This window comes from Perognathus longimembris, chromosome 4 (assembly GCF_023159225.1).
Source record: "Perognathus longimembris pacificus isolate PPM17 chromosome 4, ASM2315922v1, whole genome shotgun sequence".
NCBI lineage: Eukaryota > Metazoa > Chordata > Mammalia > Rodentia > Heteromyidae > Perognathus > Perognathus longimembris.
In genome coordinates this window covers 87,529,141-87,673,319 of record NC_063164.1, presented here as the reverse complement: position 1 = coordinate 87,673,319, position 144,179 = coordinate 87,529,141, and the positions used below count along the sequence as shown (strand labels likewise).

The window sequence follows — 144,179 nt, the reverse complement described above, 5'->3', positions numbered from 1 at the left end:
AATTAATAGAATCTAATCTGAGCTTGATTAATTGTAACAGATAGTGGGCAGTATAAATACCAGGAATGATGTTACATTCACACCAACTGAAAATTCCTTAGATTTGCTTCCAAACCCAGATGTCTGTCTACTAGCTTCAACAATTGCACCAGAGATGAAGTCATAGGTGGCCCCCTCTAGAATGTTTAGGAGAAAGCTACCTTGTGATTCATGAATAAAGATAATTTCCTTTCTCCAATGTAGTTCCTTAATACATCCCAGGTAAAGTAGCCACTTAGTCTGTTCTTAAAGAAATCTTCACGTGTGGTTATATGTATGAGATTTTTCTTATATTTGCCAGGCATTTTACTTCTTATAATTCAATACCACAGGTTTCTAAATCAAATAAATCATGAAAAGAGAGACTATGATAGAGTTGGATTTAGACTTAATACTATTATAGGAGCCATTTGTGCAGTTTGCATTTTTCAATGTTTCTCACTTGCTGAGCTTTAAACCACCTACATCTTTAAAGAGAACCATGGCTTCCAGCTACTATAGTAACCTTCTCAGATATGGTTCCTTAAAAACACCATCAAGACAGGTAAGTAGGCACTTGGTTAACAATATGTTTTAAAAGCAGTGACTCATTACTTTTTAGAAGAGCTAGATGATATCACAAAACATTTTATTTATTTATATGGCATTTTGGTGATATTCAAAAAATATGTGTCAAGTTCTGAAAAATGTCACAGAAGTGATAACAATCAAAAGTAACATTAACTCAGAAGACTTAATAAAAGAAATAGAAATTATTACTAATAATATCACATGAACAATTTTCAGGGAATTATAAAACAAATTATATAGAGGTTAAGGCAAAACTGCTATCATGACAACTGCCATCAAGGATTGTATGACACCAAGTTTTAAACTCTTGAAGAACTAAGATCTTGAAAAGTGCCCTAACTGAATCTCACACTGCCCAGTCTAAGCCTGGCAGTTGTTCTCAGAGCACCTGGGCCTTCCCAACTGCCACGGCTCCTTAACAGTTTGGTTATTTCCAGCATAAAGAAGATGTAACTAAGATTGCTGGCTTGCCTTTAAACAAATATCCAGTCAAAGAGAAACCCTTCTTGGGATTGTGAGACTTATTTTCTCAGTCTCTGTTCAGGCGTATATCTATTTTGTCCTTTATGAACCATAGCTTGGAAGAAAATCTCTTCACACATACATGTCATAGCTGATGCAGAGACCAACCCTCCTCGCCTCCTCAACACAGGAGGCAATCTTACCCAAGTTGTTCCAGTGTAGCCTGATTCAGTTAAGGCCATTTTTGAAATAACTGTACTTGCTGTTTTCTTGTGGTTTTAATGCAGTGTTGAGGCCCTACATGGGAGCTGCTTAGTAGATTCTTCTAGAGTAACTGATTAAACCCACATTTCAATCACTCTTACACTTAGGACACAAGGTCTAACTTTTCCAGATCTAGCACCTGACAACTAAGAAGAGAGCTGAAGCCTAGGAGCCAAAGACATTTTTTCCACTAATCCAGTCTAAAGGAAACTTTAAAATTTAACTACAACCCCACTTTTCATATAGGCACTGAGCCCTGAGATTCCAGCCTTTTACCCTATTTCGCAACAAAATGTCCTGTGAGCATACAGTAACCCTTGTGCTCCTTTCTCCTGTTCATTGTGTTGAATTCCAACATCAAAGAATCTTTATATCTGGTAGTAAACAATACCTCCATCATCATAACCAGCACAGCAAGCCCTTTCTTTGGCCCATAGTCTGAAGCACCATCACACATCCCCCAATGCCAACCTGAAAAAAATATAATTGGACAAAAAACAAATCTATGTTATTTGTACCACAGTTTCTAAAAATAAAAATTGTTGATTAACAGTATTTTACATATTTTTACTGACCTATTTTCTTAGCAGTACTGGGAATTGAATTTAATGTTTCACAGTTGCTAAGCAGGTTTATTACCCCTTGAACCACACTCTCAGCCCTGTTCTGATTTTAGTTATTTTTATAGACAGTACCTCACATTTTTTGCCCAGGTCCAGGCTGAGACTAAAATTCTCCTACTTAACCTCCTGCAGAGCACATATTATAGAGACTGCCCCCATAGCCAGCTTTGTGTTGAATAACGTTCACCCCCAAGTATCCTCCAACTGTGATCAAATCTCTAACATTTGAGTAGCTAGAATTAGGTGTGTGAGATTAAAGTCATGCGCTCTTGTGTCTAGTCAACATTTTATTGATTCTTACATTAATTATTATTTTTATGGAAACTACATTATTGTATTCATAATTAGAGACAACCTTCTATGTAAATGAAAGATGGCAGGCCTCCAGCTCTGTATTCTTTTTGTTTTTGATTTTTTGGTGTTGTTTTTGTTTTGCCAGTCCTGGGGCTTGGACTCAGGGCCTGAGCACTGTCCCTGGCTTCTTTTTTTATTTTATTTTATTTTTTTGCCAGTCCTGGGGCTTGGACTCAGTACCTAAGCACTGTCCCTGGTTTCTTTTTGCTCAAGGCTAACACTCTGCCACTTGAGCCACAGCACCACTTCTGCCTTTTTCTATATATGTGGTGCTGAGGAATCGAACCCAGGGCTTCATGTATACGAGGCAAGCACTTTTTGCCACTAGGACATATTTCCAGCCCCCTGCCTTTTTTTGCTGAAGGCTAGCAAGCACTCTACCTCTTGAGCCACAGTGCCACTTCTGGATTTTTCTGTTTATGGGGTGCAGAGGAAGTGAACCCAAGGCTTCATGTCTGCAAAGCAAGCGCTCTACTGCTAAGCCATATTCCCAGCCCAGCTCTGTATTCTTGCTGCTTATTTTCAGAGATAGAACTTATCAAACTTTTCTGCTCAGGTTGACTTTGAACCTTGATTTTCCAGATCCCAGCTTTCTGTGACAGGAGTGAGCCACTAGTCTTTGGCTTGTTTTAAATTTTTGTGTTCTTCCCACTGGCCCCAATGACTTTTTCAAAGTGGCAATTGTCCAATTAAAATGTTAAAAATAAGTTTAAAATATAGTGTACAAAAGTATTGTGAATCTTATAATATAGTTAGCTTAATCTCATCTATTGCTCTCTTTTTTCCTGGTAAAATACATTTATGTTGCAGGACAGGAAACTGTTGTAGTGAGAGGGTTAAGGAGAAAATGGATGAAAATGAGCATGGTAGAATACTTCATTGGCATGCATAAAAATAGAACACTGAATCCTATTAAGTTGTTCCAAAAAGTGGGATGTTCGAATAGCAAAAATAATCCTAAGTAGAAAGAACAGTGCTGGAGGAATTTCAATACCAAACTTAAATACAGGGTTATAGTAATAAAGAAAACCTAGCTTTGTATTGGCAAAAGAATAGGCCTGAAGACCAATAGGCTAGAACCAAAGAGCCAGAAATGAACCTGCAGACCTATGGCGACTTAATCTTCAATAAAGGAGCTAAAAGTATAGGATAGAAGAAAGACAGCCTCTTCAACAAATTGTGCTGGAAAAACTGGTTCAACGCCTGTAACAAACTGTAACACCTCTATACTTCACTTTGACAATAAAGAAAAAAGTGAGATGTTGGATGAAGGAAAGAGAGGAAGGAGTGAGTTTGGTCAGGGGACTTTGTATGCATGCATGGAAAAATCCCAACACAAACTTTCCCTTGTCCAACTAACATTTGCTAATAAAAACTCTTAAAATAATAGCCTCTTTATACAGAGAAAGACAAGTGTTTGTTAAAATACATAGTTACTGAGCCTGCATGCAGCGCACATGTGCTTGTGGGGTGCTGTATCAGTGGAATGTCCATTCGCATGTCCCAGTGTGCTCAGTTACAGCTATGTAAGGAAAATGTCTAAGAAAAACTCTTAAAGGAAATCATTCAAAGCATAATACCAAATGGGATTTACATGTGGGTTTTTAAAATTACCTTTCTTTTTTTCCTGTATTGGGTAGGGGCTCTAACTTTTATATTTACAAAATAATATCATATTAAAATATTCTTACAATGAAAACAATAGGCCAACAACTTACTTTTCAAATTAGCAAATCTTCTCAGTAGAAAGTAAAACTTGGATACAGAATTCTGAAAGTAATAATTTCACTAAACTGCACTTAAATTGAGGATCATTTATAGGTGACTTGAACATTTGAAAGTTTGAATGCTGTCCTTATTCTAAAACCTGGATACTACATTGACTCTGTATTGAATAACTTCCACAAATGCATCATTACAATTACAACTAGGATCACTGTCTATTGTGTGAGAGATACACATATTGTTCAGATATGATATAAACATACCATCTCAGAATTGGCAAATTGACATCCTTGTACCAAAGAATTTCTTTTGAAAACAGCAAATCAAATTTGAATTGCTTCTTCCTGTAATTTTATGAGTTCAAATGGATCCCAATTGTTTCAAGAATAAATACTCAAAGGAAGAAGTCATTTTTACTTGTACTGGAAACAAAGTGGATGTTTACCATTATGAAAGTGAAATTAAGTTAAAATGCTTCCTTACATATGAGCATTGTACTTGACATTGAACCATTCTTCAAATTGTGCAAATTGTGCAAACCATTGTGCAAATCTACTTCAGAAAATATCAAACTTAAGGAACTTTTACACAAGGTGTAAGAGAGTTAATTCCTCTGATTTGAAATCAGCATGAGTTTGCATGTGTGTCTACACACAAGTATATATATGTATATATGTATATATATGTATAATCTTTTAAATATATGATTCAGATCTAATTTGAGGGCTCCCAATGATCCTTTTGGTACCATGGTGGCACACCAGGAAATTAAAGGCTTTGAATGATAGAGCTGGTGGAGGGCCTATGTCACCCGGGTCCTAATTGGACCTCAGTCATTTCTCTGTCTCTGCTGTAGTTGAAAAGTGGTCAATTTTCCTCCTGCCATGTCCTCTTGCCATTGTACTGCCTGCCCTCTCTAGAACGGAGCCAAAGCAGATACTATGTTCTACTCGGCCTTTCCTGCTCAGGCTGGTTTTGACCAGAGCTCAGTCTTTTGAGTAACTAGGAATACAGTGTGAGCAATGGGCACCCTGCTGCACTTCATTTTATAAGTAAAAAAAAAAAATGGGAGTCCAGACAAAAGAAGAGCTTAATTTTGTGTCAAGATATTAAATAACAATCAATTGCTTAGGGAACAATCAATCACAATTTTGTAAATAAGACATCTTTCCAGAAAACTTTGATCGCCCTCCAAACTTGTAAAATTAAGTACCTATCTCAAACATTGTTGAAGTCATGCCAAATAGGCATAGTGGAGACTTAGACAGGAAGTAATAGAAAAATAAATACTCAAGAAGATCTCTAACCATTGGAACAACAAAAATGTAGGGCAATTATATTTAAGGTAAATTATGTGTTCATGTTATCAAACCTGAACTTTCACTGGCTATATAACCTGAAAAATATTCTTATTATACTGATGGTACCTAATTCACGTAACTGTAACCCCTCTGTATACCAACTACACAAAAACAATCAAAAATCAAAAATACTATTCATATAATAGTATAAAAACATTCTTTGCTGTTTTATTTGTGTTGATATTTCTACTATGATACAAGAAAACAGAATATGGACTGCTGGTTCCTGGCCACAGATCAAGTGATAGATCCAAATGCAGTGTAGCATTTGTTTTCTTCTCTGTGTCTTTGATGAAGCAATCCAAATTAATGAAGTTTTAAATATCCTTTTTAAATCCCCACTATTTGTAAGATTCCATGTGTTACAGTGTGAAATCCATATAACATTCTTTTATGGCTACCGAAGATTCAGCATGGCCTTGAAGACAATCTCATTGATAACAGTAAGATGTAGGAACTGAACTAGCTGCACTCCTTGACAAAGCAACATTTTTTACTTAAAATAACAGCTGAAAACCATGTAGAGCTCTCTAAACTTAATCTGTGGATAGACATTTTCTAAATAGGAACAACCAAGACTGACAATTTAAGGAAATACAGGGACAGCACTTTTTTTTTTTTTTTTCTCAAATTTTTATTTTCAAACTGACGTACAGAGAGGTTACAGTATCATACGTTGGGCGTTGGATACATTTCTTGTACTGTTTGTTGCCTTGTCCCTCATGCCCCCCTCCCTCCCCCCCTTCCCTCCCCCCCGCCCAGTTGTTCAGTTCACTTACACCAAACAGTTTTGCAAGTATTGCTTTTGTAGTTATTTCTCTTTTTTTACCCCGTGTCTCTCGAATTTGGTATTCCCTTTGAATTTCCTACTTCCAATACCAGTAAACACGGTTTCCAATATACTCAGATAAGATTACAGAGATAGTGTAGGTACAAACATAGGAAGGTGATACAAAACATCATCAATAATAGAAACTACACATTCACATAGGACGTTGAAAGTAGTTATAACTGTGATATATCACTTGTTTCCATATCATGGAGTTCATTTCACTTAGCATCATCTTATGTGTTCCTAAGGGTATAGCTATTGGGCCTTGTGATGCTCTGCTATGGCTTGCCTAAACCTGTACTAATTATTCCCAATAAGGGAGGCCATAGAGTCCATGTTTCTTTGGGTCTGGCTCACTTCACTTAGTATAACTTTTTCCAAGTCCTTCCATTTCCTTACAAATGGAACAATGTCATTCTTTCTGATAGAGGCATAAAATTCCATTGTGTAAATGTACCACATTTTCCTGATCCATTCATCTATGGAGGGGCATCTGGGTTGGTTCCAGCTTCTCGCTATGACAAATTGTGCTGCGATGAACATTGTTGTGCTGGTGGCATTACTGTGATTTTGTTTGTGGTCTTTTGGATAGATACCCAACAGTGGGGCTGCTGGGTCATAGAGGCTCAATATAGGGACAGCACTTTTTATCAGTGATCAAATGAAAGATTTCCAGAAAAAATGAAAATGTTACAAAACATTATGTCATATAGTATCCAGGATACTTCCACAATAGTGTGGCTTTTCTAATGAGAATAAATGATAATATTAATTTTTTACTGTTGCCTAATAAGGTCTTTCAATATTTTAAAAATCCGGCACCATTACATTAAACAATACCTTTCTGATGACCAGGTCAAGATGTTAGAAATCATATTAATATACAACAAAATCCATAATTTAATGTAAATATACACATATAGAAACTCAGAGTCTACATTGGAGTTAACCTTTAAAATCAACTAGTACTTGGGTCTTAGTACAGTATCAAAGGAGAATATCTTCAATTATTTGAAGTGTTTATTGAATAAACTCGCATTTCCATAAATATCTGTGTGAGGCCAAATGCTGTTCAGTTGAAACAATCAAAACAGCATTGTAACAAACAAAAACAAACAAAGGAACCCAGTAGACATACGAGATAAGAAAAAATGAGGAATGATGGCCTTTTGTTACCAAGCAAAGTTTGGATAATGCTTATTATTACAAATATTTGTATTCACAGGCCTATGGTAATTAGCTTATTGAGGGTTGATAGCCTATATATAGCTCATGGAACATATCCAGCCTGAAGGTCACATACAGCTGTGGACTATTTTGTAAATGAGTATTTTTTGGAATACAGTCATGATCCTTGGTTTATCAGCTTTGGCAGCTTTTGTTGTTGTTTTTTTTGTTTTTTGTTTTTTTGTTTTTAGTTTTTATTATCAAACTGATGTACAGAGAGGTTACAGTTTTATACGTTAGGCATTGGATACATTTCTTGTAATGTTTGTTACCTTGTCCCTTATACCCCCCTTCCCCCTCCCCCTTCCCCTCCCCCCCCAGGTGTTCAGTTCACTTACACCAAACAGTTTTGCAAGTATTGCTTTTGTAGTTGTTTCTCTTTTTTTACCCTGTGTCTCTCAATTTTGGTATTCCCTATCAATTTCCTGGTTCTAATACCAGTATACACGGCTTCTAATATACTCAGATAAGATTACAGAGATAGTGTAGATACAATCACAGGAAGGTGATACAAGAACATCATCAATAGTAGAAGCTACAGATACACATGGGATGTTGAAAGTAGTTACAACTGTGATATAACAATCATTTCCATAACATGGAGTTCATTTCACTTAGCATCATCTTATGTCATCTTAAGGGTATAGCTATTGGACACTTGTGATCCTCTGCTGTGACTTGCCTAAACCTGTGCTAATTATTCCCAATAAGGGAGACCATAGAGTCCATGTTTCTTTGGGTCTGGCTCACTTCACATAGTATAATTTTTTCCAATTCCTTCCATTTCCTTACAAATGGGGCAATGTCATTCTGATAGAGGCATAAAATAGCTTTGGCAGCTTTTGTTCTACCAGCAACAGTGTTGATTATTTCATGGAGACTATGGCACACTAAGCCAAAAGTAGTTCCCGTCTAGCCACTCATAGAAAAGATATGAATGCTCCTGAGGAATTATTGTTCCCTTAAAGTAAATGAAATGCACTGTTTAAAATTGTTTTTGTTTGTTGTTGTTCTTTATCTGTACCCATTTAGGGGCTGAACTCTGGGACTGGATGCTGTCCCTGAGCTTTTATAACGTGAATGTCTACATAAAAATATATGATCTGTGTCAAAACACATGCATGTTTTCTATGTAAAGGTGTGTATACACAAGTATTGCACACCCTCCACTTATTTCTCATTTATGGAAATAGAAAATAAACGTTCAAAGGTGGAATAATTATCTCTAAGACACTGAAGTGCGAAGTGAATACCACAGGTCACCTCACCACAGAGTCTAGACAGTCAACTTCTATATAGTAGCATTCAGTTTTAAACCAGGAGCTCATCTATACTTAAACAATATTATCACTCTTAGAAATTAATACTTAATTCCATTTGTTTGTGACCACAGATTAGCATCCACAACATACATCAACACATAGCTTTCTTTTTCTCACTATACTGCCTGTTTAATTATATGCTTTGCAGGTCCCATATATTATACACTTGGAGTATATTAATACCGCATGAAAAATATCTAAAAATATTTTTATGTATTCCTGTGGATCTTATTGTTGATTAAAAGGACTAGCTGGGCTTTTCTATACTCCCTATTATTTCTGTTCGTATCTACTAAAGTATTCTTCATCTCATCATAATTTTATTTTTTAAATGTGTCTATTATTACTCCTCAAGTTTCACAGAAAAGATAACTTACTGGTTTGCAAATGCAGGTGACAGTGTCCTCTAATACATGAGAAAAATATGAAATATAAACCTGTCAATGTTATTAAATGTGTCACCATAAACCAAAAGAGTTGCTTGTCATATCAGCTGGTGGGTTTCCCTCGGTTCTGGGGTGTATGTGCATGAGAGAACGAGATACAGATGAAGAGGTGGACACAGGGACATGACAACAGTTCGTTTCTCCTGCATGTGCCCTGGCTTTCCTTTCTGAATTCTAAATTAGTCATAATCACTTGAAAGTGTAAATTTCAAATCAACACCTGAATTTCAGTGAAAATGTTATGTTACACATAATAATTTTCAACACCCTCAGTTTAGCTTGGAACAATTTTAAGCACTGAGCTTGAAGATTGCCTTTCCTTCTGTGACATCAAAAACCTCAAATAGCTCTTTATTCATTCCTCCTACATTCCTCACTTGCCTGTTTGCTGCATTTTTTTCCATAATAGTAAGATAAAATTTACTTTCCATATCTTAAACTAAAACTAAAAATGCAAACACCCTCCAAAGAGGAAATGCTATAAACTAAATTCATACTCAGATGTCAGTAACTAGAATAAAATATATTGGACAAAACAAATTTGGATAAGAAAAGTTTCCCACAGGAATACCCTTGAAAGAGTGGAGAGTAAGGGCTACAACTTAAGTCTGAAGCTTTTAGAAGGAGTGTCTGGGGCTACCTTAACATCACAACATGGAATGTTCCTAAAACTTGCCTGGTTAAGAAGACCTTTGTAATATTTTGTTACACTCTCAGATTTTTAGCCATTACCCTAGACATATTTCCAAATGAGAGGCTAGATTACATTAAGTTGTATCCAATTATTTTTCTGGTCCTGGGGCTTGAACTATGTGTCTGGGAACTAGAGCTTCTTTTGCTCAAGGCTAGCACTCTACCACTTGAGCCACAGTACCACTACCAGCATTTTGTCAGTAATAGAAGATAAGAATCTAACACTTTTCTTCCCCTGTTAGTTTCAAACTGTGATGCTCAGATCTTTAATCTCCTGACTAGCTAGGATTATTGGCATGAGCCACCATCTCCAGAATATATCCAATTTTTTTGAAATCAGGTAAATTTTGGAAGTTTGGTTATAATGAGGATGCAAAATGAACTATTAGCATCAACCAAATATGTGCATTGGTCCTTATAAGCCCACTGCCTGCCTACATTTTATTATTCAAAATACTGAGTTATATACATTGGAACCCTCCCCTGTATACACCAAACTTTAGTGAATATGTCTGTGTAAATATGAATGTGTGGATTCATTTCTGTTGATGCTAAGGATAGCATCTGTGCTTGCTGGTCATGTGCTCTACCATTAGCGCCTCCAGAAAGCTGGAACATGTCTTTTCAAGGTGTGGGTTAGGTCAAGGGGCAGAGGAGAAACAAATGAAGGGTGGAAGGATAGGAGAATTCAGTAATAATATTCAATGTACATATGTGAAAATTTAACTAAGAAAATTACAGAATAGGTAAGGTTGAAAGAGATGGGGAAGAATGATGAAAGAATTATCATTGATAAAGATGCATCATATTTACAAAGTGACATGTTTAATTGAAACGTCAGTTTCAATATAAATAAATAAATAATTCAAAACAATAAAATAATATAAAATTTAAAATTGATATTAATATTTTATAGGCATTGTTGCTATGATTAAGTGAAATGATAGATGTAAACTGCCTATAAATTAATTAGCATCCACTAGTATGTCTCATTTACCTGTGTTGTACTATTATTTGCAGTACTGAACAATTACAAGCATTAAGCATGTGTATACAAGTCCTATAAAGGAGAGTGTTCACATACCAAAAATGCTTAAAATGAACATGTCTCACCATTAACATGGAAAAACTAGATTTTAACTTCTACAAGACTTTACCATAATATGGGTCTTCCAGCTTCAACTATCATCTTAATATAAGCATATACATGTTCCTGTTACATTACATTTCATACTCTAGACAAGGGTTTGCATATGTGTTTTGTTGTTACACAATGATACTAAGGGATACAAATTATGATACTCCTGTGAAAAAGAGATATGTAAAACAGAGGGTCTAAGTGAACTAAATCATCACATACTTATCATTATATTAAGATTTTGAAACATATCTTCCTGACTCCAAAAACAAATTTCTCTTTCACATGACCTTTAAATATAATGTAAAAACACAACCAGAGAAACATGACTTCAGTTCCTCTTTCCAGACATTCTATTAACTCATTCTCATTATTTTTATTTTTAAGAGCAATTGATGAGGCTCACTTGGTAGATTAGCATTCTTCCTGTTATAATTTAACTTGTCTGTTCTTTGCCTTATGAAGTGTGCTTTTGCCAAGCCTTTAAAATCTATCCTTTTCTCTTGCTTTTTATCTGTCATCCCCACCCCCTTGATGCTCAGTTAGAATGAAATTCAATCAAGGAGCATCTGAAACTGTTTTCAAATATTTTAAATCCAATGTACAGCATATGCTTTAGGCAACACAGTATTGTTGAAAAACATGTCCACAAAAACTGTAAGTGAAAAAGATATTGCATACAGTTGCTGCAGCTTCATTTTTACCATCTCAATTTACTACATATCTTTGAGGGCAGTATTTCTGCTTTGTGATTTCAGTGGTTCTTTGAAATTGATTCTACTTGTAATTCAAACTTGAATTGCTTGACTAACAGTCCATTTGACCAATGATATAGTCAGTTTTGGTTTGAAATTGATTTCAAATATCAGAAATATGTATTTCTATACTTGGGGTAGTAAGTAACATTGTAAAATTTCCTGCTAGCAAGAAAGTTCAAATTATTTTCAACCAATCGGCTGGATCTAAAACAAGAGAAATACTTAGATTTGACAATTGGCATGCAGTAAATTAAATTACTGTTTTTAAAAGAATTTTAAAAAGAATACTGGAATTGCTTTCTTTATACTAAAGCTTTTTGAAGAAAATATAGATGAGTTGTTGGGAATGATGCTAACTCTGTATACAATAGTAATTTTATGTGTCATGTGCCATATTCCTTGTTTGGCACAAATAAAGCTTCAAAGTATTCACTACTGCTTTGCTGGAAACCTTTAAGTCAGGTGCTTAAAGAAATAGCTCTAGACAAGCTAATCTACAGTCCTCTCTCTTGGGGATCTAATGTTATTTTATCCCGTACAATCTTCTCTGTATCTGAAATACCTTTTGCTGAGCAGCTATGAGTCACTATCTTTGTAAGCTGCAGTTTTCTGCCTAGTTAATCAGAATGTCCCTTGACTGTAATTCACTAATCAGCTACATTTTCTTTCCAGAGTCTTTATTTTTATATGCCCAATACCGAATAGATTCAATTTCTTTGAGGAAATCATAATCTTTAGAGATACAACAAAAACATTTTAATGGTTTATGAGTAGAGCAAAGAGAACATACTCTTGGTTTAATTCTCAAAAATGGAACTTTCATATTCCTAAGACAATATTACTTCCCTTGGCATCTATATTTATGAGCAGTATCTTGTATAAATAACATTTACCTGTCACTTACTACTCTGATTTAACTGTGTGTCCAAAGATATAATGCTGTAAGGAAAGAATGGTTTTATTCAATTGGTTTGAAGAATTGCTTTTTGAAAACTGGTGTTGCATTTCACTTGTCAAAAACCTTAGTAGATTTATTTTTTATTCCATACTCAGAAATACACCATGAAGTGTCTTTTGTTATGCATATTTCTGCCTAATTTATTTAGAAACATGTTTCCTTTAAAATATGGCCTAATATACATTGCTATTTTACTTTGACTTAAAAAATATGTCAAATGAAACAGAGCAAAATAATCTAGATGCAAAGTGGTTAGTAGTGATTTAAGCACATAACCAGATGTGGTCGTGAAGAGTCATGCCCTGAGTCAGTTCCACAGGGAGGCTTTGTAAATAAAACTCTTAGAAAAAATATGGCACCAAAAATCCGTCCTTGGACCTAGAGCTCTTTCAGCTACTTCAATAATAATTCAGTAGAAATTCTTTGGCTTGACCAGCTTGTGAGGCTCTTATTATTTATAATACAATTTTAGCAATAATAATTAGGAAAATTGTAATTGATGGCAGGGTAAAAGAATGTAAAATTATTAGCATTGAATGTGTTTTTTTAGGATGTTCATTCAAAAATAATTATAAAAATAACTCTAGAACTGGAGAGATCATGGGAATTCATTATGTCAAAGGAACAAGTCAACAGTACAATCAGGTCTAGAAATTACTGTCAGTTTACTTATGATGATGATGTGTTCTAGATTGATGTTAGAGTTAGATTCATAATTAATTAATATTGATCTTTAAATAAATTTTTCGTCCTGTTTACTTATTTTTTCTATATGTTAAGTCTTCAGGATATATTAACAGGACAAGTATGCTAATTATTTATAGTTTTTTCATAGCCCCTTTACATATCATTGATGCTGATTTAAGAATGTTGACTTTCTTCTAGAGCTTAGCACAAGTATTCTGTTCCCTATTATAAGCTTTGCAATAGATAGATGATAGATAGATAGATGGATAGATAGATAGGTAGATAGATAATAGAGAGATAGAGAGATAGATACATGATAGATGATAGATAATTGTGTATAATTTTGTCTTGAATACAAAATTACAGAAATAAAATAGCCTCTCATCATTTAATGTTGATCATTTTAATTTAGTTTTCACTTTTAATACTATTTGTCCTATCATATCAAAGATTCAATATTTTCTGAATGGTAATGTTTTTTTAATTTTGAACACAAGCACTTAGAATACTTTCAAAACATACTATACACACACACACACACACACACACAAAGTCACAGTCACAATCTGACTTTATCCTGTGTAACCCTAACTTTCCTATCAGAAATAATTTATTTTGAGTCACAACATTATTATCTTCATGTTGTACCTGCTGTGATAAATGTGTGATCCATTTAAAGCAAGGAAATTCTAGAATAACAGTTACAAAATATATACATTGTAAGAAATCTGAGATTGGATCCTGTGACATGGAAGTTAGTATAATGTTTGTTTTCTATGTTGAGGACTCTACCTTGATATTTTCGCTGCTAGGGAAATGTGCTATTTAGTCTCGAAAGTCACAGGTAGGACCCATTTGTAGAGGCAATATGCTGTTTCAATGCAAACGTATCTAGAAAGAGGGCCCACACAATTTCCTCTGAAAGAAAATTGTAAAGTGTTGGGCAGATAGGTAGCACTCTGTCAGATGTAGTCCTTACACCACAATTTTGTCACATGGCAGAATTTTTTCATTCTCTTGACTGCTGAAGCTCATCTGACTTTCCTAAAAACTACTTTATATTTATATATGAAAACCCTGATAGATTCTAATTGAAATACTATCCATATAGTATATCCATATCATCTCTTAACCTGGTATGTCAAAACAGATAATACTTTTCGCTTTAAACTGGTACTATTCTCTACACTTTAGACTCTTTAAAGTGTATTTTGCCTTTAAGAAAATCTCTCATGAGAATCCAGAGTAGTTTAGTAAGAATCTTATAAGAAAAAAATAGATTAGTTGTCTCAAATTGCATTTAGCTTGCACTGTTCTCTCACTTGGCTTTTCAGATGTCCCCCATTATGTACATGAAGTAAATTCCCCAAGGAAAGGTGGGATGTGCAGCAGAGAAGCAGGATCCTCAGAAACATGTGACCTCTACTCTGTTACTTATCATGGCCCTGAAGCCAACAAGGTTGGTTTGGGGTGTATTAAAGAATTGTAATGGTTAGATCTCTTCCTTGTATCTTTAAAAATCACACCAAACGTGCAGGTGACTTGAAGTAGCTTTCCCTACAATCAGTGTTGGTTTAATAAAATAAGTTAAGTCAACTGCTTGGAAGAAGCTAGGTAATCATCTTACTGCTTGTGAACTCTTCAGCAACTGCATTGCAAAATAGCAAAGATGGCCATTGAACTACCTCTGAAAGAAATAGGTTTAAAAAGCTAAGAAGGTGGGCTGGGAATATGGCCTAGTGGCAAGAGCTCTTGCCTCCTACACATGAAGCTCTAGGTTCGATTTCCCAGCACCACATATATGGAAAACAGCCAGAAGGGGCGCTGTGGCTCAGGTGGCAGAGTGCTAGCCTTGAGCTGGAAGAAGCCAGGGACAGTGCTCAGGCCCAGAGTCCAAGGCCCAGGACTGGCCAAAAAAACAAAACAAAACAAAAAAAAAAAACTAAGAAGGTGATAAGTATTTGAAGTATAAATTCAGGTTCATTTTAATTAACAAAGAAACCTGGAAAAGTATAGAATATGCATGCAATGCTGACCACTAAATGGAAGAAATAAAAAGATTCACAGGATATTAAATGTTATTTTCTTAAACGTGTGTGTGTGGGGGTGGGTGTGTGCATGTATGTCCATGTGCACACACTGAGGTGCCAGTGTTGGGGCTTGAACTCAGGGACTCACTCTTGCTCCATGTTCTTGTTCAGAACTGGTGCTCTACCATTTGAGCCACAAGAGTAATACATTGAGTCATTTACTAGTTAATTGGAGATTTAGGCTAAGTTTTTTCAGCTAGTTTGTCTTAGAATCACAATCTTATCAGACTTCTAAGAAGCAAAGGTTGCAGTGTGAGTAACTAGCACATGGGTAGCTGAACATAAACCCTTTATTAATACGCACTTTAAAAGTTTTATCAAACATATACATTATATATGCACATGTCTAACTGTAGGTATATTTAGAGATACAAATGCATATACACATCTACAAATATATACACTCTTTAGTTAATATGATTCATTGGACACTATTTGCACTATTTTGTATGTTTGTGTGCCTGTCCTGGGGCCAGATCTCAGGGCCAGTGTGCTGTCCCTGAGCATTTTTGCTCAAGTCTAGCTCTGTACCACTTTATCACTACCCACTACCAACATTTTCTTGCTCGTTTCTTTTCATTTATATATAAATATGTGTGTATGTATATTATACACACACAAACACACAGATAATATATGTATTATTTCTGTGTATGTGTGGTTAATTGGAGATAGTGAGATAATCTCATGGACTTTCCTGCTCGGGCTGACTTTGAACCACAATCCTTATATCTCAGCCTCCTGAGTACCTAGGTACAGGCATGAGCCACCAATATCCAGCTATTTGAAACAAAGCTTCCTTGTTCTCTTCTGTCATATGAATTCTCACATATATTCATGCACACATCCAAAACACACATGAAATTTATACCTATGGGAAATGAGAATATGAATCTAAGCCATTTGATTGTGCCCACACAGACTGTAAGTGTGTGTACACCATGGGTTTCCTGGTTCCTAGTCCAGGATTTATTTCAGAGCATCTAACTAGAAGAACTAAAAATTAATTCATCTTTTTCCTTCTCATTTAACCATGTGTGTGTGACAGGACATGCTACCCCCTGCACCAGTGTGAGAAGTGGCTGGAATACACATCAGCTGATGTCAATCCTACCTGGAACCTGCAGAGAAAATGCTGTGCTGATCCATAGGGTAGCCATTTTCCATTTTGTTGTGTTCATGCTTAGATGTTACATTGCATTGGAAGTGAAAGCCTTGATCTAAGGAAGAGGAAATGCTTCATTTCTAATTTGTGACAGGCCAAATGAGAACATTTGCCCATTAAAAATTCTTTCCACAATTTAATCAGGTAAGAAAACTGCACAGAGTTTGCAAAGACATAAGTATAGTTATCTATTTGCAATTTCAGAAAGAACTAAAGGAAAAGAGTAGAAAAACCTACAAACAGCAGCTCCCATAGAAGAAAATCATAAGCATTCTTGTTCATCAACTAAATCACATTAACTTTATTAATTAAAACTCAACATCAAGTATACCATGTAAAATTTGCTTATAGTATACCAACATATCACCTTAGGCTGGTTCCCCCCTAGCCCATAGTTAGGAAATACAGAACCTTCATGCTCAACTCTTTTGGACCCCAAATTCTAGTCCAAAAATATTTATATTTTATGTTTTAAGAGAAATATAATCAGCATGGCTTGGTGGTGCATATCTTTAATCCCAGCTATTTGAGAAGCAGGGACAGGAGAATCTTGATTTTGAGGACACTTGGAACAAAGTTAGGGATATTCTATCTCAAAAACAAAACACAAACAAAAAGGCTAGGGGCATAGCTCACATGCTCAAACATTTGCCTTGAATACACAAGGCCATAGGTTTAATTCTAATAATAATAATAGGAAGATAGGACAAGATTGCAAAAGAGAAAGTCATTTTGTCTTATTAGAAGTTGTAGTCGATCGCTTCTCGGCCTTTTGGCTAAGATTAAGGGTAGTATCTGTTCTTATCAGTTTAATATCTGATACATCCTCTATCTGAGGAGCCAATAGTCGGAATAGGAGCTTGCTCTGCCCACTCCATGCATGGACCTGGTATTGCAGTACCTCCAAGAATGGTGCACCCCTCTCAGGGACTGATGGAGGTTTTGAAAGGAGACTAATTATCTCTATACTCTGTGCTTTATCCCTGCATTGTCATTTTAGTTTTCGATTCCCCGTGACTGTTGGCCCAGCTTAGTCTGTGATGTTGCTGCCCTGGTGTCGATTCAGCTGGCCAAACTATTCCATGCATCAGTTTCTTGGCATCAGCGGTTTTTCTGAGCTCTGCGCAACCTTCCATAAGATTCCAGGTAGAGGAAACTTTCAGGGGGGTGTTGGGATTTTTTTTTCCCCCCTCACTATCATTATTTGTGCTGGCCAAGTCGTCTTAGTATCTTCAGGAGACATTGAGTTTACTTGTATGTGTGGATCATTGCATTATTTTCACGAAAAACTTACGTTCAGGGGCTGGTAATGTGTCTTAGTGCTTGTCTAGGATGCACTGAGTCCTGGGTTCCTCAGTCCCAACATAAATAGAAAAAGCCGAAGTGGCACTGTTGCTCTTGAGGTAGAGTATGGTAGCCTTGAGTAAAATTAGACAGGAACTGTGCTCAGGCCCTGAGTCAAAAACAAACAAACAACAACAACAATAGCCCCACAAACTTATGTTCAACAGTATCAAACTGCTTGTTGGTGCCTGTATTTGTAGTTACTCATGAAGCTGAGATGTCAGGATTGAAGTTCCATGGGTGGACAAGGAAAGTCCGTGAGGCTTATCTCTAATAACATTCATAAAAGCTTGAATTGGTGCTGTACCTTAAATGCTTCAAGGAAAGTGATGAGACCATAAATTCAAGCTAAGTGAAAGGGTCAATCCCTACTGCACCAAATATGCACGAGCACATACATCGTTAACCCTACTCTGTGCCTTGAGAGCAGTTATTAGTTTACGTTTTTTTTCCTTTTTTTTCTCTCTTCATATGGTGCTTACTACCATACTCACCCTTTCGGGTTTGACTGTCGTTTCTGTGTTGTGGTAGTTAATTGAAAAAGTGTCTTACGGATTATTTTTTTTTCCCGAAACTGGCTGGATTCAAACTGAAACCCTCACATCTGTCTCAGAGTAGCTAGGATTGGAGGGAGGCATGAGCAAGTAACACCTGGCTCATTCCTGAAAAATAAATAAAAATAAAAGTTGCAGTCATTTTCATTGACTAAAGATTATTGTAAGAATTTATATCATTCTCCTTAAAATTAATGATACAAATGTGTGAGTATGACTCATGACTCACTGTCTTGCTTTGGTTCCCATCCTAGATCTCCTCCCCCAGTGGCTCTGCTCTGGTTTTGCTGTCTTAGGCTACTCTCCCTACCTTCAGAGAGGATGGCCATTCATGTCCTGAAACACTCATACTTCCACTGTGATTCAACTTTACACAACAGAGAGACAGACATGATACATAACTTCAGAAGACCCTCTTCATTGTCACAGAGAGGACATGGGTTTCCTTTACCTGATTCATTTTGCCGCTGTCCTCCTCAGTTCTTATATGTCATGGTACCTTCCTCACTTTAGCTCAAGAATTTTGTGTTTATCTTTATCTGGATTCTAGATTATAGCAGTTTTGTTCTTAACTAATATATTATGTAAACCCTTGATGTTCTTTTCCTCTTGCTCCATACTTTCATCATACTTTCTGCTTGATACAAAAAATTCCTGAGTAGAGGGAAACATACTTGAGGGTATAATAGTACACAAATAATGCAATGAAGGCTATTTAATATTTGCAAGAAATTTGTTTGTTTGTTATCTTCCTTGTTTTTTGCTTATAGCTATTCAGCCCTGAAAGTGATAACAGAATTAAAAATCTCTCCTCAGTGAAATGTGCATTCACTTAAAGAATGGTTATAGGAAAGGCAGAGAGAGACATGAAATTCCATTCTTCTCCTCCAGATTGGAAGGGAGGATTTGAGAAGGAAGAGGAAGACAAAAGCAATTATTAAAAAATTATTAAAAACGAAAAATAAAAAGAAAAAAAGTTAAAGAACTGATAGATTTTTTTCTGAGATTATTCCATTTGAAAAGCAAAATAATGTTTTATGCCATTTTTAGACTATCCATATCTGCAATTACAAAATACTTTGTATGCTCACGATAGAAATCTAAGCACACAAAATACACTTTAGGTATTGCAAACCTATATCATTATATATAATGCTATTACTCCTCATAATATGGAAATGGGAAAACTAAATATTGAAAAGTAAAAATAAATCAAAGCAATCTTATAGTCATTAACTGAGAGATAAACCTTTGACCATGTGAATACTTATTTCTAATAATTCTATGCAGACACTCCAATTCATCCACTGTTTTTTAAAAATCGTACGCATTCCCTCATGAAATAATATCCTTACTTATCATTTCCCTCCACTAGTCAATCCAACCTAAAAATGACAAATATCATCGTCTGTGTCTATGTGTGTGTGTGTGTGTGTGTGTGTGTGTGTGTGTGTGTGTTTAGGATTGTGTGTGTTAGAGAGAGAGAGACAGAGAAAGAGATAAAGGAGACAGAGACAGAAAATGTGTCTGTATTATGGAAAACCTTTTGGAGTTCTTGGGAACGTCATGTCTAGAGTCGTGTCTAGAGTCTAAGCCAATATGAAGAGAAACACAAGTGGTAGAAAATTAATCAGATTTCTTGGATAATCCAACTACTGTAGGGACAGATAGAGACTAGGGAATTATGAGAACATTTCCAAGGGTATTGAACTTTATGTTGTCTTACCTTGCTATCTATAAATACGGAAGATCTTAGAGTAGAAATGCTACTAGCAAATCAGACAAATGACACACTTACGTTTTGTTTTGTTTTTATTGTAAACTTTGCCATCTATCTTCCAGAGGAAGAAAAATAGCACCAACAAAAACCTTTTCAACTATTCGATATCATTCTGCTACTTCAAATTGAGGAGCCATCTTTCTGTTTAAACTGATAGTCTCTTTTCAACAGTCCTCAAGCCAATTCAAGTAAAACTAATAAAATTTCAATAAACCAATTCTGGTAAAAATAAATGCATATTGTTTATATATTTTCTATTTCTTTTTGCTTCACTATTTTTAAATCAGAATCTGGGAAAGTCTAACATTACTTCTTATTCTTGGCCTTTTCAGTTTATCTTTTCACCTTTGTTTTATCATTTAAAATTGTGCCTGTGGTTATCACAAACAACATATTAACACAAGAAATCTCAAAATATGAGCATCTTGAGTTTTCAGCCTGTTATTCTTGTTATACAAGTATTGGACATTGTGATTGTTTTACCTACTGGGAATACTCAAGCTTTTGGTTCAAGCTAGCTTTCTTCTTGATAAGATACTCTATTGTTCCTGAAACACTAGATATGATACTGAATATCTAACTTCAATCATTTAATTTAATGTGACATGTTTTATTTAATATCTAAAAGGTCTCATTTCTAAATATTCCATTTAGCTTTATTTTAACTGCACATTTGGTATTAATAAAAAATAAGAGATGTGCTCAGTGTTCAAAAACCTGATTATTATCAAAAATGTAACTCTTTATAGCATTGTTCTCTAGTATATAATATATTGTGTAGGATTACTTTATCTATTATCTAGCATTTAGCTCACTGAGAGAAAATATTTTATGTATTTCCTACAACTTATCTAGTGAAAAATAGAATTCAGAGTGTACAAAACAGTAACACTAAGTAGTCCTATTTTGATAAAAGTTATAATTAATAAGGCACAAATTACATAGATAATTGTTATTCATGGACAGAAATATATGTAATCAATATTTGATCTCTCATTTTGAAAATTAAAAATTATAATAAAAATGTTACCTGTAAACACAATTAGCTTTTAACACTTTATTTTCTCAAATAAGAAGCCTTTGCACAAAACTTGATACTGGAGTTCAGCTTTAGTTGAAAAGAAGTGTCACAAATCCAACAGAGAAATGTATACTTAACTAACTCATTTTGTTAGAATTTCTCCTCTTGTCTAAAACATAGCATTAAATGGCCCCACAAAGACACTAAAATTCATGCTTCCCTGGACTCCCAGACATGCCACTAATGGTCTTTTGAACCTTACCCTCTTGGACATCCTACTTACAAAACCAAAAAACTGGAAATTAACAGGAATGATTGAGGAAATAAGCTGCTAAGGTAGAAAAGGGTCCTTTTTCTTTCCTGCCTCTTAGGTAGGCAAAGTTGTCTTAAAGTAAGTGAAAGGACCCCAAGACGATCCATTAGAGAAGTTGTGGATACTCAAAGGAAGTATTTTCCTATATTCTATTTTATCTGTTAATTTTCTCTTCTATCTGTGTATATTTCTTTCCTCATTGCAGCTATAGGGAAAAATCTGATACTATCCTAAAGAAGTTCAACTGTCTGTTAGAGTTTTACAGTCGGACACTAGAGAACAAACTCTCACCTTCTTCTTTTGTAAAGGGCTTGAGAATAAATAGTTCTTACAAAAAATTAAAATTTAGCCTGAAAAAGCACATACAATTTTACTGGCGAAATGGATACAGGTACATATCATCTAGGCTGACAGCATCTTTATATCATTGAACAAGATGACAACATGTGGAGATATCAAAAGTAAAAGAGTTGGGGTACCTGTTACCAGGATACATAGTCAATGAGGTTTGTAATGCGGCTCCAAAAAGTGCACCCCTCCATGCTCATATATGAAAGGGGAAGCAGGGCAATTGAGAGCATGCATGGGGTTGGGAGAGATGAGGGAAAATGATGGAAAGGATGGCATTGATCAATAAGTATTGACATGTTGAAATCCTTTGTGCAACTACTTAAAGATAATAAAAACATTTTAAGTGAATTGTTTAGCTGAGTACCAATGGCTCACACTGTAATCCTAGGTATTCAGGACCTGAGATGTAAGGATTACAGCTTGAAGCCACTTGGAGAAAGAAAAGTCTGTAAGATTCATATACTCCAATTGACAAGGAAAACATACAAAAATTAAAAAATACGAAGAGTAGTTTGGTAAAAAGGCAGTCTAGAACAAAAAAATGAGGTGACAATACCAAAGTCCTGAGTCCCAGCCCTAGCATCCAACCCCACCCTCCTGCCAAATAAAAATAACCACTTATTCAGGAAAATAGTTATGAAGTACAGGGCTCAAAATTTATGGAACCTTGAAGAAAGACAGGAATGTATCTCATTAAGTAGTCAGCAGGCAGAGTTGGTTCAGGACCAGTTATAATTAGCTAAATAAACTTTAGTTGCTCCAGAGTACAAGGACTGCCATCCTGGAATAGTGAGAAAATAAAATGAGTGAAATATAAACCCTAGGAGCCTGCCCCCTCCAACTCGGCTCTCCTTCCTACAACCTTCCCTACTTATGAATAAGGAGTTCAACCCCTTGGCAGACAACCAAACCTGATCATGCAGCATTTAGGAGATATTTCTATTCCAAACTGTTAGAAAATCCAAAATTAGTATTTTCAAAACTTAAGGATGAGTGGATAACTATATGAAAGCAAAACACTACTGAACTTTCCCTAAGCTCCACCAAAAATTATCAGCGTAGTGTATTATTGACAAGATTAAACTTACACATGGAATTAAGATTTCTCATCAACTGAATTTAAAATATATTATTTCTAGGTATCTGAGTAGCTATTCAAAAGGAGTTTTCAGAATGTACAAAAAGGAAGCAGGGGAACTAGTGCTACACTGATAGAATGTGGGAGTCAACATGTGGGCTTTAATGAGGAAAGGGGTTCAAGGACCCTGGAAGGTATTTAGCCTGTGACAGTTGTAAAGGTCAAGAAACCAGAGTTCATCCTATGCATTCCACATTCCGCTAAAAGAAACTACCCTACTGGTTCCTTCAGCCAATGAGAGCTGTCTAAATTATAAGACTTTTGAAAATTGTAGGAAACTAAAAATCGTATGTTTGCGTGGTTTTTCAGGCAGTAACTTGTAATTTCGGGACCAGCAACCAGACATCTGGAGAGTTCCTTGTGGTATAGAAATGTGCTAATTTTCTCTGTGGTTGAGAAGCTCTGGAAGTGTGCTATTCCAAGGGGGAAATATATTTTTATAATTATATGTAAATCTACAATTACATCAAGATAAAAGTTTAAGGAAGGCGTGGCCGCGTGCGCGTCTGGAGATGTACGGGAAGGGAAGTCCATCCATGCGTGTCTCGCGGTGCAATCGGGGACCGACCCCGGCCTCTCGCCGCCGTGTATTTAGCCAGGCCGCAGCCCGCCCCACAGCTGTGAGCACGGGCCTGTACCCGCACACCTTTTACGAAGGAGACAGGCCGGGCACGGGGACGTGAGCCTGTAGCCCGTTGTCCCATGGACGGGCAGTCTTGAGGTGGGGATCGCGAGCCTGAGGGCCATCCAGCCCGGCAATGGACAAAGACAGGGAGAGAGAAGAATAGGCAGGCAGGTAGGAGCGCGCGAGAGGCAAGGTTAGTCAGGCAAGTGTGCCCACCTTCTGGACGCGCGACACGAGTGGGAAACAATAAAGGACACGAAACTGAGGAAATTCTGAAGAGAAAGCGCCATTCTACTTTATAACAGCAAGACCAGGGGAGAGCGCGAATGCAGCACATCCAAGTGCAATCGATAAGCCTCGTTCTGGGAAAACCACCTTCGTGAATATGGTATCGCCCCTGCCAGTACTGGAGCTTGGAAGTATAAGGCTATCACCAGTTTACCTCCAGAAAGACAGCAGTGGAAACATGACTCAAGAGCCCCCTGAGCAAGCAAGCTAAAGGATACCACCTAAACCCCGTGTTCAAGCCCTGTAACACCCCACCCCCCACACACAAAGAAATAGCAAATATTCACGACTGCATTGCCAACAACAATCATTGCCTGTTCTACAACAGTCAAACAATATTTTGGAATATTAGAATAGAAATTAAGGCTCATATAGACTATTTGACAAATAAAGCAAGTGATGTAAAGAGAAGTAATTGAATTTCTGATAACAGAACTCCTGACTTCTTTCAGGCCAAGTGTATGATTGACAATCATAGCACTGATATCTCTATTAGAAACTTAATGGTCCATCTAAGCTTTAGATTTTTTTTTTTTTGCCAAAGTGATGTAAGAGGGGTTACAGTGTCATACGTAAGGCAGTGAGTACATTTCTTATCCAGCTTGTTACCTCCTCCCTCATTTGTCTCCCACCATCACCCCTCTCTCCCTTTTCCTACCTCTCCTCCCCGTGAGTTGTACAGTTGGATTATGGCATATAGTTTTGTAAGTATTGCTGTTGTATTTGATTGTCTTTTATCCTTTGTCTCTCCATTTTGATATTCTCCATCCCCTCCCTCATTCTGACAAACATATATACAATACCCAGGGTACCAAAATCAGTTCCAGAGACATCAGGGATAAAATGATGGAGAAGAAAGACAAAAGAAAAAGGCATAATTTTACATGGCATGTTGAAAATAACAACAATAATAAACCACTTATTTCCATAAAAAAAGTTTAAGGAAATGTGTGAGCATTTATACACACAAATATTTACATACATACAAATATATGCATGTTTTATTTCCCTTAATAATATGCATAAATTTAAATTTATAATTATATTAGTTAAGAGTTGTCCAGTTAGTCATCTCTTCTTAAGCATATCTTTTTGAAAATCACAGCACTACAAAGGATGATCACAACCTTAATTTCAAAACATTTTTCTTTTTTATTGTAAAGGAGATGTACAGAGAGGTTACAATTACATAAGTAAGGAAATAAGTACAGTTCTTCTTCAATATTATTAACCCCTTCCTAATTTTCTTCTGCTTCCCTCTCCTGACACTCCTCCCGCCAAGTTGTAAAGTTCATTTCCAACAGAGTGTCTGTGAGTGTCACTGTTGCATTGGTTCACCCTTTGTCATTTGTCCCACCATTTCTATAACTCTCCTTCCCATCCTCAAACTAGATATTTTTACATATGAAAGAAAGGAAACCAGCCTGGAAATATGGCCTACTGGTAGAGTGCTTTCCTAGCATGCATTTAGCCCTGGGTTCGATTCCTCAGCACTACGTATACAGAAAAGGCCAGAAGTGGCGCTGCGGCTCAAGTGGCAGAGTGCTAGACCAGAGCAAAAAGAAGCCAGGGACAATGCTAAGGCCCTGATTCCAAGCCCCAGGACTGGCAAAAAGCAAAACAAAGCAAATAAGTGGCCTAAATCCTTTGCCCTGCAGATTACCCTGCACTAGAATCAATTCCAAATGGATCAAAGACCTCAGTATAAGACAAGATACTCTCAAATATGACAAGAAGGGTTAGGAGAAATATTTGGTCCCTTAACTTGGGTTGCAACTTTCTAAATAATTATCTGAAAACACAACAAATCAAAGAAAGACTGGATAAATGGCATTGCATTAAACTGTAAAACATTTTTCTAATAGCATAATTCTAATTTTATTATGTGCTACTTGGATGTCTAAGAGAAAATAACAGATGTTTTCTGCACTATAATATATATACTATATATAACCATATATATACACACATATATATAAAACCATAATCTAGTGTACAACCTGGACTCTAAATCAAAATGGCCTGAATTTTATGTTAGTCTCAGTTTAGTTTGTACATTAATGCTGTGAAAATTACATAAATTTTATGGGTTTCCATTTTCTTATTTTCAAGTTGTGTTTGCTTTGATATTAAATGTGTCCCATTCTCCTGGGTTAATACTATTGGGAAGTGATTATATTAAGAGATTTCTGAACTTTTCAGTGGATAGACTGTTCGGTGATAATAGAACTTCACGAGTGAGGACCTAAGTGAAGAAAGGAGGTCTTTCAGGATGAGTCTTGGGACTATACTTTGTAGATAACCTCCTTTTCTCTTTCTTCCTGACTATAATGTGAACAATCCCCACCATTACACATTCTGCCTTATCTCAAGTTCGGCTAATGGACAACTCCTTCCTCAGGTTGTTTTTCTGCTTTAGAGTGCATTACTTAGGCATTTGGTCACAGCAGTTGAAAAGCAGAAAACATACATAGTATGCCTTGAAGTATCCTTATGGCAAGGTTAATAGAGAGCAGTTTTGTCTTGTATGAACAGATGCTACATATTTGTTTATATCAGATTTAAGAATGCAGTGTTCAAAGCCAAGCATCTGTGGCTCAAGCCTGTAATCCTGGCTACTTAGGAGACTGATATCTAATCGCTCAAAGCCAGCTCATGAAGGAAAGTCCATGAGACTTTTATCTCCAATTATCCTATAAAAATCCAGAAATGGAACTGTGCCTCAAGGGCTGAAATAGTAAAGTCCTAGCCTTGAGCAAAACAAGCTAAAGGACAGCACTTTGAATCCAAGTACCAGCACACACACACACACACACACAAACACACACACACACACACAAAAGAAAAAAGAATGTAGTTTTCAAATTTTCATCTGGTATATGAAAATGAATGCTATCAGGTGCCAGTGCTTATGTCTATCATCCTAGTTGCTCAGCAGGCTTAAATCTGAGAATCACAGTTCAAGCTAACTCTGACAGAAAAGGCCAAGAGACACTTATCTCTGTCAGTGTTTGTTATTATTAGTTTTCTTGATAATATCAATTAACCACCAAAAAAGGTGGATGTGGAGATGTGGCACAAGTGATAGAGAGCCAGCCTTGAGTGAGAACAGCTAAATGGAAGTGTGAGGCCCCGAATTCATGCACTAGTGTCTATACAACACACACACACACACACACACGTACACAAAGAAAAGGAATGAAAACTCCTATACATCAACCCATGCCTACTCAGTCAAAAGTCCCAATGTATTTCATTTGAGTCAGCATTAATGCCCCAGAAAATCTTCATCTATTTTATCTTTTCCATTGCTTGAGAGATTCAAGTAATTTAAAAAATGTCTATTATTTTATACATTCTTATGGCTGGATAAGAAATGTATAAACACATTGAAGACAATTGGATTTTCTATGCTTGATTTCTTGGTACATGGAAATCATTCTTATTCATTGAGAAGATACGTTTTTAGGCAATGTGCAAATTCCTCCAAGATCAATTGAATCTGTTTCTTACTAGAAAGAAAACAAATTGCAAGTTATTTCCAGGGAGATCTAGGGCACCTGAGACATTTAACTGTCTAATCATTCAGTCTTATTTAGGGAATAAAAGTTACTTATATAAATTTAAGTCTAATTTGTACAAATATAAATTATTTTTTAAGTTCTGCCAAAAAACAAGTAGAAGTTATTAATATTTCTTCTAAGAAAGAATGAGCAATATCTTCATTTTTAGCCCCTTTTAATGATGTTTGCATCTAACTTAGTATTTTTGCCAGGTATTTTATTTCTGTGTTTAAAACAGGATGTTGAGTGTCTAGAAACTGACTTTTTGTACTTTGAGATAAAGGTGGAGATGGGACCACGAAAGAATCTAACAGAAATCTAACTACCTTACCCTTCCCTTTCCAATATATGTATAAAAAGTAAACAAGGTTCGCTGAGATTTAAAAAAAAATCAGGTAAGGTGTGAAATTTCCCCACCTCGGTGGTATGTGAATCTATAGAATTACCCATGTGACTGTACCCTGCAGGCTTCAACAGAACACCCAGAAAAAAAGAGGCAGTATTAGAGTCTTGAAGGAGAACTAATATTATGAAACATGGAAAAAGGCAGTGAAGGTAACTGATGTAAGAAATGGCAGTGATTTGACCTGGAGTGAAACAGTAGTGAAGGATGTATGGTGATAAATGGTAAGGTTTTCAGTGATATTTGAGACCACTTAGAAGGGATATACTAAAGGAATAGACTGGGTGATGAGAGCAAGAGAATAATCTTATAATTCTAATACTTTGGGCCAGACAAATGTTCTATTTATTGAAATGTAGACAAACATTTGCAGAGGGCTGGGAATGTGGTTTAGTGGTAGAGTGTTGCCTAGCATGCATGAAGCCCTGGGTTTGATTTCTCAGCACCACATAAACAGCAACAGCTGGAAGTAGTTCTGTGGCTCAGGTGGTAGAGTGCTAGCCTTGAACAAAAAAGAAGCCAGGGACAGTGCTCAGGCCCTGAGTCCGAAGCCCAGGACTGGGAAAGAAAAAAAAAGAAAAAGAAAAACTCGTGCAAAAGAAGCTTGAAGCTCAAGTATCTGTTTCAGAAGCAGTGAGATTAACAAGATTTGGGGATATATAAGTAAAGATGTGCTGTTGAATTTTTAAGCCTGGAGGTCAAAAGACAAAATGAGGATAGAGTTATACATTTGGATGCTCTCAGAACACAGATTTGATTTAAATTCATAGTACCAGATGATATCACCCAAGAAGTATATGTAGATGGAGAAATTAAAAACCCCATTATGGTTGATGTTGTATTTAAATAGAGTGAACTACATCAACTGAGAATTTTAAACATTTAGGGCCCAGGCAGTCTGGAATCAGGATGCCTAACTAGAGCGTAACAAAGAGGTAGGAAGATTAATATCGTTTTCCTAAAGGAATTACTGAATTACCATAACCCTTTATATAATGACTGGTTGTAGTTTCCACAGAAGAAAATCTTCCATAGTATCAAGAAAGTAGAGATGAATACTATACAAGTCAAATCTATACTATACTATAGAGTCAAGTCTAAATGAGGTTTAAATACTTAATCAAATAGTTAGAGATCGATGAATGAGTTGGACACTAGTGGCTGACAGCTTTAATCCTAGCTACTCAGGAGGCTGATATCTGAGGATTATGATTTGAAACTCATGCTGGAAAGTCTGTGAGACTCTAATATCCAATTAACCACCAAAAAGCCAGAAGCTGAAATGTAGTTCTTGTGGTAGATCACTATCTTTGAGGAAAAAAATGCTCAGACAGTACCCAGGCCCTGAATTCAAGCCCCAGGACCACACACACACACACACACACACACACACACACACACACACACACACACACACACACATTGATTCAATGATGAAGGCCACATTGGAGAGAATCGTTGCCACTTTTACACCCAATAGAGGATTCATATACAGGATATATAATGAACTTTAAAAATACTGAAAGAATAAGTACTTCAATGAATAAATGTTTGACTTGAAAGAGAATTTTTCTAATAAAGAAGTACAAATAACCAATAAATCCACTGGAAAAAATAGAACAAAAACATTAAACCTCTTTAGTCATCAGGGAAATGTAAAACAAAGGTTAAAAACTACATTGATATACCATCTCAACTTCTCCAAAATGGCTACCACCAAGTGAACAAGCAGTAACTACTGATGAGAAAACGAGGAACAGACCTCACAAATTGTTGGTGCAAGGTAATTGGTGAAGTCACTTTGGAAATCAATGTGGGCTTTCTTACCTCAATAAAACAGAAATGTTGATGTACACAATAGATAAAGGCTTGCAAGCAGTTTAAAATAATATTTTGTTAGAAAAGGAAATAATCTGAACTTCAGTGACAGCAGTTCAGTTATTTCACAACTGAGCTTTCAACCCCAGTGGACCAAAGTCAGCTATAACAGCACACCTGTGTTTAGCATTAATGTGTAAACACATTAGTTAAGAATGGAATCAATCTAGGTGCTCAGCAACAGATGAGTATGTAAAGAATACGTGTTAAAATAACAGTAGAATTTTATTCAGTTATAAATAAGTGTGGAAATCAAGTCATTTTCAGGAAAATGGATGGAACATCCTGATAAGCAATAAAGCCAAGTACAGGAACATATTAAATTTTTCTTTATATGGAGACAAAAAAGCAAACAAAAAGTTTGAGAAATAAGAGACATTCAGATAATGGGAGGGACATAGAGGGAGATAAATCAGAATAAAGATAATACAAGTATCTTGAACATATATATGAAAATGTCTAGGGAAATCTATTATTTGTGCAATTAACATACAATAAAAATAATATTAATTAAATACTTTTAAATTAATTACTTAATTAAATATTTAGAGATAAAAAAATACCTGATTCACTAAAACATTTGGGAAGAGATAAATTGCAGGAAAACACTGAAGTTTCTCATAAATTGGTAGATGAATAGCTGGAGCCACTTAATTTACAATAATATAAATTCAATAATAATTATAGGCTGTAAATAATGTAAATTCAGTAATAATTACAAGCCACAATAATGATAAGCTATAGCTGTGTTTGCAGTTGGCCATAATTTGTGAGTAATTTCTTTGATTTAGATGTCTCATTTATACTATTTCTTTCAGTATGGTTTGGATATAGACCCAAGAGTCTTCAAGGATTTGTGTTTTGGGAACTGGGCCTCTAGAGTGAGAGTCATAAGAGATTTAGCACCCTTGGAAAGCAGGGTCTAATGTGGGTCTCTGGGTCATGCAGACATTATCCTAGGAAGGGTTGTTTATTCTTCAGGGACCCAGCTGTAGTTCTCACAAGACTGTTCTTGTAAGAGTAAGCTCAGCTGCATTTTCCTGGCTTCCTGTCTTGCCATATGACCTCTCCTTCTGGCTCTCACCTCAGCATGAAGCCTCAGAGTCCTTCACCAGCACCTAAGCAAAGCTACTTGCCCTCTAAATCTGAGCTAAATAATCTTGCATGCTTCCAAATTATCCAAAGGAAAATGTTTGATCATTGTAACAAAAAGAAACAATTATGCATCATTTATTTAACTTATGTTGTACATTTTTCATTGTACTCAAATAATATAGAAGAGATAAAAGCATTGTTTAATTTGTAGAGTTCTTAAATTTTGTATTTTGGAGCATTCATAATATTCCTGTCTTCAATGGTAAAACAACACACACAAAAACCAATTCAGTTAATTACTTTCTCTAGAGACCTAGTAGTAAAAGGATTTCATGTCTTCAATGAAAAGTAGTTACTTTTCTATTGGTGGGTCACTGGAAGAATTCACACAAGAAAGGCCCAGGTATAGACTTCCATTTCCTTCTGTCTGAATTTCTGCCAAGTGGATATTGTCACAAAAATAATTCTTTACACTTTTTATTTTTGACATTTGCAGGGAAAGAGAAAAACATTGCAAGCCTCTTAGCATTAAGTGGTTTATTCACCTAGGGCCAAACCTGTTACTTAAAATCTTTTCACTCTAACTGACCTTGAACTTGATGAGTTTCTTTCCAAAGCAATCTACTCTTTTAGAGCTTGGACAATATTATGTATGTATGTATGTATGTATGCATGTATGTATGTATGTATGTATATGTGTATGTGAAAATTATGTGTGTGTTCTATATAGCAGCCATAAGGTGGTAATATAAAGAAAATAAAATATTTTATCAATAATTCAAAACAGAAAGAATAAACTGGGCTGGGAATATGGCCTAGTGGCAAGAGAGCCTGCCTCGTATACATGAAGCCCTGGATTCAATTCCCCAGTACCACATATATGGAAAACGGCCAGAAGGCGCTGTGGCTCAAGTGGCAGAGTGCTAGCCTTGAGCAAAAGGAAGCCAGGGACAATGCTCAGGCCCTGAGTCCAAGGCCCAGGACTGGAAAAAATAAATAAATAAATAAATAAATAAATAAACTACCAGGTAATTGTGTAAATATAGGAGATCAGAAAATTTCAACATTTTAGCATAATGATATGAATAATATGGTGTTATAAGATAATAAATGAAAATGCTGGACAAGTTTACTCAAGCTAGAGGAAAATAACCATAGGTCAATTGCTTTCTTTTGTAGTACAGGGATTTGAACTCTGGGCCTTGTGATAGTAAGGTATTACCACAAAGCTGAGCCTCCACTCTGTAATGTGCTGCTTATGTCTGTTATAAGGTCCCACTTTCTGCAAGGGAAAGTGCTTGGGCTGCAACCCTATGTTAGGGTTTCTGTCATAGCTAGGATAATAAGCAGACCCCACTCTATCCCCCTATTGGTAGTCAAGGGATCTTGTTAACATTTTATCTTCCTAGTCTCCCAAGTAATTAGGATAATGTGTACAAGCTACTGGCACACAAAATAAATTACTTTCTTATTAGTTCTAATTAAATATTTTTATCAGAATAACACTTACTTCCTTTGAAAGAGTTAAAACTTTGTAAAGGTAGAAATAGTATGCTTATTTAAATAATTTATTGTTCAATTAAAGACTCCCTAATTTGAGTATAGTACCTTATTTCTTATTTGAGTGTCCCCACGTCATCCTTGATAGTCATTATGGCAGATAAATATCTCTTACATACAGTTTTATCCACAGACATAATTGCCCATAGTGTTACTCCATTTGTAAGTAGTCAAAAAGTATTTCATTCAATAATTCACCCATAACACTTTAACAGTAGAAGTCTGTTTAGTAAGAGGATGCTAAAAACACTGCATACTACGACAAACTAGTAAAAACCCCAATAACACCTTTGTATTTTGATCAGTTATTTCTTTCTTTATTTCTTAATAATAAACTAATCAAAAGCAAATGAATGAACAGTGAATATAAATTTTTAACTATCCCTGATCAAAACATACACTTTACCACATTTAGCTTATTTAAACAAAGACCAAAGATAAATTTGTAAACAAAAACAGAGGTTTTTCTCCCCTGAGGGAAACATGTACATATTTAAAAGTCTATAATTTTCACTTTCTAAAATGTATTACATCATTTAAAAAGACATAAAAATTTATTATTCATTTAGAAAATGCACTAAATTTTATAGCTTCCTTTCAAATTTCATCAGGCCATCGGGGTTTAAGGTAAGTGTAATAGTGTTGATTGTGTCAAAGCAAAGGAGGAAAGGAAGGGAGCTGAGGCATTAGTGTATCATACATTCTAATTACTCAGGAGGTGAAGACCCAGAGGACTTCAGTTAAAAGCCAACCTGAGCACAAAACTCAGAAAAATGCCAATTAGGAGTCATGGCCCAAGTGTTTCAGTACCGGCCAAACAAGTTCAAGACCCTGTGTTCAAACCTAAATAACATACACACACACACACATGCAGAGAGAGAGAGAGAGAGACAGAGAGTGAGAGAGAGCAAATAAATGGAAGCTAATCAATTTTTAAGTATCATTTTGCTTTCTCAATTATGTATTAGTTGTCTGATGGTGAACAGAGCTGATGGAGTGGGAAAAGGCCATCTGAGAGTTAGCAGTCAGGAAAAACTAGTTTTAGAGATACAAGTCAACAAACTTCTGACACGCAGGTGATTTTATGAATAACAGTTTGAAAATGTGGTGTTAAAAGAGTTGATATTATACCAGATGTCAGATAACATGGAAAATAGAGGAGAGACTAAAGGAGAGAAAATGAACAGAGATTAGTAGAGAATACTCTATGTAAATGGACTTTGTTAATCTGTGTTTTCTGTGCAGACTGTCATTATATGTATATGAAGACAGGCATTAAACAGCCCAGAGCTTCTGGGAATGATTTTACTAGACAAAATGAAAGTTTAGCATTCAGTTTTACCAAAAAAAAAAATGTTCTTCACTGAGTTACCCAATAGTAATATTGCTGGATCACAGGGTAGTTGTAATTTTTAGTCATTTGAGGAATATCCATATTGATTTCCATAGTGGTTGAACATTTTTACAGTTTCACCAACAGTTTATTAGAGTTGCTTTGTTCCACCATCCTTGGCAATTTTTTTTTTGTTGCTTGTGACAATATTCTTTACTATACAGAGATTTATAGGGTAATACAATCCCCTTTGACAATTCTCTTTCCTATTTGTTGAGGCTCTGGAATTCCATTAAGGAAATTTCTGTCTATTCCAATAAATTCTAGGGTTTTTCGTATTCTTTCCTACTCTTTCTTTTAATGTTTCAGTCTTATGTTGAGGTCTTTGATCTACTTTGAATTGGTACTGGTATGAGGTGAGAGATGGGGGATTGATTTAAGTTTTCTGCATGTGGACCAATTTTCCTAGCACCATTTGTTGAAGAGACTATTTTCCTCCAAATGTGTATTTTGAGTTACTTTGTCAATTATCAGTTGACTATAGGTGCCTGAACGTATTGGTGTTTTTCATGTTGAAAAGATTTTTTTATCACCAAAAATGTTATGGCATCACCAAAATATTACATGCATTTAAAAATACATTTCTGTATTTAATGTTACACACTTCTTTATTTCTTTGCACCACATGGCAAATCTAGTGATACTAGTAGAGCAACTAATTTCTATTAGACTACGTTATAGCTGCTCAGTGAAACTGCTCTGGCTTTATGACTTTACTTTTAAGTAGATTGGCCAGGTCACCATGGAATAAACCGTAGACATTATAGTCTTTGTGGCTATGGACAAAATAGCCAACTACATGAGGATTTTCTTCTGTATAATTTTATTGCAATTAAGAACTGTGATCGAGATGAAAAAATGTGAGCCTAAAGCCACCCACACAGTTCACTCCCAAATAACCTGTTCAGAGATAATTTGAAACTGAGCTACAGCATTTTTGTAAAATATGTAAACTAGTTTGCTTTGACCCAACTGTTAATTGAAGATACAGAATACACATTTAATTGTACTGCCAACTGAATAAAATCAACACCTTCAGATTTCCAACATTATAAACTACCCTGTTTTCTAAATCCTCAGGAAACTCCCAATACAGGTGGTCAAAGTGAGGTGCCCAGAATTTCTGCTTGTGTGGGGGTTGGAGTGGGGTGGGGTGTATATCTGTTAGCTTATAATTCATTTATTTCAACTTAATAAGACATACAATATTTTATGATGGATGTAGAGATTAGAAAAAAGGCAGAGCTACTCTGATATTAAATCTTTAGACATACAATAGATTTTTTTAAAAACATACAGTAGAATATCTCTATGCCATTTACAAACTAATGAGTTTTTTTCACTATTTTGGTGACAAATTGATCAGTTGGTTTACACAGTCAATAATGGTTTAGTTTGGGTGAATTAAACCAACTTCCTCTGATAGTAGGGAGTTTTAGGATTTATACAGAAGCAGTATGTGCCAGGGAACTTCTTTCATGGGATATCTTCTCAAGGTAGAGTTGCTCTCTGCTAATCTGCTTTGTACTTAAAATCTTTCTGTGCCCATTGATTAACTCCACACAATTTCTTTCATTATTCTGACTACTTTTATTCCACTTCAACCTATTAGGTTTTTTTTTTAATAGTCACAGTACAAGATACTTTGTACTGAATTGTGATGTTAGCAATATTGGCTTTGTTGGTCTGTTATAAGATGATATATGTCAGGTACATAGCATAAGACAAAACAGATCTTGAAAAAGGATTAGCTACATCAGTGGGGTACTTCTCTGTTGGCATTTCATTATTCCAAATATTGGCTAAATTTTCAGTTGTAAAATTGGGTGACAAGTTAATCCAACAGATCTTTCAACTGGAAAAATATGTGATTTTGTCGACCTCATTACTTAATATAAATTTGAACAGAGTAAGATTGTGATTATGCTGTCAGTTTTTAAGACTGTACACATGCTTGACAGGATCAACATGGCTATTTGATCCTTAAAGACTTACAGCAAACATTTGCTCTGATTGGTTGGCATTGCTTTGTGCATATCATTAAGCATTTTCATCTGAGTTATGTCCTTATTTAAATGTCACTTGTAGATCCTCAAGGTGACTCCAACTTTTACCAGATACTTCTAACTAAGAGAGTAATGTAGATTTGTTGAACATATTTTAGAAAACTAGAGGCACATGTTGCAAGATAATATGTTAAAACAGTAGTGTGTATTATGTTCTTAGAACATTTTCTCCAACTTTTATTACAATAGAACAGCTAGAACTCTTTGTTCCTCATTCACAAAAGATTTCTGCTGCCAACGGGAAAGTAGGAGTTGTTTGTCGTCAATTTTATTTCCTGGATTTAGTTTGGAGAAAGTTCCTAAAGGCAAGAAGCTTCTCTTGAGAAACAAGATGGATGAGAGCTTTAAGAACAAAAAAAGGGGTATCAGCAGACGTTATTACTCTGAAGGCCAGTAAAACTAAGGAAAAATATGGAGTTTAAAAAGGACTGAGACTCATGACTCCATAATTTGCAGTAATTAAAGAATTACAATATGTAAATCGGGGACAAGATTTAAAAATATTCTAAACAACAAAAAATTAGAGCTCTCAGATTTCCTCAGCCCATGGATGAAAATATCATGTAACCCAACAGTAAGGATCAAAGACCAGAAAACTACCAAATATTACTTCTTTTTGTGTCAAGCTCCATAAAATATTTCACATGCTTGTGAGAGAAAATGTGGGTGATAAAAAACTTAGAATGATTTCTTGTTAGCAAGAACAGTGCTTATAGTTAGATTCCATTTAATTAACAAAAAATAATATGACATACCTTGTTTATTTTTGGTTCTATAATAAAATTCATATTCTATGTATACAGAGCAAAAATCTAATTTGACTTTAAAATTAAAATAAAGGCTGAGAAAGGAAAAATATAGTGCTGTGTAGTAAAAATTTTTTAAAAATACAGGAATATGAAACATTCCATTTCTTTACAAATGGTACGATATCATTTTTCTAATGGGTGAGTAGAATTCCATTGTGTGTGTATGTATACATTTATATACACACATATATACAAATACATACACACACACACACACACACACACATATATCACATTTTCTTAATCCATTCATCCACTGAGGAGCATGTGGGTTGATTCCATGTCTTGGCTATGGTAAATAGTGCTGCAATGAGTATGGTTGTGTTGGTAGGTTAGTGTGGCCTTATTTGTGTCCTAGTGGATAAATCCCCAGGAGTGGATTTGCTGGGGCATACGGAATCTCTATGTTTTGTCTTTTGAGAAACTATGATATTAAATGAACAAGTTTGTATTCCCATCAACAAATAGCATTTGTTTTGTTAGTTGTCTTGATAATGGACATCCTAACTGGGGTGAGAATAGAATCTCAATGTTGTTTTGATTTGCATTTGTTTTATGGCCAGAAATGGGGAACATTTCTTTAGCTGCATATTGACCATTCCTACTTCTTCTGAAAAGTCTTTCATGGAAAAAAAAATATATTAAATGAAATAAGCCAGAAGCAAAGAAACATAGGTTCCATAGTTTCCCTCATTTGTGGTAACTATAATGTGCCTATAAATCTACAAAAAAACCACACTGGATGGTTAAAGGCATACATAGAAACATAATATATTATACAGATCTCTAAGCATTCATATACAGTGAGACCAAAGGAGTTTATTTTTAAAAGAGGAACACAAAGGCACCTATGCACATAATCATACAAAATAATACTTATCACCTGGAGCTGATGGCTCATGCCTGTAATCCTAGCCAGTCAGGAGACTGAAATCTGGGGCTCATGGTTCAAAGCCAGCCCAGGCAGGAAAGTCATTGAGACTCTTATCTCCAATTAACCATTAGAAAACTGGAAGTGGTGTTGTGGCTCCAGTGGTAGAGCACTATCCTTGAGCTGAAGTGCTCAGGGACAGTGCCCAGGCCCAGAGTTCAAGCCCCATGACTGACTAAAGAAAATAACAACAATAACAATACTGATTGAAACGAACTCCGGGAAATAGACACAAGAGGTATTATCTTTTTGCTATTTTTACTTTTATCTTGTATGTTCATTTATCTGCCTTTGGGAGGGTAATGAGGGGCTCACAAATGGTGAGAAAAGAGTAAACAATGCAGCAGTGGTACTCACTAGATACTATGTTGAAAATGAGCCATAAAATATTTGTGTGGGGCCCTAAGGGAAAATTTTGAAGAGAGGGAAGGAAAAGGTGACATTGTTCAAAAGCAATATGCTCTCTTTCTCTTATTTATGTAATACCTATGTACATTACCTTTATAGTAACAATAAACTATATGAAGAATAAGTGATTAATTAATCAATTCTGGAAATTCAGATTTTATTTTTATTTGACTAATAATTGTTTAAATTTTAATAATTAGATTTTTTTCTCTTTTGGGGTAGGGGAATCTATTTTTGACCACTATAAAATTAAAGTAAGTTTGGGTTTGAAAATATGTTCATAGAACTCAGCATGTATTTTTATGTTCACGTGCATAAAAAGCCACCGAAATAAAATTTTACAAAATAGGAAAACTAATTTTGTGGAATTATTATTTGTTGGATATTTCACATTGCAAATAAGTTAATTGTACTTAGAGAAAGAAAATTGCATAGGTTATATTTCCTTCTGTTCTGGAAGAAACAGTAGTATTAGCCAAGAAATCTCCCATCTCTTTCAGCTATCCCAATTTTGGAATTTTTTTCATGGAATGTTGGGCCATATTTATAATTAATATGTGTGTAATCATACATTCATATATACATATTTATGATACATCAAAGCTTGGCCATATTTATCACTATATATGGGTGTATAAGTATTCATTCACACATTAAGTCAAAGTTTGAGAATACATACTGGCTAATGGAGGCTGCAGAGACAAAGGAGGTCTTTCTGTCTACACCTGTCAATATGAGTGCTTTAAAGCTAAAGTCTAAACTCTTGCTCCACAAAAAGCTAAAGGTAATGAAACTTTCTTGTTCCAAATGGAAAACAATCCAATTTCTTACAAATTAGGATCTTGCAAATGAAAAGAACATGTTCTTTAAATTTGTTCTTTTAAAAAGTGCATGCAATTTAAAAAAAAATTAGAACATAATTGTGAATAAATTCAGAACTCCCTCTAGTGTTCAGAATTACTTTGCTATACTATTAAAATTGTTCAAAACAAAGGAAAGAAAACCACTCAGGAATGTTTAGCAGACAACTAGCTTCCTTTCTCCTTTGGAGACTGTTGGGGCCATAGCAATTATTAACTGATAGTGAGCTAACAGCAAGCTCTTTTACGACCTTAAGTCAAGATCACCAAGACGCCAGACTGTTAGAAACCACTGCTTCTCTTTGTGCTTCTTAGTGCATATGAAGTGGGCATGAAGAGAAGCAATTATGCCTGTAATTCCCAGTATTTTTCAGTAATTGTACATTTGTCACATTTAATTATATAATGAGATGTAAGCTTTAACTATCTCCCTCACCCCACCAGTAAAGAAAACCCCTTACTTCCTTTTGTCACTTTTTTCTTTGATGAATACAGTTCTATGTTAGTATTGCATTTTTATTTTTAGCAAATTTCCCAATTTAGTTTTGTCTGCTTTTCAGAGCTGAGGAGTTACTAGGATCCTTCAGGGTTTACTATGAAAGGAGACAAGGCCGGAGAGTTGATAAATGTTGCCCACAAGTGTTCTGGTGTGTTTAACTTGAGCCTAAGTTGCTGCAATATTCCTGGGGAGTTGAGTGTGAATCATTTTCAAGTTGGCCAAACTCAAGATGTTGAAGATGAACTTGATCATTTGAACCCCTTGGGGTTTGGGATATGATTCTCTTTGGTTCTTTGTTCTCTCTGGTTTTCTTCTATGATTATTTCTTTTGTTTCTCTTTAAGAATATGTCAATTTCCATCAACCTAAGTTCTTAACACCAGCAAAGCATAAACTAGTTATTTTGTTGGATATGCAAAGATGTTTTCTTTTAAATATTAGTGATTTATATATTGGTATGAATACTGTTATGCCTGATTTTTTCTAAATGCATTTAAAATGTCTTTTGTCACACAATAATAAGGTTCCTCCAGCGTACAAGAATAAAGAAGTGTTATTACTTATATTGAAACAATGTTCTATTGAGCATTCAACAGCAACTGAAAGCAAATAGAAACATTCATTTCACAATTACATGGTCAAGAGAAGATATTTGAAATGGATGTCGGATGAGAAGGAATTATTTCAAATAATTAAAGTTTAAAAATAATTTCTACTTAGTGAGTAGGAATCTTTTGCCAACAATGTCAGCAGGATGATAGGCAAAATTAATTAATAATTGATGACTGTGGAAATATTTTCAGTAAGTCTGGACTTTGCTCTGAGACATCCAGAGCAATGTCTCTGTAAAACTTTCCTTCCGTGAGAATCTTGCTTCTTCCTGTTGTAATCTTGAGACTACTTGGGTTCTTCATCTCACTAAACTTTTGAGGCAGAATGGGGTCACATTAATAAGTATGCCTTGTGGAAAAAAAATAAAAGCTAAGAAAACAAAGTGACAGCTGAGGAAAATTGTCAAGGAAGAGTATATTCATTTCATTTTCAGTGTGTGCAGCTTGTTATAAGGATTAAATGAAAATTTTCAAACAGAGAAGTTTGCACAGTGACCTGAATGTAACAAATGTGCAGGAAACATTAGCTGGACAGTTGCAGTGAGCACCTGGCATCATATACACTACCTTTTCCTTTTGCTTCTCTCTAGAAGATTGAGTGTATGCAAAACAACAGAAAAATGATAGTATTGTTGCTGGTTGGCTGAACTGAAAATATAGACCTTCAGGAGAAGGGAGGTTCCTAACAGTATCCCAAAAATTATTTGGATAGTAAATAGCTTGCACACATATTCAAAGAAATCTGAGTTTATAGAGACTCTCTCCTTGCTGGGTAATATGTATGGTCTTATGTTCCTGTGAAGCATATAGGAAACAGTTTAAATAAAGAATTTCCCAGTGATTGCTACCTTAATAAAATAACCTGGACTACTGAATTTCTGTCACCAAATCACTGAAAGTGTAACTGTAGTAAAAGCCTTTTCCTGTTGGGCTGAGGAGTAATTCAGGGATAAGGGCTGAGTTTTATATTTACTATTTAAACCACATAATCTCTTCATTTCAACATGTCGGACTGTGTCTCCTACATAATTTAATTTTACTGTTCTTCCTGCTCCTATTGCTGCTACTACAAATTTACTCTATGGCCATGGCCAGGTTTTTCAACTGAAGATATTAAAAAAGAGCAAACTATATTGTCAAACAACTCAATAAGAGTGATGCTTGCCTACGGGTGAATGTAACATTCCAGTTGAATGCATCATTGCATTATTTGTGTACCTCCAACTTCTCATTTACTCTCAAGCTGCATGCATGAAGGACTCAGGTCCCAGCATGATTGGTCTACATTCAAATAAGTGAGTATCCAGAGAAAACTAAATAAAGCACAGTGTAAGTTGAATAGTACCTTTGATATCTTCAATGTAGTGTGTAGAAAAGTGGTCATGTGACTTGAAAACAGTGGAATCCATGTACCTGTACGTAAACACCATTTGGTGTTCCATAAATGTACACAAAAAAATAAATGGCTATGTCCATTCACTCAGGAATCATGAATTAATGAATTATTACCACCAAGATGTTTTCTTTTGTTTGTATGAGGCATGAAAGTCTGAACAAAACAATCACTGCAGGTAGGAGAACAATAAACAACCCTATTCTTTCCAACTATTAAGTAGAGATAGTCTCTACAGAATTGCGAGGGTAAGAATTTGGGAGAACAAATTTCTGATATAATTTTGCTTAAGCAATTCAAAGATACATGAGTGACAGAGGATACACAAGTGACAGAAAAAGAGCCAAGGAGATACTTGCTGACTCTACGGTTTGGGAGTAAAAGGAAAAATCGAGACTGATGACACTAAAATTCATGGAGAACTAAATGTGGAAGAGACATATGTATAAAAAGTGATCAAGGGTAACCAAATTAAATAGAGCTGACTGTTAATTATATTTTGCAATAAAGTACACATAATGTAAAAATTCTGTCTTTCAGATGCCATGAAAAACACATTTACTTTGAGAAATATGTATTTTACATCAAATCACCCTATTTTAAAAAGCTAAATGAGTAATCAAGAGAACGTGTAACTCAAAGCTACCTAAAAATGCAGAAAAACAAAATTTGGAAAAACAGTAATACAGAAGAGCAAAATATATGGGTAATGAATTTTTTCACTTTCAATGAATAGCTTAGTACTGAAGAGGTAGTTTAACAACTTGGCAACTACAGAATTAAGTCCAATGGAAAACAAAACAGTTAGAATTTGATATATTTGTGGGACACACAGAGGTATAAGCAATGTAACCTAAAGGGTCCGAAAGAGGAAGTATTAACTCTTAGTGAAATCAAACTTCAGAAAAGAAAGTTTTTTGTGATGGCCTGATATAAAGGATGTAATGACTCTAAGTAACTTTTATTCAACATTGCCTATTCTCCTGCTCCACTGCTAAGGGGCTAACATGTGAAACTTATGTGTTTAACTCTCAGAGCCCTGCTTCGAGATCAGGCTGTCGTGTAAATGAAAAACAAATTGAGATAAGCTAAGTAAATATATCTGATGTCAGACAATTTTATGAGACAAAACAGAACTTAAATCTAAGCAATATTCATAATGAACTTTAAATTCCAGGTGCATTTTATAAATTTTTAGACTGTCTCATTTCCTAGATCTAGTATACATTCTTTTCCTATAGAACGTGAACAGTGGTATACTTGGAAGATAAAAGCTGTGTATGGTCATATGACCAGCTGAAGCCCTTTGCAACTGGCCAAACAAAGCGGCCTTTCCAGGATCATCAGACATTTGTACACTGGTGAGAGTAGATGATCTTTTCACATAGGCTCTTTTGACCTTGTCTCACCTTTCATTCTCAGCTAGAGAATCTGTTTTGGCAATATTCCAAAAAAGAAAGTATGTGTGTGGTTTGGCTTGGCCTTTCTAAGGAATTACACTAGTTGAGCTCTCCTTTAAAACAACAAATTAATCACTGGGAAACAGGTACTTTGAAGAAATTGGGTGGGGTCAATGGGAAAGCAGTAAATGAATGAAGATGAGAAATGGGGACAAAATTCAGTCAAGAATTCAATGTATATACTACAAAATTAAGAAAAGTAAGGAAAGAATGGATGGGGAGGGGTGGATGAGAATGTTGAAAAGGTGACACTGAACAAGATGCATTATATTTATAAACTGCTTCTTACATGGAAATTCCTTTATACAAATACCTAAAGATAATTTAAAAATTAATGAACTAATTAAAATAAAATAAGAAAATATATACAGGTGTGTGTTGTACTCTTTGTTGAAGGTGCAATAATTCGACATGAACTCTTTTTGTTTTTGAGAAAGAACTGTGATGATAACCCGAATCTGACAGGCTGTGGAATGGGGAAACTAGAATCTTTTTTTTTTTTTGGCTAGTCCTGGGCCTTGGACTCAGGGCCTGAGCACTGTCCCTGGCTTCCTTTTGCTCAAAGCTAGCACTCTGCCACTTGAGCCACAGCGCCACTTCTGGCCGTTTTCTGTATATGTGGTGCTGGGAAATCGAACCCAGGGCCTCATGTATATGAGGCAAGCTCTCTTGCCACTAGGCCATATCCCCAGCCCCGGAAACTAGGATCTTTAAAACCTGTTCTTTCTCCAGCCAAAAGTCTGTGGGAGATATTTATTTCAGGAAAAAGAGGAAGCAACCAAGAATGTGTTTTGTAAATGTTCGCTTCAACATGAAGTGCACTCTATCATTTACTAGCGTCATCACGAAGGAATGGCAGAGGGTGTTACTTTTAGAGGAGAGTGTTCAAGAACACTCAATACATAGTTAAAACAGGAGAAACGTGGAAAGTAAAACATCTTTGAGTAATAAATCATATATACATTCCATTGGAGATTTTTGTTCTACCATAAATTCAGAAAGGACATGTGAAATTGTATCTTTTATATGCTGGGGGGGAGGGGGATTTTCACACAGGAAAAAAATAATCACAGGTCAGCTGATCTTCTAACCTTCCTTACTTTGTACACCCAGTGCCACTCAGACAAGACTATATTAGTATTTTCTTTTTATTTATATTTTTATTGTCATCTTCAAGTACTGTTACAAAAGTGCTTGAATTCTTCATGTCAGTGTAGGAGTACAATGGATTTTGATCAGTGTCACCTCTTTCATCTTTCTCCCCCATCTCTCCCAGCTTTACCTACTCCCTCAATGTATCCATTCCATTTTCACACATGTACCTTTCCCTTTTCCATTCTTCCTACCCAAACTTTCCTCTCCCATCCTTAAAAAAAGGCCATTTTATGATGCATTACACCCTCTGGGGAGATTAATCTTTAAATTTTAAAACAGTACAAGGAAAATCTGTTTGGTGTCTCGTGAGTATACCATTTTTTATTCTGTATATTTAAAATGAAGTCATGAAAAAAAAAAACTTTATAAAGACATCTTTGATCATTCAAAAAAAAAAAAAAGAACTATGGGCTGGGGATATAGCCTAGTGGCAAGAGTGCCTGCCTCGGATACACGAGGCCCTAGGTTCGATTCCCCAGCACCACATATACAGAAAACGGCCAGAAGCGGCGCTGTGGCTCAAGTGGCAGAGTGCTAGCCTTGAGCGGGAAGAAGCCAGGGACAGTGCTCAGGCCCTGAGTCCAAGGCCCAGGACTGGCCAAAAAAAAAAAAAAAAAAAAAGAACTGTACTCATTACCTTAGTTATGTTACTTTAACCCCCTTGTTCATCACTTTTAAATTAAGTTAAAAAAAGAATTATCTAAATGGTGCCATTTTTAAAACACTTTATATTAGATTGGCTTTAGTTTGAAACAAATATTGCTTATTTTTGACAGAGGATATGCTATGATGTACTGTTTGTAAGATATTTTTGAAGTCAGACCCTGAGTTATTCAATCTTGAACTCATGGCCTTGAGCTCTCATTCACAGCTGGTGCGCTACCAAGTTAATCATGCCCTCCATGGAGTTTTTAACTTTTTTTATAACTTCATTTTATTGTCAAGGTGGTGTACAGAGGGGTTCCAGGTACATAAGTAAGTAGTGAGTAAATTTCTTGTCAAACTTGTTACCCACTTCTGAATTTTTCTCCCACTTTCCCTCCCCTAACCTGCCCCCTGCCAAGTTGTACAGTTCATTTCCAACAGTGTCTAGTGAGTATCTTTGTTACTTTGCTTGGCCCTTTGTCCTTTGTCTCACCATTTTGTTGCTCCCCTTCCCATACCTAATTCAAATAAACATATATACAATACCCAGGGTACAAAAATCAAGTCCAGTGACAACAGGAAATAAACCATAGGGAAAAAAATGAAAGAAATAACTTCACTTAGTACATTATAAACAGCAACAATGAATCATATTTCCCATGCAGCTCTTCACTTTTTATGACATTATTAAATTGTCCTTCTGAACATAAATGTAGCATAAAAATAATTAAGAATATAGCCATAAAATAAACACCACAATCGAGGTAATCACTATATAAACTCTCCACTAAAGTTCTCTCACAACCCTTTCAAGTTCTTCCCTTGCCTGTCCAAAAGAAATGATGGATCTAATGTTTGTCTCTAACTTACATGGTGAATAAGTAGACTCATGATAACTATCTGACCTATTTTATTCAGCAAGTATATTTTGATATCTATCTATGTGGTCTAATACATTAATAGCACAGCATTTTTTCTTTTAATAACAGAGTATATTCCTATCATTTGTTTCAATTAAATTATTTAACTGTTTGTTTTTTACCTTTATTTATATGGTTTCAAAATGAATCTGAGATGAAAATTTGTATATGAAGGGGCTCTCTCAAAGATCTGCATGCTACCACTTTAGCTATAACCTATGGTCTGGCTTTGTGTTGCTTATTTTGGCAATGGAATCTCATAGACTTTCTGCCTAGGTTGGCCTTGAAGCATGTCCTCCAGATCTTACATTTGTGAGTAGCTATGATTACAGTTGTGAGCCACCAGTGCTAAACTATGATACTTATATAAATGCATATCACCCACTCTGATTAAATTCTCCACCTGCATTATCAAGTACTTCTAACAGTTTCTCTAAACTGATTCTGTAATTTCACATTTCCACCAGCATTATAGGAGAATTTCAGTTCCTCTTCATATTTACAAATATGATGTATTTAGATTTTTACATGCTGGGTCTTTGCCAATTTTGTCATTCTAGTGAGAGCTTATAGGAAGTCCATGCAGTTTTATTGGTGTTTTCCTAGTAAGTAATTAATAATTAATGGGATTGAACACATGGGCTTCAATCATTTCACATTTTATACCTTATAACAATTTGCATTTACTTTCTAAGTAACATTTTTTTCTTCATAATTAATTACAAAAATTTCTTATGTATTTCAGACATGAAGACCTAGATAAAGACGTTTTTAAGAAGTTTTTCCAATCAGTTTTTTCTTTTGATAATACTTAATTTCTAGATGTTATATAGCTTATTTTATTATATAATGAATAAATCCTTGACAAATCTACATAATTATAATTTTCCCATAGTATCTTACAAAAGTTTTATAAATACAGATAGCTTTTATATTTAAGTCTATGACCTATCTTGAGTTTATTTATGTGATTTACAACCAAGTTTTGTTTGGAGAAATGTTTGGAGGAAATGATACATTACACCTTTCCTTTTTATTTGTTTTACTGAATATCAATTTAACATGTCTATATAGGTCTTTTCATGGGCTCCATTTTGATTCATTGATCAGTTTATCTATTTTATGCCAATAGTGTGTTGTTTTGATTACTGTATTTTCCATAAATAAATTTTTAAGCAAAGAATGGAACTCACAAATTTTCAAATTTCCCTTGGGTATATATACTATGACTCTCTACTTCAATATGAAATTTGGAATTGGTTTGGGGATTTCTAGAAAGAGATTCACTCAGATTTTTACTGGGATTGTATTGTGTCTGTCCATCCAGTTAGTGAGAATTGATATTTTGACAATGCTGGATCTTTCCATCCATAATTATCATAGCTTCTTATATTTTCTAATCAACTATTTTTAGTGTTCAGTGCACAAATATTCCCTCCCGCCCTGTTTCCCCCCTCTATCTCCCTCTCCTCCTCTCTCTGTCCCTCTGTCCCTGTCCTTCCTGTCTCCCTCCCCAGCTCCTAAGCTCTCACACTTTGTCCGCTGGAGCTTGGACTTGGGCTGCTTCCTTGTTTCTTGTATTTCAATATCTGTAGGTGATAAAATGCTATCATTTTATTTGATTAGAACTTTTTCTCTTTGGCCTTCACTATTGGTAGGCATTTTGAATGCTGAAAGAGGTTTGGGATCAGAAAACAGCAGAAGGGGGAATGTGGCAAGAAACAGTGAAAGTGATGAGGAATGAATCTGATCGAAGTATATAACATGAAAGTAAAGTAACAAAACTCATTAAAGTACTAAGAAGTGAAAAGAAGGGATAATAGAAGAGGTTGATTTGATTAAAGTACATTTTATACATAAATAGAAATATTTCAACAAAATCCTCCTGTACAACAATACACACACACACAAAAAAAAACAAAAACAAACAAAAAAAAAAAAACTAAGCACATGGATATCTGTAGTCTGAGCTCAAGAGACCCATCCAAGCAAAAGCCATCAAGACCTAGCTCAACTCCAACATGAGACACAGGTAGGAAGATCAGAGCCCATACTCCTTTTAGTAGAGGAGCATGAAATAGCAACCCTACCTGAAAAAATAAAGCAAAAGAGAGCTAGTGCTGCGACTCAAACAGTAAAGACATGCCTAGCAAGTATAAGGCTTTGAGTTCAATCTTCACTTATTATCACGAAACAAAGAGAAAAGGAAGATTTAAAAAGGAGGAATTTTAGGTTGGCAGCTTTCTTTGTTTCTCAATCCTTTAAAAATATTTTCCATCTTGCCCTCCAAGTTCCATTCTTTCCAACAAGATATCTTCTATTGTTTACATATTTCTAACATAATATGATATTATATATCACATAGTATATTGATATATAATATAGTAGAATAATATGCAATATTATATGTATATGCCACCAGCTGCAACACTAGGATAAATTGGGGGCATTTGTATAATACATAGTATAATAAAATGATATAACATACTATGTACAGTTTTCATCAGTTTTTGTTTTATACGTCACTTGTTTGAAGTTTTTTGAATAACTTGTCTTCTTATAGGATTGTTACACATATTTTGTCTCGGTTTGAAGAATCTAAGATAATAAAGTATTCCTATTTTCATTGAATTTCCAGGTTTTGTCATATCTTTTGCTATATAAATCAGTGACTGAAAAAGAACTATTATTCTCTACCTCACATATGCCTTGGATGTTGTTAATGCTTCTGGAGTTTGAAATAGCTTTATTACCACTAGTTACATAATCATGCAAAAGACATTTACAACATTATATCAGGGTTTTCTCAATTTATAATTTTGCTGTGAGAATTTAAAAGTCAGAATGTATGAAGTGCTTACAATTCTGCTGAGACGTAGGGTACATTATCTATTACCCATTATTATTTTTTTCATAAGCAAAATAAGAGCAATGTCACATTTGTTAAAATGCAAACTGTTCTAAGATTAATATGTAGACTCATAGGAGTGTGCTTTTGTAGTATACATACCTGAGTTTGTCAGAACAACAGAAAATTCTTTACATTTTCTAATTATTTTTAACTGACAAGTCATCATTATAGATGTTGATGGGTGAACTGTAACACACAAACACACACACAGTGGCTTAACTACTTAGAACTAACTCATGTATAAATAACCATTTATTTCTGCCTGCCATTTCTGCAATTTTGTAGTCAGACATTTCAAATGTTCTCTAAATTGTTTGGAAATCTACAACAAATTGTTACGAACTACAAGCACCCTGCCATGCAATAAATCTCAAAACTCATTCCTCCTGTCTGATTATAATTGTTTCTCTTGATTGTTAGGTGACTCCAGTCCCATACACACCTCTGGAAGTCATCATGCTCAAGTAACCATCATTTTAGTTTCTACTTCTACTAGTTAAACATTGAGTGATTTCACAGTACATGAGTTAATGTGCTCTTCATCTATCTTAGCCTGGCTTATTTCACCTAGCAAAATATCTTCCAAGTTCATCCACATTGTCACAGATGAAAAGAATCACTTTTTTTGTGTGTATCAATTCTTGATAAGGTGTATAGATACTTAAGTAGTTTTCACTTCATCCATATTATAAATAATGCTAAAATGAACATATGAGAATGAATATATTCCTTCAATCTACTGATACTAGAGGATTGCTGAATCATATAGTGGTCTTATTTTGAAGTTTCTTGAGAAATATTCATACTATTTTCTATAATTACTACTCTATCCTTTATTCCCACAAGTACTAGGTAAGATCTCCTTTTCTCCATATTCTTCCCAACATGTATTTCATCTTTCCCATAGAAGTCATTCTTTTTTTCCCTGTGAAAATACAACTTTTATTCCTTATCCTTGTCAACTGTGGTGATAATAAATGTGTAAATGGCAATTATTAGTCTTAATTAGGTCCCAATAACGTTCTAATTGTGGTTCAAAAAAAAAAGGGGAATACATGCTCTGATCAATGGATTTGTCATGTAAAGAAAATTTAGGTTTCATGCAATAAAACACATGGCATTCATTTCATATGGTATAAATTAAGTAGTCTGTAAGGATTTGCACTGTTGACCTTAACAATGGACACATTGTTGCATAGAATAGAAAAATGGTAATGGGAGGGATGGTTGTTGCTTAGAAGTCTACAAAGAACTGGTTACACTTTTTTTCCCTCAGTTAAGAGCACATCAAAAGAGTGATGTTGTAGGCTTTGGAATTAGCTATCTGCATCTGAGATGGTATTCTGAAATAGGGGTCCCTGGGACAATGTCTGTTTGTAGTGGTTAGTCGTGGTTTGCTGTTAGAGACTGAGGGATCCCTTACCACTGACTTCAGTAAGGGGTCGAGCATTTGGGTTTTGGTATACTTTGCCCTTCTTTGTCATGGTGCATGCCCTTCTTTGATGGTGCATACCAGATGTCTGCGTGTTTTGTTTTCCTGCAGTCATTAAATTTATAATAGTTGTACACTTCAACAATGGAATTATTCTGATCTTTTATTAGTAGGAGATTTTTACCATTTGGGGACCAAGGTAAAAGATGACTTGTTGCTAGAGGATAGCAAATATAGAGAAGTGAGATTTGTTTGTAACAGATAGTGTTACAGTTTGAACACGAAATGTTCCCCTCTGAGCTCATGTGTTGAATTATTGGTCTTCAGCTTGGGGAGCTATTGGAGAAGGTTCAGGAACGCTGAGTGATGAGGCCTGGCTGAAGGGCAGGGGCCCCTGGGGTGGCTCCTTGGAGGGTGGAGTCCCCGACCACTTCCACGAGGTGAGCAGCTCTCGCCCACACTGCTTTGCCCACCATGATGTTCACCTTCACCCCGAGGCCAGGAGCAGTGAGACTTTTCAAACTGAGAGTGAAAATTAATCTTTCCTTCTAAATTGTCCTTAGGTATTTTGGTCACACAGATGACAAAAGTAATTACAAAAGTTTTACAAAAGTAAAACACGGGTGGTATCTCAGAGTGTAAAGAGAAAAGCATGAAATTCTTCTAGTGAAAGTGGCCAAACAATCTTTGAAAAGTCTGTCTTGGCTGGATGTCCAAACGGAAGGCCACTGCTCCTTCAGTGGGCATTCCCGTAGCTACAGCAGGAAGCGAGTTGTTTCACAGAATGCGTGCTCAATTGAGAGCAACTCACCCAAAGTGTTCAAGTTCTTTTTAAAGTATTGAAAGAATGAGAACGGTCGTCGCTGGCGGCGGCCGGTCTCTCTAGACAGGGACACGGCCCTGGACAGGTGCCACCAGGCTGGCCTTCCAGAGCCGCATTCAAATCCTGAGCTCCAGGCTGGGAATATCATATACATGAAGCCCTGGGTTTGATTCCCGAGCACCACATATATAGAAGATGGCCAGAAGGGGCGCTGTGGCTCAAGTGGCAGAGTGCTGGCCTTGAGAAAACAAAAAAAAAAGAAAGAAGCCAGGGACAGTGCTCAGGCCCTGAGTTCAAGGCCCAGGACTGGCAAAAAAAAAAAAAAATCAGAATGCATTTAGTGCTTGACTCAAATCTCCCTCGTGGGCTTCCTCAGGGACCCAGCTCCCAGACACCCGGGCCAGCGGCCCGGCATGCAGCAGCCAGAAGTCATTCTTAAAAGTTACATTATAGGCCTCATTGCTATCTGCATTAACATTACTTATTAATTAGTGATGATAAGAAATTTCTTGTAAACTGATTGTAATTCGTCTTCTTTTCTGAATTTTCATTTTGGAGGCTTTCTGATTTCTAATCAATTTCTTTTCTAGCCATTGAGTTGTTTGCATTTTCTGTACTATAATTTGTTTATCAGATGTTTGTTTATCAAAAAAATCCCCATTCTCTAGATTATTTTCCTTTGCTACACAGAAAAGTTGTAGTCTGATGAACTTTCATTTTCCTATCTTTATTCTGTTTTCTGTGTTTTCAGCGCAGTGTAATTGGTCAAATATCATTAAATGTGATCCCAATATTTTCGTTTAGTAATATTATGAGAAAATTTTCTGAACATCATAACAAATATGAAAGTTAAGGGTGCTGCAAAGAAGTAAATATGATAAAATTACATACAAAAGAGTAAGATATTTAGTTTTGTGTGTGTGCCACTCAGTAATAGAATAATTAATATATATAATTTTATTTAACACACACTAGTTACAAGTGCAACTTTATCTCTTCACATGTTTGCTAGAGCTATATCAATTACTGGGTAGTTGGAAACTTTGTCATACATCCTAGATATCAGTTGGTTTGTAAAAGACAATAGTATGAAAAATAATGTGGTTTATATACTGTCAATTTTCAAATAGAGAGAGGTATTTTGCTCAATTATTGGTTATAATAGTCATACAATTCTACATCTTAAAGGGAAAATAGATTATATCATGATTCACATTATACAATAAGACTAATACTTTGGGAGTTCCAAGCATATATTCTTGAAAAATGTATAACTTAGTAATGTGAAGATTATAGGCAGAATATGTGTGTGTTTATGATAGAGATTCTCTTTTAAAGTGTTTGTTGTTATTACAAAGGTGATGTACAGAGCAGTTACTCTTACATATGCTAGGTAAAGAGTACATTTCTTTTTGAACAATGTCCTCCCTTCCCTCATTCTCTCTCAGTTTTTTCTTCCCATCCCCACTCACAAGTTGGATAGTTGAGTTTCAACACAGTGTATACTGAAGACCACTGCTGCACCACCATGGCTGTACCATCTCTGTACCATCCACACTCCCCAAAACAGACAAATAAACACGTTAAGCAAACATGAAAGAAACAGAAACAACAATGAAGGAAAAACCTCGTTTCCCTTTCTTGGAGTTCATTTTAATAAATATTGTTTTATACAACCATATGCACTTTGACATTGTGCCTTTGTGTTCCTTTTCTTAGAATATCCTGCCTAGACTACTGTGCAATTTCTCATGTCCTACTATACTTAGATCTAGTTTTTGCATATGACAGTAAACAGGAGGTATGTGTCTCTCTGAGCTTGGCTTACCTCACTTAACATGATTTGCTCTAGGTCCATCTACTTCCCTACATAATATTTTTCTTTCTCGTGGCTGTGTAAAATTCTATTGTGTGTAGGTATTACATCTTTTGGATTCCAGTTTGTGATGTTCTAGGTGGATGCCCAGGAGTGATAGGGCTAGGTTTTAAGGAAGATCAATGTTTGGTTTTTGAGGAATCTCCATTGTACAGTAAGACCTAATGCTTTGGGAGATCAAAGCAAATATCCTTGAAAGGATATAACTTGGTAATGTGAACATTATAGGCAGGATAGGTTTGTGTATGTGTGACTTTTAATAAAAAGAATTATTTTTAGGAAAAAGTGATTTTTAAGCACCTGTTCTAGTTCCTGCCTTGTATTTGAGTATTCCTCAGTGGTTTTTGTCTTGTATTTTTTTTTCCTTTTGTCAATATTAGGGTTTGAACTCGGGGTCCTAAGCCATACTTCCAGCCCAGCATTTTGCTTATTAAGTGGAGATGGAATGTTGCAGACTTTTCTGCCTGGGCTGGCTTTGAAATATGATACTTTAATTCCAGCCTCATGAGTAACTAGGGTTACAGCTGTGAGCCACTGGCACCAGCTGTTCCTCATTCTGGAATGAACCAGGATGTGGGTCAGTCTGGCTTGTAGCTTTCCTGTAAACTAGTAAACAAAGGGGGAGAGATTATAATGACTGAGATATACAAGTGAAAATATAGGCTAGGAGCTGGTGGCTCCTACCTGCAATCTAGCTACTCAGGAGGCTGAAAGCTGAAACTCCAGCAGGAAAAACTATGTATGTCTTTGCCACAATTAATGACCAGAAATCTAGAAGTAGAGGGGTGGCTCAAGTGGTAGGGCACTTGTTTTGAGTGAAAAAAAGCTCAAGGATAGCTCTTGGGCCTTGAGTTCAAGCCCAGGACTGGCATATACATACAAGAAATATATTTAAGCCAAAAAATAGAATTACCATCATAAGGCAGAAAATCAAGAGTAAATTATAGTCAGATGACATTCAATTTAAGAAGTTGTGCAGCTTAGCTTCTTTCCTTTTAAATAATTTCATGAGTTTTAGCTAGTACAAATATTTGGAGTTGGTGGAAATAGTCATTTGCAAAAAATGTTTAATTTCCATGTTTCATGCAGATATGTTTGGTAGAAGAGCTTAGTGTTAATTAACAATGCATTTTTCTCTATAACCTCTTTAGTTATTTGGGGAAAGTTGCTATAAGTGATTACATGGTTTTGTAAGACAGGGTCTTACTGTGTAGTGCAGATTGGCCTTACATGTGCTATGTAACCCAGGCTGCAAACAGACTCATGATCCTCCTGCATTGACTCTCAATTGTTTGCATTACAGGCCTGAAGGATCATGCCCAGCATGATGCTATTGTAATTTTGAGAACTTCCTTCCATGTAGCTGAACAACTCTCTCTGGAATCATTGATGATTAACAATCTGATGGTTGGATTTTAATTGTCCTCCAACATGTAGACAAGACTCATCCTGATTCCTCTAATATTATTCAAAAGAAGTGATAGATGGCCAGGGTTCTATGCCAGTAAGACACCCTTTTAACAAAATTGGATTGGTGAAGAGTGGCTCTTAGGTTGAGCTTGCCTGGAGTTTATTCTTGAATTGAACTATATCTGTCCATTAAGTAATATCCTGATATCCCAAATTATTGCTCATGTTTTTTTGTTAGAACTTGTACTCCTAGGGCAATTTTAATAGGCAAAAGTTACAAATCATTTCAAGGAAAACATGACAAAGCCAAACAGAGCAAATATTTAAATAAGTTTGAAAAATGAGTACTTGTTAGAGTCGTCTTTGTGGGTTTGATTATAAATAAGTATAGAAGACAAAAGCCTGAGAAAAACATGGTTAGAAACTAAAAAGAAGATTAGCCATTGACGAAACATCGTTCATCTTGATTGGGGTTAATATTTCCTTCAGAGGAATAGAATATACTGAAAGGATATGTCCCAGCCATCCCAGACGACCATGCGCAGATAATCACAGACAGGAGAAGAAGGTTCATAAGGAGGTTTATTAGTGGGGCCATAGTTCCCAAGGGAGAGGGAGCTACATGGCATCTGCACCTTATCCAGATGGCAGCTTCTCTCTGGGAGTAACGGGGAAGTAGGTCTTAATAGTGAGTAGGAGTGCCTCATTAGGTATGGGTGGATCTGGGGGCTAGTGGGAGGAGCTGAGGACCTGAGTCTAGGGAAATGCTAACATATACCAACATCCCTATTCCTTTTCCACTTTTATATGGTCAATGCAATGTTTAGTTAAATTGAGAATGAATATAATTAAAAATTATTTAAGCTTATTTGTATAGCTAATAAGTGCTGCCTAGGATAGCTGCCATGGAAACACGGAGGTAGGTACTGAGACATACACTGAGTTCAAAAAGAAGGAGTACTATTATATTAAGAGCTTACTGTGACAAGCTATCATTGCACTTTTAATAAATTACATCTAAATTTTATATACAAAATGGTCAACTGAGAGATGTAAGATAATAGAAAATGCATGTGCTCTTAGTCCTTTTTGTCTCCATCAAAACTAATTCCCTTGCTATTTCTTGTACAAAAGGACTGTCTTTTATTATTCATAGTGAGTATCTAACGTAACAGAAAGTCATGCTAATGAAGCAATTTAGATTACAGCACTAGTCTCAGGGTGGAGAAAAATCACCAAAATTTTCAAGTGTCTAATCACCAAAGGCTGCTGTGCTGAGGCTGGAGGTTGGAGATTAAGTACTACAAAACATCCTAAACAGGTTCAATAAGCATTTAGTAGATAGACAACAGTGCTGGGGGAAGCATTTAGTAGATAGACAACAGTGCTGGGGGTGGGGGGTGGATGGATGAAGACACTTTAACATCATTTACCTTTCCCTATCCACATATTTATTTGGCTGCTCATCTGTGTCTTTAGAATTATTCTTTATAATATATAAGTGCACATGAAGGCTTTCCCTGAGTTCTGTGAGCTAACCTACCAAAGTAACCAAGCCAAGGAGGAGGTCTTGGGAAAGCTTGATTCAGCCAGTCTGTCAGAAGTTTCAAGCAACATAAACATAGGAAATTGTGTGTGTGTGTGTGTGTGTGTGTGTGTGTGTGTGTGTGTGTGTGTGTGAATACTCAATCCAGGAGATCAATAGTAGTGCCAGGTACACCATATCAAAACTCAAGTGAATTACAGAATACTCATGGGTGTCTGTCAGAGTTGCTTTTTATGTAGAACAACTCTCACAAAAGCAGACGGGAAATTTTTTTTCCTGTTATATTTTTCTGTTATTTTTTTCTTTCATTTACAGAAATCACAATCTGAATACATTGAAAAATGCAAGTAACTATTTGTATGTGATCTACAAAGTAGTGAAAAGAATAGTGCTAGGAGATATTAGCTAGAAGACACCTACAATCATGGAGAGAGGGAAGAATGTAGGAAAAGTGGGTAATTCTAAGGAAAATGACAAAGCACCAAATAAGCTATATCTATTGTTACCTAGAAGTGTGAAGAAGACTATGGTTGACCTGATACCTACAATGGAGCTTATATGAGTTTTCATATTATGTAAAGGAAAGCAGAATTGTATTTCCTGCCATCCTTTTGTATTTGAAGTCTATTTAATGTTTGATGAGAGAAGCACACACAAGCTTTTTGCAACATTTGAAATCTTCCTTATATTCTCTTCTTGCTTGCACGGTGTTAGCATTTTCCTAGCTGCAGGTCCTCAGCTCCTCCCATTAGCCCCCAGATCCACCCATACCTAATGAGCCATTCCTACTCACTACCTAACTACTTCACCTTTACCCCCAGAGAGAAGCTGCCACCTGGATAAGATGCAGACGCCGTGTAGGTCCCTCTCCCATGGGAACTATGGCCCCACTAATAAACCTCCTTATTGTTGTGCCAAGTCGCAAGACCACCACCAAGAAGGCCACCGAGACTCAGACGTTCCGAAATGCAAAAGCAAGGCAAGGTTTTATTTAAGCGAGCTGCAACTCGGGCCTTGTCCTACCCACCGACACAGCGGAGGTTAGGAGGGAGCCTCGAGCTGCGATTACCCAGGGCTTATAAAGGCAAAAACAAAGTTACAACAATCAGGTGTTCAAGCAAGCAAGATTAGGACACGGGTACAAATCTGATTGGCTCAGGGCTCGAGGCACTCTGGGGGCAGAGTTAAGCATTCCCAGCGGTTAAGAGTTCTTGACTGGCTGGGCCCTAATGGGCTTGCCTGGGATTGCTCACAGGGCCTGCTTATCTCAGGTTCACATGGTAAAGTGGGGTTCACGTGGTAAAGTGGGGCCTGACTTCAAAGTCTGGCACTTCACTTATGAACCTTCTTCTCCTGCCTGTGGTTATCTCTGCCTGGTCCTCTGGGATGGCCGATACCTATGCTTTCATTGGTGCCGAACCCCGAATAGGTTCCCCGGTGGATTTGCTCCCCCATTTCTGGGGGATTCAAGCTGCCCCTGGGACCTATTCTGCTGTCCTGAGCCCACCCAGAGGACCACTGAGGTAACTTCTCCTGACCGAGTGCTCTACTTACATCTACAATCAACAAATTCGCCCTCACACCCAGGTTAGTGATCATCTAAATGAGGGCTCGGATCCAATTTTCTGATTTACCACAGGGCCACAGGGCCGTGGCTTCAGGGCCACACTAAAAATCTTGGCGCCTAGTTCCGAGCCCCACTCCAAATGACCATAGCATAGGGCCACAGGGCCATGGCTTCAGGGCCACACTCTGCGCTTGGTCCGAGACACAGGAACTGGGGTGACGACCCCTTTGCTGATTGTCTCCTACATTTCAGCTGACCAGAGTAATACCAAGGACACTTGGTATTTAACTCCTCAGCTCCGCTAATCACTTACCATGGGAGGGGCACAATCTAAAAGCTGCTCAAGTTTGAGCCCAATCTTACAAATTTGGACTTACATAACTTCTATGAGCACTCAGGCAGATAGAGTTCTCTCTCTCTCTCTCTCTCTCTTTTTCTTTCTGCTTCTCTCTATAGGATGGGCTGGTACTGTTATGCCCAAGTCACAAGAAGACCACCAAGAAAACCACCGAGAGCCAGATGTTCCAAAATGCAAAAGCAAGGCTTTATTCAGGTGAGCTGCAGGTCGGGCCTCATCCTACCCACCGACACAGCAGAGGTTAGGAAAGCTGAGATTTCACAGAGCTTATAAAGGCAAAAAACCAAGTTACAGCAATCAGGTGTTCAAGCAAGATTAGGATACAGGTACAAATCTGATTGGCTCAGGACTCAAGGCATTCCTGGGTGGTTAGAGTTAAGCATTCGCAGGTGGTTAGAGTTAGGCAAGGAGTTTCCTGACAGGCTGGGCCCTAATAAGCTTTTCCTGTTAGCCTGGATAATTGGTGGCCTGGGTTACTCAAAGTTTAAACAGACAACAAAATGGGGGCTGCCTGAAAATGGGTTTACTTTAACTCTTCAGTACCAGCTTCCAAAGGTACCAATATTTGTTTAACATCTGCTTTGAAAGACACAAAGAAAGGTTTTCTGTTCTTGTTATTGATGTTTGTTAAGCATGGAGATTCAGTTAAGTTCTGCTTGTTGCTGGCTAAATCCTGTTTTCTCTAGCATTGACCATGTGGTGGACAATAGAATTGGTTTTAGCAAGCGCCATCTTGGTTCCATCAAGGTTCCAAAAAACTCTTGGAGGTGGAAGCCCACCCATCCCTCAGGTAATGGGCATGCCAAATTCCTGGAGGCTGGGCAGGGATGTGGAGACTCAAGCTACCAGTAACCCTGCCCCCCACCCTGAACTCTGTAACTGTGGCCTTGCAATTCAAATGTGCCTTGCAATTCAAATGCTGGAAGGTGAAGGTGTCTTGCTGTGAGCCTGCTAAGGCTCTGACCAGCTCCGCTGCCATTATGCCGTGCCACGTGTCTGTGTTCTGATCGTGTCCTGTCTCCCATCTCCTGGACCTTCTCTGGTCATAGCATCCCACTTCAGCTCCCCATTGGAGCTGAACTGGTTTCTCAAAATGTGGCTTCTTCATTTCCTCACTGGATAATCTGTGAATATTTTTTGTTTGCTAGGAAAGGTTTTCTTTTCTAACTGACCACGTGGTTCTAAAATATAAGCAAAATAATATCATTTTGCCACTGGAATTCCAGAAAACTTACATGGCCAATTTAAAAAAAAATTCTAAGCATGCCCCAAAGCTTGTGCACAACTGTCTGTATGTCTGTTTGTCTGTCTGTTGGTAAAACATGTAAAAACTGGCATCATGGTTTCAAAAGTACTTCTATTTGACTACTATTTTAACTTACTTTAAGTCTTGTGTTAAATTGGTCTTTGCAGCATGTGGGTGGAGTCACAGTGAACAGCCTGGAGGCAATCCTGACTCTTATCACCAGACTCCAAGCCAAAAGAAAGACAAAACAGGTTTTAAACCCAAACTGATACAAGCAAACGGGTGCAAGCAAATGTGTCTAAGATGTAAAACCAGTGTGTTATTCTTTATGTCCATCTATGCTAAAAGTCAAGTGTACATCTGATTCTGACAATTCTTTGGTATAGACTAAGATTTTGCTTCTCCATTTTTCTCTCCTGTCCTCACATAAATTCTTTAAGATCAACAGACCAGAGTCATTTTGGAACAAGTGTGCAAATGGGGCTGCTAACCTCGATTTTCCTGACCCAGGATTAATGTTTTGCTTTATAGGATGCAGGTCAACATGTGTGCTAGCTGCATGGATGGTGGACATGTGTGCTAGCTGCGTGGACTGTGGCAGTCTGTGGCTACAGGAAGCTGCCTCCACAGTCTGCTCCCAAACTGCCTGGTTTCACTACTAGTGATTCCTTATTCTCTTTCTCTTACATGGAAAACTTCTCAGGGAATCTAGCAGTCCTGTGAAGATTTTGACAGGCCCAGAGTGCTCCTGCCCTGGCTCTTCCCCACCTCCCCCATTAAAGTTGGGCTTATAGGGGCTGGGGATATAGCCTAGCGGCAAGAGTGCCTGCCTCCGATACACGAGGCCCTAGGTTCGATTCCCCAGCACCACATATACAGAAAACGGCCAGAAGCGGCGCTGTGGCTCAAGTGGCAGAGTGCTAGCCTTGAGCGGGAAGAAGCCAGGGATGGTGCTCTGGCCCTGAGTCCAAGGCCCAGGACTGGCAAAAAAAAAAAAAAAAAAAAAAAAAGTTGGGCTTATATATATAGCAGGCCTATCATGACAGAGTTGCAACCGAGACTTACTCCAAGGTTAAAAGCATCAGAGTTGTGTTTGGTGGCCACAGAGTTGCATTGGGGTAGCATTGGTGTCTTCCCCCTCCATGTCTCAGAAACTGTAATGGCTGCTGCAGAGAGCAGACTTGGTTGGCCTTTGGTCTGTATGGATTTTGTGACTAGGAAGATGGTTAAAGGCCCAAGCCTTCTAAAATCTGTTTAAAGTTGTCACCCTGCTTAAACCAGTAAGGCACCAGCCTACAAAAGCCAGAGTACTCAGAGTAAGCAACTAGGGAATACTGGGAAAGGGAGCTACATGGTGTCTGCACCTTATCCAGGTGGCAGCTTCTCTCTTGGGGTAAGGGGCAGTAGTTAGGTAGTGAGTAGGAATGGCTCATTAGGTATGGGTGGATCTGAGGGCTAATGGGTGGAGCTGAGGACCTGAAGCTAGGGAAATGCTAACACACGGTACAACCATAAATCTGTTAAAAGTACTATTCTTATTTTCCCCCAAATAAGGCATACTTTTTTAGTCTAACATGTGTCTAGAATTACACTTTTTTTCTACAGTTTCAAATGGGAGGAAAGTGTAAAAATTGTAGATATGAATCAATTTAAAATCTTTTTAAATGCAAATAGTCCAAGACACTAGTTAAATGAAAAAGAATAGCAAAATATTAAAAACAGACTAAACTACATGTGTCCTATAAGAAATCCACATTAAAAATTAGTCTCTGAAAAGTTGAAAATAATGTGGAGAAATATGTAGTAGGGACATGCCACATTAATGTGAACACACAAAATAGTAATACTAACTTCAGAAAAAGGACTTTTTAAAGCAAGGAAAATTGCTAGCGGGAAAGTTAGGCATTACATAATGATGAAAGGGTCCATTTACCAAAAAGGAAAAAAAATCCAAAATATGCACGTAGTTAACAATTGGCCTGAGAATATTTGAGACAAGAGTTGAAAGAGCTTCTAGGAGCAATAGAAAAAGCCAATGATAGTTGGATCTTAGCTAAAAATTCATTTTTCTGATGGTACAAACCTTTACCTTTTACTGTATGATTTGTCCTACAATGGGCAATTTGCATGAGACATCTCAAAATAATTTCTTTAGTTATTCTGTTGGTTTAATAAGTTCTCTTGTTTAGATGATCAGAAAGGAGGAGATGTGGCATGTGGGAAAGCTGTAGATATTTCATAATTTCTTAAATCATAAACATCAACATCCAATCTTTCAAAATATTTATAGGTAAAATACAATATTTTATTGTCCAGGCTGTTTCTTTAGATGGCATTCTAATAAGCATAAAACACACACAATGATGCCTACTTGGTTCAGAGTCTATGGCTGTTGTGTGTTTCCAACCAATGATGCCTCAAGTTCCTTTCTTCTTTCCTTCCTTCCTTCCTTCCTTCCTTCCTTCCTTCCTTCCTTCCTTTCTTTCGTCTTTCCTTCCTCTCTCCCACCCTCCTTCCTTTCCTTCCTCCCTTTTTCTTCCTTGCTTCCTCTTTCTCTTTCTTTTCTTTCTTTCTTTGTTTATTTGCTTGTTTCTTGTTTCCATGACCTTATTTACAATTTAGTAGACATTAAAGTATATGTTGCACACCAGATACCCAGATGGGCCTCGAACCCATGAAAATAGTTACCAGCACTGAGCCAATTGGGCTAGGAGTCTTTATTTAGCTGTGCACAGCGTCTGCTTGCCACTACCGAGATGGTGACAAACTGCACTCCGGCCAAATAGAGCTGGGATTTTAAAGACAGTCATCACATTTACCACACGCAGGTGGTAGTGGAGGAAGAATCACATTTACCACACACAGGCATTCTGGATGGTTAGGCAAAGCAAAGAAGCAGAATTTCTGTTAGTTATTACAATTCCAGTAAACCCAAACAATCAAAGTAATCAAAGTGATACAATTCCAATAAACAAGGTGATCAAGGCAATACAATTTTGGTAAACTCTGGCAAACAAGGCAATATAACTCCTGGTGTGACTAGTCTTAGCCTTAAGCTTTCTCTTCCCAGAACTCCCCTAAATTGAGTGGTCTTCCTCATTCCTTTCTTTTTCCTAGGCCCAGCTGTTTTGGGCTCCTGTTATTCAGCTTAGGTTTGCTCCTCCCCAGGCCCACTACTTTGTCTAAGCCTGTTGTTTCTAGAGACTCAAAAAGGGGGTTCCCTTACTCCTTTCACTTGGTTTCCATGAAATGCTCGAGTTCAGATCCCCCAAAGACCTCCAGAGACCAAGACCAATGCAAGCAGCAAAAAGGGCGTTTATTTTGAGCTAGCTGGGTCCTCTGCGCACTCAACATGCTCGTGACGCAAGAGGCCCTGAGCCTTGGGCTCCCAGCTGTTTTATACATCTTTTGGGGAAGCCAGGGACTTAGCATACATCATAGCATCTTTTAACAAATCAACACACACCGTGGGAAAATTTAAAAAAAAATCCTAAAGCATGTTTGGCGCATTTGGTGGCGGGAAGGAATCTGGAAAGGGTCATTGGTCAGATCAAGGGACTGACACATTTAAAACTGATTGGTTAAGCCATAGGGGTGTAGCAAGGGGGGATGTGTGCACAGCTGCAGGGTTTTGATTAGATATTGGAAATTGCACTCACAGTTGGATACTGAGAATCCCTCTCACAAATACTGGAAATCGTACTCATGATTAGATACTGAAAATTCCACTCATAACTCACGGTTGGATATGGTCTTTACCAGGAAGCAAGGGGTGGGGTGGGGGTAGGACTTACAGTAAGGTCAGTCAAGTACAGAATGGGATCTTAGTACAATATGGAGTTACTCTGGCCCTTCACTCTGGCATAAGACATACTGGTACCGTTTGCTACATACTCAAACTTTCTAGGGAATGTCTTCCTTTTTCTAATCTGAAGGGAATCGCTTGTCTTCCCCAATTCTCTTTCTAAAGTCTTTCTTTATCCCCATTCATGCCCTCTTCTACTTACTCAAACCATCAGCGACTTACTTGAACATTCTGTGACAATTGACAATTCTTACTTAACATCCTGTGACAATTGACAATCCTTACTTTTTAAATTCCTTTCTTATCCAGAGGAAACCATTTTGTTTCCTCTATCCCTTTCTCCAAGGCTTTCTATACTAACTTTCCTCTTTACATTTCCTGGGGCTTCTTTGCTACTAGAGTTTTAAACTGTCTACATTTTCTTTTCCTCTAGTTTGTGGAATCCGGTTTATCTCATCTACATCAAGGCAATTTACTGTGACTTCACCCACAGGCTGTTGGGGAAAACAAAGATGGGGCAAGGGTCAGTCCGATGGGACTACTGCTTCTAAGAAACCAGACCAGAGCCAACTATCATGAGTTACTATTTTAGAGTGGATTTCTCCAGTTTCCAGTGCCTCTAAGTGCCAAAGGTTGGCCAGTGGCATCTGTAAGAGCCACCCCCAGGAGGGCTCCATGAAGATGCCCCCAGCAGTTTAAATCTCTGTCCAGTTACCTTGGTAACTGGTACACCTGATGGCAGTTACCTCCCTCTCTTCTCTGAAGTCACACCCTAATCCATCTGGACACATTTTAATACTCTTGGACACACCTCCCACCCCAGAAATTGCCTGGAAGTGATTCTCCAGCCTGTCATACATGCTTTGGATTAAGCAGCAGGCCATCAGTTCCATGGAATTGTCTACTTGAAAATCTCTTACAATATCCAATTTTCTTACTAGAGGTAGTTAACTCCAGTCAACTCAAGAATGTCCCTTCAAAATTTTAGTTTCAACAGATCCAAAGCACTTTCCAGCAGAAATCAGCTGCGTGTGATAGAGACCCATCTGTTTTTACCATGGTAGAGGTGCTCAGGGTGAAGATGTAGATTCTTCCAGATGACTGTTCAGCCATCCTTGATCCTCACTCAAATGGAATGGGCAGGGGCCATGGTGGTGTCAGGAAGCAGTGGCTCCTAGTGGCTCCAGTAGAATGTCACACCTTCTGCTGGGTTTTCTGTAACTTTCTCCATAGACTGGTTAGAGAACCTTAACCTAAATTAACCTAAAGCCTGACTTTAGTGAAATCTCCTAGTATTTTCCTGATTGCCTTTTAAGCACACTAGCTTTTGTAGGCTGGCACATCACTGACTTTCAAGACAGCTTTAGGTAATGGCCTTTGGCCATACTTTTTCCAGGGCAATAACTTTCAGTGATCAAATATTTCCAATAAGGCTAAGATTATTATTTTAAAATTACTCTGGTTCCTTGATTTTGAAAGGGGAGCTGTTGGGCGGAGATTATCATCCATCTTCTGTAACTTCTTCAGGCTGACTCAGGGACATTGATCTTACCTAGCCAGGAACCTATAGATACTTAGCCTACTTTACCAAGGGGTTTTCAGGACTAGATGTTACTAGGAACTTTACTCCAAACTGGAGTAAATAGCTAACCTTTTAACAACTGCACAGACCTTTTCTTGGGATATAACATGATAGTCTTTTAGCACTCTGGTTTGTAAAAGCATTTTCCTCTCTGGATGGGGAAATTGATGATGTAGCAATGCCTAAAGTACTTTTGCAGGCCTTAGATCTCAATAAGGACAAGATCTCAGATCCACCAGTTTTCTTTCCTGAACAGATGTATCAGCTTAAAAAATTCTCACTGCCAGTCAGGGCTTTGAGTAGATGCAGGGGGTTGGGATTTTAAAATTATCCCCCATTTGACAAACTTACCCTTACTACCCTCTACCACAGATGACTGGCAAGTTCTTGCCCAGTAGACAGACATGGGCATTAGAAAGGCATGCTACGAACTATTCTTCTAGGACCTCCCAGCTTTTATTAACTTTTGAAAGGCCAAACAGGAGTGACTCTAGGATCTGACACCTTCTCTGCCATCCAAGCAGTGGCTTACTGCCTCTGGATGCTCCATCACTTTTGTCCCAGGAGTGACTTTCCCATGCTGGTATAAATGCACCTTCGGCATTTCTCTTGGTCCATCACTGGACTTGGACTTAGGGCCTGAGTGCTGTCCCTCAGCTCTCCAGCTCAAGACTAGCACCCTATACTTTGAGCCTCAAAACGACTCACGACTCTGTTCCCAGCACTTCTGCTGGCCAACTGGACACGAAGACTCTCACAGGGACCTTTCTCTGCCCAGGCTGGCTTCAAACCGCAGATTTCAGATCAACGAGTCTTACAAGAGGCCACTTTACTCCAATTAAAGCAACAAGGTGGTCCACACAGAAGTAGTTTTTAAGCATGCTCTTACCTGGAACTTATTAAGGGCCAATGTTACATCTTGACAAACTTGTAGGAATGATCTGTCCTTCTCTGTGGGCCTGCTGGAAACTGTTACAAAAAACCTACAAACAAACTGGAATGGCAATTAAACACTCATTTTGGTAGCCATAATTTTCCTTTTCTCACTTTGCAACAATCATTTAGGACAATTTTACTTCCAAATTTCTTATCTAGAAATGCATTCTTGATCTCCAAAGCCTATTACTAACCTCTGCTTTCACACTAACACTTTAGCTTTTATCTACATTGGAAAAACTCTGAAGCTTACAGGCATTCTGAAACCAGGTTCCGCCCTTTTGCCTCCTGGCTGCCTGTTTTAAAAGAGCCTTTTTTCCTTCAGTCCCAGTTACTGCATGAAGACCTTTGAACTCAAATGACAATTTTTCCTTAATGTAAGAATTACAGGGCTGGGGATATAGCCTAGTGGCAAGAGTGCCTGCCTCGGATACACGAGGCCCTAGGTTCGATTCCCCAGCACCACATATGCAGAAAATGGCCAGAAGCGGCGCTGTGGCTCAAGTGGCAGAGTGCTAGCCTTGAGCGGGAAGAAGCCAGGGACAGTGCTCAGGCCCTGAGTCCAAGGCCCAGGACTGGCCAAAAAAAAAAAAAGAATTACAATTACAAAATTAGAAATACTTATCCATTCAGCTTTCCAATAAATTAGTGAGAAACATTAGCTTGCTTTGCCATTTCTTCCTACATACAGAGAGTTAATGAGTTTACTTCTATCCCCATTAGTTTAATATATATCCTTTAAAATACTTGCCTGATTGTACGTAACTTAAGATAGTTAAGAGGCTTAATATTACATCACAGTATATACATAAAATTCATTACCTGAATCATTAAACTGATACCCAAAACAATTGTAACAAAAGTACTTTCAAGAGTGTTCACCAGAATTACAAACAAAAGAAATCCAGTCTCATCATTTTTGCTTTTTCAATACATCCAAATTGCAAAATAGCACAGGAATCAAATCACATCAGGTAAATAAACTTTTTAACCATTTTTAAAAACTTTTCCAATTCTTAGTACCTCTCAAGGGGCAGTTTTAGAAATTCCAGTAAAATCATTCATTTTTACCACCAGGTTTCCAATGTTCACCTGAAAACAAAAGAGACAAAAGAAAGGCCTCCATTGGCCTGTCCTACCGAACAGCCTATCTCCATCCTACTCCTCAGAGCTTGATGAACTGTCTTGGTGCCGGCTTGTCCTCTTCCTCCATGAATGGACGCCCCCTTATGGCTGTCCCACCACGTGGATTCCCTCCAGGGCCCGTGCCACCACGTGGACTGGCTAAGCTGCACCTTTGCCAGATCACCCCTCACTCCTGAGGATAGGCACACAAGCCTGTCCTAGGTTTTTCCTGTCCTTTCCTATTGGTCTCTGACTGAGAAACCCAAGAAGTATGTTTTTTGTTGGTTTTTTTAACAGTAATAAACCTTTACATCCAAATTTCTGACACTTAGCCCTGATTTTTTAATTAAAGAAACATTTTTTAACTATAGTTCCTCTTTAAAACAATGCAATAATCCTTTAAAGCATTTGGTAATGCCCAAACTTAATGACCATTTGAATTTAAACTTAAACTCACTCAATTTTACTTCATGCTAACAGTCTTGAACATGTTCACACTCACACATGCACACACACATACATATTCAAAAGATCTTAAAGTGCACAAAATAAACACCAGCCATACATTTTCCAGTGGCAAGAGGTATTTTTGCCAATTTATCTCTGCAACACCCAAATTTTAAGACAAAATTTTTAACAAATGATTTTAGCATTATCCAGCCTCATTTTCCAGGGCTTGATAGTTTTAGCAAAACATTTAGCACACCAAGTAATTTTCTTCTGAAGAAGGCTGGGTGGGGGTCCCTCAGAGTTCTTTTTGTGAACACACACACTCTGATTGTGAGCTGTCGCCTGTACATATTCCCAATGAGCTAAACATAAATCCAGGGGGGTAGAAGGAGTCTATCCCATTTCGTCCATCACAGTGAGGAGATACAGAAAACAGAGAAGAACAGTCCAGACCAGTCCTATAACAATACAGGCAATTTTTCCTTTTCTGCAACACAATCTTTTCTAGTATCTGATTGCATTTACTTTTACTTTCTTTCCTAGTTCACCACCAGACCTAGTCTCCTCAGTATTCAATCTTGTCCTAGGCCCTTCTGCTTTGAATTTCACTTTTTCTTTTACATCACTGACCAATTAACCACATCACTCAGAAAACTCAGAGCATTTTACATAAACCAGACAAACATACTAAAATGGCAAGAGTAAAAGCAGTTTGACAAATCTGGAAAAGCAGCGCTGCTAAGAAAAGGAAGGGAGGAGAATTCCGCTGGGGACCTAAAGAGAAAGAGAAGGAATCACTCCTGGAAGTCTTCTGTTTGCCACGTTCTCAGTTCAGGCCCGATACCTAGGAGGAATTTCTCACACCAGTGTGGAGGAGGTTAAACAACACTTACACACAGACCACATACAAAACACTTGACATAAACCCAAATTGCAGCGTGGTAGCAAATTCGAAACGCAGGTAACAGGCTATGCACAGAGCAGACTATGCACGGATTTCTCCAAAAAATGTCTGTCTCCAAAAATGCCTGTACAGAGGAACAATCTACTAAAGTCACAGCACATGGTAAATTGTTCGAGATGCAGGAAACAGTCTACGCATGGATCCAAAAAATTGTCTGTCTCCAAAATGTCTGTACCGAGGAACAATTTACCCATATGGGGGTCTGGGATGTCTCTCACAGATTCCGTTGGCAGCCCGATAGTGCGTCCGCCAAGACTCTTTTGCCAACCTCACACACACACATCCTGCAGGGCCATAATACACTTACACATCGGCAATGCCTCACTCACCTTACCAGCCGGATTTTCACGACCCCTTGGTCGGGTGTCTGGGTGGGCTTAGGGGGGTATCCCGGATGAGCCCCCACTGAAATGCTCGAGTACAGATCCCCCAAAGACCTCCAGAGACCAAGACAAATGCAAGCAGCAAAAAGGGCATTTATTTAGAGCTAGCTCAGTCCTCTGCACACTCAGCACACTGGTGACGCAAGAGGCCCTGAGCCTCAGGCTCCCAGCTGTTTTATACATCTTTTGGGGAAGCCAGGGACTTAGCATACATCATAGCATCTTTTAACAAATAAATACACACCGTGGGAAAATTAAAAAATAATCATAAAGCATGTTTGGCACATTTGGTGGTGGGAAGGAATCTGGAAAGGGTCAGATCAAGGGACTGACACATTTAAAACTGATTGGTTAAGCCATAGGGGTGTAGCAAGGGGGGATGTGTGCACAGCTGCAGGGTTTTGATTAGATATTGGAAATTGCACTCACAATTGGATACTGGAAATCCCTCTCACAAATACTGGAAATCACACTCAAGATTAGATGCTGAAAATTCCACTCATAACTCACAGTTGGATATGGTCTTTACCAGGAAGCAAGGGGGTGGGTAGGACTTACAGTAAGGTCAGTCAAGTACAGAAGGGGGTCTTAGTACAATATGGAGTTACTCTGGTCCTTCACTCTGGCTCTACATTCCACAGTATACACTTCAGTGGGTTAAGGATATGTTTTAAACATTAACCCAACTACCAGAAATGTTTTTAAAAAGCAGTCTTTTCCTTTGAAAAACATACTCAGGCTTTAAAGAATTTCAAAAGCATGTCTTAGTCTTGTCTGCAATGATAGCCAGTTCCTGACTTTGCCTGTCATCAAGGAATAGGAAGCCTCAGCTGTATTTGAATGGACTGGTCTCACGCTGAGCTCACTTGTCTCCAGTGATTTTGTTAATTACAAGTACTGGTTGTATTCACCCAGCTCCACTGAGAATTCTATTTCCATGCATAGTGTTAAATGCCTTTCTTGATTTAAACAATGGGCAGATGTCTACTCTTAGGCCTGATTATTTCTCTAGGCTTTTGCCAAAATCAAATAGACAGCCTGTGAGGAAATTTGCACATGGCAAATTTCCACAGGCAAGACAACACCTACACAATTATTGCTCACCAGTATTTTACTCTTTTCACAGTTTCAAATTTAAGGTTGGGTCAAAAATTATTTTTCAAAAACAGTTTTTTTAAATTCTTAGCTTCCTTTGTTTCACTAATGCCCCCCTCTAAAAAACCTAGCAACTGAAAATGCATAGTGGTTTAAATATTTCTGTCTGGAAGCCAGCTGCTTGACGGCTCGTACTCATTATCTTCTCCAATACTCAGGAGGCTGAAATTTAGATGATTATGTTGTTAAAGCCAATCTAGGCTGAAATGTCCACTTTTTACCGAATGTCTAGAAGATTGTGGGGCATAGTAGTTTCTCACTAAATACTTTAAAATCATTCCCCTGTAGCACTACCTTTTCTAGCCTCTCATAGCCATTACTCTTTTCTCCACTTCCTTTTGGCCACATCCCTGCCAGCATCTGTAATTATCAGTTTTCTTGATAATGGCCATTCTAACTGGGGTGAGGTGGAATCTCAGTGTTCAATGAAATTGAAAATGAAATGTCACTGAATAGTCTAGGGTAATTTCTATCCTACTCTGATGTGAATTCCACGTGTTCTGGAGTACCAGTCATAGCTAAATGATCCTTAGGGACTCCCATCTAAGTCCTGGACATATCCTTTATGCTGTTCTATTCCAGAGACTCAGCCTTTGCCATGGCCAACCTGGGCAGTTGCATTACTCAAGAAAGGCAATGGGGATCTTTGCAGGAGTTAACATGCATACAAGGAGAGATTATTTCTACTGAAACAATATAAGTTGGCTACTGGGTAATACTGGACCTGTAGTAAAAGATTGTTCCCAGGATAGCCTCATAGGGAAAGAACCTAACACGAAAGAAGAGACACTAGAAATGGAAAGAGAATCAAAGGAAGTGCAGAATACCTTATTTTTGCATTTAATTTAGCACATCTAAACTTAGATAACTTTTATTATATGCGAAGTGACAGGTACTCTTTTGCTTCTTTCATTCTCATGTCCTTTGAAAACAAAATGTTTCTTGGAATAGTAAAACATTATACCTTGAGAAAAAGGGAATTTGTGTTAAACTAGTCAGATCTTTCAACACCAAAAAAGGAGTTACAGGTATCAGCGAAGAGCCAAGTACGGAAGATGGCAGAGCATGAAAGATTGATTTCTTAAGTTTTCTTCAAACCTAAAAATAATCAGCCCTGGGCTAATAATTGGTACATATGAAGTAGACACAAGAAGAACTTAAAACATGATAGAAACGAAAGGTGTCATTTTATACAGGAGCTCTGTATTGCATTAAAAAATAGAAGCTGCACTGCAGTGAAATGTGAAGGCAAACCAGTTTTCACCAAAATTTTGTTCTGGTCATTTTTTATCATGTTTTTAAATGCTCCAATTCTTCTTCCCTTTCATTTTCTTTCCTTTTTATATTCTCTTCTTCCTCCTTCTGCCCCTTCCTCATCTTCCCCTTTCCTTCTCCCCCTTCTCCTGCTCCCCACTTCCTCCTCCTCCTCCTCTTCCTCCTCCTCCTCCTCCTCCTCCTCTTTTCCCTCCTCTTCCTACTTTCCCTCCTCCTCCTCCTCCTCCTCCTCCTCCTCCTCCTCCTCCTCCTCCTCCTCCTCCTCCTCCTCCTCCTCCTCTACCTCCTTCTCTTCTCCTTCTGTGTGTGTGTGTGTGTGTGTGTGTGTGTATGTGTGTGTGTGTGCTAGTATTAAAGCTTGAACTTCAGACCTCAAATTCACTTGGCTTTTTCACTCAAAGCTGCCTCTCCACTACCTGAGTCAGATTGCCAACTTCAACTTCTGTCCTTTTGCTTCAAACTGCAATCCTCAAATCTCAGTCTCCCAAGTAGCCAAGATTTTAGGGGTGAGCCAGTTTAGACTATGTCAGATGGGATAAGTATTGAGGGGGAAATAAATTATGAAGGGAGATGTTGAGATTGAGAAAGAAGTTGAATTTTTAAATGGAATTACTAAGAAAAAATGTACCAATTTGGGAGTCTGTGAGAATAAAAGGAAATACATCTGCTGTCTTTTTGTTTCAGAAATAGAAAAAACAATCTTTAGAGAACCAACAAAGGTAATGAACATTTGCAATAATATAAACTGCAGTTTTTTCTGCCAAATTATAAAATTGAATTATGCTACTAGGCTTCAATTCATGTTTCCAATTTCCTACAGAAATTCAATCATTTCAACATTTGATCGCTTGCTGATAGGAAGCAGAGGAGAATGTGGTCATAATAGCCATGGCATAGCCAAGGCAAATTGAGGGGAGAAGTGCTGGGCTGCAGAAGAATGATGAAAGAGTTGATATGGATCAAAATGCACTGTACTTATAACCGATCTGTTGGATGGTAACTCCTTTGTAAAACTACTTTAAAAGAATAAAAGGTTTTTTCATTATTTAGAGAATTCCTTATTAGTTTCTCTAATCAAACCCATACAGATAAGTAGAGTATAATTTTTGAAAGTACACACACAACTTCAAAGACTTGAATTGATCCTTCCAATTACTAGGTATTTTACAATATTTCAGATTTCCACACATTTTCTTTCAGTGTTTAAGTCCTTTCAAATATCTACTTATTTATTATCTTCAAGTAGTTACATAGAGGGATTTTAATTCACCACATCAGTTGGTGAGTACAATGTATCTTGATCAGTGTCATCCTTTTCATCATTCTCCCACATTTAAATATTATTTAATGATTTACTAATAAATACAATTTTGTGCTGGACACTATAATATCGTAGATATTTGAAATTTTTCTCTAATATTCAGAGATAGTATTTCCAGGCTAAAAATAAAATTGATAGCCAGTACTAGGCAAACATTGTTCTGCCGAGGGCCATATTTGTTAGATCATTGATAAAAATTATCAATATAGCCAGCCAGTTCCATCAATTAAATGACATTGAGGGCTTTATACAGCTCCACAAGTTTTGAGTACACCTTTATTAGCCACAGGTTTTATTGCAAGCTATATTTTATAATGTGTATATTAATTGTACCAAACAACGAGTTTTATTGTGATATTTTCATGCATCTATATAATGTATATTCATCAGCTTCTTAGACACCTTTTAAAGTTTTTACATAAAAGTTAAATATGTGTTAGACAGATAAACCAGTTTTGTACCTTTTAGTCCGTCCATCAGACTTCTTTCAGGAAAAAACATTTTAAGATAATGACACCCTGTATTACTTAAGATGCTAGTCAACAATATACAAGTATGTGGTTTGCAGCCAAGTACATAATTTACATAAACCTCAACTTCTTTACCTATAAAATGGTGATAAATGTTTCAAGGATTACTCTATTGTATAGAAAAACAAGAAAAGTGCTTTGCAAAGTATCAGACACCAGTGATAACCTTCCAGTAAATGTTAGCTTTTAACTTAGCATTGGTATTATTATCATTGTTTTCATTTAGTGTTTACATTATGAGTGCTTTGTTTATAATTTAGAGTAAAACATGTTATTCCATATGCATATACTTAGAGTTTTAAGCAGTACTAAGAGAATACAATGATTTATACCGTACAACAATGAAAACATAGCATGAACATGAAATTGCTCACCACAATTCCTTTCTTCTGCTAGATAAGTAGCAATCCTGTGGCCTCCACCAGGGCAGAATTTTTGTCAGCTGAATTATGGTAGGCAGAGTTACCACATGTTTGTCCCTATCACAGGAATGACAACAGTGTCAGCCAGGATTCATCTTATTTCCACTATTTCCTAACTTCTTTTGAGGTATTAGCATGTTATCTTATATAAGTATATAATACAAATACCATAAACTTCTTGATTGATATTCTTTTAGATTAAGATTTTTCTACTATATAAATTGTGCCACTGTGAGGAGAGAAAAGTACAGATTTTAGCTATTATTCCAGCTATAGTAAAGCAGTATTTGGTATACAGAAGGCCTTTCCTAAAATCTATTAATTTTATACATTTAATTTAAGGGACATGGCACAAACAGGAAGGCAAGATTATTTCACTGTACATATATAACACTCATTTATCTTCCAATGATTTTAACTGTGAGCAAGATTTCTTTTCTTTCTCCTCCTCCTCTTTCTCTTTCTCCTTTTCCTCTTCTTCTCCTCTTCTTCCTTATCTACTTTGGGTTCATTTCCTTTCTCCAAGTTATTTTTCTTCTTTTATTTTGTCTCTACCACTTTCTGTTCTCAAATAATCACTTTACACAATGGTTAGCACACAAAAAAATCTTATTAAAATATGTCAATAAAGTATTTTCCATTTGTCTATAGAATGAATTCCAAGTAAATATTTATATCACTAGATTATAGACTCATCCCTATAGGACTGAACTGTGCTCTTTAGTAAAATTCAAATCCATAATATCTGAAATTATTCTTGAGGTGAGCAAAGCAAATGTTTTCAGCAATGCCTCTTGGTATCTTGCATTCATTCTCAGATTTTATGATTTTAGTGGTCATCATTCACTTCAGGAGAATGTGGTTCCCATTTTCCTAATCTGAACATAGTGTGTGAACAAATGAAAATCTTTAGATTATCTCCCTCAGTAGAACTATGACCAGCTGTGAAATTTTAATTTAGTAATATATAAATAATTGCAAAAAAAACTAAATACAAATTATGTTAGTAAGAGACACAGCTAAGCTTGTGGACTAGAAATGCCTGAAAATTTAGTTAGAACTCTTTTTATTTCTTTTTTTAATTTAGCTTTATTGTCAGGATGATGTACAGAGGGGTTAAGGTTATATATGTAAGGTAGTGAGTACATTTTTTTGTCAGACTTGTTAACCCCTCTGTAATTTTTCTCCCACCTTCTCTCCTCCCAACCCCATCCCAAGTTTTACAGTTAGTTTACAACATATTGTCTTGTGAGTATCACTGTTGCAGTGGTTTACCCTTTATACTTTGTCTCATCATTTTGATGTTCCCCTTCCCTTCCCTAACTCAGATAAATGTATATTCAATAACCATGGCACCAAAATCAAATACAGTACCAACAGAGGATAAACCATAGGAAAGAAAAATGAAAGAGAAAATAAATAACTTCATATAGTACATTAAAAATAACAACAACAATGAAAAACCTCCTGTTTCCATATTGTAGAGGTCATTTCACTTAGCATAATCTTACATGATCATGCATACATAGCTACTGAGCTATTGTGATCATCTGAGAGAACTCTCCTAGACATATACTAATTATTACCAATTAGGCACCGCCCAGCTACTAATTTACTTTCTAATTTACTCCCTCTGTTATTAGGAAAACATTTATTTAACGAATGCTATGTACCATCTTCTGTTTTATAAATTTGCTTTAATTCTGAAGGAACCTCATTCTTTTTTTTTTTTTTTTTTTTTGGCCAGTCCTGGGGCTTGGACTCCGGGCCTGAGCACTGTCCCTGGCTTCTTCCCGCTCAAGGCTAGCACTCCGCCACTTGAGCCACAGCGCCGCTTCTGGCCGTTTTCTGTATATGTGGTGCTGGGGAATCGAACCTAGGGCCTCGTGTATCCGAGGCAGGCACTCTTGCCACTAGGCTATATCCCCAGCCCCAACCTCATTCTTAATATCTGACACTACAGAAGATTTTCAAGTAAAAGTCACCTTCTTGTTGCAATTTATAGTAACATAGTTTCACTTTTCTGTAACATTTGTCAATGGTTTTCACTTTGATATTTTCTTCTTCAATGTCTGAAACATTTCACTCTTGACTTTCCTTTTACCTAATTACGCTTTTTTCAAAATTGCTCCTTCAGTTCTCTTCTCAGTCCCTAAAAGTTGAAGTGCTCCCCAAATCAATCCATCATTCTAGTGATTTAGGTCAGTTCTATACCTTGAGATAATATCATCTACCTGATGCTGCCTAGAATTTTTTTCTACACCTAATCTTGCCTTTGACTAAAGACTCATTAAGATATGTGTACTTGAAAGCACATTAAGTATGGAAATACAACACATATAAAATTGAAGTTTTGATGCTGAATTCAAAATCCCTTTGTATTCACAGTGTTCCATTTCTCATGGTCACTACTGTTCACTCATGTGCCTATGGTTAGCCTTGTAACACTAGTATATCTACATGTACAATATACAATATATGTATTTGTTCCTCACTATAGTAAGTGATTTTTTTCTTTTCACTAAAACTGATTTGTAATGTACAAATTCAAGCTCTCTGAGTTGTGATCATTGAATGACAAACACAGAATGCAAGAAGTTTGAATTTACCTATGTACACATTCCAAAATAATAGTAATCAACTAGCAGAGCCTACTGGTTTCAGTTTTCATATGATAAGTATCCTTCTCGTGGTCTATGCCACTATATATTCAATATGAGTGGGGTGTGTTTGTGTGTGTGTGTGTGTGTGTGTGTGACAGACAAACACACAGAGAAATATGGAGAGAGACACAGAGAGATAGAGAAGCGTTAGAATTTAATGTTTATCTTGCTGGCTAAAATGATCCCAAGGCATATTGGAAACACATAGGTTTAAAGACCAAACTGTGATCAGGTAGCTTTTTTAAATGTGTAGGGAAATTTCAAGCCTTGTATGTATAAATTGCAAAGCAACATTTTCCCCTCAACATTCCACCACATAAAAAGCACATTACCCAGGAGCAGATACCCTCAAATTAATACATCAATCCTCTGTTGTTGCAAATATAAAGGCCAAGTTTCTGATCAACTAGAACAGGTGGGCTGACTCACCCCATTAGATATTTGTCTGTTTATTCACCACTGCTGAAGTGTTTGCTTTTAAGTTGGCCTCCTTGGGAGCTGCAAATCTCTGTTTGATATGTCCTTTCTGTAAACCTATGAAAGAAACCAGCATTAACCTGATCCAAAATAATGAAAGGGCAGAAAAATCAATAGTGGGAAAAGAACAGCTACCCTTTGATTATATTTTCTATGAACAACAGCAAAAAGCAGAGAATAGACATGGCTCACAAAAATACCACTGTTTTATATTGTTCTAGCAATATCTGAATTTGCTGTCCATAGAAATGGTCTATTTCAGAATTAACTTTGCCATAATGATGGGGTTATGTTAATATATGTTGTAAATCTTGGAAACTCTGTTGGTATACGGGGACAAAAGGGGAAGTACTGGTTCCCAGTCATAGCTTTATCATTTTGTTTGTTCGTTTGTGTGTTTTTTTTGCCAGTCCTGGGGCTTGGACTCAGGGCCTGAGTACTGTCGCTGGCTTCTTTTTGCTCAAGGCTAGCACTCTGCCACTTGAGCCACAGCACCACTTCTGGCCTTTTCTATATATGTGGTGCTGAGGAATCGAACCCAGGGCTTCACATATACAAGACGAGCACTTTACCACTAGGCCATATTCCCAGCCCAGCTTTATCTTTTTGGATGCTCAAAGTAATGACATGAAAAGGTCTAGTCAGAAATGCTAACTTACAGCATAACAAAATAAACACCAAGAAATGGGTACTCAAAAGTGTGTGTGTAGAGTGAGCAAGAAGAGGGATATAGACAAATGAGGAGATGAAAGGGGGAGGAATGAAGTCATAAAACTCAGTGCATAGCCCATAAAATTAAGAAAATTGGTGGAAGGGGTGGAGTTGAGTGAGATGGGGAGAATGATGGGAGGGGTGACAGTGATCAAGATGCTCTGCATTCATAACCTGCTTTGTTTAATGGCAACTCCTTTGCACAACTACTTAAACATAATAAAACAATCTACTTAGCTCTTGTGTATGAATTTAAACTTAAATATAATAATCTAAACTTGAGGATAATGTTATATCAGGGGAGTATACAGTGCACTGGAGATGGTCACATTCCTTGGTCCAATCCCCAGTGATACAGAAAAGAAAAACCAAGTCAAAGAAGAATATTTTTAATTTATTATGAAGTAGTTATGAAAAGAGGCCAGAATTCCTTAAGCAGATTATGAGTACAAGAATGAAAACCAAATATTGTATTCATATATGTGTGTGTGTGTGTGCGTGTGTGTGTGTATGTGTGTGTGTGTGTGCTGGTACCAGGGCTTACACTCAGGACCAGGATGCCGTCCCTGAACTTTTGCAAATATGCCTCTCACTATAACACTTGAGCCATACCTCCACTTGTGGCTTTTTGGTGATTAATTGGAGATAAGATTTTCCTGCTCTGATTGGCTTCAAACAGTGTTCCTCAGATCCCCACTTCCCAGGTGTCCAGGATGATAATTATGAACCACTGCTGTCTGACTTCAAAAATAGTCATTTGTAAGTCTATTCTCTATGAAAGAAACAATGAAAAGTGGCATTGTCGTTCATGGCACCACAGCCTGCTTCACCGGTGCAGATCGTCTCACAAGTTTTTCTGCCTGAGCTGACCTGGAATTATAATCCTTATCTCATTCCAGCACAGAGCTGGGGATGACAGGTGTGTGCTACTGTACCATGCTGTGGCTTGAGAAAAGGTCTCGTAAGCATTTTTGCCTTGGTCTGGTCTCCAACCAAAAATCTCTCATTCTCAGCCTCACACACAGCTAGGATTATAGGAATAAATCAAAAGCACATGGGATGAAGGAATCTTTAAAAGATATATTTCAAAATTCATTTTCAAACTAAAGATCTGAAGCATCAACTGAAACATTTTCCACTTAGTCCCTTAAAACACAAAATAAAACTCAAGCTAGATCTAATTTGCATATGAATAGTGAATAGTAAAGTGCTTAGTTGATTAAATTTAAGAAAAAAACATTCATAATTTGCAGAGTTGGATGTATTGATGATTAATAAGTTTAAAGACTTCCTTAGCATTACCAATTATGTTAGATATGAGGGAATAAAAAGGTCTACCCTGATTTTTAAAGTTTATTAAAGTTTTACAAAAGAAGATTCATTTTTTCTTTTAAAAATTATCTTCAAGAGTAGTTGTACAGAGGGGTTTCAGTTCAACACATCACTTTGAGTTGAGTACAACATATCTCAGTCACTGCCATTTATCTCATCATTCTCCCCTCTTCTCCAAACTCCACCCACCCCTCATTTATTCAATTTCCATTTTCACATGTATGCCTTTCATACTGAGACCACATTCTCCCATGCTTTCTTCATCAAATCCCTCTCCTGACCTCACACCTTCACACTACCCTCCTGACACTAGGAGTTTTAGCTTCCAAGTATTTTATTAAACTGTAAGTTAGTTGGTTAAAGGAGCTACAGACCATTGGAATCCTCCCTTGCAACTTAAGTTAATGTTTTATATACAAGTATATGATCTTCTGTGTATATATATATATATATACACATATGTGTATATATATATATATATATATATATGTCTTAGATTTAACTTCCATATATGTGAGAACATTTGTCCTCTTTGTCTCTCTGAGCCTGACTTGTTTCACCTAACATCATTTTTCCAGGTCCATCTACTTCCCTACTAATGCCATAAGACAATTTTTCCTGAAGGATAGAGTAAAATCCTATCGTATGTGTGCATATATCACATTTTTAATTACTTCATTTTTTACACACTTGCAAATCCACAGAGCAAATAGTTTGAATCTTAAGAATAGGTACAGTTTTAATAGATAATAAAATAAAACACCTTTAATAATAACCAATGAATAAATAATCTCATTGTCTTCATCTCTAGGAATCTACACAGAATATATTCATTTTCATTTTGACAATCTTTCTTTATTGGAATCTACTGGTTACTAATAAGTTTCAATGATATGCACTGACAAAGTAATGATAGGTTCTGTACTAAAATCTTTTGAAAATTTTCAAGACTATGTGGCAGTGTTTTCATCATTATCTACCATCAAAGTGACTCATTGAGGTTACTACTGAAGGCAATGAGGCCACATATCTGTGGTTGCCACTTTGGAGGTGTGTCATGAACGATCAAACGGGACTGAAATACTATAAAAACCAGAATTTCCTTCTCTAACATGGTACTACACCTAGTTTAGTTTCCATCGGCAATATTGCTTAGAAAAGTTTCAGGAGAAAAAAAAAAAACTGCGTTCTTTGGAAAGAGAGAGGCACGGGATAGCACTTTCTTTTATTCTGATATAGACCAGCAGACTGCAGTTCCAGAGTTGGAGGCTTGTCGATAAGGCGCCTCTGATTCACCAGTTGGCAGACACCTGGCTAAGGGCACTGGTGGCCACCAGAGACCTGGTCCTATGGCTGCAGAGCCCAGGTCTCCAAGACGCCTGCTGGTTCACTGGGCCCTTTGCTCCTGTGAATCGGGAAGCTTTCGTGATTATTTAGTCAGCAGTTCGTTTTTCCTTCCTTCCTAGAGCACATTGTGAGCTACTCCTAACAACACTGTACACTATTTTTATAAACTTGTTCAGTACGCTGCCTTGGCCTCCATCCTTAAGGCTCAGATGCTAATGAGAGCCCAGTCCCACCCTGCTACCTTTGCCGGATTCAAGCTTCTTCCTTACTGTGCACTGGTTTGTTAGAAAACCTGAATAATCATCATCACCTTCATCAAACCCAACAAACTCTGCACAGACACAGCCTACATATTACCTAGTGGCCAAAATGAAGAGTTGTGCAACTAAGATTTGCCCTGCACACAGCAGAGTTCTTATAAAATACTATGTTACATTGGCACCTACAAAGAAAACTTTGTAAAGTTAGCAGAGTATCTCTAAAAAATGCAGCAATTTGACTATGTGTAAGAAGCCAGTTTGAATCAAGCTAGTTCTTTCTCTATGCAAACATGGTTCAACCAGGAAAATAATATTATCACAAGTTATATCTGACTATCAAATCCAACAATGTAAGCAAATGTAAATATTTAAATTTTTATATAAATTTATTGTTAGTGAGAAGAAAGCTAGGGATATTGCAACATGCATATGACCCTGTGTTTAGCTTTACAATACACAAAAAATGAGTGAAAGTGGAAGAAAGAAAAAAAGAGAGAGAAAAACTCATTTAAATATCCAATGTTTAGGGACTTGGAATATGGGCTAGTGGCAAGAGTGTTCACCTCATGTATATGAATCCCTGGGTTCTATTCATCAGCACCACATAGAAAAGACCAGAAGAGGTGCTGTGGTTTAAGTGGCAGAGTGCTAGTTTTGAGCAAAAAGATGCCAGGGACAGTACTCAGGCCCTGAGTTCAAGCCCCAGGACTGGCAAAAAATAATAATAAAATTAAAAATCCAATGTTTATATATTTATAGTATTTGAAAATATGGAATGCTTTGTTTCTATTCATTTTTGATCATTCATTCCTGCACTCTTTTAAAAGTGTGATAGTGTGTTATACTAAGTCTCAATAAAGGAGAGAATATTTTTATACATCTAAATTGTTTGTCAGAAATATTCTTATTGTGTAATTGTGCTGTTAAGAACTACAAGCCGAGGGGCTGGGATGTAGCTCGGTGGCAAAGCACTTGCCTAGCAAGTACAACGTCCTGGGTTTGACCCCCAGTACCAAAAAAGAAAAGCCAAAAACAACAACAACAACAACAACAAAAATTACAAGCCAATACCTAGTGGCTTACAACTATAATTCTGTTAGGGAAGCTGAGAGCAGAAAAATTATAGTTTGAGACTAGTCTGGACAGAAAAGTTTGAGAATTTATCTAAAAAATAACAAACAAAAAAGTATGACTGGGGTTGTGGCTGAAATGGTAGAGCACTAGCTTAGCAACACTAGTTTAGCAATAGCTTAGGCCTTGATTTCAAACCACAATACTGGAAAATAGATAGATGATAGATGGATAGATAGATACATACATACATACATACATACATACATACATACATACATACATACATACATAGATACTGGACTTAATCAGTAAAGAATTTCAACAATAAAAGTGCCATATCGTCTAGCTATACGAAAAAAATGTGTTTTGAAAATTCACACCTTACAGTACAAACAGAAATGCAAAAGTAATTCTACTTGTATCATTTGATTGCTCTCAATAATAATACAATTTATTGCATAGATGAAATCACAGCTGTAATTTCAAAATGGCTTCATTTGATGGAATAGGGGAAGCTACTCTCAGCTTGCTTTACCTATACAACTGTTCTCACTGAAACTCCAGCCACATATCAAGTCACATTATGCTGAGCTGTCCTTTTGTATTATTCCTGAAGCACATTACCCTGCTGAATTGTGCAAATTCCATTTCTGCATCGCTTCACATATATGCAGTACTTAATAATGCATTTAGTGTGACAAGTCAAACAGAATCCTGGAAGATTCTAGACTATAAATTAAAATAAATGAGGGATTTTGATCTCATTGAGAAAAACATAAGGTAATAGTACTGTTCTGTCTTAAATTACAATATTTTCTTGTACCATAATAGAATGTTTCTTTTTGTTCACCCAGGGGGCCTCTGATGAGTGTTCATAATTGTTTTGTTTTAAAAAGAACCTTTTTTTGGTTTAATAATAAGCTACAATTTTCTAATATAATGCCGTGAACTCAAAGTGACTCTTCCCATTATCCTGCAAGAATCATTCTGTTTAGTAGGAGAATGAAGTCGAGTGACTCCAGGTGAAAGTCATTAGAGAGTATTCAAATAAGGACATCTATTTTTCAGTCCATTTTCTCCTCATTAATATTGCAAGTTGTATTCATATTTCTGTTTTTGTCTCATAAAGTGTTAATCATATTATTCTCCTTTTTCAAAAGTAAGAAATATAGCTGAATTCCAAGTGGAACGAGCTGCAGAAGGCCGTAATTACTATGTCATCATAACACGTTTAATAACCTCTGAGATTTCCAATGCTAATGGTGTAGCTAAAGGTGAAAATCAATTATATGTACATAAAAGTATGTAAAATGCATCAAATACATAAAAGAAATAAAAAGAGATAAGTTTATATTTAAAACTAAACAAGTATGTCTAGAGGTAGAACACATTTCTCCACAGTGTTTCAAGAGGTCCTAGCCTAACTTTGAAAACATCAAAACTTTCATTTCCCTTTCTTCCAAACATCTGAAAGTCAGGATTTTCTACCATGCTGCCAATCACCATCAGAACATATGTTAGTAGTATATTTTAGTAAAATAGCACCTAATATATACTCTGAATATGTATTAAGTATTTCCCCCAATAGTGAAAAATGTCTGTTTTTCCATGGGTGAGTCATATGTTGACCATTAAGTCTTGCCCACCCCATTTTTCTTATAGCCAGGATTGAATAACTTTGAAACAATACTAAACAATACTGGCGAACAGCATCAACATGATGTGTATCATACACGATTCATAAATGCATCAAAATTGACTATGGTTTCATACTCAGGGTGACAGGTACAATATATAAGACATATTTAAATACGTGCTTTTCTCCAAAGTAAATCAAACAACCTATATTTAATTTCTGCCCTCTGAAAGATGTATTTTTGCAACTGTTATTGCATTATTGAATCTATGTATATTGTATAGTAGCTCTAGCATGGTTGTATTCTAAAGTAAGAACTGTTAACATTTAGCTAGAAGCTTCTAAAGTGTAGTTTATTTCATCCACATGGTCTAGAAACAAGCATTTTATATTGTTATTTAAAGAAACAGTATTACATAAGAAACACAAACTTGAATGTAAAATAAAGTGGAAAAATCCTTTCCCAATTACTTCTTGACAGATATTTTAAACTAGACTAACAATTTTATTTCTTATTGTAAATGTGGCGAGTTGTTTAACATTTTTCCAATGTACATGGAATTTTATCTGTATGCATTGCATACTAACTGTATAGTTTAACCTGGTGGTAGTGGCACATTTTTGGAATCCTGGTTTCTCATGAAGAAAGCAACAAAGTTTCCATTTATTTTTTTCTGGAATTGGAATAATTAGAAAATATTTAATGTAATAATAAGCTAGAGAACCAGTCCAATTTTCCATAACACAGTTCTCCCTTTCTGTGAGGAGTCCTGAAGTGCTGCTTCTGGCCCAGGTGCAGCAGGTATGGCCATCCCAAATCACCTGCAATTAAAGCAAGAATTAAACTCTCTGTCAATACCCCATGGAGATTATAAAACATATTTTACTTTGCAGAGAAATTCACCAAAGTATAACAAATGAGACTACTAACACACAAGAATGCAAAGGAGGTCTGAGTAAGCCAAGCAACAAAGACAGTTTTTACCTTCCATAATGTTCCTGGGAAGTCTAAAGGGAAATTAAAAAGAAAGTGTATCTTTTTAAAATGGATATAAATCTATATTAAAGTTAGGCTTACAGTAGAAAGGTTTTCTTTTTTGAGTGTAAATTTTTAAATGAATACAATCTAGATTTTGGAGAAGTAAAATTGACTTTAAATCAGCTGAGAATAGGAGAAAATGAGGCTAAGTCCACATTCCATGAAAGCAGTTTATTTAGGTTTGGGGCTGTCACTGGTGTGATTGTGCTGGGAGGCCCAATCTCTACACAGAATCTGCTAGAACAAATTTGAAAAACAATTTAACAGGTGATAAACTCAACAGAATACTGTGGAGAAAACAACTGATCTAGCTTGTATATGTGTGTGTGCATGTGTTTGTGCATGTATGTGTGCCTCTGTGTGTGTGCTAGTACCATAATAAAAAACAACAACTCACATTAGCCTTGATTTTCAAAAAGGCATGTGAAACTAGTAGAAGGAATACAGACATTGGAGCTATATCCTAGCCATGTCCCCCTCACATGTATCTTTAGCAATAAAATCAGAACAACTGGACATTTTTCTTATGTAGTTGCAAAAATTTTGAGACAGTTACAAAACTTGCCTATTCACTAGAAACTGCCCATGAAAGGGGAGCTACTTCGATAATTTAATGTATTTGTGCTTTCATTCTAAACTTGGCCCTAATTTATTGGACATCCTCAAAGAAATAAAGAAGCTTCCAGAAAGCTTTCAGGAAACTTGAGATAGATGGATTAGCTAGTTTTATACAAAGAATTTAATTCAGTAGAAATAGTGCTATATGAAAGGCAAAGATTATTTGTAGAGTGTGATAAATTGTAGCATCATGTGGATAACAGTATAGCTGGGTTCACTGTCATAGCTGAAATAAAGGACTTCCAATATTTCCAGGGTACATGTTTCAAAATCTTGTTCAGTGTGTCAGATTCTCACTTCCATCTGCCTTACAGAATGTGGTGGCTGGAAAAGTTTTTATGAGAACTGTGATGGAATGGGCTACTTGGCAGTTTTGCTTTTTCCCTGTAACTAACTACAATGGAACTGTCACTTGAAAACTGCTCCTCTCTTAGGCATCATTGAGATCCAAACTCACAATACAGGGGTCACTCACCTGGGGGTATATTAAAGAAAATCTTCTAATGGCAAGAATCTATTCAAACTCTCTCTCCCCAGGGATGGTAAAAGGCCTGTGAATGACAGCAGTAACATAAAATTGAGCATGGACCTGTAATTTGTACATTGGACAACTATTCTACAAAAACCATGACTACTACAGGTATTGCCTTTCACAGGATACTCTTACTTTCTTGCAACACTCTAGATTTTAGTAAACCTAACCCACTCAAGTTAAAAGCATAACTAAAATAGGTTAATTTAAATAGATAAATTGGTTTATAAACTAAAAATAAATGTTCTGCTTATAGACCCTTATTTCAATACATAATATGATCAAAACCCATAGCAAACAAAGCAGTATAAAGGTCATAGATGCAGCAATGCTTATAATTCTAGCTACTATAGCAATGGAGAGCAGGAAGATCAAGGATCAAAGACATCCTAGGCAAAAGGTTAGCAAGATCTCTTCACAACAAACAAGCCAGGCATAGTGGCCAGTATCTGTATTTCCAGTGACAAGGGGAATATAAGTAGAAAAACTGTGGCCCAAGGCCAAACCTGGTAAAAATGCAACAGCTTATCTGAAATGTAACTAAAGCAAAAAGGCTATAAATGTGCCTCAAGTAGAACAGTGCTTGTGCAGTAAGTCTAACACTTTGAGTTCAAATTCCAGTATCCCCAAATATAAAAGGAAATGAGAAAAGGAAGGGCAGAGAGAAAAGAGGGAGGGAGAGAAGAATGAGGAAAGAGGAAGGAAGGAAAGAAGGAAGGGATGGAGGGAGGAGGGGAAAGGAGGGGAAATGAAGGGAAGGAAGGACAAAGGGAAGGAAGGAGGGAAAGAGTAAAGACAAATTAAATGAACAATAATCTATTTACCTTTTTTCTATTGTGTTTCAAAATATGTTATTTTGCTTCTTTTTCTACAGTGTGGATAAAAACAGTTCAATAAACAACTGACCATATAAGGATATTAGATTGTTTCTAAAAAATAATATGACCCCACATTTGTAAAAACAATTGAGATTGCATGACATGAAACTAAAATAAATTTTATAATGAATTAATTTTCTTTATATATATATATATACATATATTTGTTTGGTGTCAGACACTATTGAAGAGGGGATTAACATGATGTGTTGATTTCTATGCATTGCTTATTACAGAATTATACTTAGTGATGATTCACATTTTGTTCCATTATAAATAGGCTTATATATATATATATATATATATTTTTTTTTTTTTTTTTTTTTTTTTGGCCAGTCCTGGGCCTTGGACTCAGGGCCTGAGCACTGTCCCTGGCTTCTTCCCGCTCAAGGCTAGCACTCTGCCACTTGAGCCACAGCGCCGCTTCTGGCCGTTTTCTGTATATGTGGTGCTGGGGAATCGAACCTAGGGCCTCGTGTATCCGAGGCAGGCACTCTTGCCACTAGGCTATATCACCAGCCCCCCAATAGGCTTATATTTTATGTTCATGATTCATATAAAAATTTTCCCTTTTATTCTATTTCTATTTTGTATAACAAAGGTTAAATTTAGTAAATAACAAACTGTAAAAAAAGAAATGAATGAAACTCATAGAGTTTTTAAATTGTACTTAATCTCTTCTCAAATATTTCTCTATCCTAATTAGAGATGCTTCAAACACATGTTTTCCTTAAGCAAGTAAACTTGAATCTTACATTATTATAATAGTCCTTCCACACTAAAAGATAAACCCTATCCTCAAATAGTTCATGTAGGTGAGAAAACTATGGACAAACACAGCGAGTACTTCAGTCATAAACACCTTTTCCTAATGTCAGCTCTCTCTCTCTGAAGCATTCAGGTGGTTTTAATTCACAAATAAGCAAGTTCTATGAGAGTGCTGTTAGCATAAAATCATCATGATAACTTTATAGAGAATTGATCATGTTAGGAGTATAGCCTATTCAAAAATTAATCTTTTGCTTTAATTTTTAGAGCCCTTCTGTGGTTAGCTGCTCAAGCTTTGAACAATTACACATTTCCATTAGTGAAAAACGTATTTTCCTCCCTTGCCAGTTTGCATTTTTACCTTGAATCTGTTAACAACTGCAATGAGATATAAGATCGCTGCTTGTTTTCAGGGAAAGATGGCATAAGCTAAATACAAGAATTTCTTTTTAAATAAAGGAATGACATTAATAACTCAAGAAGTATAAAGGAGCATTTTGGGTAGGGTGAAATATCTTTATGTTTGTTCCTAAACAGTAACAGCTAATGTGCTTTAAAGCTCATCTTTAGTGTATAAATAATTGACAAGTTTTAAGAATACATAGAGACCGAGCAATAATTAGCAATACTATTTATTAAACTCTCTGGAGATTAGAAACTTAACTTTTAAATACAGAAAGTTTTTTAGCAAATGTCTTTCTTGCACTATTATGTAAGTAAAACCAGTATCTAACATTTGTATTGTTATAAACTAGGGTATACACTGGTGATGTTTCTTTTTATTACTATGAAAAACTTTACACATTGTAATATTTCACTCTTAGCACTAGAAAGCTTAAAAAGGATTCTTTGAAGCCATGGATGAGTAAAGGCAATGAATCACTCAGCACTTACGCTAGGATCAATCATTTTCAAAAACAGTAAAGTTGTGAAACAATTCTCAAGTATCATTGATTAATCTGGCTTGCTAACATAAACCCTATGCATAAACTATTTCTCAAGTAGAGGAAGGAAAGGAGAATGTAACAGTGGGGAAAGCCAATAACCCTACCTCAGAAAATCACAGGAGGTCAACATTCATGTTTTAGGTAGATATTTATAGGTAGATAAATGGTGTCATGGTATAATGTACTCAAAATAGCATTTTGCCTAGAAACCCAATATAGTCATACAAAAATATCAAATATTTTCTATCTGAGAGAAATTTTAAAATTTTATCTATTGTTACTGTAGAGTTGACATACTGCAGTGTTACAGTTACATGAATCAGGTAATGAGTAATGAGTACAATGCTTTTTGAAGCATGTCTTCCCTTCCCTTGCACTCTTCCCAGCATTTCCCTCCTGCCCCACCCACAAGATATGCAGTTCATTTTCTACATACTGTCTAGTGAGTACCTCTGTTGTATTTGTTCATTCTTGCTTCACTTTTTCTGTACTCCCCTTGCCCTCCCAAATACAAACAAACAAAACAAAAGGAAAAGAAAACAAAAACAGCAAGAATTGCAAATAAAATAGTCTCATTTCCTTTTCTTGGAGTTCATTTCATAAAATAATATTTCATACGGTCATATGTACTTAATTATTGAGCCTTTGTCAACCATCCCTATGTATATCTTTCTTTGGCCTCAGTGTGTGAATGTCTAACATCCTATATGATTTATCATGTCTCCCTGTGTGTGTATAGATGTGTGTGTGTATGTGTATTAATCATTCAGTGTGTTTACTTGTACAGGGAAACCATTCAGCCTATGTTTCTTTGGCTCTGGCTTACTTCACTTAATATTTTTTCCAAGTCTTTCCATTTCCTTAAAATGGAGTTCTTTCTGATGGAAACATAGAATTCAATTGTGTATGTATACCACATTTTCTTGATCCATTCATCTACTGAGGGACAGCTGGGTTGATTCCATACCTTAGCTATGGTAAACAATGCTGCAGCAAACATGGTTTTGCTGGTAAATTTAGTGTGGCCTTGCTTGTGGTCATGTAGGTAAATGCCCAGAAGTGAGATTGCTGGATCACAGGGGAGCTCTATGTTTAGTTTTTGAGGAACTTCCATATTGCTTTTCAAAGTGGTAGAGCCAGTTTACATTTCCACCAACTGTGTAAAGGAGTTCGCTTTGGCTGCATTTCCACAAGCATTTTGTATTGTTAATTTTCTAGATACATGCTATTCTACTGGGATGAGGTGGAATCTCAATGTTGTTTTGATTTGTATTTCTATTTTTTTTTTTTTGCCAGTCCTGGGACTTGGACTTAGGGCCTGAGCACCATCTCTGGCTTCTTTTTTTTTTCAAATTTTTATTATCACACTGATGTACAGAGAGGTTACAGTTTCATACATTAGGCATTGGATACATTACTTGTACTGTTTGTTACCTCCTCCCTCATACCCCCCTCCCTCCACCCCCTTTCCCTTCCCCCCATGAGGTGTTCCATTCACTTAGACCAAACAGTTTTGCAAGTATTGCTTTTGTAGTTGTTTTTCTTTTTTTACCCTGAGTCTCTCAATTTTGGTATTCCCTTTCAATTTCCTAGTTCTAATACCAGTATACATGGTTTCCAATATACTCAGATAATGTTACAGAGATAGTGTAGGTACAACCACAGGAAGGTGATACAAGAACATCATCTATAATAGATGCTACAGATACACATGGTATGTTGAAAGTAAGGCTAGCACTCTACCACTTGAGCCACAGCGCCACTTCTGGCCATTTTCTATATATGTGGTACTGAGGAATCGAACCTAGCTAGGGCTTCATGTATATGAGGCAAGCACTCTTGCCACTAGGCCATATTCCCAGCCCTGATTTGTATTTCTTTTACGGCCAGAGATGTTGAACAATTATTGGCCATTCTTACTTCTTCTTCTAAGAAATCTCTCTGTAAGTCTTTTTTCAATTTATTGATTGGGTTGTTGAGTTTCTGAGGGTTTATTTGGAGAGAGGTAAATTTTTTTTTAGCTATAAGTATATTTTAGAGATATGAGGTCCTTGTGTAATGTATAACTAGTAAAGATTTTCTCCCATTTGTGGGCTTTCTATTTATCTTGCTAGCTATGTCCTTGGTGATGCACAAGCTCTCCAGTTTGACACAATCCCATTTACCCAGTCTTTCTTTGATTTGTTATGATTTTAGATCTTAGAAAAATTTGACCCATACCTAGAAGGCCTAGAGAGTTTCCTATGTCTTCCTGTAATATTTCCATGGTATCTGGCTTCACAATGAGGTCTTTGATACATTTATACTTGATAATAAGGCAAGGTGATATATGAGTAAAAGTTTAATAAACCATCACACTTAAAATACTCCTAGGAGACAGAATGATTAAATGTAACATGACATCTAACCAAGCCCCTGAAAGTGAAAAAAGTGCTAGGTAAAGACTAAAATTAAGCAATTCAGAACAAAGTTAATAATATACAAATGTTTCTGTAGTAACTGTAATAAATAAACCATGTTTATTCATGATGCTATTAATAAGGAAACCAGGTCCTGGTTATATGGAAACTTTCTGAACTACTCTTTCAATTATTGGAAAAGAAAAAAATGTTCTAGATAATAAAGGTAATTTTAAGTGAAATTCGAACTAGGGAAATTGATGGGGTATGTGGGATAGGGATAGGTGGGGAAGTAGATGGAGTTACACTGAAAAAGTTGATTTGTTCTCAGAAACTGACATGTTGAATCTAAATCCCTTTGTACAACTACTCAAAGGTAATACAATTAAAAATAAGCAAGAAAAATCGAAATAGTAGTTGCTTTTACTTTTTCACTTTAAATTTCTGTATTGTACAAAGTGAAAAATTATTTCTTTCATGTTAGTCTACTCGATCTAAGAATGCAAATACTGAAATGTCCTCATTTAATATCTTCTGGAGCAACATCTGAGACTCTATTCTGGATCCAGCTGGATTTTCAAATATGTACATACATATATTAATATATAATGTATAATATATAAACGTGTGAAAAGAAAACATATTAGCTAATTTAAAACATTTATGGGCATCAGTTAACTGTACAAAGGCGTTCTATTATATTTACATATATGCAAAATGCTAGTTTGATCATATTTACCCCAACTATATTACTGCATATTTATTCTCTTCTCTCTTTTCCATTTTTAATACTGTTCAGTTTATTTCATTGTTATTCAACACACAAATATTACACATATGTAATTACACATATGTAATTATACATATATGGACACATATGCACATATATACATATATACAAATATGTGTCTATATAGAGATATAGAAGAATATCTTTAATCATTTGGCTTTATTACTCTGTCCTTTTTTCATCTCCCTTTTGGTTGTCGTCAAGTAATTCCTCTTTTATAGTCATGTAATATTATCATTAAAGATGCAGATTCTGCATATGAGCAGAAATGTATATTTGAGTTTCTGAGTTCAGTTTGTCTTGTTTAACAAGATTATATCCATTTCCATCAGTCTTTATGCAAATGATATAAATTCATTCTTATTTATTGCTGAATAATCTATTATGCATAGATGATAGACAGACAAGCAGACATAGATAGATCGATTGATTGATCGATGGATAGATAATAGAACACATGTTTATTTTGCTTTTAAATACTGGTGTTTGAACTCATTGTCTCATGCCTGCACTCTCTATCACTTGAACCAAAGCTCCAGCCCTGGTTTTTCCTGGTGTTATGTTCTGAGATAAGGTCTTACTTTCAAGTTTATTCCTGAGCTACAACCTGCCTACTCAGGCTACCCATTGTTACAAAGATACCAGGTGCACAGAGCCACATCAATTTTCCCTCTATGGAGAGGGAATCTCATGGGCTTTTCTGCTCAGGCTGACCGGAAATTGTGATTCCTCAATCACAGTCTCCCAGGAGACTTGAAATGATAGGCATACACCACTGTGATCAGCTATGGCTTGAGAAGGGTTTTAAGCTTTTCTGAAGATGATGACATTAAATCACTATTGTCCCATTCTGTCTCTCAAGACAGGCTTTTGTCTTTGGCACCTGGCCCAGATTTCCTGTGTTCATTAATTGGCTGTTAGGCACCTAAACTAGGCTTATTCTATAGCTTAGCTATTTTGAATAGAGCTGCTCTAAATATGACTATGCTCCCACATACTGACTTATTTTCAGATATATCTCTGAGAGTGTAATAGCAGAATCATATGGTAGTTCTATTTTTAGTTTCTTTAGGAATCCCAATAGTGATTTCCATGGTGGTTGTACTAACTTACACTTACACCAACAGTATAGAAGAAAGATTTCTTTCCCCTCACATCCATCACATCACATCACATCACATCAAGGATTTTTCTGGGGAATTTACTCAAGACTTTGCACTCAGAAAGGGGATGTTCTACTACGTGAGCCATAATTCCATCCTCTTTTCACTTTGGTTATTTGCAAATCAGGGTCAGGATTTTTATGCCTACCTCACTTGGTCAGAGCTCACCTGGGGTGCAAACCTTCTAATTGTGCTTCCACATGTTGCTGAAGAAGGCAGACACAAATTATCGAGCCCAGGCATTGTTCTTTCCAAGTATCTAGGATACATGGGGCACAATGCCAAGCTATTGGTTGAGGAGGAGTCTTGTAAAATTTTATTCCTTGGCGAGCCTCCATCCCCCATCTCCAGCTTGAGCCATTGTGTATGACCTTCACAGGAGTCTGTTGTTACTTCTCGTTTTGAGTTCTAATGTGGAAGGGATCAAATTTCAGTGTTTTTTGATTAGTGACATTTTATTATTCTGCAATTTTGCATTAGATAATTTTTCAAATTTATATGTGCCATCCTATGATTCTTAGTAATATCTTATGTCATACAGATTTCTAATGCAATACAACAGTTTTTATTTAATAAATTGTATGTGAGCATTTTTATCTAGTACAGTAAGAAGGAATTTTCTCCTCATATATAGTTATCTTTGGGCTTCCAGGAGAATTTGGATAGCAATATTTTACATTAGATTTAGTAAGAAATTAATCTTTTTAGTTTGCTTCACCCACTCAAAATTATAATTGTAGCTGTTGACAAGATTACTTTTTAAATATTATAACATTTCAATTATAGTCTCACTGCAATAGCCAACAAAAAATGTAACCTACAAATTATCAATTTTTCTTGCTTTTTTTTTTTTTGGTTTGTTTTATGTTTTTTGGTTTTTGGTTTTTTTCTTGGCCAGTCCTGGGCTTTGGACTCAGGGCCTGAGCACTGTCCCTGGCTTCTTTTTGCTCAAGGCTAGCACTCTACCTCTTGAACCACAGCACCACTTCCGGCCATTTTCTGTGTATGTGGTGCTGGGGAATTGAACCCAGGGCTTAATGTATACGAGGCAAGCACTCTTGCCACTAGGCCATATCCCCAGCCCCATCTTGCATTGTTATAAGCAATTTTATAATCAGCTTTCTTGGCAGAAGGATGTATTAGAAACTTAAAATGACCAAAACTAAGAACTGGTAAATATTACACCTTGCTTACAAAGTATTTTCTCAGATAATCTCATTTCATCCGTGCTCCTTACAGTATTTCTTTTGTGGGAAATAAATATAGCTTGTATTACTTTTAGAAAATTAGAAATTGTTGAGATATAATTGAAATAATTACAAGATTAAGGTAGTTTGTAGTGTCTGAGGACCAATCATCAGTCAAAAAAGTGAACACTGACTTCTTATAGGCTAACAGGAGAGTATTACAGGTATCAAAAGTTTTATTCCACTCCATTTGCCTCCATAAGGACTATAATTTGCTATTGTGTTTTTGTGTTTGATTTTTAATGTTTTATTTTGTATTTTTATCAAAGAAAAATTTCTCTTTATTAGTTCATAATCACTGACAAAAGAAATATCTTACATGTTACTTAATTTAAAAATGCCTGTCTATTCAAGTATATTTTATGTATATATGAACATAAAAAAATGAAACCCTGTTGTACAACAAATTGATGCTGTTGCATTGGTTCACCCTTTATCCTTTGTCTCACCATTTTGATGTTATCCTTCCATTTTCTAATTCAGATAAATGTATATACAATACCCAGGGCACCAAAATCAAACACAGTGACAACAGGGATAAACCATAGGAAAGAAAACAATTCACATAGTACATTAAAAATAACAACAATGCAAACCCTCTTGTTTCCATATCTTGGAGTTTATTTCTCTTAACTTCATCTTATATGATCATATATTCATAGCAATTTACCTATTGTGATCCTCTGCTAGGACTATCTTAGACATATTCTATTTATTACCACTGAGTGAAACCATAGAACCTACGTTTCTTTGGGTCTGGCTCAATTCACTTAGTATTATGTTTCTCCAAGCCTATTTCCTTATGAAGGAAGCAATGCCATTCTTACTGATAGAGGCATAGAATTGCATTGTGTATATGTGCCACATTTTCTTGATCCATTCATGTACTGAGGGGCATCTGGGTTGGTTCCATATTTTAACTATGGTAAATATGCTGCAATGAACATAGTTGTGCGGCCAGTTTTAGTATGGCCCTGTTTGGGGACTGGGAATGTGGCCTAGTGGTAGAGTGCTTGCCTAGCATGCTTGAAGCCCTGGGTTTGATTCCTCAGCACTACATATACAGAAAAAGCTGGAAGTGACACTGTGGCTCAAGTGGTAGAGTGCTAACCTTGAGCAAAAAGAAGCCAAGGACAGTGCTCAGGCCCCGAGTCCAAGCCCCAGGACTGGCAAAGAAAAACAAACAACAACAACAAAAAATAACAAGTATGTCCCTGTCTGTGATCCTTGGGGCAAATGTTCAGAAGTGGGGTGGCTGAGTCATAGAGGAGCCATGTGTTTAGTCTTTTGAGGAACCTCCACACTGCTTTCCCTTTCCAGAGTGGTTGAACAAGTTTACATTCCTGCCAATGGTGTAGTAGTGTTCCCTTTTAGCCACATCCCCACCAGCATCTACTATTATTTGTTTTTTTTTTTGTTTTGTTTTTTTGTTTTTTTTTTTGGCCAGTCCTGGGCCTTGGACTCAGGGCCTGAGCACTGTCCCTGGCTTCTTCCCGCTCAAGGCTAGCACTCTGCCACTTGAGTCACAGCGCCGCTTCTGGCCGTTTTCTGTATATGTGGTGCTGGGGAATCGAACCTAGGGCCTCGTGTATCCGAGGCAGGCACTCTTGCCACTAGGCTATATCCCCAGCCCTATTATTTGTTTTTTTGATAATGGCAATTCAAACTGGGGTGAGGTGGAATCTCAATGTTGTTTTGATTTACATTTCCTTTATGGTCACAGATGTTGAGCATTTCTTCATGTGTGTATTGACCATTCTTATTTCATATTCATCAAAATCTCTCATTAAGTCTTTATCCCACTTATTAATGGGGGAGTTGTTTCTTTGAGGATTTGTTTTTTTGGGAGAAAAATGAGAAAGGGGGTGACAAGTATGACAAGAAATGTACTCACTACCTTATGTATGTAATTGTAACCCCTCAGTAAAACACCTTGACAATAAAATTAAATTTTAAAAAATTGATGCTAGTGAAGATTGTGGGGAAATATCTTATCTGAAACATTAAAAACAACAAACAACTATTCTCCACATGTGGCTATTTCCAAAAGTCTCCAAAAGATGTAGTTACACAAGTTTTAAATGGAATTCCAGAATAAGATCTGTATTCTTCCTGTACAGTGTCAAAAAATAAGACAGTATTTATTGGAGGAAAATGACTACTTAGAATGAAGTAATAGCCTGGAAATAAAAGGAATAAGATATAGAAACAAAAAAAGGAAAAACAAGAATTGGTCTCACAGACCAGGAATTCTGATTCAAAAGTAAATAACCCAAAGATAAAAGCAAAGATAATTGTTAAGTTTCTTCCATTCATAGACAGGTATATTTGACCTACTATCAACAAAACAAGAAACAAACAAGGCAATAGTAAATTACTGCCAGTACACATAACATTTGGACTTAGGATTTGAGTGAGTAATGTTATCATCCTGGTAGCCATAATTGACAATAAATATGGACTCTCAAGCATAAATGCTCAGAAACTCACTCCCAGCCTAGTCTTTCATCTCAAAAATTATCATAATGTGGTGAGTAGAAAGAAAGGTGAACGTGTTTGATATGTTTAACTTGCATGAAAGAAGAAAAGAGGGAAGGAAAGATGAGGAAGAGTGTTGGAAGAGGTGATTCTGCAAATATATACATGTCAAAATAAAATCTTGGTGTAAATAGTTAATTCTAATGCATAAATAAGACAGATAAGGAAAATGAGAAGGAGAGAAAAATTATTTTACATAACATCAAATTTGTTTAACTTTGTAGCTATTTTCAAGCTTTAAAAATAAGCAAAAGTAAGTTTGTTATCTCTTTAGGAATGAAGAGTTAAAGGTTAACAATTTGGCATGAGACAGAGTAAAAAGTCATCACACAAAAAGATCTAGTATTTAATGTTTCAAAATCTCATAATCAACCCTTTAAGAAAAAAATGTAAAAACTTCAGCTCATTAAGAATTCATTGCCTAATAACCCCACATTAGTATAAAACAACTAGATATTTGTAACTCTAAATAAACAATGCAAAATTATTAAATGTGGCCATTTCCAGAAGTTCAGCTTCAATAGTTCATTACTCCAAGATGTCAGTAGTCATAATGATGTTTCTCAACCCCACTTTAGAAAAAAAGAGATAAACAAATACCTAACATATGCTTTGCACACTATATTTGACTCTATGGCTTAAAAAATGAGTAAATACTGAGCGTACCAAGTATGAACATATGGTTAAGTGAAAGAGAAAATATGAATAAATCATTCAATTAGATGTTTCCAAGTGTTGCTATGGAGATATAATAATGAGCAATTGACTATGCCTGCAGGTGAAGACAGATGGTTACTTAGAAGACATGGCATAGAGAGAAATCATAAAAGATATTCAAGGAAAGAACTCTCACTTCCAATTAAAATTTAGAAACTTGCAAGAGCATCCATGCTTCCTTGCTATTTATGAGTTTATGTAGAGTAAGAGATGAAACCATGGAAATCCAGTGAGCCCAGGCAAAAAGGAAACTTTCACCAGGTTCTATGAATGCACCATTGTTGACATCAGCTGAGCAGACCCCCTGAACACAGGTGACAGAACTCCCCATGGGGCTAGGATGGAGCCTATTAAGGACAAGAGCAAGACAGGGAACTTCAGAGGGTTTTCTAAAGAATCACAGGTCTTGAAGAGTACAAGGTCGGGTGTCTAGAAGCTAGAGAATTCAGAGAAATCTAAGCAATACATATTATTTTACTTATCCTTTGGAATAACAATGAGAAGCCATACTGGGTAATAAGAGAAGCCACACTGAGTAATAAGTCTCAAATCACATCAAACGACAAAGTCTGACAACAATGATGTTTGACTGATAATTATTCACTCTTGGGATTCTAGAAAATTCCCCCAAATGTGGAAATTTAAACCTCAGAAGTCTGCAAATGAGTAAATTAAAAGCAATCACAGGGAAATAAAAAATTGGATTACGTTATAAAACAGTATATTAAAATCGAGTTCTAAGGAATAGCAGTATTAGAGTCAAATTTATAGATTTTAATGCTGTGCTAGTAAAGAAGAAATGTATAAAAGCAATGAATTTCTAAATTAAGAAAATACTGAAAAAAATAGCACGATAAACCAATCTTTTAATGTTCTTCATTGTTTTAACCCACATGGTTTTCAAGCTCAATTAACCCAAATTTACATCCAGAAAAAGTAATTTGTCAGATAGTAGAAAATATCATCTTTCATCATGAATGTATCTCCCTTTCAAGTATGGCTAAAGAATTTGTCTAACCAAACAGGAGAGGAAATAAAAGCAATGAGGACACCTGTAATCCTAGAGCAAGGAGGATCAAGCTCTGAAGGTAGGCCAATGTTAGTAAGATTCAACAAGCTTAGCAGCATATATCTGTCATCCTAGCTATTTGCAGTAGGCAAAATATAGCCCCGGCCAATCCCGATTTAATAAGTAAATAAATAAGACTCTGAAAAACAAACAAACAAACATAAAACCCAAATTAAAAAGCAAATGGACTAGGGGCAGAATTTTTGTGGTACTTTTCTAGCAATTGTGAGGCCTTGAATTCAATTACAGCATCACTAAAAGATAATTAAACAAATAAATAAATAAATAGAAAAATAAAAGTGATTAATTAAAAATAAACAAGAAAGAAAGCTGGGGCACCATGAAGACAAACAAGGGAAATATTGTTTTTTTCTGTTTTGTTTTATGCCATTATTTCTTGGCACTGTCCATGAGATTTTGTGCTCAAGGCTAGCTCTCTATCACTTTGAGCCACCACTATACTGCTGGCTTTTTGGTAGCTAATCACAGCTAAAAGCCTAATGAACTTTTATGCCAAGGCTGGCTTTGAGCCATGATTCTCAGATCTCCATCTCCTGAGTAGCCAGGATTCCAGGTGTGAGCCACAAGCACCTGTCAGGCAATATGTTTCAAAAGGGAATAAGTACAACAAGCTTTCCTTAATTTTAATTTTATAAATTATGCTTTTTGGTTAGCCAAATATCACAGTGCTGCCTGAAAACAAACAAGTGTCTCAGTGTAGAAGAAATATTTAAGGCAATGTTAACTGCTATGTTTTTTGTTTTTTTTTCAGGTATTGCAGAGGTGTTAATAAACAAGTACATCTTCATCCCAACCCCAACCTGGGGAGATAAAGCCAACTGAAAAATAATGCACAGTAAATAGATATAATCTTGAAGATTTTTAAAGAATAAATATTTTTGTAATTAAACATTATGTAAATATGTGCCACACCTGCATTGTCCATGCATATGCACTATATACAATTTTGAAAAATACTGTGTTGTCCTCTTGTTTTAAAAGTCATATACAATTTTTTGCTGTGTGTGTATTTAATATTAGAAACATTTCACTGTGTTACAATGAAGAAATAGAAAAAGAAAAAAAATGAGTCAGCTTTATAAATGAAGCTACATTACAAGTTAAAGTTGGAGGGCTTTTAGTCTGTCACACTTTTTTTTTTTCTCAAATTTTTATTATCAAACTGACGTACAGAGAGGTTACAGTATCATACGTTGGGCATTGGATACATTTCTTGTACTGTTTGTTGCCTTGTCCCTCATGCCCCCCTCCCTCCCCCCCTTTCACTACCCCCTCAGGTGTTCAGTTCACTTACACCAAACAGTTTTGCAAGTATTGCTTTTGTAGTTATTTCTCTTTTTTTACCCTGTGTCTCTCGAATTTGGTATTCCCTTTGAATTTCCTACTTCCAATACCAGTAAACACGGTTTCCAATATACTCAGATAAGATTACAGAGATAGTGTAGGTACAATCATAGGAAGGTGATACAAAACATCATCAATAATAGAAACTACACATACACATAGGACGTTGAAAGTAGTTACAACTGTGATATATCACTTGTTTCCATAACATGGAGTTAATTTCACTTAGCATCATCTTATTTGTTTCTAAGTGTATAGCTATTGGGCCTTGTGATGCTCTGCTATGGCTTGCCTAAACCTGTACTAATTATTCCCAATAAGGGAGGCCATAGAGTCCATGTTTCTTTGGGTCTGGCTCACTTCACTTAATATAACTTTTTCCAAGTCCTTCCATTTCCTTACAAATGGAACAATATCATTCTTTCTGATAGAGGCATAAAATTCCATTGTGTAAATGTACCACATTTTCCTGATCCATTCATCTATGGAGGGGCATCTGGGTTGGTTCCAGCTTCTCGCTATGACAAATTGTGCTGCGATGAACATTGTTGTGCTGGTGGCATTACTGTGATTTTGTTTGTGGGCTTTTGGGTAGATACCCAACAGTGGGGCTGCTAGGTCATAGGGGAGTTCTATATTGAGCCTTCTGAGGAATCTCCATACTGCTTGCCAGAGTGGCTGAACCAGTTTACATTCCCACCAACAATGAAGTAGGGTTCCCTTTTGGCCACATCCCCTCCAACAATTGTTATTATTGGTTTTCTTGATATATGACATTCTTGCTGGGGTGAGATGGAATCTCAATGTTGTTTTGATTTGCATTTCCTTTATGGCCAGTGATGTAGAGCATTTTTTCATATGTCTATTGGCCATTCTCATTTCCTCATCAGAGAAGTTTCTTTGCAAGTCTTTACCCACTTGATGAGGGGGCTATTGGTTCTTTGCAGTTTTGTTTTGGAAGAAGGTAATTTTTTTAGTTCTGCATATATTTTAGAGATGAGGCCTTTGTCTGTTGAATGTCCGGTAAAGATCTTCTCCCAGTCTGTGGGCTTTCTGTTTATCTTGAGAGCTATGTCCTTTGCCATGCAGAAGCTCTGGAGTTTGATGCAGTCCCATTTGTCCAACCTTTCTTTGATTTGTAGCCTTTCAGGGTCTTTGTTAAGGAAGTTCTGTCCTGTGCCAAGGAGCCCAAGTGTTTCTCCTACTCCTTCCTTTAGTGTCTTCAGGGTGCCTGTTTTGATTTCAAGGTCTTTAATCCATTTGGAATTGATTTTGGTGCAGGGTGATATATAAGGATCTAGTTTTAGTTTGTTGCATGTGTTGAGCCAGTTTTGCCAGCACCACTTGTTAAAGAGGCTATCTTTCTTCCATACTATTGTTTTAGCTCCTTTATCAAAGATTAAGTAGGCATAGTTCTGTGGGTTTAATTCTGGGTCTTCAATTCTGTTCCATTGGTCTTCAGGCCTGTTCCGGTGCCAATACCAAGCTGTTTTTATTACTATAGCTTTATAATACAGCTTGAAGTTGGGTATTGTAATTCCTCCAGCACTGTTCTTTCTGCTTAGGAGTGTTTTTGCTATTCTAGGTCTTTTATTGTTCCATATGAATTTCTGGATTGCTTCCTCTATTTCATTAAAGAATGGTGTTGGGATATTAATGGGTATTGCATTGAATTTGTAGATAGCCTTTGGCAATATTGCCATTTTGATTATATTAATCCTCCCAATCCAGGAGCATGGGAGGTTTTTCTATTTTCCTAGTTCTGACTTAATTTCATTTTTCAAGCTTTTAAAGTTCTCTTCAAAGAGGTCTTTCACTTCTTTGGTTAAGGTTATTCCTAGGTATTTTATGTTTTGGGGGGCTATTGCAAAAGGAGTTGCTTTCCTGATTTCAGCCTCGGTCTTCGGGTTGTTAGCATAGAGAAAGGCCGTTGATTTTTGAAGGTTTATTTTATATCCTGCAACTTTGCCAAAGTTTTGGATCAGCTCTAGTAGCTTGGGGGTAGAGTCTATGGGATTCTTTAGGTATAGGATCATGTCATCTGTGAAGAGAGAAAGTTTAACTTCATCTTTTCCTATTTGGATCCCCTTTATATTCTCTTCTTGCCTAATTGCTCTGGCTAGGAATTCTAGTACTATGTTGAAGAGCAGGGGAGAGAGTGGACATCCCTGCCTTGTTCCTGATTTTAAAGGGAATGGCTTTAGTTTTTCACCATTTAGAGTTATGCTTGCTGTTGGTTTGTCATAAACTGCCTTGATTATATTCAGGAATGTTCCCTGGAATCCCAGTTTTTCCAGGGCTTTTAGCATAAATGGGTGCTGGATTTTATCGAACGCTTTTTCCGCATCCAGCGATAAAACCATGTGGTTCTTTACCTTGCTCCGGTTGATGTGGTGGATTACATTAATTGACTTGCGTATATTAAACCAGCTTTGCATCCCTGGGATGAATCCAGTTTGATCGTGGTGTATGATTTTTTTGATGACCTGTTGAAGTCGATTGGCCAGAATTTTGTTGAGAATTTTTGCATCTATGTTCATCAGGGAGATTGGTCTGTAGTCCTCTTTCCGTGATGAGTCTCTGCCTGGTTTTGGGATGAGGGTTATACTGGCTTCATAAAATGAGTCTGGCAGTGAACGTTCTCTTTCAATTTCATTGAAGAGTTTGAGAAATATTGGAGTGAGTTCTGTTTTGAAGGCCTTGTAGAATTCTGCGGTGAATCCATCTGGACCTGGGCTTTTCTTGGATGGGAGATCATTTATTGCTGTTTCTATTTCAATACTGGATATGGGTCTGTTTAGAAGGTTTAAGTCTTCATAGTTGAGTTTGGGGGTATCAATTTTTTCTAGGAAATCATCCATTTCTTCCAAGTTCTCGAATTTGTTGGCATAAAGGTTTGCAAAATAGTCCCTTATTATTTTCTGAATTTCGGTTATTTCTGTGGTGATGCTACCTGTTTCATCTCTTATCTTGTTTATTTGAGTGTGCTGCCTTCGTTCTTTGGTCAGCTTTGCCAGGGGTCTGTCTATCTTGTTGATTTTTTCAAAGAACCAACTCTTTGTTTTGTTGATTCTTTCGATGTTTTTTTTCGTCTCTAATTGATTTAATTCTGATTTGATTTTAATTATTTGCTTCCGTCTATTGACTTGGGGTTTTGCTTGCTGTTCTCTCTCCAGAAAATTAAGGTGCTTCCTTAAATTACTGAGTTGCTGTTTCTCCAGTTTGTTGATGTATGTACTCAGAGATATAAATTTTCCTCTGAGTACTGCCTTTGCTGTGTCCCAAAGGAGCTGGTACTTTGTGCCCTCAACTTGGTTGAAGTCCATAAACATTTGAATTTCTGTTTTAATTTCTTCAATGACCCACTGATGGTTCAGCAGTGTGTTCTTTAGTCTCCATGAATTGTGGGATTTTCTGTGGTGGCTGAATGAGTTGAGCTCTAATTTTATTCCATTGTGGTCTGAAAGAATGCAGGGAATGATTTTGATACTTCTGAATTTGTACAGATTTTCTTTGTGCCCTAAGATGTGATCTATTTTGGAGAATGTTCCGTGTGCTGCCGAAAAGAATGTGTATTCTGTCCTTGCTGGGTGGAATATTCTGTAGATGTCGATTAAGTCTAGATGGTCAATGCAATTGTTTAGTTCTGTGGTTTCTTTGTTCAGTTTTTGGCGTGTTGATCTGTCCAGAGGTGATAGTGGAGTGTTAAAGTCCCCCACTATCATTGTGTTTGGGTCTATGAATGTTTTTAGAGCCAGTAGTGTTTGTTTGATGAAGTTGGGTGCTCCTGCATTTGGCGTGTAGATATTTAGGATGGTTATTTCTTCCTGTTGGAGAGATCCTTTTACTAGTATGTAGTAACCTTCTTTGTCTCTTCTTACCTTTTTTAATTTGAAGTCAATTTTGTCTGATACTAGGATTGCAACTCCAGCCTGCTTATGGGGGCCATTTGCTTGATAGATTTGTTTCCAGCCTTTCACTTTTAGAAGATGTTTACTTTTGCTGGATAGATGTGTCTCTTGGAGGCAGCAGAAAGATGGATCTTGATTTTTGATCCAAGTTATGAGCCTATGTTGTTTGATTGGAGAATTAAGTCCATTAATGTTGACAGTTAGGATTGAGAGGTGATCGTTTGTTCCTTTCATTATCACTGTCTTGTTTAAAGCTGTGTCTTCCCATTTCTTGATCTAGTGTTTGCTAATTAGGGTTCATTTCTCTGTCTGTGTTGGGATCTTGATTATTTTCCCTGTATAGTACATCTTTAAGGATTTTGTGTAAAGCTGGTTTGGTGGAGATATATTGTTTCAGTTTTTCCTTATTGTGGAAGACTTTTATTTGACCTTCGGCTATGAAGGAGAGTTTGGCGGGGTACAGAATTCTTGGTTGGTAGTTATTTTTATTTAGGGTTTGGTATACTTCATTCCAGGCTCTCCTTGCTTTCATGGTCTCTGCTGAGAAGTCTGGGGTAATTCTGATTGCTTTTCCTTTATATGTGATTGTTTTCTTTGCCCTAACAGCTTTGAGTATTTTTTCCTTGCACTCTGCTGAAGCTGTTTTGATCACAATGTGTCGGTGGGAAGTCCTATTCTGGTCTGGTCGATTTGGGGTTCTAAATGCTTCTTGTATCTGTATAGGCCTTTCCTTCTGGATGTTTGGGAAGTTCTCAGCTAATATTCTGTTAAATAGGTTGCCTATCCCATTAACCTCTTTCTCCAAGTTTTCCTCAATACCTATTATCCTTAAATTGGGCTTCCTGATTGTGTCTTGAATCTCCTGTAGCGATCTGTTTTGTTGCTTGGACTGGATTTGTATTGATTTTTGATCTTTCTCCATAGAATCTAAGGAATCTTCAGCTCCTGAGATTCGATCCTCTGCTTCAGTTAGTCGGGACTGTAGGCTAGCTACTTGATTTCGAATCTCTTTTCCTTCTGACTGGTCTTTCCTGATGATTTCCATGTCATTTCTTAGGTCCTGTATGGACTTCTTTACTTCATTAACTTTATTACTTTGGTTTTGAGTGTTGTCTCTCAAATCTTTAAGTTGGGTAGCTATCTTTTCATTTGACTCTTGAAGCTCACTTATCTTTCTATTTGTGGATGCCATGAAATTCTCCATTAATTTTTGCCTTGCCTCCTCACGCTCTAACATAATTGACTGAAGAGATTCAAACTTTTCATTTATCATGTTTATCAGTAAACTTTGTAGAGCATTTTGGGGGTTTTCTTCTATGTTTTTGATTGACTGCTCTGCTTCCTGTTTGTTTGGGGTGGGGGATAAGACTTCATTATTTGCCATCTTTCTTGTGTTTCTTCTGCCCATTGGAATTGGGAATGCCAGTCTACCAGCACCTGTGAGCACTGTTTAAGACCCAAAGCAGCCCTTACCAAGCACTGTTGTGTAAATCTTACAATTTCACAACTATATACAGATAACTTGTATACCTGTCTATAAAGTTAGATTTGGTGTTCCTAAAGAATACAATTTCAATATAACATCTGATCCTGGGCCCTGTATTCAGTAGTTACTTATTTACTGTTACAACCTTATACACAATTCTTGTTTTTATATTAAGTTCTTTTAGGACTGGCTTTCTCTATGAACCCCTTTGATTCACTCGTATTAAGCTGGGATATTCTCTATCCAATAACCAGGAGTCAATGGAACCTGGAGGTCCAGGCAGTAAGTCAGGAGGGTAAGTTGGAGGTAGTAAAGAGAATAGAGTAAAGTGTATTGGGGGGGTGGTGGTGATTTTGGTTTAGTTTCAGTGACGTGGAAATGTGGAGAAGAGTAGAATCAGTAGAAAGAACATTGATAAAATGACAGACACTGGAGAGTTAGCAGAAAAGGGTGTAGGTGTTATTTATAGGAAAGTAGTTTTTAAAGGAAGAGGACGTAATGAGAGAAATGAAGTAAAAATACTGGAAGACAGATACACAAAACAGAGAAAAATTATTTAACAAGGAAGCATAAGTAAATAAAAAGGAAAATAACAGAAAAGGGACAACCCAAGCAAATAAACAAACACAAAAAAACTTGATAAAACAAACCAGTAAAAATGGAAAACAAACAAAACAAAAAACAAAAAAAAACAGCCAATGATGTTTCAGGTGTGAAAAAATTAAAAAGAATATTTAAAAGAAAAGTTAAAAAAATGTTTGAAAAGAAAAAGAAACCAGTCTCTGCTTTCCCTGCAATGGACTGCAGTCTATTTTCCTGATTGGCTGGTTTGACTTGATTTCAGTTGGCAAGGGGTGGTTCTGTGCTGACCTTCTCCCCTGTTGGAGCAATCGTGGGTCTCTGTGGTTCGCACAGCTTGCAGGCAGGCCTTGGGCATCCTCTGTCGATGGGGACGTGGGCAGTCACAGGAACTGTGGCTCCTCTGTCTGCTGTGGGGCCGTTGCCTTTGATGCCTGGACTTGACTAGACTGTGAACTCAGCAGAGTGTGGCGCCTCTGGCCTGTTTTGCTCCACTAAGAGTTGCTTGCCTGAGGGAGGCGGCCTCCTTGGCATAGGTAGCTATGGAATGCAGCTCCGTTTTGGGCTGGGAATTAGTTTCCTCTGTGACGGGACCGTTTAGCTGTCCCCGGAACAGTTTGTTCCTCCGTCTGTTGTTTCCGTGCCCCAGGTAGCTGCTCGCAGCTTTTGCTTTAAGTTTAGAAGTTCCGGCGGGCAGGGCGGGGCATCTCTGGCTAAGAACTGGACTCGCCTCCCACCAGGACAGGGGGCGTTTTTCTGGGCGGAGCTGGTTCTCACTGATTCCGCCCCTCCTGCCCTTTTCAAAGATGGCTTTTTTGACCTCACTTTCCCCAGGCCCGCTTCAGTTCCAGTCTGGTCTGACCCTATGCCAGTGGCAAAGATGGCGCTTTGCTCTGGCAGTGGGGACAGGGATGCCTTCCAGAAGCTGGACTGTGGGCACAAGCGAGAATAATTTTTTTTTTTTTTTTGCGGGGTACTCACGCTGTCTCTGCGATGTCAGGTCCTCCATGCTCGGCTGCCGTCTGGAGTATTTCTCGCTTTAGCTGCGCTGAGTGCGGGGGGCTGTGCCCGGCACTGTGCCGGAGCCGGCGCTGGCGCCGCGGCAGGACGCTGCCTGGAGCTCAAAACTGTGTTTTCAGACCAGCAAAGTCGATTTTTCCTTCCTGTTCAGAATCCCTGTACTGTTAGAACTTACTTTGGCTGTCTTTCTCGGAGAAACAGTTTCTATGAGGTGAGAAAACTACGATATTGGAGGGAGCTCTGCAGGGCTCAGCTGCTCCTCCGCCGACCTCTGTCACACTTTTGTTGGCGGCCTAGAATACTGTTGTACAATGGTTTATCTACCTTTTTTATTACAATATAATTTACTTAAACTTTCCATTAACAAAACAGAACTCTGGCACTAGAGACCAGCAGTGTCAGAACAGGCTTAGTGTCTCCTTGTTGTGTTTTTGTGTTTTGTTTTAATTGCATGAACACTCTTCATGTTAAAGTTTTCAGAGTTCATTTTATGCAGGGCCATTCTCAGTCCTCAATGTACTCCCACAGATCTTTTTCGTAGCCTTCATGCATATGCTGTAATAAAACCCTTCGTCGACTCTCACAGTATCTGTATTTATCTCATACTTTCTGCTTAATATCCTGCAGAGAATCTTGGGGAATATTTCACTTGAGGTAGCCTGAAAGCACCTCTGTGGCATTCTCTAGAACTGCTTGGTTATTCTCAAAGATAATGAACTGGTTATTCTTTTTGAGGTAGAAAGCAAAGACATAGTGTACATGAGTGTGGCATGACACTGGCAGAGGACATCGACGGCTTTCTTCAGGAACTGCACCTCAATCCAGGACATATTGTGTTGCTGCATCTCCTCCATATTCTGCTTCACCTGAGCATACAGCTAGTGCTCAAAGCGCAGACTCTGCATGTGGTTCATGTAGCGATTACAGTAGAATAGGTACATCTGTAGGGCAGCCCAGGACCAATGATGTATGTAACTATAACCCTTCTGTACATCACCTTGACAATAAAATTAATTAAAAAATAAGCTTGCATTTAAAACTTAAAGAAAAGAAAAAGTTTATGTACTAGTCCAGTGGCTCACACATGTGATCCTAACTACTAGAAGTCTGAGATCTGAGGATCCTGATTCAGAGACAACCATCTGCTATGTTTTTTAAAGATATAAAATATTTGAAGTTGGCCACTTGATTTTTTTCTTCCATTTTTTGTTTGATTTTTTTGTGTACCTGACTTCATTATTGATAGCTACAAAAAAAACCTGCTGTCATCTGCTGCGCTCTACGAATGTCACATTTTTTTCTTCCCTGTACCAACTTTCAGGGTCTTTTCCTGATTCACTGTTTTAAGAATTTTGGTTATGATACAACCGAGTGACAATTTTTGTCAGGATTTTTATCTTTTTTTAAGTTCAGCTCATGCATCTTCTCAGATCTGTTGGTTGAGAGTTTTCATTAAATTTGAAAGGATTTTGTCCATAGTATTTTGTAGAAATACTTTGCTGACTTTTTTCTCTGTCTTTCCTTTTGAGGACTCAAGTTTTACATACATTTGGCTACTTTACTTTCCATGTTACATTTTCTACAGTTTTTTTCAAGTTTGTGAGTTTTATTGTTTGGTGATTATGTAAGTTCCTTAAGTTGCTAATATTTCTATTTCTGTAATGTCTATTTTGTTTGCTTGGATTTATGGCAATACCTGGATTAGAACTAAGGGCCCAGCTCTTGCCAATCTTGCTTTGCTCATGGCAGCCACTCTACCATGTAAGTCATGCCACCATTCTTGATTTATGCTAGTTTTCTTGGAGATTGACCTTCCTAGTCCTTTCTTTTTGGGAAGGTTTGAATTATGATTCACTTGGTTTTAGCCTCTTGAGTAGCTAGAATTATAGGCACATGTCACCAGTGCCTAGAGATAAATCCTTATCAGTGAGTATTTCATCAGTGTATTTTTATTGCACAAATTTTTATTCTTCGTGACTAGATTTTAGTTTGTGTCTGTGTAGTGTGTCCTGTGTTGTATCTGATATAAAGATAACTTTATAACTATCCATCATCAGTTGTTTTAGGATAAGTCTTCTTCAGAACATCTCATTTAACTTTCTTGCCTTTTTATTTCAGAAGCAATGTTTGTGGTTGGATTGGATTCTTTAAAAATACAAATTTTCTTTCTTTGTTAGGGGAAAAATATACTGTAATTCTGTGAAAACTAAGATCTTTGCTTGGAAACTCACTTAAGTCGGTAGGAAAGAGTTTGTTCCCTACAGGTTTTATTTTTATAAGGTAGGAGCACTTTCAGTGTTATTATCAAATTAAATTCTCTGAATTACTGAGAGACACATCTTCTGTGTTCTGCACTTAATGACACAGGATTCATAACTTTGAGGACTTGCTTAAGACAAGCACTGTCCTAATTCTATTTAAGACTATTTAAGACCTTGTCCTTCTAATGACTGGAGTCTGGACTGCTTCTCTCCCAGGCTTTGGCTGGATTCTGCACATGCTTATGCTACCTGTACTCCTATGAACACTTGAGAAAAACCCTGTGAAGACCTCCAGTTTTCTTGTGTGCAGTCTTCCCTGTCCTGAGAACTGTTGACTCTTCACTCTTACTGGGCTGTATTAACACTGTCCTCTCAACTCAGGAACTCAGTCTCCCACTACATGTTGCTGGCCACTACCGCAACCCAAAAACTCACAGCATTGAGCTTGGGCTAATCTGAGAATCTTTTGTTTCTGACCTTAAGAAATTATTTTCTTTCATTACCAAAGACTAATGTCTTGTAAACCATTGTGGTATTTTGGATTGTTTTCATGAGAACAGAAAGTTGGCACTGCTGATAACATATTGACCAGAAGTAGATGGACTGTTTTTGTGAATCTAGGAACTAGAAAAGCACTACATAGTCTAAAGCAACACATCATAACATTCATGCCACAATAGCACAAAAATAAGCAAAACATTATAACATTCTTGCCACCATAGCGCACAATTTGGACATGTAGATTGTCCTGGGCAGTAGCAGTTCTCTGGGGGGAACCAGAGGCACATCTGCATGGCCACACTAAGGAAGGGTAATGTCTCCAAGCCTAATAGGGAAAAATTCCCAGTTCAACAACAAGGCGAGATGACATCAACATCAGCTGCTCAATAAGATAAAATATTTGGGGGAATTCTTAAAATTATCACAAAAATGGACAAACCTGCTAAGCAAAAGCCTTTTGATTTGTTCTTTTTCCAAGTTTTAAGAATGAAAGGCAGGATTTTGTATATGCTAGCAAATACTCTATTGCCAAGCTAAACCTATATTTTTAAGTCTTGAAAGAGGCAAAAATAAGTTCTGAATTCTAAGTGACATAAAAATTATATGTGATACCTGATTTTAATGGTGAAGCAAATGCAACAAAGATACTCACTAGAGACTAGGTTGGAAATGAACTGTACAAGTTGAGGAGAGGAGAGTCAGGCATGGGGAAATGGGAGAAAATGAAGGAGGAAGTAACATTATTCAAAAAGAAATGTACTCATTACCTTACTATAACCTTACTGTAACCCCCTATATATCACCTCTACAATAAAAAAAAATTTTTTAAGAAAAAAAACTGGGTTAACACTGGTTTTATACCTCAAGTAAATTAGTTAAACTTCTTGTTATGTAAATAAATATTCATAATTTCTCATACGTAGCTCATACTTGAACAGTATTTTTACACATACATACTATAATTACTATACTTTCTGTAATGTACCAAAAATTCAGAAGATTAGAGTTGAATGAATTGTACAGAATTGTTTTGCTGATATACAAAATGAAATGCTATATATTCTATTGAACTATTCTCCAGGGAACAGAAAGTGTGAGTTTCTATTCCTAAAGAGCAGTGCAACAATAGTGTTCTTGAATGATTTAAAAAAAAAAAAAAAAAGGTGTATGGTCGCATGACCTACAGGAGTAAAGCTCCCTTTCAATCTCCCAAACATGGCTGCCTTTCCAGAATTATATACACTTCTTTTTTTTTTAATCACACTGAATTACAGGGAGGTTACAGTTTCATACCTTAGGCATTAGATACATTTCTTGTACTGTTTGTTACCTCGTCCCTCGTTCCCTCTCCCCCCTCCCCCTTTCCCTTCCCCTCCCCCCTCCCCCTTTCCCTTCTCCTCCCCCATGAGTTGTTCAGTTCATTTACACCAAACAGTTTTGCAAGTATTACTTTTATAGTTGTTTGTCTTTTTTTTACCCTTGTTTCTCAAATTTGGTATTCCTTTTCAATTTCCCAGTTCTAACACCAGTATACACGGTTTCCAATATACTCAGATAAGATAAAGAGATAGTGTAGGTACAACCACAGGAAGGTGATACAAGAAGATCATCAATAATAGAAGCTACAGTTACACATGGCATGTTGAAAGTAATTACAACAATGATATAACAGTCGTTTCCATAACATGGAGTTCATTTCACTTAGCATCATCTTTTGTGTTCATAAGGGTATAACTATTGGGCTCTTGTGATCCTCTGCTGTGTCTTACCTAAACCTGTACTAATTATTCCCTATAAGGGAGACCACAGAGTCAATGTTTCTTTGGATCTGGTTCATTTCACTTAGTATAACTTTTTCCAAGTCCTTCCATTTCCTTACAAATGGGGCAATGTCATTCTTTCTGATAGAGGCATAAAATTCCATTGTGTATATGTACCATATTTTCCTGATCCATTTGTCTACTGAGGGGTATCTGGGTTGGTTCCAGATTCTAGCTATTACAAATTGCAGAACCATATACACTTCTAAGAGTGGATCTTTTCTTGACGTTGTTTTACCTTCATTCTCACCTGGGAACAATATCAAAAGAAGAAAATACACAAGTTTTGATCTTGCTTTTCTAAGAAATTACACTATTTGGGTTCCCCCTTGAATCAACAAAATAAGTCCGAGGAAAGAGGTACTTGCAAGATATAGATGGAGTCAAGTGAGGGCAAAACATAGTCAAGAATTCAATGTATATACTACAAAAATTAAGAAAAGTAAGGGAAGTGGTGGATCAGGAGGGTAGGAGAGAACATTGAAAGGGGCGACACTGATCAAGATGCATTGCATTCATAAACTGCATTGTTAAATGGCAACTCCTTAATATAACTACCTAAAGTTGATAATAAAATATTTAAAAAAAAAAAACTTACAAAAACAAAGGAGCTACACCATTGGAATCCTAAACCCTACAACTGAGTATAGTATACTTTTAAATAAAATGTTTTGTATGTGTGCCTATATGTTTACATGCATGTCTATGTTTATATTCAGATGAGTGTGTGTGTAACAGCCCAGATTGACTTCAGTAGACAAATGGATGAACAACATGTGATACATACCCACACAAATACACATAAAAACATATATATCACATTATATATAGTATTCATGTGTGCTCACACAACATACACATTATATACATATATGGATATGTGTATGTATATATGTATGTGTATATATACATGTGTTTGTATATGTATATAATATGCATGTGTGGTTATATACATGTGTGTATGTATATATACATATGTGTGTATATTCAGATATATGTATATTTATCCATCCAGAAGAATTATTGGTCATTTGCAGGGAAAATGGTTAGACCACTTGTTTTTCTTAAGTAGGAGCCCAGAAATTTGTCACAGAATAATGCCTAAAAATGTTAGTATACATTTTTTCATGAAAAATATAAATTGATGTATCTGCTAAATAGGAATTATTGTTAATGAAAGCATAGACAGACTTTCCCCATGGACTGATCAAAGTCCATTGCCAGCTTTCTTTTCTTGAACGTTCCCAAAACCTCCACATAAAGCTTGATTGTAATTAACTTTGAGAGTGATAACTCACATTATGCTACTAAGACATGTTGACTATACTGTTTTGTAGTATACATTAAATTAACAGAAAGCTTAACAAAGTATTACAAACTGATTTAAGGTAGGAAAAGAAGAGAGAGAGAGAGAGAGAGAGAGAGAGAGAGAGACAAGTAAGGTTTAGACACCTTAAAATCCTTTGGATTGTCTTAAAAATCATGAAACCATCTCAGAGTGGAAAGGAAGACAACACGAGACTATGGTGCTATACTTTGTTATGATTCTAACAAGCCAGGTTTTGTTAATAAGCCTGTCCTATGACTAGTTCTAATTAATATATTCTGTAAGTACAAGGAACATCACAGATTTAGTAAATTTATCTACTCAAATTAAGCTTTAGAGATATTGTAAGAACAGAAACTATTAATCTTAACTTATCAATTCTTCTCCTTTTAATGTTGTGGAAACTAGAAAATGTAACATTACATTTTCATTTTTATTTGCAGCTCTTCTTGTGCTTTTTTGTTGGATAGCATTTCCAGGTGTTCTGAATGTGGTCAGTTCACACACCAGTATAATCTCCAAAATGCATAAATGCAAAACCAAGCAATCAGACATGTATTTCCAAAGATCCTCTGGCATAATATGCAACTTATACATATGGGAACAAGTTAAGAATACTCCTCTGGGTATGGTACCACATACCTGAAAACCTGGCTTTTCAGGAGGCAAAAGATGAAAAGCAAGTGATGCTATATGAAAAACAACTGAAAACCAAAAGAGCTAGGAAAGAGGTTCAATCAGTAGAGCACTGGATTAGCAAGTGTGAGGCTCCAAGTAAACTGTTCAATTCAAAAGATCCCTAATATAGAAAGGTTAACATAAACATATCACACATGATAATCTCACGTCTGGCAATAGAAAATTACGCCAGCCATGAGTTTTACATCAGCATTCCAAGTAAGGTTACACAAGAATGAAAGAGTAAACGATTTGAGCTTTTTAATAATTCCTATAAAATTCTTGGCTTCTTCTCCAAGGTTTTCATCTCCCAGTACTTGTTCAGTTTAAAAGATGCCTTTGTAGTTACAGTGTCTAACTTAAAACCTGACTCCTAAGGTTAGAGACTTCCTTTGTCTCCTTGCTTCAATGCTGCATGATTTTTCTCAAGCCACGCAGTTTAATTCTAGCCATAAATCTGAGTTATTTTTCATTTCTCATTTAGTTTCAAGAACATAGAGTCCATGCATTTGGACTCTATGACCATAAAATCACAACTGTAAAATGTAAATTGTTGAAGCATGAGCAAACCCAGAGAAACTTGATTGATCATGATAGAAAAATAAGATTATCTGCAGCAAATGAGCTGCAGTTAATTTGATTGCAATTAGAGCAATGCCTTATATGCCACAGTGTCACCTCTAAACAATGAGCCTTTCCATAATATACTAGAAATCAAGCTGGGAGAATTCTCCTACTAGGACAGTTTAACCATTAAGTATTATCTTCTCAAATCTAGGAATACCCAGGAGAATTTGGTAGCCACTGGATCCTAAATATAGAAGCTTGCAGTATATTTGCTTGCAGCTTAGACAGTATCTAATATCTAATTGCAAATTTTCCATTATTGCGTGCATATTGCAGTTAATCAAAATATTAATGTAAGTACATGATTTTTTTCTTCACAGTCATGTCTTTGTTGGAGATGCAAAAATTTATAAATCTCTATCTTAATTTCAAATTTAATTCTATTCCTTAAACAAAATACATAAATGATTGCCAAAGATTTCTAGAAGTACCATGGTAAAGAAAAATAGAAGAGAAATATTGTTTTGTTAGTTATTAGATTCTCCTTGGATTAAAAAATATTTTTGTTGAAATATACAAGTGAAATACAGAATTATGATTACTGTAACCTGTTTGTACGTCTTTTTTAAAATTTTTATTATCAGACTGATATACGGAGCGGTTACAGTTTCATATGTTAGGCATTGGATACATTTCTTGTACTGTTTATTACCTCCTCCCTCATTCCCCCCTCCCCCTTTTCCTTTCCCCCCATGAATTCTTCAGTAGATTTACACTAAACAGTTTTGCAAGTATTGCTTTTGTAATCATTTGTCTTTTTTACCCTGTGTCTCTCGATTTTGGTATTCCCTTTCAGTTTCCTAGTTCTAATATCTGTATACATGGTTTCCAATGTACTCAGATAAGATACAGATACACTGCAGGTACAACCACAGAAGGGGATACAAGAGGATCATCAACAATAGAAGCTACGGTTTCACACCGCATGTTGAAAGTAATTACAACAGTGATCTAACAGTCGTTTCCATAACATGGAGTTCATTTCATTGTACGTCATCTTGACCAAAAATATATAAATAAATAAAAAAGGGTGTCTTATGAACTTTCCTGCCGGGATGTCTTCAAAGAGACATCCTCAGATCTCAGCCTCCTGAGTAGCTGGGATTACAAGTGTGAGCCACCTGCACCCAGCTCCATCCATGTTATTTTAAATGTAGCTATTTGTATCAATCTTTCTGTATCCTTGTAATGTAAATAAAAATTAATTTACTATCAAATAAAATTGGATCATTTAATGTTAAAAAAGAAACACAGTAAATTAAGAAAATGCTTAAGTGGAGTGGTATATATAAAGGGATGCTTCAAAAAGCCAAGACTTCATAATATTAAGATGATGTCTTGAAGAATCTGGTCTCAAAGGCTGTTTGGCCCTGATTACCCCAACTGAGCACAGAACATTAGCAGAAATCGAACCAGTAAAGTTTGTGTTTTCCATTTGCTTACCTGATGTGACACATATGGAATAGGAGAATATTTGAAAACACTGTGAGGTAAATTATGAAATTCTTAGTAGAACACAAGTGATATTCCGAGGGTTTTACTATTCCCTGGTTCTGTTTGTTAGTATTTCGCTATCTTAGCACAGTTCAAATATTATTCATGACATTATATCTAGCCATCGCTGCTTTGTGGAAGAATATTTTTATGGTTATTCACCTCTCAAAAATTCAGGATTTTTTTTTGTTTTTTAATAGTTTCACTCCATCATCTAATAAGCAGGATATAGAGACAGATTCATAGGTCCCCATGTGACTCAAAGCTTTGACCCGAAAAAAAAAAAAAAATGTATGGCTGACTTAACCACCATCTCTTTGATTTTGAAGCGAGCTTGATGCCAGGTGGTTCACATTTGTAATCTTAGCTACTCAGGAGGTGGAGATATGAGAATTGCGCTTTGATTGCTACTCAGGAAGTGGAGATGTAAGAATTGCACTTTGAGGCCAGCCTAGGCAGGAAAAGCTAAAGGATATACTAAACTTTTTAATGGTAGTTTCCTTTCCTACCTCTCTAGTCTTATTATCCATGGATATTTGTGTTTTCACTTGACTATTAGTGGAAATATTATCTTAGTAAGAATAAAGTCACCGAATTTGGTCAGGTATGGGTGGTTTATGCCTATAATCCTAGCTATTTAGAAGCTTGGGATCTGGAAATTTACAGTTCAATGTCATCCTGGGCAGAAAGGCCTCAAGACTCCATTTTCAAAAAGCATGGCTAGAGGGCTGGGAATATGGGCTAGTGGTAAAGTGCTTGCCTCATAGACATGAAGCCCTGGGTTTGATTCTTCAGCACCACATATATAGAAAAAGCCGGACGTGGTACTGTGGCTCAAGTGGTAGAGTGCTAGCCTTGAGCAAAAAGAAGCCAGGGACAGTGCTCAGGCACTGACTTCAAGCCTCAGGACTGGCAAAAAAAAATAAAGCATGGCTGGAGGGATGGCTCAGCTAGTAGAATGAAATCTGTGAAAAGCAAGCTGAGAAAGCATAATATTCTAAGTTCATGCCCCAACACAAACAAAAAAATATTCAGGGTTTAGGTTCTGCTACTGATCTGAATTTGAATATCAGTTCTATCAATTACTATATGGTGAGATTTGGGGAATTTATCTTATGTTTTAGTGTCTTCATATAAAATATGCTTATACTGAAAAACAAAATCTTTAGTTACTTTTTAGTAATTATTTTAGTGTTTAACTGTTTAGAAAAGTATATGTATTACAGTTCACAATACATTAATCAATATATTTATGTTATATATTAAATTTATTATTTATTAGCATAACTACAATACATTTATTGTAGTTTATAATATATTTACTTAATAGAATACTCTTTTTGAACATGCTACTTTTGTGTATACCCTGTGATAATATTTCCTATTTTAAATTAATTTTTAAACTTTTTTCATTGTTATTTGATCCAAAGGAATGAATTTGCCATTAAAGAGAATGTTTCTTTTCTCTTCTGAAAATTCTTCACAGAGCACACTCAGTTGCTGCCTTATTGTTGACCTTTCTCTGTTTTTCTAAGTTAATGGTACTGAGTTTGGGATCTTGACCTTGGGAAGGGATAACATTCTCTAAAAACACATCTCTCATAATCACACTAAAGCCATCAGCACAACAATGTTCACTGCAGCACAATTTGTCATAGATAGAATCTGGAACCAACCCAGATGCCCCTCAATAGATGAATGGATCAGGAAAATGTGGTACATATACACAATGGAATTTTATGCCTCTATCAGAAAGAATGACACTGCCCCATTTGTAAGGAAATGGAAGGACTTGGAAAAAGTTATACTAAGTGAAATGAGCCAGACCCAAAGAAACATAGACTATATGGTCTCCCTTATAGGGAATAATTAGCACAGGTTTAGGCAAGTCACAGCAGAGGATCACAGGAGCCCAATAGCTGTACCCTTATGAACACATAAGATAATGCTAAGTGAAATGAATTCCATGTTATGGAAACGATTGTTATATCACAGTTGTAAATACTTTCAACATGCCACATGTAACTATAGCCTCTATTATTGATGATATTCCTGTATCACCTTCCTGTGGTTGTACCTACACTATCTCTGTATCTTATCTGAGTGTATTGGAAACCGTGTATACTGGTATTAGAACCAGGAAATTGGGAGGGAAAACCAAAATCGAGAGACACAGGGTAAAAAAGACAAACAACTACAAAAGCAATACTTACAAACTGTTTGATGAAAATGATCTGAACAACTGAACAACTCGTGGAGGGGAGGGGGAAGGGAAAGAGGGAGGGGGAGGGGGGAATGAGGGACGAGGTAACAGTACAAGAAATGTATCCGATGCCTAATGTATGAAACTGTAACCTCTCTGTAATTCAGTTTAATAATAAAAATATATTTAAAAAAAACACATCTCTCCTTCTACCACTCCAGGTAAGAATATCACATTTTTGAAAGACTCAGTAAGAATTCCATGGTCAAATTACTATACCCTGCTTCCATTCGAAAGAACCACTTGACATTCAACATCAAACCATAAAACATTGAGGTTTGATTGTGTCACATAAAAATACAGGTTTACTGATACTGATATATTTTTCAATTGGTTCATAACTCTCTCACGTTCCAGAGACAATATACAATATATTCAGAACAGTTCCTAAAAGACAGTGAAAAATCCATGAGGGGAAATGGTATTGCTTTTCCTGAAGCAGCCTCATAATGATGCCTCAGAATAAATAGTAAATATTGAGGTTGTTTGTAAGAAGGAGGTTGGACAATTCACTCATGTAAAGTTTCATGTTAGATTTATGGATGTAGTTTGTGACAATGAAATTTTTCCACTTTAAGTAAAAGAGAATATTGTAGGCTGAATGGTGACTTCATTAGTAGTAGATGGCTAAAATAGATGTGGTTGTGTGAAGTTTCCTGCAGGCTCAATGTGAATATAGCACTGGCCTATGAACATGGGTTTCCCAATTGCAAGAAGCCAGAGTACTGCTTATGGTGAATCTTTAATGTGAGGGAATCTACAATATTGGTCATAAAGCTCATCAAAAAGTGGGATTCTCCACAGATAGATCTCCCAATTAATCATAACATTTTTTGATGATTGCAATGACAGAATCATTCACCTGCAATACTCAATAACAGCTAGTGAAGCAAGTCTTTTTGTGTTTTGTTTACCTATAATCCTTTGCCCTCACTTTCTGTACCCCCACTTATGACAGAAAGCAAAGACCTTTGAGAAAAAGTTGATCGTGAGTCACACAACAAACAACTCAAGCAAGGCGCAGGTGCCTCACAGCTGTATTCCTAGCATCTTAGGAGTCCGAGATATAGAGAATCACAGTTCAAAGGCAGCCTGGGTATCAAAACTCATGAGATTCCATCTCCAATTAATCACAAAAAGCTCAGCTGGGCAGATACCAGTGGTGTAAACCTGTAATCCTAGCTTCAAGGAGGCTCAGATCTGAGGATCCCAATTTGCAATGAGCCCTGGCAGGAAAGGACAAGAGACTCATCTCCAGTTGACTACAAGATAAGCTGAAAGTAGAGTGTGGCTCAAGTGGTAGTGTATTATACCTGAGCACAAAAGCTCACAGACAGCACACATGCACTGAGTTCAAGCCCCAGGTCCATCCAGCACACACACACACACACACACACACACACACACACACACACACACACATACACACACACACAGCTGGGCTGGGGAGTGGATCAAGTGCTAGCATGCCAGCTTACCTGCCAACAAGAACAAGTCCCTGAGCTCAAACCCTAGAACTGCCAAAACAAAAAGAATAAATCCAATAAAACCATTCTTCCTTCTGAGTTTCTAAGCAGAATGAAACGTAAAAAGAAAAAATAGGTTTAAATACCTGGAGCAGAGAATGTCCTTTAAGCTGAAAGGGAGCAAAGAGAAACCATAAATCAAGGTAGCATACTTCCTTGATTTTACCCTTCTATAAACAGTACACTCAATCATCAGTATGCATGTGCATCAAAACGTAAAGTGTTCAATTTTCTCTGTTAGACAAGGTTGTTAATATAATATAACAGTAAATACATTGCCAGATCCTTTAGTAGAAAAGAAACTAACGATGATTATGAGAGGTCAGCAAAACGAGCTCATTCAATCTTAGGTAAAACATAAGACATTTTATATCTGTTTTACAAATTTCATGATCATTTAATTTCACAGCAATGCTAGGGCTGCATTATCAATCCACTCATGACTTCAGTTGTTTATATGTATATCAAAAAATTCAAAGACTGATGGTCTCAGATTATGGATAAGCAACAAAAACCAGTATGCTTCCCAGTGTGTAGGAGTCTTCCTTCCACAGATTTCATTCTTTCAAAAGCATGTGAAAGATTCTCTGTCTTATTAGCTATGTCTGATCTCCCTTGACAGATTTTGCAACCAATTTTGTTTGCTTCTTCATTTGTTGTATACAGCATTTTATGTGAAATTTTACATCACAATATTTTATTTCTGTTTACCTTTTAATACGAAGCCATGACTTCTGAAAAGGTCTACAATAATTTAAGTGTCCCTAAGCACATCATTTCTCTGACTACATGCATTTTTTTATACACTAACTCTTATTATAAAGCATATGATCAATAAAGATGCTTGGCAAGAAGTAGAATAAATTTGTGAAATATTAATATTTAATGTCCTGAGCCTTAAATCATTGACCACTCTTACCTAAATAAAATTCGTTGTTTTTTTTTTTCAGGCAGAAAAGAGTTTATTGGGAGGAGAGCCAATTGCTGGCTCACACAAGATGGAGGCATGGAGACAGAGGAGAAGGAAGGAAGAAGACAAAAAGAGAGAAAGAGAGCCTAAATAAATTTTTTTTTTGTTCTCTGAGTGTTACCTTATGGAAACCAAGAGAAATTTCAACAGGATAATTTCTATTTGTAAATGTTTTAGAAAAATTAATTCCACAAATTAATGGATCACATCAAATTCTATCCATTTTATTGTTGCTGAAAATTCATTTAGGAGAAATACGTATAAGATTTAGAGAGCTTTTAAAGAATCTTAAGGAAATGTGCTTTAAGAACAGATTTTTATTTATAAATATGCAGAGGTGTGGCTAATTCAAGGAAGTAGTGCTAATTTGATAGTTGTACTTAAGGAAGTACCCAGAATCAATAGATGAGAGTGAAAAGAAATTAAGCCCAAAAAAATCCAAAATTAAACATTCAAAGAAAAATATCAGGTATTCATAAGGCAGAGAGCCTGAAGATCAGCAGCCTGAGACAGAAATTAGCATGACCTTCCTCTCAACAACAACACTAACAACAACAAGCAATCACCTGTGGTGGTACATGACTGTCATTTATCATCCTAGCTCATGGTATGCTTAGGTACCAGGATCCTAGTTTAGGCCAAACCTGGCATAAGAGTGAGACCATATCTGAAAAATAACTAATGCTCAGAAGAGTTGGCTGAGCACCTGCCTACAAAGTGGGAGGCCTCAAATTCTGATGCCAAGCTTGATCATAGAACCATGTGGCAAAAGATCCAAAAAAATCTATTATTGCTGGCACTGAATGCTAACTACCATGAGCCCTCCCTAAGTTGTGGAATTGTGAATGCAGTGCACAATAGAAAATTCACATTCTTGTGACACTGATATAATTGTAATTCTAAGTCACTTATTGAAATAGAAATAAACAAAAATAAAAATTATACTTAACTGAAGATAAGATATCGTTCTACAACATGACTTTGAAAGGTTTACAAAGGTAAGTATTCTGCCAAGGAAAAGAAAAACAACAATGGGAGAATAATGTAAACAGTAGAGTGCTGTCTAGCAAGGGTGAGATTTTGAGCTCAAACTGCAAGAACACACAAAAAATACATACATACATATATACATACCTGACATGACATGACATGCATACATTTCACTTACATGCCACTCAGCTCTTTGTGGGACCCTGCATGGATGGACATGCATATGCACTTTGCATATAGTCGAATGATAGTACTGGGTTCAGGTAAAAATTCTGTTATCTAAATAACTTGGCAGCACGACTAAGAATCATAACTTGGTAAACAGGTAAAAGTTGTCTGTGCCTTCATTTCTTCATCTCCAAAACAGGTTTCAGAAAGGTATTTGGATTCTATAATTGAAGTGGAAATCAAATGGTATGAATCTTATAAAGGGTTTATTATAGTGTAATATAATGGGTTCTAGCACATAGAATGAATTAGAGTTTACACTGTGTCATTTACATTAACATTAACTCGGTAAGACTCAGGGCTCTCATCTGGTGACTTTGTTTGCCAAAATAAAAAAATGATCTTTGGATTATGTCTAGACCCTGATTGTGTCTAAATGAAAAGTCAGCCTTTTGAATGAATAAAATCTCATAGTTTTTACATTAATGTCTCATCTGAAACAATCCAGTAGCTTCCAGAAAATCCTGTTTCCTTTCAGAGCAGGTAAACCTTGATTCAGCCACTACTCAATTTTATCAAGGACATGCAGTGATTCACAGTATCACTTTGCTAAACTTAAAGAACAATAACTATATGTCCATCAACTATAATAATATGACAAAAAACAACTTATAATAACATTATAAGTCAACTTTATATAATACCATACTTATAATGATCAGTTTTCCACTATTCCAGTAAAGTATGTCTTTAAAGTTTGTCCAATAAATGCAATAGAATCATAAATTCATAGAACTAGAATATTTTAGTGAAGTCAACTGAATGGAATAAATTTATCTTCAGAAAATTATCTTCCACATTTTTTTCATTTCTTTATTGTCAAAGTGAAGTACCGAGGGGTTACAGTTTCATATGTAAGGCAGTGAATACATTTCTTATCCAACTTGTTACCTCCTCCCTCATTTTTCCTCTCCCTTCCTCCTCCCCATTCCCTTCTCCCCCATGAGTTGTACGGTTGGTTCATACTGTATTTTTGTCAAAGCAATGTAATAGCAATATCTTCCACATTTTACTACATATTCAATACTTGATCCTTGTGCTATTGCTTCTACAATGTTAAGTCTTTATTAAATGATTTTTCCATTCAAATGTGACTTACATCTAACATAGAAATCATATATTTAACATTAAAATAATATAGAAAATAAAAAAAAATATTGAAACACTTTCTTACTTTGTGTTACCAAACATTTTAGGAGAATTGTCTCTTTTTGATTTTGTATTTATTTGTTTATTGTTTATTTATTTATGTTTTGATGCTACTTCTAAGGCTGGAACTCAAGCCCTTGTTCTTGCTTGGTTTTCTTGCATATGACTAGTATGCTCAGTCACTAGCGCCATGTCTCCAGCCCAGCATTCTACTGGTTAATAGGAAATTAGGACTTTTCTTCCTGCATTAGATTGGATCTTCATATCTCAGCCTACTGAGTATCTATTTACAAATGAGCCACCACACCCAGCCAGAATGTTTTCTTTCAATACTGAAATCCAGGAAATGGACATAACATTAGCCAAGATTACAGGCAGGCAGCACTACACAGGCTTGATGAACCCAACTTATGATATATTTAGTTTAGTTTACAGCTATGTAAATATACACTCATATTTTCTTGCTTTAGCAACTTCCTCCTTTCCTGTCTAGAGAGTTATATAGTAGCTAGAAAACAGAGCTAACATGAATATTTTGGTGCTTTATTGCCGAGTGTGAATACTTTACTATTTTATCTTTCCTGTTAAAAACTCTGTGAAGCAGAGTTCCTCTGTGGAAGAGGGAATTGGTTTTGAGCAAAGACTATTTCAATTTGCCTAGTAATTACTTGTATAAATTTGGAAAATTTAATTAATTTCCTCAGCCTCAAATTTCTATCTTGGAAACAAAGAAGAGTAAATATTTTCTTCACAGGGTTGCTATAAAGATTAATTGAGATTATACATGTGTGAGAGTATAAATGCAAATTTGTATAAACATATGATTTTGTACAATAGAAATTATTTCTATGACATAATTACATTATTTGTTTTCAAGAATGTTTTAACTATGATAGCTACTGTAAAACTTAAAAAATAATTATAGTTATTTTAAATGGATATGCCTATTAGTCAGGTTTCAGTACTTAATAATTATAACTCAGTACTTAATAATATAATAGCAAATTTAAGGAGAATTTTTTCCCTTATTGTCAAAGAACAGTGGGGTTACAGTTTCATGTATAAGGCAGTGAGTGTACATTTCTTGTTCAACTTGTTACCTCCTCCCTCATTTTTCCTCCACCTCCCTCCTCCCCGATTAAGAATTTTACACACATTCATATATATGTAATTTAGACTGATGCTGGAAATATCACCCCGGATGTTCCCAAATTCATTTTCTCACTGCCTCCACATCCTTAATGTGGTGATTACAGGACTGCATCATCACATCATGCTTGGTACCAAGAATAAATATAGCTGTACCATACTATATCTCTCATCAACCTTTCTTTACTTGTGGCTCAAAGTCTTCTATATGTGCCTCTGCCTGGTGAAATCTAAGTGTAATACATCACATATCCAGTAAGTCACAAATATAAGTGCCAAAATATTCACGGTGTATCAACCACATATATGTTTTGTGGATAAAAATTTAATGCTGCTTTTATTAAGAATCAGGGAGGACAGACTTCAAGTGTGTAAGCCAGTTGTGCAGAATACTGGCAGGGAAGAGCTTTGACAAAGAATAAGCCAGTTTAGATAATTCAGGCAGATTGTTTTCCTAGGATTTCTTTAAGTACCATTAATTGAATGGCCAAAGACAACAGAAATTGATTCTCAAGACTTGCAGCCAAGGTGTAATGCTAATGTTTGCTAAGGCTGTAGGGAAAGTGCCTTCAGGACTGTGTCCTAGCTCTGGTGGGTTTTGCTACTGTCTAGTTTACAAAAGTTGCTTCACTCCGATTTTTGCATTCTATCCATAAGCCTAGCTCTCCGTGTGTTTCTCTACCATTTTTTTCTTCTTGTAAAGACAATAGGGATGAATTGGGATTCTCTCTAATTTACTATCACACCATATTAACTAATAGTTGAGGATTTCACTTCCAAAGGAGGTCACATACTGAAATTCCAGGTAGACATGAATCTTTGGGAAACTCTACCCACTCATTACATATGGAAACAAATGTTGGTGATAGCTGTCCAATAATGTAGATTGTGTAAAATTGAAGAGTAGTGCAATGTGACCACTAAAATTAGTCCTGTAAAGACATTGAGCCCTGAAATGAAGGGAAAAAGTCACAAGCCTATATGCACTAAAATGAGATGGGAAGATAATTCAGCAACTTTGAAGGTTGGTATGATAGTGAGACAATGAGGTGGTAGAGGAGCAGGCTGTGTCCCACTCAGGTCTATAACCCCAGCCACTTGGGTTAGGGGGATCACAGTTTAAGGAGGAAAAGAAAGAGAAAGAGAAAGGGGAAGAGGGAGAAAATGAGATGGTGGATTACTGGTGGAATAATGAGATAAGGTAAATAAACACAGACTAATGGAAAAATACCAGAAGATGATATTAATACAACAGCATTTTCCATTACTAACATCTTCACATTTATGAAAAGATACAATCAGCCTATTTTGACTTTTTAATATGCCTTTCCTTTAGTGTGATAGACTCTGCCTCCAAATATAGACCCAGGGGCTTTGAGAGCTTTAAGTATGGGTTTGTGGAGGATAGGAACCCCTTTCAAGCCAATATATTCAGTCTTCCTTAAATTCTCAGGTTGTCAATACAGAGGCAAATGCCATGATTTCAAGGACTGCACCAGGGATTGTACATTTGATAACAATCACTAGAATAAAGTTCTTACCTCTTAGAGCTAAAGGATAATAAGAGCTAATAATAATTCTGTTTTCATGGATTACTAATGTAAAGTGCCCTATCTCAACACAGATAAAATTTTATGCACTGATTGATAAGGGACAACACCCTTATAATCATTGTCCTATAATTCAATAACAAGAAAGGTGATCCTCACACGGACATTAATAATTACAATTTTAAGTAATCAATGGACTGAATGGATAGTGCAATATGACTTAGAAAATACTTTGACTTAATATATTAGAAATATTGGGTATCAAATTTAAAATTTCAGCTACTCATAAGGCTCAGTATTGTACAAAGGGCTTCAATCTAACATGTGAATTTTTTCAGTACAATCCATCCTGATCAAGTCACCCTTTCATCCTTCTCCCTATTTCTTCCAATCACATCCATTGCCTCTGTTTTTCTGGCTTCATTTTTACACATTGCCTGCATTTGTTCACCCTTCCTCTCTTCATCTACCTCATTGTGTTGAACTCAGCCACCCGCTCCCCTGCCTCCAAGACACTTCAAATTCTAACTTCCTAGTGTCTATTTTGTTAGACTGTAAATTAGTTGTTCAAAGAAATTTTATCAGTGGAATTCTCTGCAGAGTGTGTACTTTAGTTAATATGTCAGTGCATATAAGCATATGGACTTGTTTATGTTCACATATGTATTTATAAATTAGACCTAACCTCACATATAAGAACAAATGATCAATCTTTGTCTCTCTGACCCTGACTTATTTCACATAACACAAAATTTTTTAGGTCTATCCATTTCTCTGCAAATGACTTATAATTCTTCCTGATGATGAGTAAAATTTAATATGTACATATATTATATTCTATAAATCTATTCTATAGATATATATCTATATATTCATTCATGTATATTATACTGCATATTATATATTTAATAAATATTGAGTATATCACATTTCTTTTTTTTTTTTTTTTTTTTTTTTTTTTGCCAGTCGTGGGCCTTGGACTCAGGGCCTGAGCACTGTCCCTGGCTTCTTCCCGCTCAAGGCTAGCACTCTGCCACTTGAGCCACAGCGCCGCTTCTGGCCGTTTTCTGTATATGTGGTGCTGGGGAATCGAACCTAGGGCCTCGTGTATCCGAGGCAGGCACTCTTGCCGCTAGGCTATATCCCCAGCCCCACATTTCTTGATTCCTTCATCCACTGAAGAGCACCTGGGCTGTTTTCAGAGCTTCAATGTGGTGAATAGTGAAGCAATATACATGGTTTATAAGTAGCTTTTTTTCCTTTATTGTCAAAGTGAAGTACAGAGGGGTTACAGTTTCATATATAAGGCAAGTACATTTCTTATCCAACTTGTCACCTCCTCCCTCATTTTCCCCCATCTTATAAGTAGTTTTAATTTATCCTAAATTGTAATCTTTTAAATTAATGCCTGAGTGATCATCACTAGATCATAATTTTATATTTAAATTTTTGTACATATGCTGTGTGTGTTTGGGGGGGAACTTGGGTAGGTGAATAGTTGATGTTATAATAATTCAAGCCACAGATTCTTAGTTTGATTATTCTTCTGTATCTTTAAAAATAACCATTGCCATACATTTTCTTCAATGTGTATTCTACATAATGTGTTTTGTTACAGAATGGTATTTGGGTTGCTTCCAAGGAGATTACTAAAGCAATACTGCAATGACCATCCTTTCCAATAATATGTATCTCTATACAAAAAATGTCATGCCTTCCTGTGGGATATAAACTAAGATAGGACTGTAGAAGATAATAAGATGTGTGAATGTTGTTGTTTATTTAATACTAGCCAAAGATCTGCTATTCAGAATCCTTGTCAACTCAGACTTTTATATTTTATTTAATAACAATAAAAGTTTTCTTATCCATTTCTCCTCTGTGCAATGTCTTATTTTTTAAATTAAATTTTATTGACAAGGTGTTGTGCAAAGGGGGAACAGTTAAATAATATGTAATATCTTGTGATGTCTTACACTCTCTGTGCAATGTCTTATTAAGTCTATTGTTGTCGCTCTATTTTTTTTTCTTCTCAAGGCTAGTTTTTTAACAGTCACCTGCGCTGCAGTTCTACTATTTACTATTTTTTTTGGTAGATTATTGGCATTTATTCCTGGTTGGACTTGCTTCAAACTGCGATCTTCAGATCTCAGCCTCCTAAGTAGTTAGGATTACAGGTATGAGACAATGGGGCCCAGCTTCTTGTATTCTTTTTGATACGATGGTTGAATTCACTGCCTCAAATTCTCATTCAGTTGGAGTTTTTTGTTTGTTTTGTTTTTATTATAGCTGATACTATCCCATGTGAGACACACCTCCAGTCATGTGTTTTGGTGGTTATTTTGGAGATGGAGGCTTGAGGAGACCCTGGTCCCAGGTAGTTTCAGATCAAGATCTTCTGGTCTCAGCCTTCTGAGTACTTAGGTCACAAGTGTGAGTCATCAGTGACCAGCTTCTTATTGTCTATTCAAGGTCTTAACTGATAGGTCTTTGATTATGAGTTTGACATATATATTGTCTAGTTGAATTTCCTTTCTGTGAAGACATGATTATCTTTTTTATTGATTTGTGGAATATATGACATATTCTACATAAATATTCACAGATTGTGTATGTTAGAAACATTTGGTAGGTTTTCATTTTACCAAGTAAATATTGTATTTTGATTTAAACCAAACAACTAATTATAAAAAGGAAAGCTCTATTAATATTCTCTGCTATCTTTAAAGTATGTATTTGTCTTTATATATTGAAGGTATATAGGATTTATTCATGTCGCAGGGCAATAGTCCAAGTGTATAATTATTTGAGTTATCAATTCTCCCAGCATTTAATTTTAACATCATATTTTTTCTGACTAATGTATATAGCTCCAACTTTTTTTCTAAATTAAATGTTTTGAGCTACGTTCCATTTCTGTCTTTTATTACATTTTCTTTTATTTTTTGTATACTTATCAATCTCTTCTCTAATACAACTAGGTCTCACTGTAGCATTTAAATAAATTTCTAGGTTTCTCAAAGCTAGCAACCCTTTTATTTCCTTCTAAGTAGTCACCATGCCTGGCCCCTTGAACAAATGCATTTTGAAGAATTATGCTTTGATATGTTGTCTGGACCATTGTTACGATAAGGAGAGGAAGATTGAAACCAGAGTCCAAGACTATACTGGATGACTGCTGAGCCAACTCCTATTCTTTTTTTTTTTAATTTTTATTTTTGTTGTCAAGGTGGTGTACAGAGGGGTTACAGTTACATACATAAGGTAGTGAGAACATTTCTTGTCAAACATGTTCCCTCCTCCCTCATTTTTCTCCCACCCTTTCTTCCCCCCAAGTTGTACAGGTGGTTCACAACATATTGTCTTGTAATTAGTGCAATTAGTATTGGTCCAACCTTTACCCTTTGTCTCACCATTTTGGTGTTTCCCTTTCCTTCCCTGATTCAGACTATATATATTGCCCAGGGTACCAAAATCAAATACAGTGACAACAAGGGCTAAACCATAGGGAAAATAAACACAAGAAAAAAGAAATAATTTCACATAGTACATTAGAAATAACAATGTTGTTCTTTATCTTCATTCTCTTTAAATGCCTAATTTATTAATTAAGCATTAGAATAGGTATGTGTGTATAGAAAAATGCTTAATATATATTGTATTCAGTACTACCAAAAACTTTTGGAATGTCTTGCCACAGATAAGAGAATTGCTGTGTGGCTTTGCTTTGACCATGAAGATGACCCAGAATCAATGACTCCCATAGCTATAACATCTGCTACTCAAATGTTATTTTCAGTACTGTTACCCAGAATAATAACCAGAGATCCCGGGGTGGGGTGGGCGGTGAGTGATTGTAGAACTGGGGCAAGAAACAAGCCTAGATAATTTGCAAATGTCAAAAAGTACTCCTCACCCACCCCAGCACACACACACACACACACACACACACACACACACACACACACAGAAGAATATTGGAGATTTACCCTTGTATTGCTGTTATGTTAAGCTGGTATAAATAAAGTAATTGAATAAATAACCATATAGGAGAGAACAGACCACTATGTCACATAGAAACAACACTTACGTGGATAATATGACTTAAGGAGACGGTGTGTAACATTTGACTCATGAATTCTGACATGCTTCAAAAGATAACAAGAGAGGAAAGGAGAAAATGTAGTTTTGTGATAGAGAAATCTGGCAAAAATCAACTTAGCTAGGTGACTCAGGTTGACAATAACAACCATGATAACTCATGTTTTAACATGTATCCTGGAAATCGTCTAGTAAAAATCCCACTTTCCTTATATGACATTTTTCCAAAAACTGTAATTCCAGTCTGATCACGAGCTATTTAAGGTAAGCCAGATTGCTCAAAACTATTTTCCACATTCTCAAGCAGTTAATATAATAAAAAATACATCTACAACTATGACTTTCAAGAGGAACCTAAGCACACATTATAATTCAGTGTAAGAGAATTACAAGGAAAATTTCCCAGGTAAGAAAAAAAATGTGGTGTGTGATTGTGTGTGTGTGTGTGTGTGTGTGTAAATGAATTTAATCAGAGCAAAGCAGGGATCCTACTAAATAATGTGTTACTAATGGCTCATTAATATGGTGCATACACTTTATTAACATAACTCGAAAATAATAAAGAGGGATTTATGAAAACTGTCCATAGTATCTTTTTAAACCTCTTCCATAATTCTAAAACTTTTATAGAATATAGTATTTTAACATTTTTCCAGCAAGAACAATCAACAAGTTTGCTACAAATATAAATGTAATATGGTAAATATTTAAGATTCAATCCAACTGTATGTTTCTATTTTCTTACATTTATTCTCTCTCTATTTTTCTCTCCTCTCCCCTTCTTATTTTCTCTCCCATTTCCTTTCCTTCTCTCTCCTAATTTCCTTTCTTTCTTTATTCCCTCCAGCCTTCCTTACTCCCTGACTCCCTTCCTTTTCTCCTTCCTCTCTTTCCCCTCTTTTCTCCTTTTTTTTTCATTTCAGTTGCTATAGAAGAAATAGTGGTGATGGTGACTAAACAAAGTTAGAATTAAATCGCTGGGGAATTTGAAGATTGCATGAGTCTCTTCTTTCTGTACTAGGCCAAAGATGAGTTGACGGTTCCATTAAGGGACTACCAAGTCTAGCTTTTGTTTAATTTATCATTCTTGTTGATATAGACTACATTGTGTTAGTGTCATATGTTCCAGATGTTAATGGCTTAGAATTGCAAAAATATGTTCACATACATTTTATGGCAACTTGACTATTTCATATTATCATTGTTAAAGAGCCTAAGATGATAAATTTTCCACCCATCACATCTTATTATGTTCTATGCATTTATAATGGGCAAAAACACAGTGGTTCCTAGTAATGTTTTTGTCATGGTCACTTTATTACATTTGATTGAGCATAAAGAATAGTGAACGGAATAGATAGATACTACACATTTTCTCAAATCCCTATTATATATTTGTTTATCAAATCTTTTTTATCTTTAAGTAGTTGTACAAAGGAGTTGTCATTTACTAAAGCAGTTTATGTATACAATGCATGAAGAAAACATGGTAAACGAGTAAAGTAAAAATTTACTCTTCCATTAGAAAAGATCCATTTTCCAAAGTGTTGGGGATTATTATGGCCTGGGAAAGGCTGCCCTTCCACCAGCCTTGGGACAATGGAAGTCCCTCCCACCTTCTGGCCTCCACCCCTTGGGAGGTGAACACGTGCGTGCCACCATGATGGGGTTGTCCCGCCCACAAAGGGAAGTTTCGTGATGTCACTTGATGAACGTGACCCCTAGCCTATGACTGGCCCTTTGGCCAGCCCCCTTTCTTTCCCGCCATTACTTCTATATAAGTGCCCTTCCATATTAAAGTCTTTGAGACGCTTCCCACCACCGCAGCGTGTCCCTGATGCCTTCCTTTTCGCCTCCGCCCTTGGTAACATGTGGGGGGACTGGGGGGAGGGGAAGCTTCAGCAACCCTTCCTCAACTTAGCGCTTGCCCATGTGAGCACGCCTTTGGCCTTCCGCTGGCGGAGGGCCAGGCTGAGTGCTCTTTCATAGAGTTTGTGGTTACCATTCTCCCCGTGGGGGGAGAAAGGGGGTGTCCAAACCCCAACATAATGGCGCCCAACGTGGGGCCGAATCGTACGGCCGAGAAGTTCGGGGTACAGTATCCCCACAGATTGTGCTAAGTAGGGTTTTAGAGGAGGGTCCTGCCCATCCAGATGGGACAGAAGCATGGAGACAAGACAGGCCAGACATGGGCTCGCGGGACGCGGCGCCAGAGAGTTGCCCCGCCGTGGTGATTTGGTGCCAGGCGGGGGAGGGAGCGGGGCGCGCCTCCCGCGGAAACGTGTCAGTGCCGGAGCGAGAGGATGGTGATCCCGGGCTGGGGTCGGTTCTGCTCTGCGCGCCCCGGGCCAGACGGCGGTCCGGCACCCACAGTGGTGCTTGAGAAGCAGTGGGTGGCCGAGCGCCGGAGCGGTTTGGCTTGCGCGGGCTGAGCGTGAGTACACTGGGCTCCGCGCGGACCCGGGTTTGCGAGCCGCGTGCGCTGGGGCCCATGTGGCCCCGGGCGGCACCAGGCATCTTTTGCGGTAGCATTTGGGCAGCCGAGTGTGGCGGGCCGAGCACGGCGTGGCGGAAGCGCGGTTCCGCCATGTGGGAAGCCGTGGCATGGCGGCGGCAGAGTTTTGGGGATTGCTGCTGTTTGGGCCAGGCTTGTATTTACAGTGGCTGGGCTGGAGCCAGCAGCTTGCCTGCGGCCTCAGCCTGTGGGTAGAGTTAAAAAAAAAAAAAAGGCGTGGCGTGCAGTTTAGGCCATGGGCCGGCGTCCCACTTGGGGTGCGCGGGCGGCAGCAACGGCAGCAGCCCCGGAGTGGCTGGACCTGCTGCAGCCCGGCAAACTGCTTTATGCCTGCCGATGGTCGTTAAGCTCAGAAATTAGGGTGAGTTGGTTGAATCCTGATTTCTCTGACTTAACACACACGTGGAGCGCAATGGGGTACGCCATATTGGAGGCGGGGCCCCACCCATTCCCCCCAGGTGAGGGGCGTGCCAGACTCCCCTGGGCTGGGTGGGGACTCAGACTAACAGGCCTCCAGCGATTGCACTGCAGCTGGGAGGCAAGCACCCCGCTGTGCTTGCCTGCACGTTTTCTCTCTGTGTCAGACTTACAGCTGCAGACGGGGTTGGAGCCAGGAAAGTCTCAAATTATAAACTAAAATGGAATATTAAAAGGAAAACAAAGAGTTTTGATACAGCAATAGGTAATTTGACTGAACTTCCTTCCATGTTTACCAGTTCAAAGATACGAAATCAACTGGAGTTTTTCTGAATGGATAAAAGGGTTTGCTTGTCCACTGTGATTTAAAAATTGTCATGTTGGGAGTGTGTAATTAACAGGTTTCCCTTTTGTTTTTTATTCAACCACGTGGTTCTATTATGGGCAAATTAATACCATTTGCCACTGGAATTCCAGAAAATTTAAATGGCCAATCCAAGCAATTTTAAAGAGCGCTCAGGTATTTTTGTGTGTGTGTGTGTGTGTGCACGCGTGTGGTTGTTGGTAAGATTTAAAAGCATAACAATAGGTTTTCACCCCAATGTTCGATGCAAATAAAGGTGCCTATGAAAAATTTTCATAAGGTTCAAATATGCAACCTGTGGTAAAAGTACACCAGTATGTTATTTTATATTCAGTGTGTTTCCATAAGGTTCAAATATGCAAAATGTGATAAAAGTACAATGGTATAAAATCAGCATGTTATTTTATACTCAGTGTGTTAAAAGTTAAGTGTGCATGTAGTCTTAACAACTCTTGGCATAAATTAAGATTTTACCTTCCCATTTTTCTCTCCTGTGTTCTCATAAACTCTCAAGATCAAGGAATTGGGATTGCTTCATACAAATGTGACTATTAACCTCAACTTTCCTGACCCAGGATTAATACATTGCTTTATAGGATACAGGTGGACAGATGTGCTAGCCGCCTGGGTAGTGGCAGCTCCTGGATATAGGAAGCTGCCACCACAGTCTGTTCCCAAACTGCCTTGTTTCACTACTAATGATTCTTTGCTCTCTCTCGCATTAAAAGCTGTTCAAATGATTTATGAGCCTTGTGAGGATGTGAATAGTTCCATCCTAACAGTTACTCCAGGTTAAATCACCATAGTTATGTTAGTGGTCACAGCTAGCCAGGTAAATTTTGTGATTAAGAAAGTCTTTGAATTTTGTGATTAAGAAAGTCTTTTCACCCTGCTTAAACCAGAAGGGCATCGATATACCAGAGCCAGAAATGCTGAAAAAATTTTGAACACCCTAACCAATCTATATAGAAATTTTGCAGGCAACCCAGAGCGAGATGTGACAGTCTATCCAGAGATGCCACTGCAGCCTTGCCTAGAGTTCCCCATCGCATGGCATGGAACTTGCCAAATGGGGATGAGGGACGCAGCCACTTCCGAGACTGAGGATTCCACAATGCTTTAACCCTTTGCCCTTGGTTGTCATTTATCTGTGTTCTCTTTCACTTGCCAGTGGGATTCAATGGCGTGATTCAAGTTGATGGCATGTAAATCTCATGTTCTCTAAGTATTATAGCCAAACCTTCACAAGCAGTTTTTGGTCAGTTCTCAACGAGTTACAAATGGATTATCTCTGTTGTGTTTTTTCCTTGTTGCTCAATTGGGAATAAAAAGGGCTTGTAGGACTATGACTCCCTGGATAGTTCAAAGCCAGCCCGGGCAAAAGGAAAAAATCTCTCCAAAATCCCACCTCCTAGTTAAACAGCAAAGAGCCAGATTGAGAGCTCAACCACAGAGAACGAACGAAAGGCTGAAGCAGCACCGTGACTCAAGTGGTAGAGCACTAGCCTTGAACAAAAGTGCTCATGGACAGTGCTCAGGCCCCGAGTTCAAACGCGGATGGGAAAATGCAATTCCAGCCACAAACGTTAAAATTCCTGGGACTTAGCCAGTCCAGGAGACGGAAAGTTGGAGTGGAGTGAGAGGAGAATGGTGCCATATTATCCTAAAGGGAGATGCCTTGTTTCACCCTTTCAAAATGGATCAGAGCCGGGAAATCGAGAGAGATAATTCCTGTCCATTTTCTTCTTTTCTGCCAGTTGTATATAGGTATATATATATATATATATATATATATATATATATATATATATATATATATATATATATATATATTTGCCTCTGACTGGCTATGCCAAACCAGTTTTCTATCATTAAACACTTCTTTCAGTCGTTTCTCCTTACTCGTTCACTTTACAATTGGGTTTATGCTCCAAAAGGGAACTGTTCCTGGCTTATGCCCAGGGTGTGTTCTATGCCATTCATGCCAACCAACTCTGAGAACTTGTCAATACTTTGCCTGACCTTTTCAAAAGTGTCTTTCGACAGAGTAACATCTCTTGCTGAGATCACCAATTGGAAATTTGCTGTTCACAGTCATCACCCTAACACAGGCCTGGACCCTGGAGGCACTAGCCTTGGAAACTTCTGGGTATGCCAAAGACGCAGGGGGGGCTGGAGAAAACCATAGCGCTCTCTGGCCCTAGTGACCACACTCATGGTAATGATGGGGACTTTTTGCCAGCTACACCAGACTGCCAGGCTGACCAGGGGCCCTTGATTTACGTCACCCCCTTGACAGCAGGAAGTAGCTACAGAAGATGAGACCTCCACCCATACTCCCTGCCTGGTGGCCGCTGGTGTCATAATTTAAAAAAAAAAAAAAAGGGGGGGGGGGAGGTATTCCCCAGGATTAATTAAGGATTCCCTAGGATTAATTAAGGATGGTTATGCTTATGTTAATCATCAAGAAATTTTAAATCATCCCGAATCAGTGTGGGATGGAGTACTGTATATGTGTTTTTCCAGATTGGAAAATTAAACCCAGAGCACCCGCTCTGGAGAAATGTTTTCTTGTTCTCTCCAGGAAAAGGAGGACTATGTTGGACTTCTGCTCTCCCATGAAAATATGGAAAGTAGGACTGCCTACGGTAGGAAGCCACCAAGCTTCCTTTCCTTGTTTGCTTTCTAGATTCCTTCTTGAGCGTCTCATGGCTCAATGTTTTGCTGTGGCAATACTGCCTACAGCGTCACACAAAGAAACTAAAGGAATTTTGCACCATGCTTCTTCCTTTCCTCTCCCCCTGCTGCTAGACTTGGGGAGTCCCGTTGGAAAGAAAATAGGAGCTGAGGGTATTGACACTCAACCCCAATGTTTTATGATAGAAATGTTTAAAAAAGTAAATGCAAAGGTTTAACACCTTGGCTTCAATGTTTATATAAAAGAATGTTTCACTAATCACTTATGTTTGAGTTATCAGCTACTGTGAACTGCCAGGAATGCCAGAGTTTCAGCTTCTACCTCACCAGCAAAAGAGGGCACCTTCCTGCACTTGGCAGAAACCAGCGGAGGATTCCGACTTCTGGACATAGCCAGATGGATGGACCCTTACCCCTCACCCCAGTTTTGTGGAAGGGGCCCCACAGATCTTATGTCAGCATTTGCCTTAAGCCCACACATGCCATGTGTTTACAGCATCCCCTGCTCATTAAAAAAAACAAAAAGGGGGAGATGTTGGGGATTATTATGGTCTGGGAAAGGCTGCCCTTCCACCAGCCTTGGGACAATGGAAGTCCCTCCCACCTTCTGGCCTCCACCCCTTGGGAGGTGAACACGTGCGTGCCACCATGATGGGGTTGTCCCGCCCACAAAGGGAAGTTTTGTGATGTCACTTGATGAACGTGACCCCTAGCCTATGACTGGCCCTTTGGCCAGCCCCCTTTCTTTCCCGCCATTACTTCTATATAAGTGCCCTTCCATTTTAAAGTCTTTGAGACACTTCCCACCACCGCAGCGTGTCCCTGATGCCTTCCTTTTCGCCTCCGCCCTTGGTAACATGTGGGGGGACTGGGGGGAGGGGAAGCTTCAGCAACCCTTCCTCAACTTAGCGCTTGCCCATGTGAGCACGCCTTTGGCCTTCCACTGGCGGAGGGCCAGGCTGAGTGCTCTTTCATAGAGTTTGTGGTTACCATTCTCCCCGTGGGGGGAGAAAGGGGGTGTCCAAACCCCAACACAAAGGAATGGAAAGATCTGGAAATAATAACATTAAGTGAAGTAAGTCAAGCCCAGAGAGAGAAAGGATTCATGATATCCCTTATATGTGGATGCTAGATTTAGACTATAAAATTCTAAATGAATGCATTGTGTGGTATGTAAGTGTAAATAAATGCACTGATTGAAATTTGGTAGATTCAATGGAGAATTAAAATAGTGTAATTCCTTAAAAAGGCAAAGTCTAATAAAAAGAATAAACACCAGAAAGTGAGTACTTGAAAGTAGTGTGGTAGGGTCAAGGGGAATGTTGTAGAACAATAAAGAAGAGAAAAGAGGGAGAATACAGTCAAGAATTTAATGTATATCACCCATTTTCTTAAGTTTTAGATTTCTCATAATGTACAAGTGAGGGGCAAAGGCTCAAAACTCAAGGTTATACTCAAACTAGAAGGGACCATACAAGTTGTGAACAGAGGAGTGTACTATATTTTATTGCCTAGCCTCCTTTCAGTGATCAGTTATTATCCTCATTTCTTTTACAGAGATCTAATGATATTGTAAATAATAGAATCAGAGGAAATTCCTGTTGCATGGAAATAGTTCCTGATGAAAAGGATAGGTTTTGCTTTAAATTCCAACATTTGTTTTTCCTTTTCTAAAATACCTTCTCTCCTTATTATCTTTTCCTAACTTCTTCATTCTTCTTCCTTTCATCAAAATAACAAGAAAAAAAAATTAAAATCCCCAAACCTGAGTGAATTACATGTACCTGTTGGGTCAGAGGCACAGGCAATACAAATAGTAAGCATATTGTCTGTCTTTTAAGTTACTCACAGTTCAATGGCTCTGCTGAACATAGTGTATGTGTATGTGAGTGTGATGTGTGTGTTTGTGTGTGTACCTATTTTATATTGCCATGTCAAACCTCTACAATTTTTCCTTTTATCTGCAAATGGTCACTGCTTACAAATTATAAAAATCTGAGAAAGTATTATTTTCATGGTGAAGTATAGCATCATCTGCTGCATATTATAGTGTCTAAAATTTCATGTGTACATGAAATATTTGTAGGAGAAATGAATTTTGCATATATAATATAATCATAAAGCCATTAGGAAAAGAGTACACTAGGGTTTGGTCAACTAGAACAAATAAAATCATCACTATAATCATCACTTAAGAGTCTTAAGGTAATAGATAATAGCAAAGAGTTCTAGAAGACAAAAAATAGAAGTGATAGGGACTGAAAGAGGTTACATGAGTACAAAAGGAATGTCTTGTTGACTCCATTATTTTGCTTAAGGCTAAACTTGAATAAAAGAAGCACTGACTGATACAAACATGGGAGGAAAGTTGCCTGCTGTTCAAGTTTTCAGTTAATTAACAAAACCATCGTTTTCCTTAATAATTTAAAACAGTTTAATAAATACTAAATGTGAAGTATTAAAAAATACATTAACAAAGAAGAGAAGATCCTAGGGTGAGAAAAACTCCTTTAAGTTATTTTCATGCCCTTATTTTCAAGAAGCACTGTAGGGTTTAATATGCGAGTAGCATCAAAATCAAGACAGGCTATTATAATTTTCAAACATCTTTCACATATGATTTCTTTATTGGACGCCTTGGGCCTCCCACTGCTGTTCTATTTCCAGATAGCGTTTGAAATCAGAGCTCCACTCCGCAGGCCATCTAGCAAGGAGAAAACGGTAAGCATAGAGTGGACCCAGGCTAGAAGAATCTATTCACAGCTCAACAAGGCAAGCATCAGGATCCACTGACCAGAATGTGGAAAAGAGGAGATTGAAGATACATGAAAGTATTTATTATTAAAATGCATTTCAGGTGCTCTGTGTTCTTCTGGGGATTAATGATACATGTACTTATGATTAAAATATGAAGCCTGCTCTTTGTGTAAACAAAGCTCATTTAATGAAACTTTCCAGGGTAAGCCTGCGTTCATTATGTGAGAGCAGTTTCATTTTTCTGATCCTGAATGGCCACATATTTTTTCTTACAGGAAGAAATGCCATTAACTATCAGCCAATAGTTATGTTCATAAACTGCTTGAAGGTTAACTGTGTGTTTGTTTTTGCTCACAATAGTCCCATTTAATCCTTCTGTCTGAGCATTGTTATTAATAGCAAGATTACTTTAAAACCACCCAATTTAGATGATAAATCATATGGTCATTCTCCTAACAAGCAGACTCAGTGACTGATTTCGCTCAATTTAAATTGATACCAGCTTCACCGCAGTCATGATCAATGCAATTTTGCATTGATCATGTCATTTGATTAGGGCTCTGTACTCATGAGGTCAAAACCATGGATCTTATCCATATGCTGGCTGAGAGGCATCAGTCGATTCAAAGATCAAGTGTTTTTCACCTTATTAGGCTAACTTTCAAATGCATTCTGGGATCTTTAAAGAAAATGCAAGTTTTTGAATACCTACACTTTTGTTTGAAATAGTCCCAGCTATATGAATTTGGACAAGTTACTTAATTTTTAAGAGATTCATTTTTCATTGACAGAATCAAGAAAATAAAATTTGGGTTCTACTTGAAATAAGAACCCAGTCCTCACAAAGGAAAGCCAGGGAGACAAAGATCGTTGGTTTTGGAATCCGAAGACATCAAATAGTGACACCTTTCTAGTTGAGAAACACTGAAAACTTTATTTCAACAACCCCAATGTACAGGAGAAATGTATAAGTCTTTCCCATTTCTAAGAAAAAACACACAGGGACAGTGATGATGTAGATAGCTAGACAATAATCGCAAGGGGAAATTGGGTCTCTGTGTTGGGTGCAAAGGGGGAGCTGCACTAAAGTGATTTCAAATGTAAAGAGAATGCTAATGTTTTGGAATCTGTTGAAATGTGTGGTTAAAAGGATGTCTCTGCCCTCTGGAGAGAAAAAATAGAATTAATTTTGAGACCCAGCTTTGCTTGATTCTTCAACATTTTGTATCATTTGGATATTAGCTATGAATATGTGCAACAAATGCCTTCTTATGGTTCACAAAATACATAGAAAGCTTGTCTAGCCAAACAGTCCAAGTGTTATGTTTTTAAGTGTACATGTGCAATTTGAGAAATAGTAATTTGAGGACATATTAACTGCTCTAAGTCTGCATAATTAGAAATGTACTTATATGTTTACTCTTCAAACCCTGTATTTAAATTTTATTTGTACTTTAAAATTATTACTCAGAGCCAGGCATTGGTGGCTTAGACTTGCAATCCTAGCTACTCAGGAAGCTGCAAGTTGATGATTGCTGTTCGAGGCCAGCTTGGGCAAGAAAGTCTGTGACTCTTACCTCCATTAAATGATTCAAAAAAAAAAAAAAACAGAAGTGGAACTATGGCTCAAAGTGGTAGAGCACTATCCTTGAGCAAAAGAAGTTCAGGGATAGCATACAGTCACTGAGTTCAAGCCTAAGGACCAGTAAAAAAAAATGTCTGTTTATTATTTAGTTCTAAGACATACAAACTTTCATGTAAGTAGTCAAAAGGCAAAAGTAGATTGCATTAGAAAATGTGTAAATTATATACATCTCATTATTTTATACAATATAAAACAACATTGTAAACTACTTCTATAGAAGGAACTGTTAGAGAGAAGAGACAGAAAAATGTAATGGGGAATGGAAATGGTGTATGATATATGCATGCTTGGAAATACCAAAATGAAACACATTATTTTGCACAATTAAAATATAATAAAAACTTCTAGCCAATGGCCCATGCCTGTAATCTTACCTAATCAGGAGGCTGAGCTCTGACAATTGCAGTTCAAAGCCAGCCCAATTAGGAAAGTCTGTGAGACTCTTATCTCCAATTAGCCACCAAAAAACCTGAAGTGGCACTATGGTTCAAAGTGGTAGAGAGCTAATATTGAGTAAAATAGTTCAGGGACAGTGCCCAGGTCTTGAATTCAAACCACATAACTGACAACAACAACAAAATCTACTTCTAACAAAAGTAATAATACCTACTATTTAAAAAATGCTTATTATACAATAGCACATTAAAGTTACTTATTTTTTAATTTCCCTGTTGTGTGTTTAGAGCCTAACTATTTGATCTACTTCATTTTATTTTCTTCCTCATTTGTTTTTCTTTTCATTTAAAGCAAAAAGGACACACATGAATGTTCAAATAGTGGCCCATTATTTTTAAAGAGACAAGGACTATATCTTTTTTCCTATTTCTTTATTATTAAGGTAATGTACAGAATTTCATATGTAAGGCAGTGCATGCATTTCTTATCCAACTTGTTACCTCCTCCCTCATTTTACCCCCTCCCCCCTCTCCGCTCCCCCCTACCATGAGTTGTACAATTGGTTTACACCATATAGTTTTGTAAGTGCTGCTGTTGCATTGGTTTTGTTTTTTTTTAATCCTTTGGTATTCCCTTTCCCTTCCCTAGTTCCAATACACATATATACAATATTCAGGGTACCAAAATCAATTACCATGATATCAGGAGTAAAAATATAGGAAAGAAAGACAAAAGAAAAAAGGCATAATTTCACATGGTGGGTTGAAAATAACGATAAACCACTTATTTGAGTGGATCAAGAAAATGTACATAAATGGAATTCCGTGCCTCTGTCAGAAAGAATTACATTGCCCTATTTATAAGGAAATGGAAGGACTTGGAAAAAATCATACTAAGTGAAGTGAGACAAACCCAGAGAAATATAAAACTCTGTGGTTTCCCTCATTGGTAATAATTAGTACACATTTAGGACAGTCCTAGCAGAAGATCATAATAGCTCAGTAGCTGTGTCCATATGAACATATAAGGTGATGCTAGTGAAATGAAATTAAAGTTATTTATTTTTGTTTGTGATGCTGGAGTTTCAATCCAGTGCCTTGTGTATGTCAAACAATTGCTCTACCTCTGAGCCACATCTCCAGCCCCTAGATTATATTTTCAAATATAGATTATCATTTTCACTCATTATCTTAATTCTCTTAATATATCTATTAAATAGGCAGTATTATTGTACTAGCTGACTTTGTTAATGCAATAGAAAATACCTGAAGTAGGCTGATTTTATGGAAAAAATGGGCTTGGATATCTCATTAATTTGGCCTCTCATCAGAACCTAATACCATCATGTTGTCATAAGAATGGAAATGTGTCATCACAATGGATCCAGAGAAAGACTGGGGTCCCACCATCCTTCCAGGGATAACCCCTGAAGGGTCTCTTCAATGATCCATTACTTCTCACATTTACACATTGCAGACCTAGCTGCTAATCACGTAACATTGTAGGAAACACTGACAACATCTCCAGACTACAGCAATCATTGTCTCCCATTCTAAGTGAGAAGCTCTCCACAGTCACAGTTCTAGCAAATCACAGTCCTTGGACTTAAACCTAAAGAGTTTGTCTAGAGAATCTTATTATTATCCAATACATGCTAGCTTTGGCATATTAGAACATGCCAACAGAAGACCAAATACTTGGTGCTTTTATGATTAGTTTCAAGAGCAGTAAATTCACTACTAGATTATTATTCTCCTGTCTGGATCTTGGGAAGCCAAATGCCTCATTTGTGAGTGGTAGTGTTGGTTGCTACCATAGTCATTCTGGACAGCAGAGAATCCTGTTAGTACAGAGGTGACCCACACTGAGGGGATAATTGGGCCATCTTTTCAGTCCTACATAGGCCTGAAGTCTGGGCATTCGTGCTGGTGATGCAATCTTTACCACATGAGGACATTTCATATATTCAAAAAAGAATAGGCTTAATGCTAGACTCTGAAGTCAGGTTCAATTTATGGACTTTTTAATTTACAGCTTTGAATAGCAATTGTAAATAAGTCTTCTGGTTATATTTCTATTATTTCTAAACAATGAGTAATTCATTTTATAATGTGAAATACGGTTTCATTATTTCTGTGGGAAAATAGACCAAAATCTCATAGAAACACAGTGAGTAGGAGCAGAGAAGATCAGCAGAGGATAGAGTTCTACAAATGAATGTGGGCGCAGCATGATTCTGGTTTTGGCAGAAGTGGCTAATGGGGAAAATGGGACTTCTGAAGAGGCATAGTAAACTTTGGAATTAAATTCAAATTTACTTGTCCCTGTTGTGGTGAGAGTTTCACTTTGTGATCAAGCAGAAGGGTAAGTACCCTGAGAGAAGCAGAGAGCAGGTGTATGTAAGTATGCAGTGACTCATGGCTCTAATCCTAGCTTCTCAGAGACTGAGATCAGGATGACCACAGTTTGAACCAGACAAGGCAAAATATTTTCAAGACACAATCTCAGGAATAAAAGATAGATGTAATGCCACATGTCTGTCATCCAGATTGCTATGAGAAACCAATATCAATTGAGATCAGGTGCATTCAGACCTGAAACTACTGCAGAACAGAATAAGAGAAACATTAGAACTTACAGGCATAGGCAGGAACTTTCTGAATAGAGTACAAGGGGCAAAACAGATTGGAGAGAGACACGACAAATGGGACTATATCAAAATAAAAAGTTTCTGCACAGCCAAAGACATAGCTACAAAACTAGAAGACAGCCAACCAATTTGGAAAAGTTCTTTACCAGCAAAGCAACAAAGGCCTAATATTCATCATCTACAGAGAGCTCAAGAAACAAACCCCTTCCAAACCTAACAAACTAATCATTAAATGGGCAAGAGAGCTAAAGAGAGACTTCATAGGAGAAGAAATAAAAATGGCAAAGAAACATATGAGGAAATGTTCAACATCCCTGGCAGTAAAGGAGATGCAAATAAAAAGAACCCTGAGATACCACCTTACCCCAGTCAGAATGGCCTATACTCTGAACTCAGGCAATAACAAATGCTGGAAGGGATGTGGAGAAAGAGGAATCCTACTGCACTACTGATGGGAGTATAACTAGTACAACCACTCTGGAAAATAGTCTGGAGGTTCCTCAAACAACTCAGCACAGACATACCATATGACTCAGCCATACCACTCCTAGGCATCTATTCTGAACAACATGATCCAGGATATCACAAGGACACTTGAACCTCCATGTTTACCACTGTACTGTTCACAATAGCCAAGATATGGAAACAACCCAGATGCCCCACTACAGATGAATGGATCCAAAAAGTGGCACCTGTACACAGGTATTAGAAATGATAAAAATAATGGCATTCACAGGGAAATGGACATGTCTAAAACAAATCATATTGAGCAAGACAAGCCTAGAACATAGAGACAAATGGCATATGGTCTTCCTGATATGTGGGTGTTAGAAATAAATAACAAAGAGACATGACAAAGGAAGCAGGACCCAAGGTACCAATTCACAGGGAGACCAAAAAAGGTCAGTCTTGGAAGAAAGGCACCAAAAAGTAAAACCAAACACTAATTCATAGGTACATAAATTAATATCCAGGTTGTAAAGAACTCCAAAGATTAGGAAGCAAAGGACTTCTTCATAATTAGTCTTAGAGAATTTAAAGGACCCTCTACTCTTTACCCTACACAAAGTGTATACATGTGTCCACCTGAAAGAAGCCGTGAGGAGGGCACAGATGAATGGAAATCGGGGAGAGGGGGAGTATACAGTAGAAAGGGCCCAACAGCTGCAATGGACACTGATGAGAACAAACTAAGCAACTCAAGGGCAGCATGGAAGAGGGAAGAAAGTAGAGAAAAAGAAGGAACAGATTACACTAAGCAAAAATATTCATATATCACCCAATCAGGAAGAGATTGTTTTATGGTTAATAACCACAGACATCATAAGCATTGTAGACTAGATTGACAATGTACATCAAGGATAAGATTTTTTTTAATGAAGAAATCAAAGGGGTGGGTTGTACGGTTAGGGGAGGGAAGGAGGGAGAAAAATGAGGAAGGGGTAACAAGTATGACAAGAAATGTATATATATTCACTACCTTAAGTATGTAACTGTAACCCCTCTGTACATCATCTTGAAAATAAAAAAAAAAGTAAGGTTGGGTAGAACAAAATGTAATATCCAAACTCAAAAAATAACCAGCACAAGTGGCTCATTCTTACAGATAGCTACTCAAGAGTCTGAGGTGTGCAGATCAAAGTCTAGTCAGCCCCAGCAGACAAATCTGAAAAATTTGTCTTATGTCCAACTAGCTAGCAAAAAGACAGAAATAGAGATGTAACACAAGTAATAGAGCATCAGGTGTGAGTGGAACAAGCCTAAAGAGAGAGTGAGATCCTCACTTCAACTTCAGGGACCATCCACACACTCAATAATAACCAATATAATAATAATAAAATATAAGTGGAAAGGGCTGGAGGCACAGCTCAAGTGGTAGAGTATTGTCTATTATGCTTAAAGACTCTAAATTAACATCCTAGTACTGCAAATGCTGGGAGGGGGACCATATTCACACCAATTTTCTTATAATAGATTATAATAACTGTTTTATTATTCTTTTTTATTCTGGTTATGGGGCTTGCATTCATGGCTGGGCACTGTCCCTGAGCTCTTTTGCTCAAGGCTAGTGCTCTACTACTTGAGCTACAATGCCACTTCAGTTTTCTGGTGGTTAATTGGAGATAAGGGTTTCATGGACATTCCTGCCTGGACTGGTTTCCAATTGTGATCCTCAGCCTCCTGAGTGGCTAGGATTACAGGCATGAGCCACCAGCGTCCAACTTCATTGTTGTTAATCTCTTATTGAGCTAGCTCATGAGTTAAGCTTCAGCATATATATATATGTGTGTGTGTGTGTGTTGTGTGTGTATATACATGTATATATGTGTGTATAAAACCATATATACGTAGATATGTGTGTATATATATAAACATATACATGGTTTGTATATGCACACACACACACACACACACACACACACACACACACCTACCTATGTGGCTTGTAACTATAGTTTCAGAAATCCACTGGCCATATTGAAGCTATCTTCTGAAAAGAGATGGTATTTGAGAAGCTCAGACACTGGGAAACTTTTGACAAAGGTATCATGGAGAGGTGGTGATTCAACAAGTTATATAATATATATAAAATAATTTTATTTCAATTTCAGTCACTGAATTTAGTTCCCTCAAGACATTTGGCT

General features: G+C 36.9%; 1 pseudogene; it reads left to right on the top strand.

Moving 5' to 3' along the window:
* Positions 1–17,470: 17,470 nt before the first annotated feature.
* LOC125350973 lies at positions 17,471–17,637 on the top strand (annotated as a pseudogene).
* The last annotated feature ends 126,542 nt before the right edge of the window (positions 17,638–144,179 follow it).